Here is a 144,179-nt window from a genome sequence, read left to right on the forward strand (position 1 = left end):
AAAATTGTAAGTGGGAAGAAAAGACTCTAAAAAGGACATGCTACATACCCATTAAATAGTAATAATTTTATATTGAAAAAGTTCACTCAAAATTCTTAGACTCTGTCGACTGGCCTTGGGCTTGTACCAGATTTTCAAAATGCTTCACCACAGACACTGAAAATCTGGACTTGAGGTTCAATTATTTTATCAGCCCTGGGTCCTTAAGTCACCTACTGGTTTTATGAATTTGTTGAAAAAGCGGGGAAAAATAACAACTTTGGCAACGTATAGGGAAATGATTACCCAGACAATGCTGCATTTGCAATATGCTGTCCTTCTTGCACATTATGAAATTCCAAAGTTACCAATGCAGTGACCTAAAAAATATTGTCAAAGGGGTAAGAAATCCATATGAGCAGAATTGCATGTCATGTACATTCACTAAACATCAAAACAAAACTGTCAGAACACTGAGTGCCAAGGGTCTCCTGTATCTTTCTGCTTTGCAGTGTTACAAAGTATCACTTTGTAGGATCGAATGATAAAATAATCCAGAATCTGTTGTTTTGAAAACCCTTTCCTTGATAATACAGCTTCCACTAAATAATCTGTTACCGGTAGTTTTCCTTTGACATACAAGATGTCTTAAAATGAAGGATGTGTACTAACCACTTACCTACAGAAATTCTTTCTAGAACTGATAGGAAATATATACAGTTTTATTCATCTATTTTTTCGTTCATTGAAAATGTTTACTTCAACTACTTAAAGTCTAGATGAGTTTATCTAAAGAATCCTTTCATTTTATTTATTTTTTTTTAAGATTTTATTTATTTATTTGAGACAGAATGAGAGAGAGAGAGCACATGAGAGGGGGGAGGGTCAGAGGGAGAAGCAGGCTCCCTGACGAGCAGGGAGCCCGATGCGGGACTCGATCCAGGGACTCCAGGATCATGACCTGAGCCGAAGGCAGTTGCTCAACCAACTGAGCCACCCAGGTGCCCAAGAATCCCTTCATTTTAAAGACAGAGCTGAAGTCTAGTGATATTAGTAACTTGCATAAAGCAACCAATTAGAGGTAAAGCAAGGACTAGAACACACACACATCCCACCCCTTTTTGTAACTACTGTAATTGTAGTAGAATGTTTCTGAAACTCTCAAAGGACATAAATCCAGTGGCTTTCTGTCATTCCTCATCCACTGAGATTGTGGACACTGTCGTTTCCCTGTTAAACTCTATCTGATCTTGTGATACACAGTAAACTTCTCTGGCTCCTCTCCCTTCTTTTTCTCCCCCCTGTCAAATGCTCATTCGTCTCCCTTAACTTAGTCTATCACTCTTACGTAGATGACTGCCAGATCCACATCCCCAGCCTGAATCCATCTCCCTGGAGTCTTAACTCCCACTTGCCCAGAGAGTATTTCTACCTGCCTGTCCCACTTGCATTCCACATATCAAAAATGAATACACATTTGCCATACATATCCGTATTTTCCTCATCTGCCTTCCTAGCTGCAGTCAATTGTCATCATAGATCTACAACCAGACATTTCCCTTGATGGGAACCGCTGAAAGAGAACCAGATCTGGAAGGAACCATGGTTTAGTCTTAAACATGTTTAATTCAGGATATCTTTGTGACATTTAGTTGGAAATGAAGAGTACGCAGTTGGACATGGGTCTTTTCCATTGCCTCTGATGTGAAATCTTTAGGAAGCATTTCTAAGTTTCATATTCCAAGAATGACTTTCATTAAACATGTTCATTTCAAAACAATTATTTTTAAACCATTGGCACTTTCTGTACCATTTCAGATACAGATACAACTTAAGGGCTTTAATTGTTTCAACTGAGACAACTTGATTTAATAGCATTCACAGACTTCTTTGGCTAGTTTAGCCACAGCAATGTTTCTGTATATGATGCAGCTTATATCTGTGCTGCAAGTGAAAAGTAACCCAGCTCAAATTAACCAGGGATAATCCGTCCAGATTTCTCCAAATGGTTTTAGTTCTTCTACTGTTTGTTTAGTGCCTTGGCAGAGAATATGCAACTAACAAAGGGTAGCATTTGCCTATCAGTAGAGAATTACTTTCATGTTTCCCTCTAGTACAATCTATCACTTTATATTTAAAAAATGATTTTTGCCCAGGGGCGTCTGGGAAGCTCAGTCGGTTGAGCATTCTACTCTTGGTTTCAGCTCAGGTCATGATCACGCGGTGGTGGGACCAAGCTCCACGTTGGGCTCTGCGCTCAGTGCTGGAGCCGGCTTTGGATGCTCTCTTCCTCTCGCTCCCCATTTGCCAATATGGCAAAGATTTTTTTCATTCAAATTCATTTAATTTCCCGGGCTATCAATAATTCAACTTGGAAACGCATCAGAAGGTGTGCATTTAAAAGGTATTTTTTTTTGTTATTTTTTAATAATAACCGTATGGCCTCATTTCTTCAACTCCTAAGTCATAAACTTATCATGGAAAACCTTCCCATGAATGTAACAGTTTTGCAGATTTATTTGGGAAAGTGAGATTTGTTTGGGAACTTCCCCCCCCCCCCCCCGCTCATTGTCCCTGTGGGGTATAGTCATGTTTACACATAATGAATGGTACACATCTCCTAGCAGGGTTGAGCCAATGACACATGTCCCCCAGCAGCCTGCCCTGCAGGGAGCCAATATTATGACACCCCCTGCTTCAGGCATTCTTCTTCAGTTTAAAAGCTATGGAGGAAAAATCCCAGTTACACAGGTGCAGCCTGCTAGTTCCAGGGAAGTGACTGCCTTCTGCAATCAAGTACGATAAAATCTATGATCCTTTATGGACATTTAGAGACACAGTCCTGTAGCATTACTGAAAGACGTACAGAGATCTAGAGAAATATTTTATAAGAGCCATGTATATGTACTTTCAGGAAAAGGACCTAAATTTATGGCAAGATGGTATTTATAGGAGTTGTAAGTTACATGTATTCTCCATATCCTAGGATAGAGAAAAGTTGGATGGAATAACCAGGAATTTTCCTCCACTATTATGGATCTTACTTCTTTAGCTCTGACTGCAATGATAAATTGAAACAGAAATTTTTATATTTATCGAATTGAAGCAAAGCATAATTAATTGTATAAGTCTATTGAAAAAAATTGTATTTAAAAACCTGTTATCCAAATTATCTGTCCACATTCACTAAATAAGTGGTCAAAACTTCCCTATATATACTCAATCACTGCTGATATGCCAGTATCTGAAGAAGAAGGAATATTTTAATGTAAGCCCATTCAGTGGATGGGGAACTGAGGGAGTGATGTCCCATCATTAACAACTAAAATCTAGTTCTCTCTTAGAGAGTCATCAAAATGTTCTCTCATTTGTTAGCATCTAAAATAACTACACCAGCAATATGGTCTACATTCTGCATGCTGCTTCCACCAAATGGCTATACAACTATTTTATCAAATTAAATTAATTCCATACTCTAGAGTTTTCAGAAATAAGTCTCTCTTCAACATCTCACCAGATAGGCATATTTCCAATAGGGCTTATCTTCCAAGGAAGAAAAAGCTCATATTTCATTAACTCTTCAAGATAGTAAAGTAAGGGGCGCCTGAGTGGCTCAGTCGGTTAAGCAACTGCCTTCGGCTCAGGTCATGATCCCAGGGTCCTGGGATCGAGTCCCACATCGTGCTCCCTGCTCTGTGGGGAGCCTGCTTCTCCCTCTCCCACTCCCCCTGCTTGTGTTCCCTCTCTCACTGTGTCTCTCTGTCAAATAAATAATAAAAATAAAATTAAAAAAAAAAGATAGTAAAGTAGGTCTTACACTAATTAGAAGGAACTTTGGCATGGAAGTCAGATCTGGTTTCCATTTGGGATCGGCTACTAAACTGAGGCATGCCCATTTGACAAATGCTGGTGACACCTTTAATGACATGTCATTCTTTTAAACTGAGATCAAGTGTTAACATTTTTTTCAGACATGATTAAATACACAACAAAACTGCCTGTGACAGAGTCCCTAGCTGCCCACCAGAATCTATTCTTTCATTAGTAAACTACATTTCCCAGCCTCCTTTGCAGTCCAATGGTCATGTGATTAGGTTCTCCTTGAAGGAATGTGAGTAAGGTAAATCCCACTTCAGGACTCTGTTTTTTTTTTAAGACAGCATGTTTTCTCCATGTTACCCTTCCCTTCCACCAGTCAGATCCTGGGCACAGCGACCAGCCTCAATAATGCAGATTACAATATACTCTGAATATGCAAAAATAACAAGTTAGAAAGTTGTGTCCCTGAGTCACAATATGGAATTCAGCCACTCACCTACCCAAACCTGTTTCAGGTACTTAAAGGAGAAATAAATTTCAGCCCAAGTATCCACTGAAAGATGAATGGATAAAGAAGATGTGGTATATATACACAATGGAATATTAATCAGCCATAAAAAAGAATGAACTCTTGCCATTTGCAACAACATGGATGGATCTAGAGGGTATAATGCTAAACGAAATAAGTCAGTCAGAGAAAGATAAATACCATATGATTTTATTCACATGTGGAATTTAAGAAACAAAACAAACAAGCAAACAGAGACAAACCAAAAAACAGACTCTTAACTATAGAGAACAAACTGATGTTACCCAAGGGGAGGTAGGTGGGGGGGGGGAATGGGTGAAACAGGTGATGGGGATTAAGGAGTGCACTTAACCATGATGAGCACTGAGTAATGCATAGAAGTGTTGAATCACTAATCCTGTTCACCTGAAACTAATATAACACTGTATGTTAACTATACTGGAATTAAAATTTTAAGTATATATACAAATATATATATGGTGAATTAAGGAATAAAATAATTCTTGCCAATCATTTAAAAAAAGAAATGTTTATACTGTGCTTAACTATTATTTTTATTTATCACAAAAGTTTGCCTACCAAAACTAATGTGCCACCTAATGAACCCTTTGATTTACTGGTTCAATCACCAGAAATATCTTCAAATAATTTGGAAAGATGTGCACATTAAGTAAAGTGAGCATATATCAGAAAAACAGATTGTAAGAACATTTTTATTAAATGTTATAAAATACGTCACAGAGATGAAAAGCACAGCCCAGGGAATACAGTCAATAGTATTGTAATACTATTTGGTGACAAATAGTGACTACATCCATTACAGAAGCACTGAGCAATGTACAGAAGTGCTGAATCATTATGTTGTACACCTGAAACTAATATAATACTGTATGTTAATTATACTTCAGGTACAAAAATTAAATAACAAAACAAAGCTTACCCAAAGAATCTTTTGACAGCCCAGCTAAAACAATGTAAAATCAGTTTTAAATTTTTTAAAAATAAAATAAAATGTATGTTCATTAAAAGAACTATGTTTTGTTTCTATAGAGAGGTATATAAATAGAAATCGTTTAGTATAGTGGTTAAAACATGGATAATTTTATCACAGGCTGTATGATTTGGGAAAAAAATCACTTAACTTCTCTGTACTTCAGTTTGTTCATCCTTAATATAGAGATGATGATAACAGTATTTACTCACCAGATTGTTATGAGGATTAAATTAATATTTATGTAGCACATAATAAAGGTTATATAAGTATTAGTTAATATTATCATCATTATAGCATCGAGAAAAATACGGAAAGATACCAAAATGGCAACAATGGCTATCTCTGGAGTATGGGGTTGGAGGGAAGGACCTTTTCTCTTTCTATTCTTCTTTATTGTTTGAATTTTTCATAATAAGCATAATATGCATTTGATTAAATTCCCATAATTCTGTTATTAAAGACTCAATAATTTTTTTTAAGATTTTATTTTTAAGTAATCTCTACACCTACACCTAATATGGGGCTTGAACTCACGACCCTGAGATGAAGAGTCACATGGTCCACTGACTGAGCCAGCCAGGAGCCCCTGAACACCCAATAATTTTTAAAACACATTCAAAAGATAATTACCTTTTGCTTTATCAATTGCTTTTTCTCTGCTACAGATTACAGGTTTCTGTTTCACAAGAGCACACGTGAAGAAAATGTATGGTAATCAACATGAAAAAATATAATCTAAAGGAAAAATCAAATAGTTTTAAGTGCTTTTTTGAAAAAAGGGGTAAAAGCTATTTAGCCAGCACAATTGCTTAGAATCTAGTGATTTCAATTCAGCAAATTAAACATTTTTTTAAACACTTCTATGTGATTGGTACTGAGGATACAAGGGGCAAATGTCACAGTCCCTACCTTGAGGAAAAATATAGATTCTTTAAGAAAAATTTAAATTTTCTTTTTAATTCCTAAAAAAATTATTAAAAAATAAATGCATGCTTTCCAAAACAGGAGAAAACAAAAAAAAAGTCATATGCCGAAGTACAGAAAATAAGAGTGAGATAGAATAGAGCAAGACAAAACCTAAGACCAAAGATATTACAGAAATAGGCATAAATGTGATACATTATAGCACAAGAATACAGAAACTCGATTCAACAAATATACACACAGTTTTTAAAAGCCACATCTAAAACAAAGAATCTCAGGGCAACTGGGTGACTCAGTCGGTTAAGTATCTGCCTTCAGCTCAGGTCATGGCCCCAGGGTCCTGGGATTGAGCCCCGCATCAGGCTCCCTGCTTGGCGGGGAGTCTGTCTCCCTCTGTCCCTTCCCCTGCTCATGCTCTCTCTCTCATGGCCTCTCAAATAAATAAAATCTTTAAAAACATTTTTTTTAATTTAAAAAAGCATCTCAAAATGTGAGAACTAAAAGGATGTGTAAAGGGAAATTAAATGAATGCAAACAAGAAAGCAGGAGTCACAATACTAACCCTTTATGATAAAATTCAAAGTAAATATATTAAGCAAAAGTTAAAGGTTACTTTATAATGATGGACAGAATTGACACTGAAAATACAACTCTCAGGGGCACCTGGGTGCCTGTCAGTTAATTAAGCGCCTGACACTTGACTCTTGATTTCAGCTCAGGTCGTGATCTCAGGGTCGTGAGATCGAGCCCCAACGCAGGGTTCCCCATTGAGCGGGGAGTCTGCTTGTGGATTCTCTCTCCCTTTTCCTCTGCCCCTCCCCCCAACCCCCTAAAAATAAATCTTACAAAAAAAAAAAAAGAAAATACAACTCTCAGAAGTCTTTCTGTGGTTGTATTAGTTTTCTATTGCTGCATAGCACATTACCTCAGACTGAACCACTGTCCCACAGATTCTGCAGTCAGAAGTCTGACCATGTCATGGTAAGGGCTCCGGTCAGAGTCTAACAAAACTGAAATCACATTAAGATGCCGTAGAGGGCGCCTGGGTGGCTCAGTTGTTAAGCGTCTGCCTTTGGCTCAGGTCATGATCCCAGGGTCCTGGGATCGAGCCCCACAGCAGGTTCCCTCCTCGGCGGGAAGCCTGCTCTCCCTCTCGACTCCCGCTGCTTGTGTTCCTGGCTCTTGCTATCTCTGTCTCTGTCAAATAAATAAATAAAATCTTAAAAAAAAAAAAAATGCCGTAGAGCTGTATTCTCATCTAGAGCTCATCCAAGGCTTGAGGTCCTCTTCTAAGCTCATTCAGATTATTAGCAGGATTCCATTCCTTGAAGCTGTAGGACTGAAGTCTCTGTGCCCTTGCTGGACATTGGCTGGGGATCCCTCTTAGCTTCTAGGAGCCGCCCTCAAGTCCTTGCCCTGGGGCCCCTTCCATAGGCAGTTCCAACAGGGCTGTTTCCCTCTCCACATCTCTCAACAGCTTCCATCTCTGACCTTTAAACTCTCTTTTAAAGAGCTCACCTAATTTGGTCAGGCCCACTCAGGCTGATCTACCTTTTGATTAATTGAAACTTGACTGATTAGGTACGTTAATAATATCTGCAAAATCCCTTCACCTAACCATGGGAATAACAGCTCATCATATTCACAGATCTCTCTCAACTCAAGGGGAGAAATTACACCCAGTATGTACACCAGGGGGCGGGGGTTTGGGAAACATTCTTAGAGTTCTGCCTGCCACAGTGTGGAACTGTTTTTCATGAAAATGTGTTCAGCAATAACTGTTAAAAATGCAAAAAGATGAGTTTTTTAAAAATATAAAAGTAGTGGGCTCTAATATGTATTTCTGTCTTGGACAGATTGAACAGGCAAAATAACTATGACTCAGATATTAAAAAAATCTAAACTATATTTTTAATGAGATTGATTTAAAAGATCTTTAGAACTCTAAAAATAGAGGAAATACTTGTTTTTCCAGTCTTGTGGACTTAAGCCTTTATTAGGGTAAAATGAAAATTTAAGAGCCTAAAAAGTAAATATTATATGGGCCATAGTATTTGAGGGCAAGGTAGTAAAGCTAAAATGCCAAAGAAAAGATTTAGCAAGGTAGTCTAATCACTGAAAAAGTTTAATCTAAATAATTCTTGAATCAAAGAAGAAAGCAATACTGCAATAACAAATTAGTGACAACAGGAGCACTGCATATGGAGGGGGGAAAGATGGCGGAGGAGTAGGGGACCCTATTTCAACTGGGTCCCCGGAATTGAGCTGGATATCTACCAGACCACTCTGAGCACCCACGAAACCAGCCTGAGATGTAAGAAGATCTGGATCTCTACAAACAGAATATCGCAGGTGGTTGGTTGGTTGTGAGGTACGAAGCGGGGAGCCCTGATTCTGCGGGCAGATATCGGAGGATAAACGGCGGCGGGAGGGAGCCTGGCCGTGGGGATCCTATACCGACGGTGAGTGACAGCCTCGCGCGCTGCCGACGGGCACAGACTTGCAGACCAGTAGCCTCGGGAAAGGACTTTAGCGCAGCCCCCGGGGTGGAAAACCAGACCGGCGGGGTCGAGCGCACGGAAACCACAGGCCCCCCCGGACAGAAATCGGAGCCCCCCCGGACAGAAACCGGAGCGAAGGGGTCGCACCTGCGAACCGCAGCCCCGAGGGTGGGAACCCAGAGCTGCGGGGTCTTGCACGCGCGAACTGGGAGCAACCAGCGGTTTTAGAAGCACAAAGGGCAGAGACGGGCGCCGACCTGGAGGCAGGACTGGGGGCGCTGCGGAGGGGCGCACAACCCAGGACGCTGCAGTTTATAGCAGCACGGACAGAAACGGAGACGGTGTGGCCTGGAGAGCTCACTGAAGAGCAGACTGAGGTCTCTCTGCTCTGAGGCAGAGGGTTGGAAACGGTCTCTTCTGCTCTGACTCCCGGAAGAGACGCAGAAAGCCACCAGGGAAAGGCACCAGAGAACAAAACCCCCAAAGACTGATTCCCACTGAGCCCATCCGCCAGCACAGGGGTGCAGGGCCACTCCGCCCAAACAGGGTTGCCTGAGTAACAGCGGGGCAGGCCCCTCCCCCAGAAGACAGGCTGGGAAAACAAGAGGCCAGCAACCCTAAGGTCCCAAGAAAACAGGTGCATCTTGCTTGGGTTCTGGTCAATAATTTGGACTCTATACATTCCCTCAAACACCCATCAACAGAATGACTAGGAGGAGGAGCCCCCAAAATAGACTCAGAGATTATGACTTATGCTGCAGATTTACAAACGGATGCAGATATAACCAAGATGTCGGAGGTGGAATTCAGGCTAGCAATTGTGAAGACAAAGGCTAGAATGGAGAAATCAATTAATGGCAACATAGAGTCTCTAAGGGCAGAAATGAAAGGTGAATTGGCAGAACTTAAAAATGCTATCAATGAGATCCAACCCAATCTAGATAATCTAACAGCTAGGGTAACTGAGGCAGAAGAGAGAATAAGCGACCTGGAAGACAATATAATAGATAAAAAGGGGAAAAGAGGAGGCAGGGAAAAACAACTCAGAATCCATGAAAATAGAATCAGAGAAATAAGTGACACCATGAGGCGTTCCAATGTCAGAATCATTGGAATCCCGGAGGGAGTGAAGAGAGAGAGAGGACTAGAAGATGTATTTGAGCAAATTGTAGCTGAGAACTTCCCTAATCTGGGGAATGAAACAAACATTCGAGTCCTAGAGGCAGAGAGGACCCCTCCTAAGATCAAGGAAAACAGACCAACACCCCGGCATGTAATAGTAAAACTTGCAAATCTTAGAACCAAGGAAACCATCTTAAGGGCAGTTAGGGGGAAGAGATTCCTTACGTACAGTGGGAGGAACACCAGAATAACGTCAGACCTATCCACAGAGACCTGGCAAGACATATTCAGGGTCCTAAATGAGAAGAACATGCAGCCAAGAATACTTTATCCAGCAAGGCTTTCATTTAGAATGGATGGAAAGATGCAGAGCTTCCACGACCGGCAGAAACTGGAAGAATATGTGACCAGTAAGCTGGCCCTGCAAGAAATATTAAGGGGGATTCTATAAAAGGAGAAAGACCCCAAGAGTGATCTACAACAGAAATTTACAGGGACAATCTATAAAAACAACGTCTTCACAGGCAACATGACGACAATTAATTCATATCTTTCAATAATCACTCTCAACGTGAATGGCCTAAACACTCCCATAAAATGGCACAGGGTTGCAGATTGGATAAAAAGACAGGACCCATCCATATGCTGTCTACAAGAGACTCATTTTGAACCTAAAGAGACATCCAGACTGAAAGTGAAGGGATGGAGATCCATCTTCCATGCCAGCAGACCTCAAAAGAAAGCTAGGGTAGCAATTCTTATATCAGACAAATTAGATTTTAAACTTAAGTCTGTAATAAGAGACACAGAAGGACACTATATCATTCTTAAAGGGTCTATCCAACAAGAAGATCTAACAATTGTAAATATCTATGCTCCCAACATGGGAGCAGCCATCTACATAAGCCAACTGTTAACCAAAATAAAGAGTCATATTGATAATAATATGTTAATTGTAGGAGACCTCAATACTCTACTCTCAGCAATGGACAGATCATCTAAGCAGAAAATCAACAAGGAAACAAGAGCTTTGAATGATACATTGGACCAGATGGACCTCATAGATATTTACAGAACATTCCACCCTAAAACAACAGAATACTCATTCTTCTTGAGCACACATGGAACTTTCTCCAGAACAGATCATATACTGGGTCACAAATCAGGTGTCAACCGATACCAAAAGACTGAGATTATTCCCTGCATATTCTCAGACCACAGTGCTCTAAAACTGGAACTCAATCACAAGAAAAAATTTGGCAGAAATTCAAACAACACTTGGAAGCTAAAGACCCCTCTGCTCAAGAATGTTTGGGTCAACCAGGAAATCAAAGAAGAACTTAAACAATTCATGGAAATCAATGAGAACAAAAACACATCGGTCCAAAACCCATGGGATACTGCAAAGGCGGTCCTAAGGGGGAAATACATAGCCATCCAAGCCTCACTCAAAAAAATAGAAAAATCCCGAATTCACCAACTAACTCTACACCTTAAAGAACTAGAGAAAAAGCAACAAACGATGCCTAAGCCACGCATTAGAAGAGAAATAATTAAAATTAGAGCAGAAATCAATGAATTATAAACCAGAAACAAAAAAAAAAAAAGAACCCAGATATGGACCCTCAACTCTATGGTCAAAAAATCTTTGACAAAGCAGGAAAAAACATGCAATGGAAAAAAGACAGTCTCTTCAATAAATGGTGCTGGGAAAATTGGACAGCCACATGCAGAAGAATGAAACTCGACCATTCTCTAACACCATTCACAAAGATAAACTCAAAATGGATGAAAGACCTCAATGTGAGACAGGAATCCATCCAAATCCTAGAGGAAAACATAGGCAGTAACCTCTTTGACATCGGCCACAGCAACTTCTTTCAAGATACATCTCCAAAAGCTAGTGAAACAAAAGGAAAAATGAACTTTTGGGACTTCATCAAGATAAAAAGCTTCTGCACGGCAAAGGAAACAGTCAACAAAACAAAAAGGCAACCCACAGAATGGGAGAAGATATTTGCAAATGACACTACAGATAAAGGGCTGGTATCCAAGATCTAAAAACAACTTCTCAAACTCAACACCCAAAAAACAAATAATCAAGTCAAAAAGTGGGCAGGAGATATGAAAAGACACTTCTCTGAAGAAGACATACAAATGGCTAACAGACACATGAAAAAATGTTCATCATCATTAGCCATCAGGGAAATTCAAACAAAACCACATTGAGATACCACTTTACACCAGTTAGAATGGCAAAAATGGACAGGGAAAGAAACAACAAATGTTGGAGAGGTTGTGGAGAAAGGGGAACCCTCTTACACCATTGGTGGGTGTGCAAGTTGCTATAGCCACTTTGGAAAACAGTGTGGAGGTTCCTCAAAACTTTAAAAATAGAGCTACCCTATGACCCAGCAATTGCACTCCTGGGTATTTACCCCAAAGACACAGATGTAGTGAAAAGAAGGGCCATATGCACCCCAATGTTCATAGCGGCAATGTCCACGATAGCCAAACTGTGGAAAGAGCCGAGATGCCCTTCAACAGATGAATGGATAAAGAAGATGTGGTCCATATATACAATGGAATATTACTCAGCCATCAGAAAAGATGAATACCCAACTTTTACATCAACATGGATGGGACTGGAGGAGATTATGCTAAGTGAAATAAGTCAAGCAGAGAAAGTCAATTATCATAGGGTTTCACTTATTTGTGGAACATAAGGAATAGCATGGAGGACATTAGGAGAAGGAAGGGAAAAATGGGCAGGGGGAATTGGAGGGAGAGATGAACCATGAGAGACTATGGACCTGAGAAACAAACAGGGTTTTAGAGGGGAGGGGGGGGGGATTGGTTAGCCGGTGATGGGTATTAAGGAGGGCACGTACTGCATGGAGCACTGGGTGTTATACGAAAACAATGGATCATGGATCACCACATCAAAAACCAATGATGTATTGTATGGTGACTAACACAACATAATAAAATTAAAAAAAAAAAAGAAGAAGCACTGCATATGAAAGATTATAGAGTGATTAGCATTCTGGCAAAAAGTTAGGAAAAGGAAACAAAGAATATTAAAGGAATCGTGGAGAAATAAATTAATAAAGCAAATATTAAAGAATTGTAACAATTAAAATATTTTTTACATTTGAAAAAGTAGAAGACAATGTAGAAAGATCTATATGGACAATGTGACAATCCTTTGGGATACAAAAATATTTCTTTGTGGTTTGATTCGTATAAGCATATTTCACTTTTGCAATTAAAAATAGATTAGAGGTAGGCAAACAAGGAATATTCTGACTTTTGCAGATTAGCTAGAAAGTGTCAATTATATTGACTATTTTTCCAGTATCTCACGAAATATTGAAAAATTGATTAACATAAATTTTTTTTTTAAGATTTTATTTATTTATTTGACAGAGAGAGAGACAGTGAGAGAGGGAACACAAGCAGAGGTAGTGGGAGAGGGAGAAGCAGGCTTCCCGCGGAGCCGGGAGCCCGATGTGGGGCTTGATCCCAGGACCCTGGGATCATGACCTGAGCTGAAGGCAGTTGCTTAACCAACTGAGCCACCCAGGCGCCCTAACATAAAATTTTTTTAAAAATTGATCATTCAGTAATTCAAAATTAGTGTCAAACTCCAAAATGCAAAAAATACACAGGCATTGCTTCTGAGCTCAAAACAATGAGGCTAGAAACTAGAATTTAAAAATGACTGAAAGATTAGCTATTAGTTGTTTGATTTTTTAATTTCTTCAGTTATAAGTATCTTTAGGTTTTTGTGTTCTTGTCAATTTTAGAAACTTTTTTTTTCTAAAAAATAATCTATTTGAGGGGCGCCTGGGTGGCTCAGTCGGCGAAGCATCTGCCTTGGGCTCAGGTCATGATCCCAGGATCCTGGGATCAGCTCCCTGCTGAGCAGGGAGTCTGCTTCTCCCTCTCCCTCTGCCCCTTCCTGCTATGCTCTCTCTCTGTTCCCTTTTTCTCAAATAAATAAATAAAATCTTTTTAAAAATCCATTTGGATTATTTGGAATGAAACTAAATGTCATATTGAGTTTTTTTATTGTTTCAGTGTTTTCAATTATATGTTCTTCCTTAATGTTCTATAGTTATAGTTTCTTTTTTTCTTAACATTGCCAGAATTTTATTGTATTTTCTTCAAAAAACTACTTATTGAATTTATTGACAAATTACACTATCATTCTGATTTCTTTTAATTTTTGATGGCTATCTCATTTATTTTCATTGTTTTACTTTTACAAATAATCTTACAGGGAATATGCTTGCCTTGTAACTTTATATCTAGTACTCATATTTCTGAAAGGCAGATTCCTAAAAGGGGAATTAATGAGTCCAAAGCTCAGACATTCTGAATGTTGGTGGATGCTCCCAAATTATCCTTCAAAAAAGTTGTGCAAACTCACACTCCCTCCAACCGTGCATGAGTGAACTTATTTCTCCATACCTCATCAGCACTGGGTACCATCAATCTTCATAATTTTTTCCAGTCTGATAGGCAAAAACATGACATGTCCTATTTAAGTACACAAAATTGATTGGAGGTGGAGGGGGAAGCTTATTGTATAAAAAGAGGCTAAGTGGGGTGCCTGGGTGGCTCATTTGGTTGAGCATCTGACTTGTGACTTTGGCTCAGGTCATGATTTCAGGGTCCTGGGATTGAGCCCCGAGTCAGTCTCCCTGCTCAGCAGGGAGTCTGCTTATCCCTCTCTCTCTGCCCCTCCCCCCATAAACAAAATCTTAAATAAATAGATAGATAGATAGATAGATAGATAGATAGATAGATAGATAGATAAATAAATAAAGGATAAGTTATCCTGGTGAGAATAAAGTGAGCCAGGATATTAAATTTAGAAAAGAGTACACAGGTCAACAAAACTCTATACACAAAAGAGAAAATGGGGAAGCAACCAGAATTGTGGAATTTTTCGTTCTTTTGACCCCAAGAGTGAGTAGGCCAAGAACAGAGTGGGACCTGGATGAAGTTGGGTTGAAGTTTCAGTTCACAGTCTGGCGGCGGAGCCCTACTTAATGATAAGGATAGTACAATGGGGGAAAATCATGTATATAAAGTAAATGATAACGAGGAGGGAGAAAGGGGCTCTAGGATAGTTGGCTCAAGTCCTGGAGCGAGTTTAGGGAGAAATCTGGAAGGAGTGGTGACACGGCCAAGAAGCTCTAAGGGAAGACTGTGAGTTGAGCATAAAAGGGCTACTAAATTGAGCTGGCTGCCCAAGAGCTTCTGTGGATTTTCCCTGGATCGTTTGCTTCCACTGCTAATAAACAGAAGCGCAGCAAGCAGAGGCGAATGGATGTTTTCAACATCCATTTGTACCAACACTTTATAAATATTTGTCCTCTTTCGTAAGAGCTTTGCAATGCTGATGGGGTGGGAGCCACACTCAGCCTCCCACCTTGACCTTTCTGGGCACCATACTGCTCTCTGACATGTGGCTGGGGCACTTTTTTGTTGGCTTTCCTCCCAATGTCACTTTCTTCACACAGCTACTTATTTTCAGCTTTTTATCTCATACTATCCATACCTTAAAAGCTTTTATTTTACCCCCAATTCTCATATTTCCAAGTGAAATATGATTCTAACCCTAAAACAGTCCTTCGTTTCAGGCATTTCGTGGGCACTATGTGTATATGTACATATAACTTGGAGCTGGTCAACAGTCCCTGTTTCCGTTGGGATCAATGAAGACTGGATCGATTATTTTTAAGATCCTCAGTTTCTGGAGTTGGGTTTGGATAGCGTGGTAGTTTTTAGCTTTGGAAATTCCTCCACCTACTGGTTGCCTAAAGTCAGTTTACATTATATGAGGCTTGGGTTGCTTTATGAGTTCTGCCTGTTTTTAAGAACATGTACCTCTTGTGAATGCTGATGCATTTATAAATCGCCTTGAATTCCTAAAATCAAAAATTCTGTTATAAGGAAAATATATCCTTATAAAATATTTAAAAGCTGATGATACATTTCTCAATGCCTTTTAACAACCACTGGAGGGCAGAAAAGCATCATATTCACTCCAAGTTTGGCTAGAGAAAAAAGATGCCTTATTTTATGGGTATTTCTAAAATTTAGTACCAAAATAAAATTATTACTATTATTATTATTATTTTAAGGGGGGAGGGGCAGAGGGAGATGGAGAGTGAGAATCCTAAGCAGGCTCCACACCCAGGCCCAGCACAGAAACAGACCCGGGGCTCGATCTCACTATCTCAATCATGACCTGAGCCAAAAATCAAGAGTCAGACACTTTACTGACTAAGCCACCTACATGCCCCCAAAATCAAATGATTTTTAAATGTAATCTTTTACTTGGTGCACTGCACATCTTTCCGGAAGAAAACTTTGGTGGTAGTTTTATTATTGTTTTCAAATTGTTTTCGACCCCTGTATCAAATCAGACAAACCTTTATTCTGAAGTAGACATTTTAAAGAGCAATTTGCCCATCATGGGGTGACTCTGTCATGTACAATGAGTATGCACTGGTAAAATACATTGATAAACTAAATCTCACTAAAAATGAGAGAAATCACTACTAAAACAACAGATTCATGGCTGCTCAGTTTGCAAGAACTCTCTTTTCCGTTGTGCTAGCAAAACATGGATTCAGACATAGCAAAAGTAATTAGCTACTCTCCTAATACTACGGTCTCTTCTAAAACTCCTTGAAGAATGCACTTATCTCTATCTCCTTACCTTCTCTTCTCTCTTCAATCAACCTTTCACCTTTCATCCCATGGAACTATTCCAGCAAACCCTCAGTGACCTCCTACTGGCCAAATCCAGTTAAGGCTCTTTAGTGAGAAAGATCATAAACCGGCACTTGCTAACCTACACTTAAGAAGAATTTAGTGGGAGGGCACCTGGCTGGCTCAGTCGGTAGAATGTGTGACTCTTGATCTCGGGGTTGTAGGTTTGAGCCCCATGTTGGGTGTAGAGATTATTTAAAAATCTTTTCAAAAAAATTTATTGGAAGGCTATCACAGCCTCTAAAATTAAAGGAAGAAGTGTATATAGCAAGAGATAATCAACAGTCTTATCAGGGATTGATGCTGATATGAAATTATACTATCCCTGGTCACTTGGCTTTTGTTTCCAAATCCCAGGTGGGAGCACCCAATTGGCTGAGCTTGGGTGACAGGCCTACCCCACCAGCAGGCCCTGACAGCCCCACCTCAGCTGCACACATTGGGAGAGGGGTCATCAGGAAGAGGAGATTGGGGTGCTATTACCAAAGGAGGGTGAAAGAGGCAGGGTGGGCCACCACCATTTTCATTCTCCTTGGTTTCTTTATGGCTTCGACACCAGGTATAGCTCCCTTCTCATGGAGAGTCTCTCCTACTCAACCCTACTTTCCTTCCCACCTATTTTTTCTCAGTCTTTTTTTTCCTTCTTCAATATTACCCTGGCCTCTGTTCTTGTGCTTTCTTTTCTTATCATTTCAGAGTTTTCCACCTATTCATCACTTGAAGGACCACCTGCATGCTTAGGACTCCACAATCTGTATCTTTACAGACACACTATAATCAACAGCCAGTACCCCTTGGACACCCCACAGGCATCTTATGGGTCCTGCCTTTCACTATCTTGTGCTTCCTTCTGCCTTCTTTCATTTCCACTCACTCAGGCATCCAAGCCAGAGACGGTGCTGCTTCTCTCACTCTCCCCAAATCCATGCAGTCACCAGACTCCACAAGCTGGCCTTCCTTAATGTCACTCAAATGCCTTCTCTCCTTTACATCCCCCTGCTGCTGTCCTGGCTGAGGCTCTCTCCATCTTATCTAAAAGACAGTCTCCTACCTGGAGTCCCTGCCTTCAATCTTACACCATCCCAACCCAACTCCCACATGGCTACTAGAGAGATGTTTCTAAAAAAACAAATATGACTGAGTTTATCTCCTTCAAAAGCTTTTGCTGTCCGCCAGATAAAGTCCCGAACTCTCTTGTAAGGGACAAAAGCCTTTCCTAATCGGGCCCCTCCCTACTTTTCCAGATTTATCTCTACTCAGTCCATCCCTGACCATAAATACCAGCTTAGCTATTTCCATGAACTTTGTTCATGTTGCACCCTCTCCCTGGAATAGCCTTCCTTAGTGGTTCTTATAGTAAATATTTTCAAGACTTAGCTCGGCTCAAAGTCACCTTCCATATATAACCCTTCCTGAGTCACACCTCTGTCTCCTGGCAAGTAGAACTGGCCACTCTTTCCTTGGGCTCTTTTTTTTTTTTTTTTTTTTTTTTTTTTTTTGCCTATTTTTTTTTTTTTTTTTTTTTTAAAGATTTTATTTATTTATTTGAGACAGAGAGAATGAGAGACAGAGAGCATGAGAGGGAGGAGGGTCAGAGGGAGAAGCAGACTCCCCGCCGAGCAGGGAGCCCGATGCGGGACTCGATCCCGGGACTCCAGGATCACGACCTGAGCCGAAGGCAGTCGCTTAACCGACTGAGCCACCCAGGCGCCCTTGCCTAGTACTTATTTCCCTACCAATCTCTCCCATCTACACTGTAGCTCCTCAACTACAACGACTGGACTTAATTCACCTTTGTACTCCTAGTACCTGGCATAGTATCCATAACTTAAAATGCTCAGGAAAGGACTCTAAACAATCCCTGACTTACGATGGTAGGGCCCCCGCGCTGGGGCCTCGCCTCGCCGCCCGGTTCTCCCCGCGGCGGACGCCCAAGACCGGCCTGGCCCTGCAGCGGAGCCTGCACGCGACGGCGGCCCGGGCTCTCCCGCTCGTTCCCATCGTGCTGGAGCAGACGGGTCGCGGCGAGCGCGCGCGCCTAGGACATCTACTCGCGGCTGTTGCGGGAGCGCATCGTGTGTGCCATGGGCCCGATCGACGACAGTGTCGCCAGCCTGGTTATCGCGCAGCTGCTGTTCCTGCAGTCGGAGAGCAACAAGAAGCCCATCCACATGCACATCAACAGCCCCGGAGGCATGGTGACCTCGGGCCTGGCCATCTGCGACACGATGCAGTACATCCTGAACCCCATCTGCACGTGGTGCGTGGGCCAGGCCGCCAGCATGGGCTCCCTGCTTCTGGCCGCCGGCACCCCGGGCATGCGCCACTCACTCCCCAACTCCCGCATCATGATCCACCAGCCCTCCGGGGGTGCCCGGGGCCAAGCCACAGACATTGCCATCCAGGCAGCGGAGATCATGAAACTCAAGAAGCAGCTCTACGGCATCTACGCCAAGCACACCAAACAGAGCCTGCAGGTGATCGAGTCGGCCACGGAGAGGGACCGCCACATGAGCCCCATGGAGGCCCAGGAGTTTGGCATCTTATTTTTTTTTTTTAAACATTTTATTTATTTATTTGACACAGAGAGAGAGAGAGAGAGCGAGAGTAGGAACACAAGCAGGGGGAGTGGGAGAGGGAGAAGCAGGCTCCCCGCTGAGCAGGGAGCCCGATGTGGGGCTCGATCCCAGGACCCTGGGACCATGACCTGAGCTGAAGGCAGACGCTTAACGGCTGAGCCACCCAGGCGCCCCGAGTTTGGCATCTTAGACAAGGTTCTGGTCCACCCTCCCCAGGACGGTGAGGACGAGCCGGAGCTGGTGCAGAAGGAGCCCGCGGCGGTGGTGGCGGCTGCAGAGCCCGCCCCAGCAAGCATCTGAGAGCTGGACCTCCCCCTCCAGAGGAAAGTCGGGGGAGCCAGGCGCCAGTCAGACGCTGGAGGCACAGCCCTGCCCACCCCTCGCTGCTGAGCCTGGAAGGGCCCCGTGAGGAACTCTGGGTTTGGGGCTGCCCCTCCGGGCAGGTATCTGGAATGAGACACTATGATTTTCAATTAAATCTTTGTAGTCTTTGATCCCCCCAGAAAAAATAAATAAATAAAGAGGAGTAGAATGCCCAGGTGACTAAGGGTCACCCACCAAGAAAGAGCATCAACATCATTGGTCTCTGACCTGGGCACCAGTTTGTAATCAATGAGGAGAAATGCTTTCAAGAGCAACATCAGATGGTACCACTTAAATATTTTATGACCCAGCTCCAAGGAAGTTTGTTGAAAGTGAATACTTGTAAAAAACTATAAGCAGTGATCAACCTTCCTTCTCCTCATGGAAAATGCTGTAGGAGAGAACTTATAAGCTATTCAGTTCACTGACAAGGACAAAAAAGGAAATGTGAAGAACGTTGGAATCCCACCCTGTTTTAGGATTCTTTTGGTTGTAACAGAAACAAAGGAAAAAGGGGCTTACTAGCTCAAGCAACTCTAAAATTCAAGGAGATGGTTTCAGACATCACTGGATCCAAGAGAGAAACAGGTCACAAGAGTATTTTCTTTGTTTCTCCATCTCTCAGTTCCACCTTTCTCTACATTGATTCCAATTTCAGGCAAAGTCATTCACATGGTATCAAAAATGGCCACCAAGAGCTTCAGGGTCACACCATCCTTGCATGTGGCTGGCAGTCTAGTTAACCACTGGCACCTCCTTTCAGATGGCAAAATCCCAGAGACGACTCTATCCCTGATCCTGTGGCTAGGGGATACTCTCGTGTGTAGGGCCAGAGGGCCATAGTCCGTCTCATCAGAACCACAGATTAAGAATGGGAGGAGGTATAGTTCTCCAATGAAATGCTGAATACTGAAAACTGAGTCTATTTTGTGTGGCTCAACTGATACAGAGTTTTGTGAATATTATTCTGTGATGGTTATTATTTTGGGTTATAATCCAAAGAATCTGACTCTGGCTAACAAGGAAAAAAAAAAAAGAATTACAAGAATAATGGGTGACTCACAGAATCAAAGGGAAAGGTGAGGAGGACTCTAAAGTGATTAGGAACCAGGGACAATCCAAGGATCCAGTAACAGAAGCTCACAGATGGTCTGTTTCGACTGATGGGTACCCAACCACTTGCAGTCGCCATTCAAGATTCAAGTTCTACTGAGACAAAAACCCAACTGGCCCAACTGTGAGGAGGAGGGGGCAGGTTGGGAGAACGATGCTCGACAATCCCATTCCCACAAGAATCGAAAGAATGGGGGTGGGACAGTTGAGGGAGCTCCTTGTTGGCGCAAGGGATGGCGATGTCCACACAGCGCAGAGGAGAGTCTGTTTCACGGAGCAATGGAGACAGGTTATCGGAAGAGGTTTCTCTGAGAGGCTGGTGGTCAGCCCTGGGATCAGTATCCGCCAGAAGGAGTGACTCCCAGAAAGTGACCCAGATCTAGCTGGTGAGGGTCCGAGGAGTGAAGCGGCCAGAGACAGGAGTGGCTCCCATGACAGCAACACAGTTCAGCCCAGCTCGCCGGCCAGGATTCCTAGAGGATGGACATGACATCAGCTGGGTTGTCAATGGAAACCAGGGCCGGAGCCGCCAGCAGAAGCTTCAATCTTGTTCTCTTCAGATTTACGATGTAGCTATCACTTTTCCTTCTGTAGATGTACTGTTCCATTTGGAAGTCAAGGTTGGTGCCACCTAAGTTGTACTGCCACAAGGAATTTGAGGACATCTCCTTCTTTTGTAGGACAGCAAGGGCTCCAGACATTGTAAAAGTTTCTCTTTAAGCTATGACAGGAACTCAGAACAACACCATATGGACCTCGTTCTGGGTAGCAAGGAAAGGCCTGCTTTTCCTGGTATTAAAGATGGCCTTTCGGGCACCTGGGTGGCTCAGTTGGTTGGGCGACTGCCTTCGGCTCAGGTCATGATCCCAGGGTCCAGGGATTGAGTCCCACATCGGGCTCCCTGCTCCTTGGGAGCCTGCTTCTCCCTCTGCCTCTCTCTCTCTGTCTCTCATGAATAAATAAATAAAATCTTCAAAAAAAAAAGAGATGGCCTTTCTTTTTAAAATGTCTGGTTTTATGCCTAACCAACTGGATTTTTTTAATTGTCAAATGTTCATCTATTTTATTCTCCACAACTCTAACATATTAATAGATTTTACTTTTGTTTTGGAAAGGTCTTTCCCTAAACTTCTACTCTTATTTCTATCTACTGGTAGGTTTCGGGGTAAAGTGATAAGTTGGCAAACCAAACTTTTTGTTCTTGGACCCGTGAATGGCAACATAGAGGCTTTCTCTGGGACCATCTAATTTCTCAAAAGAATACTCCAATATCTAGCTTGGGAGACACAGGTTTAGCTGATGGGAATTTCAAAAAACTGGGCTGGGGGGAAAATTGGGAATGAGGAGTCACTGATAAAAACTTTTATTTAATCTTCTTCCTGTCAGCACTGTGCTTCACTTCCACTATGCAGAGTACCTTACACCTCCAGTTCCAAGCCTCTCCTCCTTAAGTCAGTGACCTTCTACCTTGCAAAACTACATCCACCTTGTAGGTTTATAAATTTATTCCTTTGTTTCACTTCAGTAGGTGTTCTGGAAAAGAGCTGAGTACATGGAGTCAGTTTACTGTGCTTAAGAGGATTTTTCTCAATCTCATTTAACTGCGCAATTAGACCGTGCAAGGATTGAATTTTCTTAAAGCCATTTCTTTTTCACATTGCCCTCCTTGTTTCTGAGCTACATTTCCTTCTTGCTGAAGTATATCCTTATATATACCCTTTAGGTGTGAATGAAAAAATTCCATTTCTGTCAATTTCTTTAACCATGTGATGGTTTATTAGAAGGGGAGCATCCTTGTAATCACTTCCCAAATCAAGAAACAGAATTTTGTCAGCCACACCAGAAGGCTGTCTCCCAATCACGAGCCCCTCCCTCTCCCCAAAGTAATCACTACCTTGACTTTGATCACTTTTTTGGTATTTCTTTAAGTGTATCCCCCTAGACATTATAATTTAGTCTTGCTCTTTTCCTTAATTGGGTACCTTTAAGTTTCCTTTAATCTAATGGTTCTCCCCATTCTTTTCTTTTTCCTACAATGTATCTATTGATGAACTCAGCGGTTTGACTTGTAAGGTTCCTCTGCCTGGATTCTGCAGATTGGACACCAACGGAGTGTTTCAATATGCTTTTTTGTCTTTTGTTTCCTACAAATTGGCAGATCCAGACACTTGATCGGACAATGACTGTTACTGAAAAAAAAAAAAAAAAAAAAACAGAAAACCAGACAGACAAACAGACAGGTAAGTTCATACTAATGATAATTACTCATTTTATGCAACATTACACACACATCCTCAAAATACAAAAATTACCATCACACTGAAAAGTTTAAATTTTTTTGCCTATGTTCTCTCCATACTCCCCTCCAGTTTTACAGTAATTTTTTATCAGTATTTCAGAATATAAATCCATCTCAGATGATACTCTCTTTTAACCCCGTATTAGATGTCTGTTTATGGACTCTCAGCTCCCAAATCTTCCCTTGCTCTGCAGTAATGGAGCTGAACTCTGTAAATACTTCTTCCATGCCAGTTGATCAGATGTTAGGTTTGGTTAGTAGAGGGCACTGGAGGGCCATGGGGGGAGGAAGAGGCTTCCCTTCCTGGTTTTCACGTGCTTACCCCCTTGGACTCCTGCGGAGGGCACGGCTCCTCGTAGTACTACCCGGTGGCCAGCAAACACGCGGCAACTGCCCAGGCCACTTCCCCCGCCACACCCTTTCTTGGGTGGCTTCAGAGTGGCGAGCTGCAGGCAAGGAAGGCACCTGCAGTTTCTCTGGATACTTTGTAGTGAATTCTGAGATAGGGCACCTGAGATAAGCCACCCTGTGGACAGCCTCCTCACACACTCGAGAGAGAGAGGATTTCTAACAAGTCCCACGGAGGCCACACTTCAGTGAACTTGGGTCCGCAGTGAGCCACAGTCATGTCCTCTCCAACCAGGTCCAGACCTCAGCCCCAGGGTGGGTGTGGGGGTGAGGAGCTCTTCCTTGGCCACTCAGTTTCAGTGCTGGGAGCGGTGTCTGCTCCCCAGATCTACTGCTCCTACGTAGTGGTTCTCTTTGCCTCTTACTCGCCAACTTCATTTCACTCCAATTCCATTAACAGTGCTTTAGAGCAAATGTTCTCCGTTTAAATTACTCTGTGGTTTCTGTCGCTTGACTGTACCCTGACTGAAACACGCCCTCATTCAGTCTTAGCGCTACATGTAATTAAAGATTTAATGCTCACCACCGTCCTTCTGTCATTGTCTGCTTTTATTGACTGTTTTTATACTTGAAAGTCAGTTTTGTTGGATACAAAGTCCTCGGTTCTCATTTTCTTTGAGTATTTTAAATGCTTCACCATTTTCTTCTCGTGTGAAGTGTTAATGTTGAAGTCCTATGATAATCCAGTTTTCTTCCTCTCATAAGTGATGGCCTAGGGGCACCTGGGTGGCTCAGTTGGCTCAGTGCCTGCCTTTGGCTCAGGTCATGATCCCAGAATCCTGGGATCGAGCCCCGAGTCAGGTTCCCTGCTCAGTGGGGAGCCTGTGTCTCCCTCTCCCTCTGCCTGCCGCTCCCCCTGCTTGTTCTCTCTCTCTGTCAAATAAATAAAATCTTAAAAAAAAAAAAAACTGTTGGCTTAAATGACCAAAATGTAAAGTCTAGTAATTTTTACTAGGATACACCTTTGTTATTCATTGTTTTCACAGTATGCTCTTTCAATATGAGGTTTTAAAAATATATGTGAATATACATAGGAATATATATTATGGTACATATGTGAATATACAAATACAAAAATATATTTGTATTTCAGGAAAAGTTCTCTTAAATTAGCATGTGTTGTATTTGTTCTGTAACTGGCTTTGGTGTTCTTTATCAGGGCTTCTTTACCCATACATTGGATCTTCTTTGCCAATCTTCAGTGTCCATCATTTCTGTAAAATCATTTCTTTCTCTAAATTTCTTTTGGACTTAAAAAAATCTCATTTTCAAATTCTAGTTCTCTTTGGACACTATCTGTTGTGTTTGTTTACTCCTGTGTTCCTCCTAGTTTTCTTTTCAAATATTATTTTTTTTTTTTAATTTCTAATTCTTCCCCAAGTTCTATTACTTCATTTCTGAGTTCTTACCCTGACTTATTTTGCTCTTTCGTTTATCATTTTAACATCTTTACAATTTTGATCCGATTTTTTGGGCAATGACACTGTGCATGTTTTGCATTTGTGGTTTGACCTCATCCTCTTACATTTTGGGGTCTGTGGTATTATCTTTCAATTAGTTTTGCTGTAAATGTTTCATGCATTTTTGGTTTCACTATCTAGTCTGTTTCTTTGTAGGGATCCAGGGAGATTCAAAACTCATGTACTACCATCTTTCCAGAATCCATTTATATTTTTGAGTCATAAATACTTCTCTTTCTACATCCCTGAGACTTCAATCCTTAGCTGAATGTGATGGAAAGGGGCTGGGGTTGATCAGAATGTTATTTGGATTGGCATAGTGCATTACATCACATCTTCATTCTTGAGTGATTGTTTACTTGGTTATAACATTCTAGGTTGTAATTTCTCCTCAGTACTATATATATATTCACTCTACTCTCTTCAGCACCTATTTTTACTTTTGAAAACTTGGCTTCCAGGCTAAATGTCATTTCTTTGTCAACAGTTTATGTTTTGATACTATTAAGATCACTAAACTTTTCTTTGCTTAAATCCATCATGATGTATATGTTATTTTCTCAAGACTCGTTCTTTCTATCTAAAGTGTACCTGTATACACTTTAGATTTAGAATAATAAAGCCATTATTGCTTTGAATTTTGCCTCTCTTCTCTTCTCTGTTTTGGGATGCCTATTAGATATCCTGTTGAATATTCTCATATTATGTAGAAGCCCTGAACTTGTTGATTTACATAGGCAAAAATTTTTTTTGTTCAACTCAGTTAGAATTCTTTTTTTAAATCACTGAAACAGAAACACTTTCCTCAAAAGGCAAGTCAGAAAAGAAACCAACAAAGAGGTGATTCCAGAAGTAATCACCTGTAACCAGATATCCTTCAAACCTAAACTACCCCTGAACTTTTTTAGTTATGCAAGTCAATAAATTCACTTACTTTTTTCTCTCTTAAATCAGTTACAAGCCAACTGCAACCAAGAGTTGATTACTATAAATGTCTACTATGTGGGTGGCACTGTGCCAGGTCATGATCCCAGAATCCTGGGATCGAGCCCCGAGTCAGGTTCCCTGCTCAATGATATTCAAAACAAAGTCCATGCCTGTAATAACTGCAATATTTCACACTCATTCCATATCATCTTCATTTCTTCCTGCTTCTCCTGCCACCCCACTCCCAGAACCCTCCAAACTTGGAACGCTTATTTGTTTAAATGTTACACCTTCCTCACAATTCTTAAAACGAAATTTGTTAAGGGCAACCTTGCTATAGACCCCCACGATGCTTCCCTTATTTTGGATTCTTATCATACTCATACTGTCTTAAATAGGTCAAGTGTTTCATGAAACATCCTTTAATCAAATGAACTCCTGAACTTCTTAAGGGCAAAAGTCACACCTTTTATAATTCTAGCTCCCAGAGCAAAGTCAAGAATGATTCTGGACATCACCAGTAACAAGTGCAACCACAGTACTTAGCCCCTGAAGGTCTTCAGTATGGTACCACGATACAAAAACATACTCCTATCACTTCATCAACTTTATGACATACGGAAGTATATTAAAATATAAAGATATAAGGTGCTGATATAGTTCAGAGGGAGGGGAAATCATGCCTGGGCCGGAGCATTCAGAGAAGCCTCCAAAGCCCTGGGATACGTACAGGTCTTGCCTTAACAGAAAATAAAGGAACAGACACCAAGGGCTGAGATGACGGCGTGAGGAAAGGCAGTTTTGCTGGAGCCTACAGCGGTGGAAAGTAAGGTTTTAGCGACACAGATAAGGACAGAGTCTAGATCTTAAATCAACATAATCCCTATAATGCCTCTTCCCGTCTTTTACACTGAAAATCCCTGCAGCTGAGCCATACTACCTTGATGTACGGCTCTGTGTAATTTGGTTATTAATTTCTTATCCCCTTAAAGGGACAGGTCTTGTGTCACTCTCTTGAGTACATATGGCCAAGCACGAATTAACTGGAATGAATGCAGGCGGAAATCAGGAACAAGCCCTGTGCCTGGGGACCCAACCAGTCGCGGCTCGGTAATGGAAACCCGGGACCCGGGATCTCTCTCGGAAATCCTCTTCCTCTGTCCGCAATTTCTCCTGGGACAGCCTGAGTCCACCTCCCAGGGGATGACGTGGGGAAGCCACGGGCCTTAGACTTCCCTGAGACCGTGAGAGGTGGCGGGGGAGCGGGCAGCGTGGTCCCGACCACCGACAAGCCAAGCGCTCCCGGCAGCCGAGACCGCCGCCGCCCGCCGCCCGCGCCGGAGCACGCAGCCCCCTCTTCCACGCCTCCCCCCCCCCGCTCCGCCCCGCGGCCGGCGACGCCGGGGAGAGGCGGGGTTTCCGCTTCCGGTGGCGGATTGTTGACGCCTGCGGCTGCTGCGGTGGCGACCGGGCCGTTGGGGAGGGGCTAGTGGGGCCGGGAGACGGCGCAGTGACAGGACCGCCGAGGGTGCTGCTGAGGCGACGATGGCAGAGGGGCCGGAGGAAGTCCGAGGCCGCCCTCCTGGGCAGGACGACGGCGGAGGGGACCCCGAGCCCGTCCCTTCCCTGGGAGGCTCTCCCGCCGCCGCCCTACGCCCCCGGGACGGGCCGCAGGCCGAACCCCAGGCCCCGGGCCGGCCCCCCGCCCCGGGCCTCGCGCCCGCCGCGGTCGCCGCTGAGGAGTCGGGGCCGCCCGGCGAGCCCGGGCGGCGCGGGGAGACGGCCCCCGGCTCCAGTGCGGGGCCGCAGGAGCCGGCAGGCGGCGAGGCGCCCGAGGCCGCCGCGCCGCGAGACAGGCCGGCGCGGCTGAGCGCCCGCGAGTATTCCCGGCAGGTGCACGAGTGGCTGTGGCAGTCCTACTGCGGCTACCTCACCTGGCACAGCGGCCTGGCCGCCTTCCCCGCCTACTGCAGCCCCCAGCCGCCCCCGCCGAGCTACCCCTCGGGCGGTGGCGCCCCCGCCCCCCAGGCCGCGGCGCCGCCGCCCCTCCAGCTGGGCTATTACAACCCCTTCTACTTCCTGAGCGCCGCGGCCGCCGGGCCGGACCCGGGAGCGGCTACCGGCGTCACCCCCGCTGCTCCGGTCGCGGGCCCGGGAGGCCGGGCTCCGCACGCGCAGGGATCCGTCCGGGCAACCCCAGTGAGCAGGGTGGGATCCGGCGCCCCTTCGCGCACCCCGAGCGAGACCGGGCGGCAGGCAGGTGAGAAGCGCGACGGAGAGGGGAGGCGGGGCGGAGCGAAAGGGTCTTGGGGGAGCTCGCTGGTGCCTAGAGCAGGCACACTTTCTCCTCCGGTAACCACGCTGCTGCGCAGATTGGGTGTTTCTCTGCGTCCTTCAGCTGTCGTTTGCCCAGGCCCTAAATTCCCCGGAGTGTGCGGCGAGGCGGCACGGTTTCTTTTTCCTTTAGACCCGGCCCTCCGAACGGATTCCCTTACTCCTGGGACTGGCCGTCTCCATGTGTAGGGAAATCGTTGCTCCCCGGGCTCGCCTCTTGATCTCCGTGCCGTGGAGACGGAGATCCAGAGCTCCATCCTCACGGGGCAAAGCCGCTTTGACGGCCGGCTCGGCGTGGGGGGTGCGGGTAGTGCGGGGAACAATCCAGACGTGGGTTTATTGTGGATGATAGGATGCATGATGATATATAGTAGTATCTCTAGTAAGTAATTGATAGGATAAGTAGACATTACCTGTGTATTAGGAGCAATGAAACTGCCGGATATAAAAGGAGATTTACGTGAAAGCAGGTGGAGTTACGAACCTCTGAGCTCTAAGGGAATGTTCTTTGTAATATTGTCTGTTTACTTCTGGATGGGAATTAGAGTATTTTGTCCTAGTTACATTTTTTAGTTTATTAGACTTTTTGTTTACTTTGTTCAGCCACATATATGAGACAAGAAGTAGTTTTCCTCAATTTGATCCCATTCAGAACTTAAGAGGTCAGATTGATAATCACTGGATTTATTACATAGAAAAGCAAGGCAAACTAAATGAAGAGGCGGTAAAATGAGGAACAGGTTATTTACTTTGTACTAGTAATTGTCTATACTTAACCTTGGTTTTTACTAAAAAATGTTTAATTTTGTGTCAGAGGCTTGTGATCACCAGGATACGCTTTTGAGTCCCTAATGAAATGTATTGAGTGCCTTAAATAATTTAATATCTACTGAAATTATTTTTTAAACCGTAATTGGGTGAAAGCAAACTTTAAACTGTTCAGTAAATAGTGGAATAAATACCATGTGCTATTGATGGAGTCAATACCAGTAATTGTTGCAAGGTTTTAACTTCTCTTTTTATTAGCAAGTTATACCTTGACTTTGTGTTCTCCATTTATTACCTAGCTTGGGTTCCAAGGCTTATGTGAAATGAGTAGTTTTCCTAACCTTTTTTTTTTTAATTTACAGGCAGAGAGTATGTTATTCCATCCTTGGCCCACAGATTTATGGCAGAGATGGTGGATTTCTTTATTCTCTTCTTTATAAAAGCAACCATTGTCTTAAGTATTATGCACCTCAGTGGAATAAAGTAAGTTAAGGCTATTTGCAGAAAGGTTTTAATGTCTACTGTGTAGAGATCTTGTTTTCTGAAGTTCTCTTCATGCCTGCAAATGGACAGTGTGCCAGTGTCACGATTTCTCCTATCGGGAGCTCCTATAAGGACTTGGGCATATTTTATTTCTTGGTTTTAAGAAATAAATACAAAAAAGAGAAAAACCCTTAATAAGTTATGAAAGATCTGTGGGAATCTCACCTATCAAAAGTAGGTAAACATTTGATTTTTTTTTATTCAACCATTTTGTTAGACTAGGCATTAATTTCCCTCTCACTATCCTGTTCAGAGTAAAAAACAAAAACATAAAGAGCTTTGGGTAGATGAACTGTTGATAATCAATTAGACGGGCATTTCCAAATGGGATTGCTTACACAACGAGGCAAGTCCCAAGTGAACTGCAAAGTGAGCCGTTTATTTGAATAATCCTCCTTTCATATTAATAATTATATAGCAGTTATCATTTGCTAAGCCCTTTCTATATGCTGAGCACTGAGCTCACTTCATATGGATTCTTTAATTGTATCACCAGTATGAGATGTAGAGGTTAATACCTCCTTTTTGTAGATTGAAGTTAGGGTTTACTTCAAGAAGCTAAGTTCAGAATTTATAAATACAAAGGTCATAAGTGTCAGTGTCAAGATACAAACCCTTTGGTAAAATTTCAGGGCCTTGGGCGCCTGGGTGGCTCAGTTGGTTAAGCGACTGCCTTCGGCTCAGGTCATGATCCTGGAGTCCCGGGATCGAGTCCAGCATCAGGCTCCCTGCTCGGCGGGGAGTCTGCTTCTCCCTCTGACCCTCCCCCCTCTCATGTGCTTGCTCTCTCTCATTCTCTCTCTCTCTCAAATAAATAAATAAAATCTTTAAAAAAAAAAAAATTTCAGGGCCTTTGCCAGGAACCCGAGTTTTACTGCGATTCCTCCCTGTCTCTCCCTTTCTTTCCCACCACCCACACAGCCAGCCAGGTACCAGCTCCTTACTTTTCAGGCTCCTGAATAGCCTTCAACTCAGACCATTTCCCCTTTACTGTTTCATCGTCACTGCTTCTTCCTAGTCCAGTGATTGTCATCCCTCATCTGGATCATAGCAGAAGTCTTCTAACTGGTATCTCAGTTTCCCGTCTCCTGTTCTATCTCAGTCCAGTCTCTGATCTAAAATCAAAGAGATCATAAATTCTGAGTCTGCCCCTCTCCCACCTTAAAACTCTTCAGTGATTTCTTAACTGCCATCAGGTTAAAGTCTTGTCTTCATATCAATTAACAGATGCTCTTATTTCTTAATTGCTATGACCTTTTATACTTAATATTTGAGCCATGCCATACTGCTTACAGCTTCCATCACAGCCTCATTCCAAGCCTTTCTCTCTTGCTAGTCTCTCCCTCCTGAAACTTCCCCCTTCTTAGTCTGGCTAACTTCTCTTCATCCACAAGATGGGATGGAGAGGGAAGGCTTCACTCCTTAAGTTAAATGTACCTGGTATGTGTTTCCCTACTATCCTATGGTTCTCTATCATCACCGTCATCCCACTTTATTATTACTTAGTTGTTGTTGTGCTTTGTCTAGTAGGTAAGAGTCTCCATGAAAGCAGAGATCAGGTTGAGTCCCCGGGGCTAGTACAGTGCCTGCTCACAATAGTGCTGCTTATTTGTTGAACAAGCTAATGAATGTTTTGTGAAACTAAATGGGTGGAAACCTAAAGATTAGTTTAGAATTTCAGTTAAAGTTTGTGACAGTAATGGAAAAAATACCAATGCAATTGCTCTGGTAACTAATTCTTTATAACCCAAAACTATTGTTTTGTGTAGGGATATCTCCAAGTTTGCTATGCATTATATAATAGAAGAAATAGATGAAGACACATCGATGGAAGACTTGCAGAAAATGATGATTGTGGCTCTTATATACAGATTGTTAGTTTGTTTCTATGAGGTAAGCTACTGACTCAGCAAATTTTCACGTTTAACAATCTCATTTTAGATGATCAGCCCAACACAAAAAGTAATGGAAATTTATAATTATTCATGTTTTTGTCAAATATCTCTGTTTTTTAATTTTTTCCAAATGTTCTTTAACATAAGCTTCAAGTTAAAAAGTAGAACTTTCTGAGTGGTGACATTTTACAATTTCTTTGTGATATATTTCAGTCTTGCGGCCTAAAAATACACTTGCAAGTTGGTTGTGGAACTTGAAATGTATTTTTCCATAGAAACAACTTGCTTAAAAAAAAAGTGGGTCACAGAGAAATACTGTGGTAGACGTCTGGTGTATTGAGGGCATAAGAGACCTGCAGAGAAGCCTTACAGCGTTAACCTGTCAGTATTCTCTGAGATTCTTTCAACTTGAAAATTTTAAAACATGAATAACATGGCAAAAAACTTCTCTTTAAAATTGGTAGAGTTGAGCTAGTGAATTATTTTTACATTCTCCCTCTTTCCTTAGATAATTTGCATTTGGGGAGCAGGTGGAGCGACCCCAGGGAAGTTCCTGCTCGGCCTTCGAGTGGTGACATGTGATACATCTGTGCTTATTGCGCCGAGTCGGGTTCTAGTGATTCCTTCCTCAAATGTGAGCATCACAACGTAAGTTCTTTCCTTGGCTTAATTTACTACATACTTAGGAAAATAGTAAATTTTAAGTGTAGAGTTCAATTCAATATTATTCAGAAGTAATACCATTTGATATAGTATTTTTAGGATGTTGGTATTTTTTTCTTCATGGCATGTAATAGACCTACCTTTATTATGTTTAGAACTGAAAAGTTTGAGGTTTTCGTTCTTTTTTTTTTTTTTTTACATTACATCATTAATTTTTGATGTAGTGTTCCGTGATTCATTGTTTGCGTATAACACCCAGTGCTCCATGCAGAACGTGCCCTCTTTAATACCCATCACCAGGCTAACCCATCCCCCCACCCCCCTCCCCTCTAGAACCCTCAGTCTGTTTCTCGGAGTCCATCGTCTCTCATGGTTCGTCTTCCCCTCCGATTTCCCCCCCTTGATTTTTCCCTTCCTTCTCCTAATGTGCTCCATGCTTTTCCTTATGTTCCACAAATACGTGAAACCATATGATAACTGACTTTCTCTGCTTGACTTATTTCACTTAGCATAGTCTCCTCCAGTCCCATCCATGATGATGTAAACGTTGGGTATTCATCCTTTCTGATGGCTGAGTAATATTCCATTGTAGATATGGAGCACTGAGGTTTTCAATTGTTGTAGAACTGTAGACCCCTCTTCAGTATGCAATTTCAAGATAATCATTTTACAGAATAAAAGTCGTGACAGGGTTTGGGTGGTGGTGCTGTCTTTATCAGTGCTTTGGTGCTCCGTACCCAGTTCGATTATTCTCTAAGTTGGTGGTTGTTGGGCCAGTTACTAATCTGCCTTGAGCCTCCAGCTTCCATTTGGTAATAATACATGTCATTATCCCATCCTGAATGGGCAGTAAGAGTTTGGGCTGATAACGCACGCATGCACCCGGCTCTGGCTCTTAAGCGATACGAGAGAGCTTGTCATGCTGCAGTACTCAGGGCTAGCTATTGGCGTGTGGCTCTGTGGGGAGGTACAAATAGTGATAATGAGAGTTGTAGAGACTTAAGTAGGTGGCAGTTAGTTGAGCAAAACAAGATACTGGCTGGAATGCTGCCTGAATGATTCAGAGCTGGGTTGTATAGAAAGAAATATGAGAGACTCTGGAAGCCTCGATTTTGCAGATATCCTCACATTTCCTTACAGTTTTGTGATTATTATAATCCTGGTTGCTACTTTTAATGAGAGTCAATAAGGGCTGTTTATTGAGCACCTCTTATATAACAGGCCTTGATTAAAACAATACATATTACCTAATAAGATAGGTACCATTGGTACCATTATCCCCTTTTTACAGATGTGGAGCATGAATGAGTGGTCGAAAATGGATCTGAAACCAACTAGTCTGCATTCAGAGCCACACTCAGCCACAGTGCTTTTTTTGTAGCCTTTCTGTGTGCGGAGGGGCAGAAATCTAACACTGGTAGGATAATTCTCCATTCTGAGCTATGCTTGGAAGCTTTTTAAAGCTTTCTTTAATCACAGCATCCCACAAAGAAAGAATACACAGTAATTTAAACTGTTAGAGCTTCACAGAAGGTAGAAAAGGGGACTACAGTAAGCGTATTAGTGTAGAAGGTACTAAACACACACGAGTGACTATACAGAAGGTAAGTAAAGGGAACAGTTAACTCTTCTAGCAAAATATCCGAGAAAATACTGGAAACCTTTAGTTCACATTCTAAGAAATATTCATTAGTGCTTTTCATGTGGAAGTTCTGAAGTCTTACTCTTACGTTGATGATGTCTTTAGAACAAGCCCAGGTGGTTTGATCAGAATATAATGCTACTTGAAAGTAACTCAGATATTGAAGGTAAAAACTCTCAACACTTTGAATGTATGTTTTAAATATGTATTTTGAACTTGGTACAATAGTAGTAATCCCTAAGTGGTTGGTATGTAATTTATCTGGTATTTTTTGCCTTAATTTTTTAGGTCTACTATACGAGCTTTGATCAAGAATTTTTCTATTGCTTCTTTTTTCCCTGCTTTCATCACACTGCTGTTTTTTCAGCATAATCGAACAGCCTATGACATTGTAGCAGGAACCATTGTGGTAAAGAGAAATGGGGTCAGATGATGCCCCAAAAAGCCCTGAATTCCATCCTCTCTGGAATAACGACAAGACTAAATTATGTATCAAGGCCATCAGTATCCCTGGGTTACACTAATTGATGATTTAGAAATTAAAGCAGTCACTCCAGGGTGATGCAGGTGACTATTCTGAAAGTATTGATTTTACTTGAATGCCAAAGAACTTTGTTCCAGAAGAAAAACCTGTTAAATTCAAGTGTTAAAAATTTTTAGATCGAAAAGAAGGCAAGTGGTTTTATAATCAACAACGGACAATATATACTTTCTTAAGATCTAAGGCTTTAGAATTTGCTGAAAGCATTTTCAGCTGTGAAATCTCCAGATGAAACTTTTAAGAAATTTATTTTGGTTTATCCCAAAATGATGGAAAAAGTCAGTTGTGTTTTGTAAACACATTAACTCATCTTTTAACACTTCTTGGGGAAATTGTTGTTTTTGCTTTTGGGGAGAGGGAGTGGGAACACAAATTTGGTAATCCATTTGTCTCCCACCCCAGGAGGAGGTGAGTTAGCTGCAAGAGAAAGGGGCAGCAGATGAGGCAGGCCTAGCAGTTCCCTCACCGGAAGTTTTCAGATCCGTAGTACAGTGTATTGTGGGAATGATGTCACTTTACAAGTATTGTTACTGTTCGAACATGTATTTGGGGGCAAGTTTTGCATGATGATGAAAAAGTATTAAGTCCTATTGCTGTATTATCATTGATTATTTTTAAAGAAAAGGTAAGTTAGTGATTGCTTTGGGGGGTGGGGGGACCTAAATTTTCACCGTAAATTTAAGTTGAAATTCACGTGCAAGTGTTTTTAGTGCCCTAAATCAAACTATAAGTATGTGGGGTGAAAGGACTTCATCAGGTCGTTGCATATTTACTGTAAAACAATTTTGCCAGTATGTGTGCGGCATGAGGAAACGTGTTAGTGCTATTCAGTGTCCTGAATGTACCTTCTATTTCTACACCAGGTAGTCACATACTAGCTAGTTTCCTTTTATCTTTTATATAGTTCCATGACTTTTGAAACATCAAGGAGGTAAATAATCTTAGTATTTCATGATAAAATACTAGTGGCCTGTGAAATATTAGCATTTTTCCCATTATGAACTATTCTTTCTAAAACAAGGACAAGTACCATTTCCAGACATTTTTCTAAGTTCTTTGGGTCAAAAGCTTATTTTGGGCCTGCCGGGGATGATGTTTTGAGGGAATTGTCTAGTAACGTAACACTTTGTGAATTGCCATTTTAATTTATTCTTCTACTGAAGCAAAGCTTAGTGTTTTAAATGTGTGTGCATGCTTTTGTTAAATGGCCCAGTTAACAGTGTTGAGGTATACCTGAAAAGTTTTATTTCTTAGGCATTTTTTCCAACCCTGACATTGTTTTCCCAAAAAACACTAAACTGTCTTGGACACTTTGTAATTAGATTGCTTAAAAGATCAGTCTGGACTTTATTTTTGGTCTTTAATAGCAAATGCAAGACATGTCTATTATCACTATCAGTTTGTAAAGTGGGTTTTTCTTTGACTTTAAAACTGAAAATATTCACATTTGATGGCCATAGAAACCTTAACAGTGTCCTTATTAATGCCTCTTTATTGTAAAATTTCATAAGCCATGTTTTTCAAAATAATTTTATATTAAATCCAACATCACTGAAAGCCTATTCAGTGTGTCAAAGTACTCAACAGATCATTTACTTGTAGCCCCTGGGAAGATATTTGAAGTGTTATGGCCCTTCACAGTAGACAGACACATTAGGAAATGTTACATAAACTTACCACTTAGTAGTGTATACATTAGCATTAGTGGATACACTCTTTTTGCCACTGATGGGGAATTCAAGTTGAAGTGTCCATCAGCCATGTAGCCCTGGAATAGATCTTTAATGTAGAATTTCCTCTCAGATAATTGGAAGGTTTACCATCTAGGCTACTGTTATTTATATAGCCAAACAAAAGCAAATAAGTAGCCCAGTTTAATTTCTTAGAATATTGCACATTTGCTCTAGGAGTTACTCAGAATCCCATCTGTATGTAGGTTCATTTAGAGTCCTCTAAGGATCCAAGTTATACAGCCCTATAAAATGTAAGTATTATTACTACTTTGCCTTTACAACAAAATGCAAGTGTATTTGTATTTTGAATTCGGCACTTAGGAAAAGAGAGTTTGATTTCCAAATCATTGGGGGGAAAATGACAAAACAATGGGGAAGAAGGGAGAGTCACTTGTTTTCTCTTAGGGTTGTGAGGGGTGGAGCCTCCGTCTTTTCAAAAACACTTTTCTATTTAGTATATTTCATTTATAGAAATGCTGATTTTCTGTGTCAAAGTATAGTTCCCATGCTGAAGCGCTAGCCTAAAAAGGCAAAAAGAAAGTTGTTTTCATAGTACTACAAACATTATTCATCACTTTTACAAGATAAGTAACAAGGGAACAAAAATTAGAAGTCAAGCCAAGTAAGAACACTGTTGCAGTGAATGGGCCCTAAATAAAACCACAGAACAGGCAGTTAGCGTGGGCATCTAGAAAACCTCGGTCCCCAGGACTACAGGCGGCCGGCTCGAGCGGCGGGTGCACCTTGAGAGAAGTCTGACGCGCTAATGTCCAGGCCGGGCTTAGGGAAGTAAACGGGAGGATGGCAGGCCTTGATTTTTAGACTAAGCTGTGACTATAAAAATAAAGCCAGCACTTTTTGGGATAGCAACCCTTTAAAGTATCGCCCAGCTGCTGCTTGTGTCGCCCTGGCTCAGAAGTCATTTCTTTCCACCTAAACATTTACCTTCCAGTTTTACCCAGAGATTTAGGATTAGAAAAAAAAACATACATTATACTTGAGGGCCCCTTTATCTAAATTGTAACACTGAGTCTTCAGTGTTTATTGCTTCAGATGACAAGTTGTTTTAACTCTGCTTTAAAAGGACTTGTTCCCTTAAGTGACTTGTGTGGGTGTCTTACTTACGCATCAGTATTTCCGGCAAAATGAAAGGAGAAAGGAGTTGAAACTACTTGCTACTTGGCAGTGGTGGGCTTTTTGAGAGGGGGGGGGGTATTAAATGTTTTCATTCCACACTTAGCCCTATTAAAACAGGCCATTGTTTTCTTTTGAAGAATAGGCCCAAATAACAGCAGTCCGTATTCCTGAAATCTGACAAGTACTTGCCATTCCCCATCCCCTATACCAAAGGCCACCATCTTTCCAGTATGTGCTTGTCTGGGTGAAGTTCCTCATTCCAAACTATGTATGTATATATCCTCGCAGTTCATTATAGTAGGGCTTGACCCACAAACAGTATCTGATGGCCTGCCTATAAATAAAATTCAGCATTCTATTTTTAATAATTTGTATGCCAGTTTGTATTCTTTGTCTCAATAAATACTTGATCACCAATGCTTTTGTTTTTTGACTGTTAATTTGAAATCTGCTCTACAGTCTTCTGCTTAAGGGAACCCTTGCTTGCAAATACAATTTTCTAACGTTCCCCGCCTTTAGGAGAATGGCAGTCAACTAGAGTGCTTTCAGAAATAGAGGTCTAACCCTCCCCCAAAAAAGTCTACCTTTTGGGGTATATTCTTTAAGCACGTCACTCAGAAGTTACCCATAGGTGACTTTGCTTAATGTTAAACTAATCCTGTCCTTAAAGTGGTTAACCATCCTAACTATTATGCAAGATACTAAGGACCCAAGTTACACATGGGAAACCAGAAGTTCAAAGTCTCCTAGCTGGTAAATGACTGAGCTGGGCAATTTAAATCTAGTTCTGATCTTACAAGCATTTCCTGTTCTAGAGAAGGAAAACAGGAAATAAAACAGGTTCCTCAAGAAGAACACAGATAATAAACTAAATGTAGCTGAACAATGGCCTGGTCTGAGTTCTACAATGTGCTGTTCTGAGCACAGGCACCAATTACACGTTTCTGGAACTACGCACTACAGTGGACTGAGGGGTGCCCCATAGTACTAGTAAATTCAATTGGCCTGTGTTGGCTGGACCCAGTACGCTCGTTTTCTCAATTTTACCGTACCAAATGTCGGTTTCCATTAAACACACAGGCTAAGCTTTGTAAACTTCCCATTGAGTTTCAAACTTTAAATAGGCCCAGGAGACAAATGAGGTCATGGGGATGAGAAGGGACAGCTCGGTAAGTAGTCACTAGTTCTACAATCCCGTACGGTGACCACACTTAACGGTGGTGAGCACTGAGTGACGTACGGAATTGCGGAATCACGCTGTATGCCTGTAACCATTACAACATGGTAGGTCGTCAATACTTGAAAAATAAAAATTTTTAAATTAGCATTATTTGAAACTAAAGTGTTGGACTAATTTACAGCCTGGTTACAAACGGTTAAAATTAGGCCAGCACTTTGATTTCAAATCATAAAATGCTAAGTACATGAACAATTTCAGGAGAAAATTTGTAGCAAGTATTAATAAGCAGCTAGCTTGAAGACATTTTTCAGTGGCCTAAAGTACACTTTTTCTTAATGCCCCAAATCCTAAATTACCAAAACAGCCTGGCACCTGAGGTGGCATCCTCATGCCTGGAGCTCAGGCATTCGAAGTCCTCCAGCGTGAGAAGCGGGCTCGCTTCCTTGCCGTGCTACCTCCCCTCCTTGCACCAGCTGCCTTCAGGTTTCACTTGTGGAGGGAACGTGGAACCGAGGCCTGCCCGAGACCGCGGTTACAGCCACAGAGAGTGGCTGAGAAGTGTGTCTGCGGCCGGAGCCGGCCCACGGGGGAGATCCCTCTGCCGGGCCCCGAGGGGGCGGGGCGGGGGCGGGGTGCAGGGTGGCGGATGGGGCCGCACTCATGACTGTCTTCTGCAGACACGGCGCGCAGCGTACGAACGAAGGCAGTGGGACGTGGAAAATCCAAGTCCCAAGTCCGAGTACAGCTCTGCCGACTACAGCTTTGGTGCCAGAAGATTTCATTTTTAAGCCACCTTAAGTATGATTTTCAGTCACTTGTTTTGAAGAATACTAAGTAAATATTTCTAGCACATTTCTTATGAAAATCTTCCCCAGAGTAGAAAGCCTAATATTCCCGTTCATACGGGCCCAGAGAATGACTGATAATGAACGAACCTGCCCTTTATTTAGGCGTGAACCAGATTTCCAGTATTCATCATCATTTGCCCCCAAACAGGCCTGTGTCAAATGTGTATTATTAATCAAGTGAGAATTATAAAATGTTTCCCCCCACAAACCAGCATCTGATAATGGCCTAAGATGTTTTCAATATGCAAAATATCTTTTCAAAATTGGAAACACGTACAAAAAAAGCTCGTAAACATTTTGAAGTTCTGAATCTGGACTTCAACCAGAAGTTCGGCAAAATAAAAGTCCACGCAAAATAATTCTGTGCTCAAATTAAGTGTAAAAATCAGCAAATGCTGTCCCAACAGGTCTTTTATGGACCACAGATCTAGTTAGAAAAAAAAAAATCGGTAAAAGAATTCCATGCATGGATCTCCAAGACTCGATCAATAAACACTGTCTAGTCGCCTCTCAAGGAAGATACAGATACAAACAGAAATGGTTACGTGTGTTTATTTTCAACTTTTAAAAAGGTATGTCAATTTATATGCAAAGTAGGCGTGATTCCTAGCACCAGACAAAAAGCAGGGTACCTTCTCTCTGTTTTACGTTCAGACACTTCCCCCTTCACTTAGGAGTTGTCCAAATCACTTAAATGTATTCTTTGGAATTTCTCTGACCATGGCGAACCTTTACAAAAAAAGGTTCCCTTCCATTAACACGGGTACCTTCATTTTAAGTTAACACTAGAACAAAAAATATTTCATAATTTTTTATTGATGGCATTTATCCCATGGTTTAACATGTTAATTATACTGTAATAAACATGGCTTTAATATTAAACTTTTCCTTATTATCCAAAGTCACCACAGTCCATTTCAGTAAATATAAAAATATATGCTTAATACTTTGTACAATACTGGTTTTTGGTCCAAACAAAACTGGATCAGAAAAGCCAATAAATTCACTTTAAGAATCCCCAATTTTTTTTTAAAGATTTCCAAATGGATTTAGGCAACTTTGAATAATGGGATTTACATAATAAAATCTGAGACAAGACTAAACAAAGAACAAACAAATTTTCTAACACAAAATTAAAATTTCAAGTTCACAGATTTATGTTATGCCAAAAAAGTACAGAAACAAAATTGTATTTACACAAGTTTCATAATAAAATAATGAAAAAGGCAAGACAGGTGGTAGGAGAATGAAAATATAGAAAGAGCATGTAATTATTAAATGGAGAACGCACTAGATCTAGTAAGTCCTCAGCATGGACCATTCTTTAATCAGGCTTCCTCTATCAGAAAATTTTAGTGCACAATACACCCAACTCACTCACTTCACACATACACCAGCACAAACTCAGCATAGAAATCATTCACTTCCACAGTCTCTAATCTATACAGAATTCCTCCGGGATAATTACAATTCCAGCGCGTTCCGAAAGCGCGCGCGGGCGCACCGAGCGCTGCGGCCGCAGGCGGCCCGAGGCCACGCCGGCGGGAGCGGGCTCTGTCCCCGGGCGCCGCCCGCCGGCGCCGCCTCAGCGGATGATGTGCGGGACCCCCCTTCCGCTGAAGAATCAGTCACCAATCCAGCTTTTGTCTTTTTTTTTCTTTTTTTTAAGGGAGGGGGAGGGGGAGGGCAGGGCTTCTGTAAAGAACAGGGAGGGAGTCCCAGACGCGGACGAGGCCTCGGGCGGCCCGGCTTGAGGCGGCCCCTCGCCCGTCCGCGCCGGAAGCCGAGCGGCAGGGGCCCGGCCGCCGCCAAGCGTGCTGTGCGACGCGCCGCCCCTTCACTTCCGGCGCCTGACGGCAGTCTTTATCTTGCGGCCAGACACGGACGTTCCAGAAGAAGAGAACACGTTTTTGCCGTTGGACCTGTGGGAAATAAAGACTGCATTCGGTGACCAGGTGCCCGGGAGATTTCGGAATCACCACAATCCTACCTGCGACCGGCGTCGGGGGGGGGGGGGGGGGGGGGCCGGGGGGGGGGGGGGGGGGGGGGGGGGGGGGGGGGGGGGGGCGCCGTGGACGTAAACTCGGGCCGTCAGCGCGCATGCGCGCCCCGGCGGCGCGGCCGAGGCCCGGCTCCTGCGCACCTGCGCTGCGGGCGGGCGAGCGACGCGGGGGCACATACGGGCCTCGGCCCAGCCCCACCGCGCCCCTCAGGGACGCGAGCAGAACGCGGTCGCAGTGCGGCGCGCGCGCAGCCCCACCGTGCCGGAGCCCCGTCTCACCCCACTGTAAATGCCGCCGCAGGCTGCGAAAACGGGAAGCCCCCGGAGCCCGAAGGCTGTGCCGAGGCCGCAGCGGGGCTCGCATTCGCCGCGAACGTGAACACTCCCGACGGGCTGGTGCTCGTGAAGTTGAAATTGGTGGTGCTGCCGCTGCCGAACTGGAAAACCGAACCTGTGGTAGTTAAAGCAGAAAAACTTCACGCCGGGCAGGAGGGCAGTGTTTCCAGTAAGGACTCTGACCTTTACGTACAAAAACGGGGGAAGGATTAAGCTCTCTTATAATCACTTAATATAAAGAAAGTTACAACGAAGAATTTTCTCCACTGACCCACACAACATACTTAAAAAAACGCCCTTGGACAAGTGACCCAACTTACCCACAACCAAGGAGGAAAGGGCAGAAGAGACTTCCGGTTCAAGATAGTGGAATCAACACACATTTAGCGCTAACTTCAAAAATTATGTTAAAATAATAGTAAAGGGATTTTTACAAAGCTGGGGGAAAGAGGAGACAACAACAACAACAAAATGGAGATGCTGGGAAGCTGACTGGAACCAAGTACTAAGCTAGCAGCAGGGAAAGCATAGACGCAGTTCCATTTACACTCAACATACCCAAAGGCTTGGGTGCCAGGGCCCTCTGGAAGGGAGAATGAAGGTGTGACTATAAAAAAAAAAAAAAGAGGAGGAGGAGGAGGATGGGAGAGTATCTGTGTAAGAAGCAGGCACCCAGATCACTCCCTCCCCAGTACCAAGCAAGATGATAATTCTCTACCCCAACAGAACAGAACGTCAGTCTCTGGAGGGGTCTCTGAACTAGGGGATCACACACAAAGGCAAGGGCATCCTATCAAAACTAGAAGGATTAAAAGTAAGTTGATGTAATGAGCACGGACAGCTGCAGCCTTCCTCCCTGACTCGGCTCCCAGAGCATGGGCAATCAGAAGTGGGAGTACCCTCCAGGCACGACGGGAATGGGAATAACCTCTGGGGAACCTGACCTTCTAGAAGGAAACACCTACTGATACTAACCATCCATGTCCTCCCAAGTAAGCAGGCCCGTCAGACAAACCTACAGTGAGATTCATGATCTACGAGCCTATCCATGCACAAAGAATTATCAAGTGGTACTTAGGTGTCCCATGCTCATAAAATTATAAGTTGAATAGGAAAAAATATTTGCAAACCATGTATCTGATAAAGAGCTGATATCCAAAATATATTAAATTACCTTCTACAACTTGACAGTCAAAAAAAACCAAATAACCTGATTTAAAAATGGACAAAGGACTTGACCAGACATTTCTCCAAAGATGAACAAACAGCCAACAGACACATGAAAGGATGCTCAACATCACTCATCGGGCACATGCAAATCAGAACCACAATGAGGTGCCACCTCACACCTGTTAGAAGGGCTAAAAATCAGACAAGAGATAACAGGTCGGCGAGCACGTGAAGAAAAGGAACCCTGCGCTCTGTTGGTGGGAATGCAAACTGGTACAACTGGAAAACAGTATGGAGGCGCCTCAAAAAAATTAAAAATAGAAATACCCTATGATCCAGCAATCCCATTCTAGGTATTTCTCCACAAGATTTGAAATCAGGATCTCGAAGAGATATCTGGACTCTCGAGTTCACTGCAGCATTATTTATAACAGCCAAGATGTGGACACAACCTAAATGTCCACTGACAGATGAAGAGATGAAAACAACGTATATCACACACAATGGAATACTATTCAGCCTTTAAAAAAAATATGCAAAAACATGAATGAATCTGAAGGACATCATGCTAAGTGAAATAAGCCAGTCACAGGACAAATACTGCAGGATTTCTCTTATATGGGAAACCTAAAATAGCCAAACCACAGAAGCGGAGAGAAGAAGGGCGACTGCTGGGGGGCGGGGTGTGTGTGTGTGTGTGTGTGTGAGAGAGAGAGAGAGAGAGAGAGAAATGAAAGGAATGGAGAGGTGCTCTTTAACGGGTGTGAAGTGTAGTTACACAAGATGAGGGAGTGCTAGCAATCAGCAGTACAAGAGGGCGCCTGTAGTTAACAACACTGTATTAATACACTTAATTTGCTGAAAGGATGGATCTCATGTTAATTCTTACAATTAAAAAAAAACAAAACCACTGTGAGTAGATAGCCAAGAAGCACCAAACATTTGAGGAAAGTATTTCATAAGAAACACCAAGACCCAAACAATAATAGAGAAAAGCAATTTGTAGAGAATGGACTAGAACAATAGCTTAAAGGGGAAAAAACGAAAACCCACACCTCATCATTAAGATCCTCAAGAGATCAACAGGTAACAATTCTGAAACAAGAAGAGAAGAATATAAAAAGGATACATCCGCAGAAAAAAGAACATTTAAAATTAGCAAAAGTAAAATCTTGACCAAGGGGAAGTAAAAGATAAATGTAAGAAATCTTCCCAGAAAGGACAAAAAGGAAAAGAGAACAGAAGTTAAAGAGTGAGGCACAAAAATCGTCAAAGAAGTAATTCCAGAAAGTTCCCAAGAATGGACGTTCACAAAAGGACAGACTAAATTCCTCACTGTCAGTGAGTAAAAATGGATCCAGATCAACGACCATCCTCCTGGTAAGTCAGAACACTGGAGGCAAAAGAAAAGATCCAGTGAGATTCCAGAAAGAAGAAATGGGTCCAAAAGCAAAGTTCAAGAAAGACTTCCAGAGCAACTAGGAGGGAGCCAAAAGTCCAGCATGGAGAAATGCTTTCAAAACTATGAAAATTATTTCCAATCTAAATCTGTATTCAACCAAAATCTTACCAAACACAGGCACAGAATAAAGATACTTCCAGAAATGTAAGGTTTCAAAATTTTCTTCCCTGAGGACTTAAGAAACCACTAGAAGATCTGCTCTATCAAAACAAAAGAATAAGAAAGAACAAGACACTGACATCATCCAGGAAAGAGAGGAAGCTAAGGGCAATCCCAAGAGAATGGTAAAAAGTGGTACCAAGACCACAGTTAAATAGCAGGCCTAGAAAGCCCCGTAGAAGGAACAGGTCAGATGATTCTGTGAAAAATTTCCTTCAAGATACTAAATAACAAGCAGCCAATGTATTTGAAAATACTGAGAAGTGATCTCTAAGAAAGGGAGAAGAGCAAAAGTTATGACTAATGATAGGTACAAAGAAATTATTAACAGAGAGGGATCACTGGTGCTGGAGAAAACAGAATTCTGTATAGAAAAGAAAAGCACGCTGTATCACACAGCATCTGCATCCTGGAAACACTCATCTGAGCACATAACGGCCACTCGAGGAGGAGGAGAGAGAGGAGGAGGGAAATGGCACTTGTGTGAAAAGCTACACTCTGCAATTCACGTGCTGAGAAGAATCAATCCTGATTAAAATGGTTAACATACGTCCCAGCAGAAATTCTTCTCCCTGTACTGACAAAATACTAATATCCAGAATACATAAAAATATTCCTGCACATCAGTAAGCAAAAGTGAAACCACCAAACAAAAAAACGGCCAAAAAAAAATCCTTATAGAAACAATTCACAGAAAATGAAATCCAGCAGAATCCAAATATGAGAATCCTCGTACAACGTAGTAAGATGTGAATGGGCGCAATCCATCAGGACAAGCTTGCATTATTTTCCGAAGTGTAAGATATGCATGCACACCTTTTAATTTGGCAAGCCCTTTCCTGGTGTATACCCTAGAAAAATATGCATGTGTGCCCCAAGGCACATACACAAGAATGAGCAAAGGTGCATTTCCTTTTTTTTTTATTTTATTTTATTTATTTGACAGAGAGAGACACAGCGAGAGAGGGAACACAAGCAGGGGAAGTGGAAGAGGGAGAAGCAGGCTTCCCGCGGAGCAGGGAGCTCGATGCGGGGCTCGATCCCAGGACCCCGGGATCATGACCTGAGCCAAAGGCAGACAGCTCAACAACTGAGCCACCCAGGCGCCCCGCAGAGGTGCATTTCCTAATTGCTAAAAACAACTCCAACACGTTCATCAACAGTATATGGATAAATTGTGCTATGTTCATAAACTGATTTACTCTACAGCAGTGAAAATGAACAAACAGTATGTAATAACATGGAGGAACTTTACAAATAAGAGTGAAAGATGCAAGAATCAAGAGACTGAATACAGTGAGATTTCCATTTATGTAGAGTTAAAAATAAGGCAAAATGATATTTTGTAGAGCTTCACATATCAGCAGTTAACTTTAAATAAAACCCCAGGAAAGGGATCACCATAAAAGCCAGGACACATCAGAGCAAGGAAAGAGAGGCACATGAGCAAACAGGGAGCAGGAGGGGCTACTGGTGGTGGGCTAGCCACACGTCTGCTCCACCACCACATTGCTCATATCTGTCCCATGCTTTTCTATAGGAAGTCTTATTTTACAGTTAGAAAAGTATACATCCTACAGTTTTGAGGAAATATATCCTCTTAGTACAATGTGATTAGCCATATTTAAACACACACACACACACACACACGAATGTTCATTTAAATATGCAAGTCAAGCATCATCAAACAAAGTGTCCTGGGCGCCTGGGCAGTTTTGGCCCAGGAGAGAACTGGAGTGGGGGCATAACCTCCTGAAGTAAATCCAGTCACAACGAAGATTAGAAAATGCGGCTGAAATCTAGGCTGGAGTACTCCAAAACTCAAATGGGGAGAAACGGGACTGAATCGATGCTGCACCTCAAAGAGTAAGAAATACCTACATGTCAGTCTCATGCTTTAATGCCTTAATGTGCTTCACTGTATGAAAATTGGGAATGTTGTTTCTAGGGAAGTCCAAGCATGTACTTTTCTATTCCAAGTACAAGAGACATTTAAAGAAGTAAGACAGGGGGCACCTGGGTGGCTCAGTCAGTTAAGCCTCTGCCCTGGGCTCAGGGATGGAGCCCCAGGTCAGACTCCCTGCTCAGCGGGGAGTCTGCTTCTCCCTCTCCCTCTGCCGCTCCCCCTGCTTGTGTGCGCTCTCTCTCTCTCAAATATACAAATCTTAAAAAAATAATAAAATAAAAAATAAAGAAATAAGACATAGGCATGGTTTTAAAATTCAGAAACATGCTATCTGCATTCAAGCAGACGCTAGGGACAGACACCAGGCTACTTGCAGACAAGCAGACCCTGGATACAGAGCAGGGCACACTCACCGGAACTCGGAGCTGCCGCAGAGCCAAATGCAGACTGCCTGGGCTGCGGTCCGAACGCAGGAGGCTGGCTACTGCTTGACACAGTCCCAAAGGTAGGCGGTGCAGCAGGCTGAGAAGCTGCAGAAAACAGCGCTGCTGCCGAGGACAGAGCTCCAAAGCCCGGGGGATTAGGCTGGCTGGCACCTTGACTCTGTCCAAATGTCGGAGTTTGGTTAACCCCAAATGCTGGACTGGCAGATGGTGCTGAAGGCCCAGTGCCAAATACAAAGGAGGATCCTAGAGGCCCAGAGAAACACGGATGTCACTTAATAGCTACCATGAGATAATCCTCAAGAAACATCTATAAACTCGGCAGCAAACTTCAAGCTTCTTTTCGGACACTTACCTTGCTGAACAGATCCCATCAAGGCAAGGTTTGAATATTAAGAATATAATTCTCTCCATTATTTAGTGAAACCATATAGAATTCACATCAACAAAATGGTCTATTAGCAAAAATCCCCACCTTCGCAGCGAGATTTTTTCAGGTAGAGGGACTGATCTAAGAAGACACGCGATCTCTCATCAGATGATCTACCACACAGCAGAGACCAGCTAGTGTTGTCCTCATGTACATGCTACATACTGGGGACGCGTGTCGAATGAAACACTCCCCAGTTTCTGGTTAACAACCTAACATCTCAAAAAGAACACTTGGAAAAACTAAAGATGACACTGAGACTAGAGAAATTCCTCCCAAGAGTTAATTATGTTAAACCGAACCCAATATACACGATTCCACGCAGTGAACGGTTACAACATCCCGGGTAAAGCCGGCCTAGTGGCGCCGGGCCGTTCTCTGGTCACCTGCTACGTCACCTGCAGAGAGAGGCCAGAATTCCAGCCCGTCCAGCTAGCACACGCACGTTCTTCCTTTGTCACCGTACCTGCAGAGCTGGATGTGGTCGTAGCTCCGAAGCTGAAGCAGGAGGACGCGGTGCTGTTGCTGCCGGCTCCCGGCCCAAAGACGAACGGGGTGACGGCCGCGCTCGACGTGGTCGCTGGTTTGCTCTCTGGAGAAAACAGCAAAGACTGAGGCGCGCCCGATTCGGCCGAGGTCCCGAAGGCAGAGCTGGCCCCGGGGTTGCTGGCCTGTCCGAACACAAAGATGGGCCCGGGTGCGCTGGAGGCGGCGGGGCTTCGGAACACGGCCCCCGCGGCGGCCGGCACGCTGCCCGTGGGAGCGCCGCTGCTCAGGAAGGCGAACGCCGGCTTCGCTGCCCCTGGATCTGCAGACACGAACGACGGGACACACAAGACCTCTGAGCGCAGGCAACCACACAGCACTCTCTGCTACGCTGCAGTCTAGTCATTCGTGAGAACACAGAATCCTCACGTCTTGTTAAATACATTCATTCAGCACACGGACGTGTTCTATCACATTTTGATGTGAGCCAATATATCCGTCTTTTCTTTTATGGCATCTTAGATCAGGCAACTTTCAGCATTCAGATTAATAAGGATAAAAAGCATCCCTCAATCCCACACATCAAACTGGAGCTACGTCTGGGTAACTGTTCAGATAGCGGGAGACCGCGTGCCTCTCGAGTTTGCGACCGACGTTAGCAGGGTCCTAGTCCCCCCGACTGCTTCACTGGCTGCCCAGTGCAGCCTCCACGCACTCATGTGCAACTCCACGCTTAGGACATGGTAAATTTCCACATCCATGTGCATCTGTTCCCTCTACAGTTACTGTTCCTAGACTGTTGAATTACCGTGGCTTCGCAGTTCAGTCTGCCGTTAGCGGACTGAACCTGTTTGTGTGCCTGCCCCTCCCTGCAAAACTGCTGGGGCATTTGCCCTTCCAGGTGCATTTTAAAATGAGCTTAGCTTGTCACACCCCACAAAAGTTCCTCTCGAAACGGAAACGGAGGCTTCCAGCTCTGGAAGGCATCAGTCACAGGACAAAAGGCCCGGCCCCGGGAAGACCGTCTGCAGGGCCGTCCTGGCGCCGTGTGGGGACAGAGGGAGCGACCCCGGCAGCAGGGCCAGCGGGTCACATGCAGCCACGCGATCGCTACACTGCACGCCTGAAACTAGTGATGGGTGTGTCAACCACACTCAACTAGACACAAACCCGAGATGATGCTGGGGGCGCTGGGAGGGAGAACACGCTCACTCAGGAACAGGTATGAAAGAGGTCATTTGTCCAGCTATTTCTTGCTGATTTAGAGGAAAGCTACTGGTTTTTATACGGTGAGCCTGAAACCACCCACCTTCCTGAAGACGCTTTTTTTTTTTTTTTAACCATCCCAATGTCGTCTCAGTTCCAATACGGTCTCTAGACAGGCTGCTCGCGGTATGGTATGGGCGTTAGTTTGATTTACAGAAAGTGGAGCACGCTGGCTCACTTTCAAGTTGGTTAACGGGAGCTTAAGAGTGTCTGTTTCAATGGAAAGAGTATAGTGATACCATGATTACATTTGATTAGACCCAATCTTATTTTTTATTCCTTTCCAAATCGTATATAATTTAGTATTTATTTTCTTATTTGGAGGGTGTTTTGAATGTCCAGACAACGGACCAAAAAACATCCACTGAATTCCATTTTTTTTTTTTTTTCAGGTTAATTTTTCATTTCGTGTTTCCAATGTATTATTTTGAAGTATTCGTGGGTGTTCTATTTGCTTGCCTGTCTGAAAACATCTCTATTTTGAATTCAGCTGGATATAAAATTGTAGGATTAAGACCATTTTCACTTTGAGGACACTGCTCTATTGTTTCAAGCACAAATTCAAAGTCTGATGACAACCAGCTTTCCCTCTCTGAAAGCATTCAGGATTTTGGCTTTGGTGTCCTAAAATCTCACTGGTCTTTGACAGTGAGTAGGCCATTTCCATTTTTAAGGCCAGGGTCTTTCTCTGCACGTTGGAAATGGTCTTCTGTCACACTTTGACACTTCGTCCATCCTGCTCTCATCTGCTACGCGCCCCTCCTGCGATGGCACTCGTGAGCTAGCAGGACTCCGTCTCCCTGCACTTTTGCACCAGGCCCTGGGAAATCCCAGTTCACCAATCTATGTTTTTTCTGCTCCTCAACCCACATAATGATTTTATTTCACCAACCACATTTTTAAGTTTTTTAAATGCTTTCATTTTTCCTTCAGGATATTAGTTTTCATAACTGCCTCTGTTTCAGGGACCAGTTATATTTGTTGTCTATGCTCCTTAAATGCCTGATGATGACTGGTTAGCTCTACTTGTGAATGAAGGCCTGTACATAAAGACTGAGTTAGAAAATATTTCATGAGCCTACGAAGGCAGGCCTGTTCTCCTGAATAGTATGCCAATTCCAACTGTCAGAGCTCAAACAGAAGGGAGAAGCATGGACAGATGTGCAACCCTGTGGGCTTGCAATCAGAGCTGTAGAAAACACCATCACCTCACGGGGGTTTGGAGCGGTGAAAACTGAAAATCCTATGTCCTTTCCAGAGAGTTGTTACAGGTCTCTCTCAACTCTGTTCAGTGTAAACCATTCCCTGACCTGCTGCATTTGTCCACAGATCAGAGACGCCTTGTTTAAAAGAAAAAAAAAGTTTTAATACTTACCAGCCGTAGTATTGGTTGGAGTTCCAAACGTGAAAGTGGCTTTTGTTGGCTGTTCCGATTCCTTCTCAGATGGTTTTGCCATACTGAAACTAAAGGTGGACTTTGAAGAACTCTCATCTTTGGTTTGCTCTGAATTTCCAAAGGAAAACACTGATTGACACTTTGGCTCTTCACTGTCAGCTTTCTTCCCAAACACTAGAGAAGTAGAAGTGACTGGCTCTTGCTGTTTCTCTTCTGTCCTTCCCAACACAAACAATGAGGCAGACGGCAGAGGGGCGGGTTCTATGCTGCCAAAAGTGAACCCTCCTTTGGCGGCAGGCATTTCTTCTTTTTTGGCTTCTGACGTCTTACATGCGAAAGGAGCCACTGAAACACTCTTGGTTTCTAGGGTTCCAAAGCTGAAGCTGCTCTTGTTCTCCGAGGTCACTGCGGTGTTAGTAGCAGCAGGTGTGGGGTTAATAACACCAGTACCAAAGCTGAAGCCGGCAGATGAAGACTTGGGTAGTTCCTCCTTCTTCTCTTGCTGCCCAAGATTGGACACCCCAAACTGAAATGGAGCTAACGAAGCTGTAATACTTAAACCCGAAGGAAGTCCAAACTTAAAATCATTCTCATTCTTACTGTCTTTTTTAGCTTCTTCAGGTTTAGACTCAGACGAAACTCCAAACTTAAAATCTCCTACTGGTTTAGGAAATTTAAAGCCTTCACTCCTGGAGTTTGGAGACTCAGAATCTGAAGACGCTCCTACTTTGAAGCCTCCCTGATCTCCAAACTTAAAATTTCCAGTGCTTGAGAAAGTCTGAGAAGGCCCCGAAGTGGATGATGGGATACCAAACTTGAAGGATGAGGCTGCGGGGTTCGAAGACGAGGAAGATGTGCCAAAGCCTTCAAAACATAGAAGACACCACACAAAGACACGGAATTAATGCTATCCTCTCAAACAAAATGTACCCCTGAAGAACAAAGAGACAAAGGAATAACTCTGGAGGGGCGCCTGGGTGGCTCAGTCGGGGAAGCGTCTACCTTCTTAGCTCAGGTCATGATCCTGGGGTCCTGGGATCGAGCCCTGCATCAGCCTGCTTCTCCCTCTTCCCTGCCGCGCCCCCTGCTTGTGCTCTCTCTCTCTCCCAAATAAGTAAATAAAACCTAAGAAGGAATAACTCTGGAAAGCCTACTTTGAAGAGCGTTAGCCACGTCCGTGACCGCGAAGTAGCAGCCCAACGTTCGGCAGGAGCACTCCACCTCACTCCTTCCAACTACCCTCACAAGCCGTTTTCGGTCCGTGACACTGGCAGAGATCAAGCAAACCTCATAAAGCAGTGTTGGTGAGGAGTCTAGGACTAACAGACACTTTATACATGACACATAGATGTGTAAATTAGCACACAATTTTGGAAGGCAACTGTCAGTATTTACTAAAAATCACAAACACATGTATCCTTTGACCCAGCAATTCTACAGCTAAGTCTTTTTTTTTAATTTTTTTTTTTTTTTTTTTAAGAAAAGCAGACAGCCACAGGTAGTCATTTGGATGCATCTGGAGTCTTGCAAGTTTGACTACCCTCCGTTCTCCTACGAATGGACCTTGAGAGTTTGTCTGGAGGTTCTGGCAGGGGAGCGCAGCTACTCGTACACCCCTGACCAGAGAAGGGCCCTCCTCTGCCTGGGAAGGTCGTCCTCTTCGACCAGAGCACGCAGCTTCGGGAGGGACATACGTGGAGCCGTGAGCAAGGAAGGGGACACCCACCTGGCCAGCCAGATCAGGGTAATCTGCCCTGGTGACCAGTGGGGTGAAGATAGGTCGCAGCCAGATCGCCCTCACACCCTAAGTCTTTATTTTACTGTAAAGTAAAATAAAATAAAAAAACTTTATTTTAAAGATAAACTCACAGACAAGCAAAATGCCATATGCAATCCCAGGCAGCTGTAAATGAAGAACAAAGATGTGTCCAAGCTAGCCACGGTAAAATCAAGGGGGCAAAAAGGCAGTAGGATATACAACATTTTCTAATAAAATAGAGGGAAACAAGAATATACAGGTAAGAGTATATTTGCTTATCATGTTCATAAAAAAAGCTCTATTCTAAGTTCTAAGAAACTAACCACAGTTCTTCCCTCTGGTGGGGGAAGAAGGATGGAAAATGAACCAATGGGGACAAGAGATACACTTTTCACTATGAATCCTGTCATAATTAGAGTTTGAAATCTTGTGAATAAAGTTCATTATCAAACACTAAAAAAAAAAATCTTTAGCATCAAAGTACCAGAAGAACTGTGTGAGCAGAAGCAGTACTTAAAAAGACAAACAATACTATGTTGACAAGATCAAAGTCTTGGTTTCATAATGCTTTTCTGTAGCTGAGTAAACTAGAAATGAACAGGCATCACTGGAGTGCTGAGATATTTATCCTTTACCCTGCTTACCCACGTATAAAGACAAATGACAGCCACGCTTTAAAAGCCCTCTTACCTTCAAATTTCCCCCCTTTAATGATGACCCATTCCTTTCTTTCTCTAAGAAACGTAACTAAAAAATTATCAGAATCACAGGAGCAAGCAGTATTCTGCATGGTCTGTAAATACATTAAGTGATATTAGACAGAAAGCTAAAACTGAAGGGGCTAAAGACAATAATTAACTCATTATCACCTCTGCCTCAAAGGCTCAGATTTGAAGGTATGGTGATTATAGCACAATAGGGAGAGAACACGGAAAAAGGATCACAAGGTTAACAGCTACATAACGACCTCAAGTGGACTGGAAAGTAGTGATCTAAGACACCCAAATGCAGTGTTTGGGGTTTTATTTATTTATTTAATTTATTTATTTTATCTATTTGAGAGAGAGACCAAGCACGAGCACCTGGAGGGGCAGAGAGAGAGAGAGAGAGAGATGGAGGGAGGGAGAATCTCAAACTCCATGTTGAGTGCGGAGCCCAACATGGGGCTAGATCTCACCACCCTGAGCAAAACCAAGCGTCACTCAACCGACTGAGCCACCCAGGCACCTCAAATGCAATGTTTTTCAAACCAGTTGTGTCCCTTTAGCCATGTAATTAATTTAGTTGGTTGCAACCAGCATTTTTCTTCTAAAATGAAAAAGAACAGAAATAGGGTAACTTAAACATACTAAAGTATTGGTTTGTGATACTTTTTGTTCAATCATAAAGACAAATACCCTGTGCATGTGATAGGTCACAATGCAAAAGTTTATTGATTGGTTTCCAGTCAAAAGAGTCTCAAAGCCACTAGTCTAAGACATGGTTACAAGCTGATAAAGCTCGGCATTCTTTCTTTAGTGCCCTCACGGTCTCACCTTTGAGACCTCCTCCCTCACCGATTAAAATCTTTCTTACCTCTCCCTGACTGTTCCTTCAGATCTAAAATTTCTGCTCTTTCCCAGCTTGATCAACCTTTTGACTGAAATGTACCTCGTATGAAATACTAAGTCATAAAGGGCTATGAAGACTTGAAAAATCTGGCCTCCAGCGACAGTTTAGCAAAAATTGTTTTTAGAGATTCTTCCTTTGTATTTACGAAACAAAATTATTAAGAGAGTTCTTTTTCTGGGACATTCTCTGGGAAAGCAAAGCCCAAATCTAGCTTACTTACAATAAGGTTCTCAGGGCATAAATTCCCAGTCAGATTAAGAGTCAGGAAATTCATCTAGATGCCAAACGTTTGTTAACAGTTAGAAACAAGTTATCTGCAACTCTCTCAGACTCAACACAAGATAGAATAGTCTCTTGCCAGGTGAAGAAAAAAAAAAAAAAAAAAAACACCTCGCTGCTGACCAGGAAATCACCCATCTTTACAGTAACTCAGATGTGAGCTAACAGTGTCCAGAACGAGATCTCATTTTACGTGAATTTTCAATAGAGAACAAACAATTTAAAAACTGAAGCTGTTTGCGAATATTTCACTTTAAAATGGCAGTACGAGGAGGCACTGCCCCAATGCCTTACCTTTAAACTCAGATTCTGTGCCTGGCTTTGCGCTTTTGCACGCCACACATTTGGTAGCATCTGCTTTATTCTGTACCAGGCACACGTCACAGTCCCAGCTGCCCTCGGGTTTCTTGAACTTGTCTAACCCCAGGCAGCTTCCAGAAGACAGAGAGGCGGGGACAGTGCTGCTACCTGAAGCAGGTACCGAACTTCCTAAAAAACAGCAAGGAAACACATACAAATTCTAATTCACATTATGTCAATATCTTAAGGCATCACTAAGTCTAAACGTTCAATTAGTGTTTCCTATTAAGACAGATAAAGTGCCAGAAATATCAACTTTACACTGTTAAAAACAGTATAGACAGCTCAGATTTCTTTTAATCTTACAAACAAGCAGCTCACACTCACCTTGCCTAGTGATGAGCTCTCTCTTAACCCGAAGTTTGAATAATCATGGTTTAAAAAAAAAAAACACATGCTCAGAAATCAGAGACTAAAAGACTAAAATGTTCTTAAGAATCTTTATCAAATCTCTTCAAACAGGACAGCATTTTAAAATCCAAGATATAAATTGTAGGCAATATCCTAACACATAAAATACATAGCCACAGACCACGTTAATTTCAAGATTTCAAAGCCCAGCTCTGCCTTTGAAATGATCATTTTTGCACAAAAGTTCATGGCAGTGGTTAACAGACATTTATTAAGTACCATAATATACCATGGTTCTAAGGACATAAAGATGAATGAAATGCTGCTTAACTTCTAGAAGTGCTAACGGTCTAAAAAGGGGAAAGTAAAACATAAATGCATAGTAGCACCATCACCAAGATGGAAAGTGATAAATGAGAAGAGAACGAAGAGCTGACTGTGGGGCAGGAGAAGAACGGATTCACAGAGGTGCCATTTAAATCTGCCAAGTTTGTGGGGAGCAGAGGGGGCACGGGAAGGACAGCTCCACGAAGCCGTCACGAAGTGTGTGACGAGGGGAGCCATTCATTCTGGCATCCCCACCTGTTGTCCACCTGTCGCCTCTCCCAGCCACCTGGTGTCTGTTCTACCGTTAGGTTCTCCTCCATCTTGCCAAGAAAACTGCTCCCCGAGGCTCCATCTTCGGTCCACTGTCCTCACAAGTCTCACCACCAACAAAACTGCTTCCTCTGCGCTTTCCTCCCCAGCCGGCCAGCGTGGCTGCATGCCTCCTCCTCCCTCACATGTTCTCCTAGCGGTGTCGTTCCCTTTTTCTGAGCCTCCTACTGCTACACTGTGTCAAGCGGCCCTCGGCTCTTGCTGGATTAAGTCTTCTTCCTGAGACCTCCGCTCTTGTTCCCCGAAGTCCATTCTTCTAAGAAACAACCAGTGCCACACAGTTTTGGGTTTTCCTCTCTGGGTCCTCCTTTACAAGATTAATTGTTCCAAAGTTTCATTCCTGCCACTCCCTGAAGTTACCAGAGCTCAGTTTTAGGCCATCTCCTCTATTCCCACGACTCCCTCACTTTACATCACCTCTCCTCCCATGCCTTATTTGAAAACTATAGCCTACTGATGCCCAAATTTGTATTTCCAGCCCAGAGCGCCCATTATAGGATATCCAAAGGCCTTGCATGTATGTGTCAACTTTCCAGCTTCAAATCCACAGGGCGTCAACTGTACATTATTCAACATCCTGATTTGACTCCATTAGTATCCGTAGCCATTACCTTTGCCCACAGCACTACGGATACAATTTCCTCATGTGTCCTCTGGTCTCCCTTCAACTTTTGCTGTCTTCAAATCTACCCTCCAAAAAGCCACGAAGCAATTTGTCAAACATACAAATTGTACTGTATCACTCCTCTGCTTAAAATGATGGTTCATCATTGACAGGATGAAGTCGGATTTCTTTAATAAACGTATGAGCTTCCTTTATGTGTGGCTAACAATTTACTTCCTAACTTTTCTTCTCCTAATCAACTCAGAATTAATTCTAGTTTCTTGTACGATCAAAAACTTGCCTTTTTTGGGGGTGGGTGGGTGGGTGGAGGAGGAATGCCAGATGGAAAAAGAAAAGTTATTTCAGAATGAAGATTCTGAAATCTTATTCTTGTGGAGATGTCCAGTAAGAACTAGGAATATGGCTCACCCCTTGTGTTCAGACATAGAGTATACGCTAACAAATCAAGAACTTTCCGTTGCAGACCTAAAACTACATATCCATGAATAATGCAATAAAAGAGGAAGTATAATTCCCAGGGTATTCATAAAAGGTTTTATTTAGCACCCATGTTACCATATATCTATACCAAATAGTTCTATAATATTATTACAAAAACAGCAAAGAGTCATTTCCAGTTGTGAATCTCAGTAACTTTTTCAAATTTGAACAGAGAAACAGGAAAAACTCAAACCTGACTCCATTTTTCTCACTGCCACGTTAGAATTTTTCCATTAATGATTCAGTAATTTACTATCATGGCAGTATCTCCGGCAGAGAGCACATAGGTATCACCATTAATATTCGGCCACAGCCTTTTCATAAAGCAGTATTGTCTACCCCTTAGTGAAACCTTTTCTGGAAATGACCATGTGCCATCCTCATTTCTAAGAGGAAAAGAGACGAGGTGGTATTTCGTTCTGGAGAACAGTTTGAGAAAGACTGTCCCTTCTAAGATCTTTCAGCATCTGTATTAGTCATCTTTGAAAACGATCGTGAAGAGCAAGAAGTTTCTGATAAAAATGTACGTAAAGAAAGAGGTACAAGTATATATTGGGCTGTTTAATGCACCGCCTCAGATAACATGGAGATCCAGTCCCACGCAAGTCATTTTACCTCAACACGGCTTAGAAAAATTAAGATGTATGAGGAAATGCTCATCCTGCCACATTACATTGAGGTGGTTCTTAGTAGAAAATAACTTTAAATGTCCTACTAAAATAATGAACAAAATTTTCCCAAAGAGCCATACACGTACCTGGTTTCTCAGACACACAGGACACACATTTACTGTCTTCTCCATTATTAAAAACACAGCACACTGGACACTCCCAAGATCCCACGGGCCTTTTAAACTGATCTGCAAACCCTAAGGCGGCCGTGGTCACAGTGCAGGTGGCAGATGAAGCAGCCACAGTCACAGCGCTCTCTGAAGCCGCAGGCAACGTAAGGACTCGCTTAACACCAGTCCCAGGCTTCGGCGTTTCACAAGCCACACATTTTATCGCCTCGGGTTTATTCTGCACTAAGCAGGTATCACAATCCCAAGTGCCTACTGCTGGTTTAAATTTGTCTCCGAAACCTGTCCCTGACGCGGGAAGAGTTGATTTGTCACTTTTACTTGGTACTCCAATTCCAGTTTGTTTAGCAGTCTCTTTTGGCGGAAGTTTTGTTGCTTGACAGGCTATGCACTTGCTGTCTGTAACTTTGTTCTGGAGTAGACAAGTATCGCACTGCCACGATGGTCTGGCTTTTAAACTTTCCCCAAACCCGATGCCACTAGAAGAAAAGCTACTTATTGCTGGTCTTGTATAAACAACTGGGCTTGTGGTAGTAGGCTGAGCAGCAAGAGAATCTGCCTTTGGTGACGTGAAACCTATAATGAGGGAAAGAGGAGAGTGTAAGCAAAAAAAACGTAAGGAAAGCTTTCTAATCAAAACATGAACTGATATGCTATTACTAGGAGAACACATACTTACACACATTTATGCAGTTACTAAAATCCAATGTGGACTACTTAGAGTTTTGGGTTTTTTTAGCTAAGCAATATTTATTAATCACATAATTAATAAGTGACACTTTGGTCCTAGTTAAAATTCTACAAAAGAGGTTTTGTTTATAGTACATTACTTTCTTCCTCTAGGAGTTTCTACTTACTGTAATTCAACCACTATCTAATTTGAGGCTTTAACTGGTAGTAATTTACCGACCTACACCGTCATCAGCGTTTGCCACACTCTGCCTTGCCGCAACCCCAACGTACAGTATATTCATAGCCTTCCTCCGTGAACTATTTTTGCTTTCAGGTGTTCCCTTGGCTAAGCCAAACGTCTTCAACATCTATAATCTTTCAATTTTGTCCAGTTATAATCCACTATTGTGGTATCCTCTACTTTCAGTAAAAATCAGCAGAGCTGCAGAGGTATGCATATTGGACAGCTATCCCTCCCAAAGTATAGTGAAGTTGTAAGGACTGGTTTTAATTATACAAAGCACATACAGAACTTTAAAATGGTAATGGTTCAATGAGAAATATGATGAAAAATTCCAACAGAGATGAACCAAACCATCTGGTAAGGCCTAGAAATACAGAAAGGAAGACCCAGTCTACCCTAGTGGAGGATGAGCTCATGCTACTCAAAGATGCCATGGAACGTTACCAAACCCTAATTCAAACAAATTGCCTCAAGTAGTTCTCCAATATAATCACAGAACCTTTCACATTGTAAATATACCTTTTTTGTAACCACTAAAGGTGTACTTAAGACAATTAAGGTATTCACACAAAATCATGGAGTAACAGGAGTTGAAAAAAGTCTCTGTACTACCAAAACTGCTGTCACTGAATTCAACTGATTCACTCCAACTTTACTCATGGGAATGACCTTCCAATCCTTTACTTTGGACCAATTAACCTTTGTTTTACATATACGAACAAACTCAGTGACCTGTTTTTCCAGCTTTTAACACAAAAGGAAAATAAAATTGGAGGGTAAGAAGATACAGAAGACTGTATTTAGAGATTTTCTAGGGCTACAATTAATCCAACCTCGAGCTAGTTTTAGCAAAAAGGCAAAACCCACATACTTCAGTTACTCCCACTGGTCTAAAATGTACTATCTTTTTAATGATTAATTTAAGTCACTAAGTTTGGTGCAATTTTAACAGTAACCATCTTAAGGCGTTACAGATTTCTTTTCCTTCCCCTTTCGCAGGTTTTCCTAATTTTCCTCAAAAGAACATAGGACTCCTCCAAATTCTTGCTATTTAAAGAAAACTGAACGGGAGGAGGCCTCGGCATCATGAATGCAGAGTATAACTTAAATGAAGATCGACTGTAGGAATACGATGCCTCTCTACGACTCAGTTAATTCTAGCCCAGGCGCTCTGGAGCTCTGCCCCAAGTGTGTCAAATCGTCTAAGTTACTGGGACTCCTGGAGGCAGTATACTCATCTCTAAAATGAGAAAGCCAGACCAAAGAAACCTAATCCTCCTAAATCTTGTTGTAGAAGCCAACCTTATCTGGAAATTCTTACTCAATTAGACATGAACATGTCTATCTGCTCAATAAATCTAAATTCTCTCTGAGCAACCATATCACCTTATCAACACTTTTACATTCCTATAGCAGACCTCACAATCGCAGTTGTAGCTGTCCTCTGATTTTCAAACTGAAAACTTACTACTATTTGTGTACTTCTAGTCACTGCCTTCAAGTTATTTCTATGAGCTCTCAAACCTTGTTTCAAGCGAGCACTGTCCCTTGCATATACCTACGTTAGAATCAGCAAATGTTGTCTTTCATTGCCCAGTTCTTTCTGAGAACAAAGCAGTTCAACATTCTCATAGAGAAAGATATGTCCAAGTATATCATCAGGTTTATTTACATTTTTTTTTTTTCCAAATTGGCCTGTCTCTACTAAAAAGCAATTCATTTTCTCCTTCTACACTTTCCTCTTTTTCTCCTGCTATACTTGCCTCTTAAGAGATTCGTATTAGGACAGTCCTTAAATTCCAAAGAAGGAGAGTTTCTAAGATATTTACTCCAAAAGAATTACATCTGACAATGTCTATTTTCAAGTCAATTCCCTATCAAACTAGCCATAATTTTTTAAAAACCTAAAGTATACCACAGACGATATTAAAATAGGACCACGAATTTGTAATTAAGATTTTAGAGCATTTTTAAAGGCAGCTGTTATCTTACCGGGGCTTTTGAGAACATCTAGGACACTTCCTTCTTTCAGGGTTTTTGCAGGTCTAAAAGGGCCTTCACAATCTTCATCTGGCTTCTTCTTACAGCTTGTACTATTCACTGCACTGATATCTTGAGCTGCAATTTTTTTTAATTGTAAAAGACATTATGCCAAGAAAAAGCACTGGATGGAGTTAAATGTATTAAAAGATCTTTCAAAGCCAATTTGGACCAACGTCTAAAATATCATGAAAAAGTCACTGTAATTCAAAGATAATGAACAAATTTACTTAAAAGTACAGGGTTAACCATTATAAGAAAGTAGAAATACAATTCCCCATTCTGTACACTGTACATTTTTCTCCTCCAAAAGGGCAAAAAGTATAAACTATAATTGTTACCCAATGAATTAACTGGTAATTAAGAAAATCAAACTGAAACACTGGAGAGGAGATGGCAACTGAAGCTCACAAACTGCATGAAATGTGTTTCTAATTACACAACAATTTACAATATTGATCAAAAAAACCTTAACAATAAATTCCCAACTGAGCCAGTTATTTCATTTCTAGAAATTCATCCTATGATTGAAAGTATCCCTCAGTTTTCAGATGCCTGGGTGGCTCAGTTGGTTAAGCGGCTGCCTTCAGCTCAGGTCATGATCCCAGGGTCCTGGGATCCAGTCCCACATCGGGCTCCTGGCTCGGCGGGGAGTCTGCTTCTCCCTCTGCCTCTTCACTCTGCTCATGCTCTCGCTCTCTCTCTCAAATAAATAAATAAAATCTTAAAAAAAAAAAAAAGAAAAGAAAAGAAAGTATCCTTCAGTTTTCATACTGAAAACCTGGATGATAGATGCTCACTAAGGGACTGACAATATCAATCACAGAATCCATGCTGTGCAGCCACAAAAATCATCCTTAAATGCACAGTTACAGGTAAAGACTTTAGAAATAGGGCGCCTGGATGGCTCAGTCGTTAAGCGTCTGCCTTTGGCTCAGGTCATGATCCCAGGATTCTGGGATCAAGTCCAGCATTGGGCTCCCTGCTAGGCGGGGAGCCTGCTTCTCCCTCTCCCACTCCCCCTGCTTATGTTCCCTCTCTCGCTGTGTTTCTGTCAAATAAATAAATAAAATCTTAAAAAAAAAAAAAAAAAGACTTTAGAAATAGAAAGTCCAGAAGGTTTTGAATAATACATCAAAAGAGTAATGGTGGCTGCTAGTGATGACTGACTTTTATTTATTGCTTCTTCTTTTTAGGTTTCCTAAACTTTCCAAGATAAACATATCCTTATACTTAAAATAAGAAATCTGTATTTTCAGTATGATAATAGCTGTGTGGTTCCATTTCTAAACGAGAAGGTTTTTACAGATGAAGTAAATTCAATACAACCTAATAGGTGTGTTTCTGTGCATGGGAGAGGAAGGCGGAATGAAAGAAAAGGAAATAAAATTGGTCATAAAATGCTAAGCATTGGGGCACCTGGGTGGCTCAGTGGTTAAGTGTCTGCCTTCAGCTCAGGTCATGATCCCAGGGTCCTGGGATTGAGCCCCACCTCGGGCTCCCTGCTCCGCGGGAAGCCTGCTTCTCCCTCTCCCACTGCCCCTGCTTGTGTTCCCTCTCTCGCTATGTCTCTCTCTGTCAAATAAGTAAATAAAATCTTTAAAAAAAAAAAAAATAATATAAAATGCTAAGCACTGAAGCTGGGTAAAGAGTACATGGGAATTCAGTCTACTACTTCTGAAAATGTTTGAAATTTTCCATAATAAAATATAAATAACCAGGTTTTTCTGGAGTGTTTGCCAATTTAAAAGGAGTGGGTCAAGTAGTTTCAAAAACTCCTATCTACCCCACACCTCATGTCATAAACAAAAATTAACCCAAAATGGATCAACGATCTAAAATGTGAGAACTGGGGCGTCTGGGTGGCTCAGTCGTTAAGCGTCTGCCTTCGGCTCAGGTCATGATCCCAGGATCCTGGGATCGAGTCCCACATCGGGCTCCCTGCTCGGTGGGAAGCCTGCTTCTCCCTCTCCCACTCCCCCTGCTGTGTTCCCTCTCTTGCTGTGTCTCTGTCAAATAAATAAATAAAATCTTTAAAAAATTTTTTTTAAAAAGTAAAACGTGAGAACTAAAACCATAAAACTCTTAGAAAACCAAGGAGGTACATTTTCATGACCATGGATTTGGCAATGAATTCTTAGATATGACATCAAAAGCATAAGCAAAGAAAAAAATTGAACACTACCACATTAAAAACCTTTGTGAATCTAAGGACATTATCAAAAAAGCAAAGACACTCTAATGAATGGGAGACATTATTTGCGAATCATATATCTGATAAGGATCTAGTATCCAGACTATATAAAAATGCTTACATCTCAGCAACAGAAAGATAAACCAACTTAAAAATGGGCAAAGGACTTGAATAGACATTTCTCCCAAGAAGATAAAGGACCAAGAAGCACATGAAAATATGCTTGACACCATTAGTCATTAGAGAAATGCGAATCAAAACCACAACGGAAGGATCACTTCATACCCACTAGGATGGCTATAAACAAAAAATGAAAAATAAGCATGGTGAGAATGTGGAGAAATTAGAATCCTCATACACTGCTAGTGGGAGTGTGAAAGGAGTCAGAGGCTGAGAAAAACAGCTTTGTGGTTCCTCAAAAAATTACACACAGAACTACCATTTGACCATTTCTAGATATATATCCCAGAGCACTGAAACTAGTATTCGAACAAATACATGTACATGAATATTCATACCAGCACTATGCACAACAGCAAAAAGCTGCAAACAGCCCAAATGTCCGTCAATGGATGAACAGAAAAACGACCGCATATCCATACAATGGAATATCATTCAGCCATAAAAAGAGTGAAGTACTGAGGCACCTAGCTGGCTCAGTCGGTAGAGCACGGGACTCTTAAACTCAAGATCATGAGTTTAAGAGCCCTGTGCTGGGCATGGAGCCTACTTAAAATAAGAAACAAATAGTAAATTTTTAAAAAATAAAGAAAGAAAAAAAAGGGAGCGAAGTACTGATACATACTGTAACATGCAGGAACCGTGAAAACAGTAAGTAAAAGAAGCTAGATACAAAAAGTCACATTGTATGATTCCAGAATAGGTACATGCACAGAAACAAAACAGTGACTGGTGGTTGCCAGGACCTGGGGGAGAAGAAATGCGGAAGGACTGTTTAGCAGGTACTCGTCTCCTCTGCAGGAAGGGGGACAGAACTGTTCTGGAACTAAACAGACTGCGGTGGCTATACAGCACAGTGAGCACTAACCACCACTTAGTTTGTTCCCTTTGAAATGATTCGTTTTGCCTTCCATCAGTTTCATCTCGGTAACAAAAATATACAAGAAACAAAACACTGTGCCCACCTCTTATAATAACTGTGTCAAAACAAAACATGTGGGACACCTGGGTGGCTCAGTCGGTGAAGCATCTGCCTTTGGCTCAGGTCCTGATCCCAGGGTCCTGGGTTGAGCCACGCATCGGGCTCCCTGCTCAGAGGGGAACCTGCTTCTCTCTCTCCTCCCTACTTGTGCTCTCTGCCGCTCTCTCTCTCTCAAATAAATAAAATCTTAAAAAAAAAAAAAAAAAGCAAAATAAAACATACTTGTAGCACTCTGTCATGGTCTATCCTCCTTTAGAATCAAAACCGAGGGGTGCCTGGGTGGCTCAGTCGTTAAGCGTCTGCCTTCGGCTCAGGTCATGATCCCAGGATCCTGGGATCAAGCCCCGCATCGGGCTCCCTGCTCAGCGGGAAGCCTGCTTCTCCCTCTCCCACTCCCCCTTGCTTGTGTTCCCTCTCTTGCTGTGTCTCTATCAAATAAATAAAAATCTTAAAAAAAAAAAAAATCAAAACTGACATGCTTTTAGTAACTTAAGGTAAATTTTAAAAATACCCTGCAGTGTACTCAAATTGATGGAAAAAGAAGATAATGGAAAAATTAGCTCCTGCCACCAAGTAATTAATCACCACTTACACATTTTCAATCAACTTCTTAACGATAGAAGTGGTGAGAATCATTCTCACAATTCTATGTATGCCACTCCTAAAAAATGCCTTAAAAATCTGGATAATATCCACAGATGTGATGAACACAAAAGTTCTTTTAACAAATTACTGCTCATCCAGTTACCATTAGTAATGCATTAATAAAAACTGGGAAGGATTTTCATGCCTTTCTTCATAACCAGGCATGAAAATGGTAATTGGCAGAAGTTTATTCCTCTATGAATTCATAGTAACATTAAAGAAAAAAATCTTGTGATAAAAAGTACACCTGAAACGTGCTTGTTACTTCTTTCTCTTACATAAGGCTGTTTTAATCAATAAAAAACAGGACTACAAACATACCAAATTCTTATTTTGTGCCACTCTCATAGTCTATATTCTTATCTTCTGGCTCAACCAAAGCTAGAACATTTAGCTTCTATGTCCTAACTCTTTGGTTTTTGTTGTTATTTTTTACTCTATCCCTTGAGGGAGGTTCTAGCTTTTTTTTTTTTTGGTGGGGGGGGTTGTGGTTTGTTTTTTAATTCCAACACTGATAAAAAAAAAAAAAAAAAACTGAGATAGTCAAACACTTCTGGATAGGGCAAAAGAACTTAACTGATATCTCAGCCTATAAAACCCCACTCCCACCCACACCCCCCTACCTCAATGGACATTGCTGTCAATCCATGATACCCAGGTCACCCCATTTAAAATCACTCAATATCTTCCTACTACATTCAGATTAAAATCCAATTCTTTAGTGCAACATTCAAGAATTTTTAGAATTTAAAGCTACTTTTTTTTGTTGTTTTTTTTTTAAAGATTTTATTTATTTATTTGACAGAGAGAGACACAGCGAGAGAGGGAACACAAGCAGGGGGAGTGGGAGAGGGAGAAGCAGGCTTCCCGCAGAGCAGAGAGCCCGATGCGGGGCTCGATCCCAGAACCCTGGGATCATGACCTGAGCCGAAGGCAGACGCTTAACGACTGAGCCACCCAGGCCCCCCTTAAAGCTACTTTTTAACTTCATGACAAATTACCTACAGATTTCAAAGAATATCATGCTTTTTTCTCTAATTCTTATACCCTTGCATTTGCTGTTTATCTTTTGAGTAAAATGCCCTTGCTCAAAAATTCTTGACCTGAGTAACTTAGCCCAGATGATTCTCCACTTCCTAAACAGCAAACACTTGAAAGAAAACCACCACTATCAGAACAAAATGCTAGGATTTCATTATCTGATGACTCATTTCTTTCCCTCAATTACACCCATTCCTTGAGTTCAGAAATTATGTACTACTATCGGCAGAGGCCCTTACACATAAAAATGTTTGTGAACTGAACACTAAACCTAGAGATGGAGTGCACTGCAATTATAACTTCACCTCAATAACAATGTAGACAACCCTTCAATTTCTTATGAGATTTCATTTATAATAAACTGTCACCTTATTTTAATTAAACAAAGACGACGGATATATGTGCTGCCATGACTATCCCTGTCATAATCAAATTGTAACACTTCCATTTAGTGAGCTAAGTATTTCTGAGAACACAGACTAAAAATACTGTCAAGGATTGATATTAGCTCCTATTTGCTTTTTAGAGCTAATTTCATTCAAATAAGAGCATTTACAAGAATTGCTATAGATTAAAGAATGTGAAATACTAATCTAATGTAATGCAACTATTTTTATGTGAAAACTTGTGAGAAATTTTCACTTACCTGAACTACTACTTGTAATTGGTTCTGAAATACTACTACAGCCAGAAAGTTCTGCTGTTTTTGCAACAGGCACACTGAATGTAAATCCAATCTGTAAAGAAAAAAAATGTATCCTTTAAGAGTCTATTTAGTTTTAAATGAGTATCAAATAGCTTTTTCCTATTCCAAGTAAAAAAAAAAAAAAATACACTGAATTTCATGTATTCCAGGTTTTCATATTTTATAATCTCTAAAATTGATGCTTCTTAGAATGAATGGTATGTCCTATCAAACAGCATTTTACATTTCTCAGGCATTTTTTCATTCAAAGCAGTACATAAAATAATTACGTGCTCCTAAAGCTCATTTCTGGATTTCTAAATACCACTTTCTAATAAAAAGTATGGGACTTTATGGACAATGGGCAGGTTTCAGGCATGCAGGAGGGAAATTACAAAATTATCTGGAATATCCATCTGTGACAGAAAACAAGAGCACAGTGAAAAAGAGAAGGCAACATGTAAAATTGATATACATGCCAAAGATGCATGGGATAACTTTAACATTAACCTTATTCTCCCCAAAATATTTAACTATAAAGAAACAAATACATTCTCTGAGGCATAAAAACCCAAAACTTCTCCAGATTAAAGGCAATTCAAGAAAGATGTTAACCAAATGCAATGCCATTTAGTTGATTAGGTCTTGATCTTAACTGGATGTAGGCCCAAGAGAAACAAAATAGTAATTAAAGGACAGTCTAGGGCAATGGGGAAATCTGAATATGGCCTACATTATTATTATATCATGTTAAATTTCATGGATATGATAACTGTACTGCAGGTATGCAGAGGAATGTCCTTTTTCTTAGGGGACATATGGATGTAAGGGTATCAAGAGATTTGTATCTTAACTTTCAAATGGTCATGAGAAAATATATATGCTTATATGTATATATAGGTAGTGGAAAATAAACAGGTGTTCACTCATTCAAGTTTTCTGTACACTGAAATTTTTTTAAGTTGAAAGAAAAACAATGCTATTTCTTACCACCAATGACATCTTGGTTTTGATAAAAAATGAATCTGAAACATTCCTTGCTTGCTACTTACAGATGATGGAGGTAGTACATCTGCCTCAGTAGATTTTACAATCGGAGATGAAAATCGGAACATGGGGCTGCCAGTGCTGTTTGGAGAGGTCATTTGTACCTGGTTTTCCAAATTATTACAATATTAAAAACTTTTTAGAGAAAGAAATTGACAATAAAACAGACCTTAATTTAAGCAAATTAATCATTTCAAAGAAGCCAAACACAATTTCCTTTTAGATTTAAAAATCACTTGTTAAGGGGCGCCTGGCTGGCTCAGTCAGTTGAGCATGTGACACTTGATCTTGGGGTTCTAAGTCCAGGCCCACGTTGGGCATAGAGATTACTTAAAAATAAAATCTTTAAAAAATAAATAAAAATAAAGATCAATTGCTAAATTGTAAACTTCTGAAAAATAAACTGTAAACTGCCATAAAATCTGGCTTCTCCTTGGGAGAGGAGTACACTCTATCTCAGAGGTGAGTATCTGTCTAAAGGAGAAACATATCATCTATAAGAATACATTCAGAAAAAGTAAAAGCCAGGGTGAAAGCATAAAACAAGAGCAGTTAATTCTACCTGAGATATAAAAACAATAACCCCATTCTCACAAAAAAAAAAGCATCTTAATCAGAAACAATGTTTGGAAACAAACTTACAATCATCAGTCTCTAAGGCACTGAATCAGAATTAAAGAGCACTCCATTATAATGTATCCCTTTATAATGTACATTTAAAAAAAGGAAAACACCGTTTCCATTTTTTCTCTTCTTATTCTGAGTTATTAATTCCCATAGTGGGAACTTATCACTGCTTTCAACAGAGTATTAGATTTTTTTAAATAAAGAACAAAAATCACCTCTATTTGTACAATGGTTCTGTACCTTGTTTGTTAATGATTGCGAAGGACTAACGGGTGATGGAGAGGACGTTGTGATCACAGAGGAACTAAAATTGAAGGTAGGCAGTGAAGAACTGGTGATGGGTAGAGAGATTTTCGGCAATACTGGTACTTCCATTTCCTAAAACACAACATGTTTCATAATGATAGATATCATCTTTCATGTCACTGTTCTATCCCTACTTATTTTCAGGAAGAACTGCTACAGTTACAGGTAAACTAAGGATAGGGCAAAAGTAACACCATACTGTGTTAACAGTGTGGGCTCTTGAATCAAAAGAATTGAAAAGATCTGAAACCCAGCTTTGTCACCAGACTCGGTGGCTTTGTGAACCTAACTGCCCTCAGTACCAGTTTCTTAATGGCTGAAAATGAGAAAAAGAAAAAAAAAAAAGCACACCATAGTTGTAGTATTAATATAAAACACAAAGTTATATATGGGCTCAGCATATAGAACAAGCATTTAATAAATACCAGTACTGGTGAGTTTGGTGAAACGCCTTGGTTTTTTTATTCCAATATAGCAAAGACCACCCCAAGTCTCAACCCAGGTTAAGGGCAAACAAAGAGAGTTCCACTTCTACTAATGGAATAGTTTGTTATCTGACCAATGACCTGACAGATAACAATTATAAACTCTGAACAGAAGAGAAAGAAACAACCATCTGAAAACACTGGAGAGCAACCAGAAGTAAGCAGGAACTATAGAGATAAAAAACGCTTGGAAGAAGAGAGGGGCACTGAGTGAGTTTCCTGTACTCTGTGAATTGGTGCCCCTGCTAGTTGAAATTCTGAGAGAAAACAGCAAATCTGCTCACGGAGGAATCAGAGGACGGACTAAGTGACCACAGCAGCTAGAAATGAGGGGGAAATGCAGGAATGAGGAGCATATAAATCTGCACGTAAACTGTCCAAATTTCTAGCAGACATGTAAGCTGCTCCCGTGTAAGGGAAACAAGCAGCCAACAGACTGAAGAGCTCCAGATGCCGCCCACCATGAGTGGGAGAGAGTGTCAGGTAAGTTCCCCGCCAGCTAAAACTGAGTATTTCAAATGGATGTCGTTCATGGGACATCAAAAACACCTCTGTAAAGTCAAGCCCTCTCCCCAAAGGAAAAATAAAGATGCTTTCAGATAAAAGAAAACTAAGACTATTTGTTGCCATAAAACCTGCTCTACAAGTTCTTCAGGGTGAAGGGATATGATACCAAATGGAACTCAAGTTTCTGGAAGAAATGAGCAATATATGAGCAAACACAAAAAACTTTCATTCCTCTTAATTTCTTAAAAATACATACAACTTAGAAAGCGAAAATTATATGCTGTGGGTTTATAGCCTATCTAATTTTAATACAAATGACAAGTATAATCTAAAATACCAAGGAAGAGGGGAGGTAAATCAAACTATAAAGTTTCAAGATTCTTCAATTTTACAGGAAGTGGTACAATATGAACACAAAGTAGAATGTGAAACTTAAGGACACATACCATAATCCCAAGAGGAACCACTAAGTAACATGAAGAAGTAGAGATAAAGACCAAAGTAATTAAAACGTAGTTCTAACAAATATTCAATTAACCAAAAGAAGACAGCTTTCAAAAGGAACAAAAGAAACAAAAAACAAATGGGAAAACCAGAAAACAAGAGGAAAATGGAGACCTAATCCAACTATATAAATAATTACATTAATTATAAATATTCCAATTAAAAAGCAAAAAATAGATAAAAGGCAAGATTCACCCATATATAATCTACAAGAAACTCACTTAAAAAGATATAGGTTAAAAGCCAATGGATGGGAAAAGATATAACCTGCAATTCGTACGCCTAAAAAGGTTTATTCTACTAACAGAGTGGTGGGCTATAGTAATACCAGATATAGATTTAAAACAAAGAATACTTCCAGAGACTTTTTTAAAAGAAGAACATTTAGTAATATTAAAAGAGGCAACTGAGGAACCATGATGTGAAAGGCATATGCTTTAATGAGGGCTTTAAAATATGTAAAGCAAAAACTGACATAGGGGAAAAGATAAGTTCACCAAACAAAAGTGGACAATTTTAACTCCTATCTCTCAACAACTTAATAGACTAAACAGACACACCCCACACCCTGAAAAAAACATTCAGCAAAGACAAAGAAGATCTAAGAAATACTATCAGTCATCTGACACCTTATATAACACTATACCCAAAAACCGTAAAATACAGCCTTCAAAATTCATCAGGCAGACCATATGCTGGGCTACAAAACAAGTCTCAATACATTTCAAAACATTAATATCACAACTAAACACAGTTCTAAATAATCCAAGGATCATATAAGAAATCAAAAAGGAAATCAGAAAGATACATAAAACACTACTATAAATCTTCTAGAAGAAAACGTAGAATTACTTTGCGGCCTGGGGATAGACAAAGGTTTCTTAGGACAGAAAGACAGTAAAAATAACTGAAAATAAATGGGGCGCCTGGTTGGCTCAGTGGGGAGAGCATGGGACTCTTGATCTTGGGGTTGTAAGTTCAAGCCCCACACTGGAGGTAGAGGTTACTTAAAAATAAAATCTTTAAAAAATAAAATAATTTTTTAAAAAAGATAAATTCAAGGGTGCCTGGGTGGCTCAGATGGTTAAGCATCTGCCTCTGGCTCAGTTCATGATCCCAGGGTCCTGGAACTGAGCCCCGTATCTGGCTCCCTGCTCAGTGGGGAGCCAGCTTCTCCCTCTCCCTCTGCCATTCCTTCTGCGTGTGCTCTCTGGCTCTATCTGGCTGTTAAATAAATAAATAAAATATTAAAAAAAAAAAAAAAAGGTAAATTCAGACTTCATATAGAACATCTGCTGCTCAAAAGATGCTGTTAAAAAAATGAGTATGCAAGCCAGACTGGGAGAAAATACTTTTTTTTTTTAAAGATTTATTTATTTATTTGAGAGAGAATGAGAGAGCAAGAGAGAGAGAACATGAGAGGGAGGAGGGTCAGAGGGAGAAGCAGGCTCCCCGCCGAGCAGGGAGCCCGATGCGGGACTCGATCCCAGGACCCTGGGATTATGACCTGAGCCGAAGGCAGTCGCCCAACCAACTGAGCCACCCAGGCGCCCCGGGAGAAAATACTTATAAGACATGTACCTGACAAAGTACTTGGATCCAAAATTTATAAAGAACTCCTACAACTCAGTAAGAAAACCCAATTTTTATTTATTTTTGAAAACCCAATTTTTAAAAGGGTGAAAGACTTGAAGGATACCTCAAAAAGGAGGTAATAAGCACACAGCCCATAAGCACATAATCAAGAACACAACATTATTGTTATCAGGGAAATGCAAATTAAAATTACAATGAAATAGCACCATATACAAAGCAGAATGGATAAAATTAAAAAGATGACAACTATTAAGGATGAAGAGTGAAAGAAATGCTCATACACTGTTGATGAGTGTAAAATACTATATTCATTTTGGAAAATAGTTTGGCAGTTTCAAGTTAAACACATATGGGGGGGGCCTGGCTGGCTCAGTCGAAAAAGCATGCAACTCTCGATCTTGGGGTTATGAGTTCAAGCTCCACGCTGAGTGCAGAGATTGATTGATTAAATAAATAAATAAATAAATAAATAAATAAATAAATAAATATTTTTTTAAAAAGTTAAACACATATCATACAACCCAGCTCCTCCACTTTTAGGCTATTTACCCCAAGAGAAATAAACACATGTCTACAGGAGCGCCTGGGTGGCTCAGTCGTTAAGCCTCTGCCTTCGGCTCAGGTCATGATCCCAGGGTTCTGGGATCGAGACTCGCATCAGGCTCCCTGCTCAGCGGGAAGCCTGCTTCTCCCTCTCCCACTCCCCCTGCTTGTGTTCCCTCTCTCACTGTGTCTCTGTCAAATAAATAAAATCTTAAAAAAAAAAAAAAACAAAACACATGTCTACAAAGCGCTACGAGAATGTTCATAGCAGCTTTACTCGTAACAGCCAGGCACAAAAGAACACACTACTGGACAACTGTACTGATAAGAAGTTCCAGAACAAGCTACACCAATACAGGACAGAAAAAATGAGAATAGTGAATGCCTCAGAAGTAGGAGGTGATGAGTACTGACTCGGAAGGAGCATGAGTGAACTTTCTAGAGCAACAGAAATGTCTGACACTTTGAAGGGGGTTTGGGTTACACAGGTGTAACCATTTGTAAAATTCATTAAATGGTACACCTAAGAATTTTACATTTTATATGTAAACATGTAAAACAAATATTTGACTGTAGTTTGTGCTATGTATGCTGAAATATTTGTGAGTGAAGTATAAATGTCTTCAACTTACTTTGAAATGCACCCAAAAAGTAGGATATACACTTGATAAAGCAAATATAACAAAATATTAGAATCTAAGTGTTAGATATATGTGTGTGCATTGCACAATTCGTTCAGTATTTCAATACAGGTTTGAAACTTATCCTAATCAAATTTGGGGGAGGGAGAGGAAGCGAACAAAGATGCATTTGGCTCTTTCCATAGCGAAGTCTCATCTGATCTCCAATCCTCAGTCTTACTTTCTTCCCTTTAGACCCTTACAACACCTGGGCACATCAACTGAATAACCTGTATCTTCCTTATGCCAACTCATTATGCCACAGACTTGGCCATACTGGTTCTTTATAACATTGACCTTGAGCCAATTCTAAATGTGAAATCTATTCACCAAAATTTTGACTTAGTTGATCAGAAGTGGGTCCCACAAATCTACGAGAAAGTTAAAAATTATAATTGGATGCTTCCAGGTACTTCAAGTTGAATACAACAATCACCAAATATGTGCCTTACTATATATTACCTTTGTAATATCTCTACATGGGTTATCTCACATGAGGAAGATACTGTTATAGGTGAGGAAGCTAAGGCAGGGAGATACATGGTCTAAGATCATACAGCCATTAAATGGCAGGCATCCCACAGACACAGCTCAATCTAGTCTTCTTTTTTTTTTTTTTTTAAGGTTTTATTTATTTGACAGAGAGAAAGACAGCCAGAGAGGGAACACAAGCAGGGGGAGCGGGAGAGGGAGAAGCAGGCTTCCCGCGGAGCAGGGAGCCTGATGCGGGGCTTGATCCCAGGACTCTGGGATCATGACCTAAGCCGAAGGCAGACGCCCAACGACTGAGCCACCCAGGCGCCCCACTCAATCTAGTCTTCTTATCACCATTTTACAGATAAGCTGAGGTACAAAGGAATTAATCTGACCGACATCACTCACAGCTAGTAAGTAGCAGGCCTATACCTGACATGACAATATCAAGCAATTAAATCTCCCCAACTCAGTCATATTATATACTCATCTGTTTTGTATAAGCTTTTTCATTATAAAAACCAAACTGGTATTATAGTAGAGGCAAAATGCCAAATGTTTAGTGACTAACACACAATCCTTACAAATTTTGAGATCTAACAAGAAATGAGAGCTAAACCGTTCTTCTACTATCTCAAAATGCAAAATGGGTTATTTACAATATAAAGTTCTGTTAACCTGAATGTTTAAGTGAATCAAAATATACCATAATATATACCAAATATATACCAAATATACCCTAATATCAAAATATAATCTCTGCTACATAACAAGTTCCTGAAATTAGCATGTGTTTACACTCCATTAAAAAATAAAACTTCTTCCATTTGACCTATCCCAAAAGCCCATTAAAACACCCACAAAATGGGGCGCCTGGGTGGCTCAGTTGGTTAAGCAACTGCCTTCGGCTCAGGTCGTGATCCGGGAGTCCCCGGATCGAGTCCCGCATCAGGCTCCCTGCTCGGCAGGGAGTCTGCTTCTCCCTCTGACCCTCCTCCCTCTTGTGCTCTCTGTCTCTCATCCTCTCTCTCTCAAATAAATAAATAAAATCTTAAAAAAAAAAAAAAATCTTTAAAAAAAAAACACCCACAAAATGAATATTCCATCCTTTATCAAAAGTTCCCATTAACTATAACTGAATTAAGAACAACCAGTGGTCTAAACATATTTGTTATCAGAAACAAAAACAACACTGAATACAAAATAAGTAAGAAAAAGCATCTACCCAAAACCTCTTCTACCGAGATGAAAAAAACACAGGGTAGGCAGAAATTTGGGGCAGCCACCCATCGGTACCTCTTTCCTCAGAAACATGGAGACTCTAACTCCAATGTGGAACAGAACTAGGGACAGGAGTTTGGTGAGGCATCCTGGGATGCAAAGTTGGCAGTTGGCAGTTGGCAGTTGGCCGGAATGGAGAGAGGGTCCAGAGAAGGGAGGAAGTGATAAAGAGGTCTGAAAAGTTAGACTTTCATAAAGCTCCTCACAGTATACCAAGTAATAAGAGCAAAAGTAAATCAATAAATTTTTCACGCCCCTCCCAATGTCTTGATATAGCAAAGTCACATAAAACACTTATCTGTAAGACAGCCAAAACTGAGCTACAGATAGCAACCTGAACTTGAGCTAAAGATCTTAGGAATATATTCTTAAAACTTGAAACTGAAGGGAAATAAGCAAAATTCACAAATCTGTTATCTGGCAAACACCAAACAAGATGTTTTCCTCACACAGGGATAAACTTTAAAAAGCTAGAGACACAAATTTTACTGAGAAATACAAAAGCTCATCTAAAGAACAGGCTATATAATGAACTACATTACTCAGGTGCTAATTTCTTTACATATACAAAGCAAGACAAATAACCCATTTCTTAAAGGTAATTTAATCAAGTCTACATAAAGAGTTTCAATAAAAGAAAATTGGTTTGCTAAGAAAACTACAAAATTTCTTCTACTGTATCATTAATGGCATTCAAGACTTTTTCTTTCAAGATGGTAGAATACATTAACACACTCCTTTCCTTCACAACACTCCAGTAGGACAGCAACAAGTAGAACCTCTAGACCAGCACCAGAGCCGAGCCCCCAGCACAATGCCATCTACCACAAGACAGGCAAGGGGGACAGGAAGTCCAAGCTGCTAAATTAGCAGTCACGGTTCTGGTGCCTTCAGAGAGGCACAACTCCAAAACTGCTCAACAAGAAAAGGGGAGATGAAGGAAATGAAAACAAAAGACCGCCTACTCTAAATAAACTTGGAAAGCATACCAACAGACAAGAAGGAAAGCAAGACTAACTCAGACAATAATTTCAACCAAAACATGACTTTAGAGTCAACAGAAACTTACAGAAGATCTCCTATTTAAAAATCTAAAAATTCCTTAAAAAAACCACTCATGAGTCAAAGAAGAAGTTACAAATGAAATTTTAATTAGAAACAAACAACAAATGAAAGCATTATGTATTAAAACTTAAATGATCCAGTTAGGCTGAAATTCATTTGTAAAAAGACTAAAAGAAGGCCTGCATTAAACTCAAAGTAGTTAGAAAATAGAGCAGCCTATAGAAAGAAAGGTTAATTTAACCAATCTTCAAATTAGTCCTTATCTTTTTCAAACTTTCATTTTCAGAATATATGCAGAAATCTTCCAAAAAAAAAGAAATAAATCTTCCAAATGCAAGAAATAATCCAATAAAAAAATGGATAAAGAGAAACCCCAAATGACCAAGAAACTCACAAGAGGGCTCCCTCCCTTGTAAACAGGAAATGCAAAATAAAACTTCAATGGCATAACACTTCACACCCATCACCTTGGCAAAAACTTAAAAAAAAAAAAAAAAAAATCAAGTACCCATAAGGAGAAAGAAAAAGCATATCCACCAACTATCATGTGGAAGGAAGTATTTACACTACCTTCAGGAGCAAAAGGGCAACATCTAATACGTTTGTATCATCCCCTAGAATCCAACAATGCCATCCTAGAGGAAAAGCCTAGAGAACACGCTGCCTGCGCCGAAGCAGAAGTGCATGAACATCCACCTTGGCACATATTAGGAATCAACCCACATGCACCCTGCGGAACAGGGGGTGGTAAATTTTCAGACTGGACAAATCCGTAACAGTGAAGTTATACGACTTGAATCATCTTTCACAACACTGATACATTTCACAAATAATATGAAGAAAATGGCAAGTGAGAAGAGCACACACAGTGTTAATCCACAGAGCAGGCAAATACTCTAATATTCCAAAGGTCAAATCATTTCAATTGTCATTCTCTTATTTGAAGAATTACGGCTTTTTCGTGGCACCTATGGAATTTAAGGTCCTCGGTTAGGTTTTCTGTGTCGTCACAGTGAAGGGGGTATCAAACACACATACATGCACACGCACTCACACTGGGAAGGGACTGCTCCAGTGGCAGACTAGTCATTCTTGTGCTGGGTCTCCCCCAAGCCCCAGCCCTCGGGTCTCCCCTCACCACCACCACATCAAAGCTTTCAACAAACTTCAAGAATATGAAGGATAGAACCCTACCTCCTCCTCTGGAGGCTTGGATGCAACAAAGCGCGTTCTCTCTCGTCTCATCTTGCCGCCTCCACTACCTACTCCAGAAGATAAACCATTGGCTGCAGACATACTGAAATTTGGGTAAGAAAAGCCACTAGGCAAAGAAAAAGAAAATTAAAACAAATGATATATTACTCTGGTCCATAACTTGTTAACCAACTGAACACCTAAAAATTAGAACTGCTAACAAGAAAAGAAATCTACAGCTGAATGTGATTTTTAAAAGCGGACAGATTTGTGTGCATAAAGTTTGTTTTTTAACCTTCTTAATCTTCAAAAAAACATATAAATCGAACAGACTTTACAAATGAAATATAAAAAAGCTTTAGCTATAAAGACGACATTACCTTTCTCGTTGTTCTCTACTTTGTCCTGGTGTCACAGGTTTTTCATATCCAGTCTAGAACAAAATGAGCAGACCAAATTTACATGCCTCCTTCCTCGTTTTAATTTTCTTAATACCTCCCTTCTGTCCGTCCATTTTAATATTTGAAATCAGGAATTTGATGGGTTTTTAGCTAGTGAATCCTAAAACTTGCGACTTATATCCTGCTTTCTGAATGGTAACTGAACAGCATGATTATACACATAAAAGGTCACTGAGCACATTGCCCTTTCAACCAAAAGGTATAAGTATACAAAATTAATATACTTACAAACCACAAAAATACTTTTACTCTCTCTCATTATGGCCTATTAAAGGTGTAAGCAAATTTATAAGGATATTCTCTCTGAAATGATTCTCTGCAATTTAAGTTCCTCCATTAAAAGGGTATCACGGGGGCGCCTGGGTGGCTCAGTCACTAAGCGTCTGCCTTCGGCTCAGGTCATGATCCCAGGGTCCTGGGATCGAGCCCCGCATCAGTCTCCCTGCTCAGCGGGAAGCCTGCTTCTCCCTCTCCCACTCCCCCTGCTTGTGTTCCCTCTCTCACTGTGTCTCTGTCAAATAAATAAATAAAATCTTTTAAAAATAAAAATATATATAAATAAATAAATAAAAGGGTATCATAGCTCTTTGGCAAAATAGCAAAATACAGGGCAGGGACCAGAAACTTACAGGATGAGCCTGTTTTTTTTTTTTTTTTTTTTTTAGTATTTTTTATTTATTTGAGAGAGAGGGAGAGCAGGGGAGGGTAAGAGGGAAAGAACCTCAAGCAGACACCCCTCTGATTGCAGAGCCCCGCTAATGGCTCAATCCCACAACCCTGAGATCCTGACTTGAGCCAAAACCAAGAGTTGGATGCTTAACTAACTGAACCACTCAGACACCCCCTGGGCCTTGATTCTTTTATATCAAAAAGGAACTAAGTGTTCAAAACCTGAAGGGAAATTCAAGAAGGACACAGGAGCCATTCAAAGGCCAAATGGGACAATATGAACATCAAAATAAATAATGCCAATAAAGAATTATTATCTATGGAATGTGAGAAATAAAGTTGACTTATAAAACACTATCATTTATGTACCTATCTATGTACATAGATAGGTACTTAAATGAGAAAAAAAACTTCTCTAGGAGCATGTGAACTAATAAATGCAGAAAGAACAGTGATGTTAGAAAACCACCCTTGGCAATCTATAAACAATAGATTTAGGCAAAAATCACCAATAATGCTAACTACTAAAAGGATATTTATCCTCTCAAAGTCATCTACCCACAAGATCCTTATTAATTACAAAAGATTAAAAAAATAGTAACTTTACACCGAAGAAATCCTACTAACACCACCTTAATAATCACACTGCTAGTAATGAGATGAATTGGTAGCATGTGCTTCTTGACATGACAGACTGAGAAGAGCTCAGCATCTAGTCTGATATTATTACCAAAGTAAGTAACTGGGGGGCCCCTGGGGGTCTCAGTTGATTAAGCACCCGACTCTTGGTTTCAGCTCAGGTCATGATCTCAGGGTCGTTGAGATCAAGCCCGTCAGGCTCTGCACTCAGTGCACAGTCTGCTTGAGATTCTCTCCTCTCCCTCTACCCCTCCACACTCTAAAATAAAAAATAAAATAAAATAAAATAAAATAAAAAGGACCTAACTGGAATCTAATTATGAGGAAACATTAGACATTCCCAAATTGTAGGACATTCTACACAGTAATTTACTTCTACTTTAGAAATATCAATGTTAGAAATACAAAAACAAACAAAAAACCCTAAGAAACTGTTCTAGACTAAGGGAGATGAAGAGACATGAAAACTAAAAGCAGGGGCGCCTGGGTGCTCAGCCGGTTAAGCGTCTGCCTCTGTCTCAGGTCATTATCCCAGGGTCCTGGGATCAAGCCCCACGTCCGGCTCCCTGCTCATCCGAGAGTCTGCTTGTCCCTCTCCCTCTACCCTGCTCGCGCGCTCTCTCTCTCTCTCTCAAATAAATAAAATCTTAAAAAAAAAAGAAAGAAAATTAAATGCATACATAATCTTGAATTTTTTTCTTCTGGGACAACTGGCAACATCTAAATAAAATCTGTACATTAGATAATAGTATTATACAATATTAAGTATCTGGTTTTGATAATTATTCTGCATTTATTACATTACAGGAATTCCCTATCTGTAAGAAATACACAGTAAAGTTAGAACAAATATAGTAAACCGTGAAGTCTTATAATTGTTCTTACAAAGTCTGTAAGTCCAAAGTTATATTCAAAGTATTTTTTAAATTTTAATAAAGCAAATATGACAAAGTGTTAATGACTGGTGAATCAAGGAATAATGGGTAAATACTGTACTATTCCCTCAACTTTAGTTTGAAAGTTTTTAGTAAATTAGGTTATGAAGATCAAATGAGATTAAATATAAGTAAAAGCATAAATAGTAAGATACTATGTAAATACAATAAATACAAAAAAATACACTTTAGCTAAATAGCACAAGAAAACAAACAAACCCAAACATGGGACATTTTAAGACAACTATCCTGGTCTCTTCAAAAACCAATTTTGCCTAGCAATTCTGCTCTTAGGTACAAACCCCAGAAAAATGACAACATATGACTACAAAATACCTGTACACAAACATTCACAGCAGTATTATTCATTACAGTCAAAAAGTAAAAATAACCCAAATATCCCTCAACTGATGAAAGGATAAACAAAATCTAGTATATCCAAACAATGAAATATTATTCAGCCACATAAAAAGGAATAAAGTTCTGATGTACACTATGACATGGATGAACCTTGGATACATTATGCTAAGTTAAGCCAGTCAGTCACAAAGGACCACATATTTTAAAACTCCATTTATATGAAATGTCCAGAATAAGCACATACAGAGAGACAGATGAGTGGTTGCTTAGGGCTGGAGAGGAAAGGCTAAGGAGTGACTACTCACAGGTATAAGATTTTGGGAGGGTGGGGAGAATGGTGAGGACAATGTTCTAAAACTGACTATGGTGATGACTGAACAACTCTGAATATACTAAAAACCACTGCACCGCTGTGCTCTTCAAATAGGTGAATGGTACAGTATGTGAATTATACCTCAATAAAGCAGTTATTTTAAAACAACAACAATGTGGTGAGGGTCAAGGCTTGCGATCTAGAAAGACAAAACCAAAACAATGTGTGAAATTTGCTTGGATTCTGATTCAAAAAAGCAACTATAAACAACACTGGAGTGTGGTCTAGATATTATACAATATTAGGAAGAAACAAACATTAATTTCTTCAGATATGATAATATAGAAGAAAGTACTCAGGAACTGCACATCAAAGTACTTAGGGGTGAACAGATATGTTATGTGACATCTTGTTTTCAAATAGTTCAACAATAATACAAACAAAACACACAGATAAAGCAATTCTGGCAAAATCATTTAATCTAAACCATGAGCATATACTAGTGTTACTAGTAAATACTAATTTAGGATTTGATCAAGGTGCTAGCCATCTGAAAGGCATACCAATTTGTAATCACTAACACACAAACTTTATGCATTATCTAGTTGCTAGACTAGAATGGTAGAGTACTTGTATCTTATTTATTCTTACTCATTTTAATTAATATTCAAAGACGAGTGAAAATAAACACATACTCACACTGTGCTTTTTATCTATTCTTTGATTGGTCTTCCTTAATTCACCAGACGGAGTCAGAGATGGTTTAAAATAAACAGTTCGATTTGCTGCTATGGAAACTGGCTTTGGGGTCATGAGTCTCTGAACAGGGGGATACTGAGAGTCCACCTTACAGGTAATCAGAAATCAAAAACAAACCTTTATTTTCATATATGTATCAGTGACACATATTTAAAAATTATTTGGCAATAGCTAATGTCACCTAGAGACCATGAATACTTTTTAGAGAAATACCCAGAGAGCGCAAATACTAAAAGGAAAAACTGACAGTAATAGAACCAAAGGTATATATCTTTATAAACCTATATATAAAATTCCAAATGGTTTCATAGACTATTTTATTCTAGACTTAATGACTTTTCACATATATGTGCACATGCACAAAATGGAAACTATATCCCAAAATGTTCTACAAATCTAAGCTTTTATAGGTTGAAATTTGAATACAGAAACTAAAACTGATTTTGCCACATTTCCCCCAAATTACTTTTTAGATATCCTTCAACTGGAAATAAAATTATTTTTAAACTAGCTATGAAAATAATTGGAAAAAACAAGCAAACATCTCTCCAAGTTAATTTTCCTCTATTGTTATTCAAAAACTAAGGCAAAAGTCTTAACAGAGTAAAACCCTGTTAAGAATTTCAAATCCTAAAATAAACTGGCATTATCATCTAAGCACACAAGTGTTTTGTCAACAGTCTTTTGCAACAAGGAAACACAGTAAAAGTCCTGTTGGTGTAAGAGGACTATAAAGCCAAGAACTTCTACTCTGTCCAAAGACCGTAACACTATGAATACAGTCCTTTCACTCTGCAGCAGCTGCGAACAACACTGGTTTCCAAGGCAGAGCCTCTGTATACCAGCTCTTCCCTAAACCCTCATCACGACTGTGATCTTACAAAACTCAATGAGAGTCTATTTTGTAGACTTTCCTGATAACATCTGTGAAACATGAACTACAATATTGTATTCTGGCCTTTATATAGCCTAACAGCCATTAATAAAATTCTATTGATATTATACTCAACCTTTAATAAAACTTTAATCAATGAGAACTTGTATTACGGCCCAGCTTTTCACAGTTACTTCTTTTTAAACAATCTAATATAAAACAGGAGTTTGGGGGCGCCTGGGTGGCTCAGTTGGTTAAGCGACTGCCTTCGGCTCAGGTCATGATCCTGGAGTCCCGGGATCGAGTCCCATATCGGGCTCCTTGCTTAGCAGGGGGTCTGCTTCTCCCTCTGATCCTCCCCCCTCTCATGTGCTCTCTCTCTCTCATTCTCTCTCTCAAATAAATAAATAAAATCTTTAAAAAAAAAAAAAAAAAACAGGAGTTTGGGAAAAGCAACTAATGCCATAAATTAATCCCATCACAGTGGCTAATAACAGATTCCCTCTTGCCTGATTACAAACACCTAGATAATTCTAAAAATTGTAAAGCCAACACTATCTGCCCAAAACCCCTCAATTTTAGCCTTCTGCAAAATTTCAGTAAAAGTAATTATAATTTACCAATATCTCACATACATTTCCCACAATTATGTCAGAAAATTATGATCATTTCAATCAGTTACTTCTGGGGGAAACTGGTGTTGCAATAAATGCTTTCACAAGGAAGGGTCTGGGAATCTGCTTCCCTGAAGGACACTTAACTAGCCACAAGTATAACTAACAAAAAACAGACCTCTGTGACTCTATCAAGCATCTTTTTGTTCCCACAATAATCTCCAAAGCTAATTTTAACCAAATAGAACACACGAAGAAGTGTTATCAAGATACTGTAACTTATATTTTGTACTAGTTCCCATACCTTGGAACAGTATTTTGGCTGACTAATGAAGATCTAGCAATCTGAAATTCTATTACACACAATAGATTTGACATGTTTGTTAAATGAGGGAAGTTTACAACGTTCAATGAGGGTTTTAGCTCACTGAACTTCTATGATTACTAAGCACTTCAAGCACTGTTTACTCCTACTTTTATCGGAAGGTAAGAGTTACTCACTGACTACCAAGATGCTGAAGATGGAAATGCCAAATAACCAAAAAATATTGACTGAGCATTTACTGCACTTACAGCACTATGCTAAGGCAGGCCCTCATAAGAAGCTACAATGTCCAAGTAAAACAATCTTATCTTTCAAACATGTTCCCTAATGACTATCAAATTCAATTTATATATTTACTAACTTAAAAATAAATATAACAAAACTGCTGAAAGTTTAATAAATGCAAAAGAAGTTTTACCCTTTCCCTTTTGGTCTGAAAGTCTGCAGTGGTATCCATTCCACTCCTATCCAGAGGCTGAAAAAGTAAAAATACTATTAGATTGGAAATTTTGAAGAATATGACTTTCATCACCAGTATATAAAAATACATCTCTAAAAAAAGGTTTAAAAATCAACTTACAGAATTCAGGGGAGAAGAAACAATAGATGGAATTCTTTTTGCATCCTGTTAATATTGAAACAGAAAAAAAAATAAGATTTTTCACGAAACTCAAATTTTGTCACACATACGCATCTAATTGTGATTCTAAAAATTTACCGCTAGAGGGCTTGACATCTTCTCTAAAGACTGCAATATTCGCCGAGCTGTTGAACTGGTCACACCATAGGATTGTGCATTGAGCTGCTTAGCTTTCATCTGTCTTTTGACTGGTGCCTATAAAGAAAACACTGTATGATTTTTTTGGACTGTAAACTCTAAAGCACATATTTCAGGAAATGAAAATATTTACAAAACAGAATGGATATCCAAAGAGAAATAGGATTAATGTGGTAATAGCAATTATCTCTAGGTGGTGTCATTAAGCATTAAGCTCAACTTTTTTTCTTTATACCTTTACTGAAAAGCCATTAAGCATTAAGTTCAACTTTTTTTCTTTATACCTTTACTTTTACAACCAGAAACAAACAGGATACCACGCACCACGCTACAGATCTGCAGCTATGTTAAATGGACAAAGTGAGATCACTGGTATAAAGTTTTAGCATTACCTTGAGCCATCAATCCCTGATTTTTTTTTTAAAGATTTTATTTATTTATTTGATAGAGAGACCCAGTGAGAGAGGGAACACAAGCAGGGGGAGTGGGAGAGTGAGAAGCAGGCTTCCTGCGGAGCAGGGAGCCCAATGTGGGACTTGATCCAGGACCCTGGGATCATGACCTGAGCCGAAGGCAGACGCTTAACGACTGAGCCACCCAGGCGCCCCTAAAACAGGTCTTCTTTGTAGCAGCTAGGCCCTGCCACCACTGTGCTTGGCTGAGTTCACAAATCTGTTGTAACCTGTAGCTTCCCCGTCCCTCCTCTGGCTCTTCTCTCCTGCTAAGCTTTGTTTCCTGGCAGTAATTAAAACCTCTGCCACTGCCGTAGCTACTGCTGCTGCTGGAACCACCACAGCCACCTTGGTTTCGTGGTTTGGCAAAGTATTGGCCTCCACCACCATAGGGGCAAGAGCTTCTGCCTCCAAAATTTCCTCCTTTCATGGGTCCAAAATTTGAGGATTGATTGTTGTTAACTGCCAAAATCATTATAGCTTCCGCCACCTCCAAAGTTGCTTCCATCATTACCAAATCTGTTATAGCCATCCCACTGCCACCGTATCCACCACCTCGACTGCCACCAAAGCCACCTTGACCACTGAAGTTCCCTCCACGACCGAAGTTGTCATTCCCACCAAAACCACCTCCACGACCACCACCAAGTTTCCAGAACCACTTTGACCTCTTTGGGGGGATGAAGCACTAGCCATCTCTTGCTTAGAGAGGGCTTTCCTTACTTCACAATTGTGGCCATTCACAGTATGGTATTTCTAAATGACAATCCTGTCTACAGAGTCATGGTCATCAAATGTTACAAAAGCAAAACCTCTTTTTGCCACTGCCTTGGTCAGTCATGATCTCGATCACTTCAATTTTCCCATATTGTTCAAAATAATCTCTTAGATGATGTTCTTCAGTGTCTTCTTTAATGCCACCAACAAAAATCTTTTTCACAGTTAAGTGGGCACCAGGTCTTTGAGAATCTTCCTTGAGACAGCCCTCTTTGGTTCCACAACTCTTCCATCCACCTTGTGTGGCCTTGCATTCATGGCTGCATCCATCTCCTCCACAGTGGCATACGTGACAAACCCAAAGCCTCTGGAGCGCTTGGTGTTTGGATCTCTCATTACCACACAGTCCGTAAGCGTTCCCCATTGCTCAAAATGGCTCCTCAGACTCTCATCAGTTGTTTGAAAGCTCAAACCTCTGATGAAGAGCTTCCGCAGCTGTTCAGGCTCTTTGGGAGACTCTGACTTAGACATGATAGCAGTAGGAGGGAAGACTTTAACGATGCTTACTCGGCGGCGTCCACGGGCAGAAAGCGGAAATTTAAATTTTTAAACTAACTCATTTCTCAAATTTTGACATAAGAAAAATTTTAAACACTCAGGCTATTTCTTCATGACCTTTAGCTTTCTTAAAATTGGAGTTAAGGAAAACACCTTATAAAGAATAGGTAAGCACCCTTTAATATGCAAGCAATGTTTACAAATTCCAATTAAAACACTTTCTTTTCTCAAGAATGCATTACAACAATCCAATAACCAAGCGACTACCACAAAACAATTTGGCAATGTTTGATATAAAGATATTATCACAATTGAAACATAAGCCAGTTTCTACAAATAGCTCATACTATCTGAAAAATTGAACCATAATAACTACTTTATAAATAATGTTTCTCTGATACCAAACATTGATGACATTTTCAGAGTAGCTACAATATTCTCCATTAGTTTTATTAAGAATTTGATGCTCGTTAAGGATTGCTGTTGAGGCCAAAAGCTTTGGCAAAACATGAGGCAACATTAAAATCCTCTAGGAAAATATGATAGTCTGTTCTGTCACTGGATTCTACTGGTCAGTGGCCACTCAGGACCTTAATTCACTAATGAATAAAATGGAACTGAATTAGAGAATCTTTATCTCCCAGCTCTAACACTCTAGGAAAGGAGTAATAGATTCATCCCAAATGTCAATGATAAACATTTGGAGGCCTGTGCTGAGAAGGATTTTAAGGGTATGTCACGACTTAGCATTAAAAAGTATAAGATTCAATGTAAGAAAGGAAGGAAGAAATAGCAAGAATATACTCTGACTTGGACTATTCTATGAATCATAGGCTTGCATCATTCTTATCTTCTACTAACACGCTTAACTATTATTTTAACTTTAAATAAATGTTTAAAGGAGTAATATGATCCAGTTTAAGCTCTAGAAAAAGCTCCCTGTGTAACTCCAACATCTAGTTAACACTTTCTGAAGTAACAAAATATTGCCCTTCATGAACACTTTCAGAAATAAAACTCCTAATTACTGTTAACTATATACTTGAAATCATCCTCTAATTAGGAAAGCAAGAAACTAAAGACAAGACAAAATCTTAAAATATACTTCTTTCTATGTCCTTGCTGTTTGTTACAGACTATCATTTTCCCCACAGACTCCCCTCTCCAAAAGCCCACATACTCTAAGTATAATTATTCTCCATCTTTAAAATGTCAAAATCTGTGAAAGTAAGCACAGTAACATACACAAAACAATTTTTATGATCTTCAAAAAACTCTTTTAAGGTAAAACACAGAATGGTGGAATTCACCTTGAATTTATTGTTTTAAAGTTATCAATTTCCACTTGTTCTTTGCTAATACATATGTAAATACAACTGATTTTGTATATTGACCTTGTATCCTATGATCCTGCTAAACTCACTCACAAGTTCTGATAACTTTTTTTTTTTAATTTCTTAGGCTTTTTTTCCTACACAGATAAGCACAATGTCTATGCCTTGCATTTCTTTCTTGCTGCCTAGGACTGGCAGTATAGCATTACGCAGTAGCCGCGCTAACAGACATCCTAGTTCTCTTCCTGCCCTGAGGAGAGTATTCAGTCTTTCACCATTAGTATGACGCTCGCTGAAGATTTTCTATAGATACCATTTAACAGGCTGAGGAGATCCCCATTTATTCCTTGGGCTACAGAAAATTATCATGAACAGACACTGAATCTTGTCAAATGTGTTTTATGCATCTGTGGAGATGTTCATATGGTTTTTATTCTTTAGTTTGTTTACATGGTAGATCACATTAATTTTCAAATGTTGAGCCAACCTTGCATTCCTCGGATAAACCCTACTTTATCAAGACACAGTATCCTTTTTATATGTGCTAGATTCAATTTGCAAATATCTGTAGAGAAGGTTTGGGTCTGTAATTCATTAGAAATATTGGTCTGTGGCTTTCTTGTAATGCCTCTGTCTGGTTTCAGTATCAGGGTAATGTTGGCCTCATAAATACAATGGAAGAGTACCCTCCTATTATATGGAAAAGTTTGCATAGAATTGGTATTCTTTCTTAAATGTTTGGTAGAATTCACCAATGAAGATATCTGAGCCTGGAGTTTTCTTTGCTGGAAGGTATCTTAACTACGTATTCAATTTATTGAATAGACTATTTGGGCTACTATATCTTAGCTAATATCAAATAACATGAAATACTTAGGTATAAATCTAACAAAATATGTGCAAGCTGTGTATGATGAATACTACAAAACACTGATAAAGGAAATTTCAAAAAGACAAATAAATGGAGAGCCATGCTGTGTTCAAGGATTGGGAGATCCAAGTTTATTAAGATGTATATTCTCCCCCAAATTCATCTTCAGACCCAATGCAATCCTAATCAAAATTCCAATAGATTGTAGAAACTGGTAATGTGATTCTAAAATTATGAAAAAGCAAAAGATCTAGGAAAGCCAAAACAAGCTTGTAAAGGAACAAAGTTGGAGGACTCACATTAGTGATTTCAAGATTACCGCGAAGCTATAGTAATCAAGAGAGTTTAGAGTTCGCCTAAGGATACGTAGAAATAGAAAATAATAAAAAGTCAAGATAATAATGCCATCTGCCATAAATGTATCATTTATAATATACAGTCAAGCCATATTCATATTAATAATAAAAAGTCAAGCCACATATATGGTCAAGTGATTTTCAAACAAAGATGCAAAGGCAAAGCAATGTAGAATGTATAAATTTTTTCGGTACTAGAAAAATTGGACACCCCTTATGTTTTTGTTTTTTTTAAAGATTTTATTTATTTATTTGACAGAGAGAGAGATAGCAAGAGCAGGAACACAAGCAGGGGGAGTGGGAGAGGGAGAAGCAGACTTCCTGCTGAGCAGGGAGCCTGATGCGGGGCTCGATCCCAGGACCCTGGGATCATGACCTGAGCCGAAGGCAGCCACTTAACCGACTGAGCCACCCAGGCGCCCCTGGACACCCCTTATGTTAAAAAAAAAAATCTTGATCCCTACCTCATGACATGACACATACCACAGACAAAAATTAACACAAAACAGGGGCGCCTGGGTGTAGCTCAGTCATTAAGTGTCTGCCTTGGGCTCAGATCATGATCCCAGGGTCCTGGGATCAAGCCCCGCATCAGGCTTCCCTGCTCAGCGGGAAGCCTGCTTCTCCCTCTCCCACTCCCCTTGCTTGTGTTCCTTCTCTCACTGTGTATCTCTCTGTCAAATAAATAAATAAAATCTTAAAAAACAAAAAAAAATTAACACAAAACAGATCACAAGACTAAATTAAAACCTAAAACTATAAAGCCTCTAGAAAACACAGAAGAAAGTCTGTGACCCTAGCTTAGGCAAAAATGTCATACTACACCAAAAGCATGAACCATGTAAGGAAAAATAAAACATACTGCATGCCATCAAAAGTAAAAAACTTCTCTTCAAAAGTCTTAAGCCAGGGAATGGGAGAGGAGGTTTGCACAACATATATCTAATAAAGGACTTAATAAAGGAATAACATACTCTCTCAAAACTTATTAATAAAAAAAACAACCCTATTAAAAAATGGGCAAGGGGAACCTGGGGTAACTCAGCTGGTTGAGTGTCTGACTCTTGATGTTGGCTCAGGTCATGATCTCAGGGTCATGAGATCAAGCCCACACTGGGCTCCTGACTCAGCTGGGAGTCTGCTTGAGTCTCTCCCTCTGCCCCTCCCCACCCTTCACGTGCGTGCACACTCTCTCTAAAAATGAATAAACCTTTTTTTTTTTGAGATTTTATTTATTTATTTGACAGAGAGAGACACAGTGAGAAAGGGAACACAAGCAAGGGGAGTGGGAGAGGGAGAAGCAGGCTTCCCACGGAGCAGGGAGCCCGATGTGGGACTCGATCCCAGGACCCTGAGATCATGACCTGAGCAGAAGGCAGACACTTAACCAACTGAGCCACCCACACGCCCCAATAAATAAATCTTTAAAACAAAAAATGGGCAAAAGATTTGAACAGATGTTTCACTAAAGATGATACATTTATGGCAGATAAGCACACAAAATGATGCTCAGTTTCATAAATAAAAACCACAGTTATGTGGAGTTACCACTACATGCCTATTAGAATGGCTAAAATAAAAAAAACAAAAAACAAAGAACTGATGACAAGTGCTGCCCAGAACATTCACTGCTGAGAATGCAAAGTGGTACCAGCCATTCTGGAAATCAGTGTGGCAATTTATTATAAAGTTTAATGTATACTTACCATAAGACCCAGCGGCCAACTTCTAGGTATTTACCCAAGAGAAATGAAAATTTATGTTCACACAAAATGTTCATAACCACTTTAATCACAACTGCCCCAAATCAGAAACAACCCAAGTGTCCTTTCACTAGTGAATGGATAAACAAATTACACCTCAGCAATAAAAGGAACTACTGATAAAGGCAAAAATATGTATTAATCTCAGATGCATTATGCTAAGTAGAACAAGCCATATTCAAAAGGCTAGAAACTGTATTGATTAAATTTCAATGACATTCTGGAAACATCAAAACTACAGGGAAAGAAAACAGATCGGTGGTTGCCAGAGGGTGGAAAGCAGAAAGAGGGGTCAACTACAGAGAGGCATAAGGTAACATTTGGGGTGATGGAAATGTTTATTCAATACTTTGCAGAGTGGGTACACAACTCTATGTATTCTGTTAAAATTCAATTACTCTAATAAGGGTAAATTTTACTATACATAATTTATACCTCAATTTTTTTTTTTTTTAAAGATTTTATTTATTTATTTGAGACAGAGAGAATGAGAGACAGAGAGCATGAGAGGGAGGAAGGTCAGGGGGAGAAGCAGACTCCCTGCCGAGCAGGGAGCCCGATGCGGGACTCGATCCTGAGACCCCAGGATCATGACCTGAGCCAAAGGCAGTCGCTTAACCAACTGAGCCACCCAGGCGCCCACACCTCAATTTTTTTAAAAAAGAAATATTAACTCCTAAATTAATTCCTAAAGCACAGATGCATATAACACACTCAAAAATGTAATGAATAAATATTCACTTAGGTCTAAAATAATGTTCAGACAGTCCCTAAATGAAAAGAATGTTTCTAATCCACAGTTCTAGCACTTTACCAAAAAAATAACCGAACCACAACTCCATTTGAGGTCCATCAGTTACCTGTCAATTATTATCTTTTTTTTTTTTAAGTTCCCAGTCCTTCTCCTATTCAAACCAACCTGATATGGTGTGTTTCGTAGTTTCGGCTGTCTTACAGCAGCTGCTGCCCCACCATACGTTGTTTTTCCAGGATAAAAAGGAGAATCTCCAAGCTGACTTGTTTTAAGGATTGAAGAATTCCCAAGTGACTGCACAGAAACACAACAATAAATTATGAGCAATAAACACTCAAAACCAATGTGATTAAATCAAATTGTATTAGTACTCACAGGGGAAAGTGTTCCAAAGGCAGATAAGTTGAATGCTGGTTTTTTTGAGCTGGTGGCAATGTGCTGTGAGAGTGAGGGAGTACGTTCACCCTCTGGGGACCACAGAGGTGGCAATGAAGTATTCTTTGTAACAGCTATATCTGAAACAAAAATGTGCACTGCAGAGTAAGAGCACTAATTACAAGAAAATGGAAATTACAAGTCAGAAAAAACCTATCCCATGAAATTTAACTTCACTACCAAATGCCAAGAATACCTTTATCAGAAGCTCTTGAAGAAAAACCACTGGTAGTTGAGATGTTATCATCATCATGCTGAGAGGTAGAATCTTTAATTTCCTTTACAAGGGAAAATCCAGAACTGCCAATTGGGAATGCCGAGGATGTGGAGGGCTGACAGTGTAATGCAGGAGATTCCAACATGGAGAAATTCATATGGCTCCGATGAAGAGAAGGCCTTGTTAATACATCTGGGTAATTTGAAGTACTAGTTGTTGAGGGTTCTTAAAAAAAAAAAAGGCATTAATATTATGAAAATACAGCTTAGAAAAATATCACAACAAAATGGTGTTTAAAAAAACATACTATATAATAAATATAGCTTCAGTGCAAGTCACTGAAGCCTCCCATGATAAGCCAAATTTAGGCTATTCTTTAGCCAAACAAGGTTTCATCTAACGGCAATGAACTTACTTAACCTAGTATCAAACCATGTTTCAGGGTTCACATACAACTTCTAAAAGTGCATGGTCCTTTATTTTCCTTGAATTGGTATTATAAAACTTGCTTGTAAAAAATAAAATCAAAGAAGTTATATAAGAAAGTCATGAAACAAAAAGGATGTCTGGTTCCTCCAGACATAACCACTATTAAATCTGTATATCCTCCCAGATATTTTATATGCATACATAAATGTTTTCCCCTTATATAATCACACCATGCATCCAGTTCTAGGACTTGTTTTTCTGTTTACCAATATAATTGTCTCTATATACAAAGCATTCCCTTTAAAGACCACATTGTATTTTATCATAGTCACTGATTATATTTATGTGATTATTTTCCCAGTGCTCCATCAAACAAATATGCACTGATATCTGCATACTTTTCAGAGTATTCTTTTGGATTAATCCATGGTTCTCTAAGAATATGACAGAAACATGAAGACAAATTATTAAACACTTTTAAGCTATCCACAAAAATATCTGAGTCTGTAAGCCTAAGTTGGGCCCCTAAAGCTGCCTAAGTATCCAAGGTATGAGATTCAATGGGATGAACATTGATATGTGGAACTGCTGTCTGGACTGGATCACAGAGTGTGTGCTCATTTTTGCTTATGAGACATACTATGATCCTGTCAAGTTATACTCCCACAAACAGCAAATGACAATGGATATTTCCACCATCCTCTCTAACACTGGATATTAACCTTTCCTGATTTCTGTCAATCTACTATGTCAAACGGCATCATCATTTTATTTGCATTTACTTAAATGAGAGGGATATTGAGCATTCTTCTCTATATTCATTGGTCATTTATATTTCTTCTTTTATTAACTGCTTACTGATACAGTCCCTCTTACTATTAAGATTAGTAAAATCTAATTTTTGATCAGTAAGATACTGTGATATGATCTGAAATATTACAACTAATTTTTCAACTAATTGATTGAACCTATTCATTTTGTTGATGGTGCCTTTTGCAGTACAGAAAATAACCTGTACCTTGTTTACAAGGACTTTTACCAAGACTATAAGAAATTTAAATTTTTACTCATTTTTTTGGTACTGTACAGTTACTTTTATGTCAGTATAATGTTTAATCTTGAGTCCATCTGGAATCAGTTATGACGTAGTAGTGAACAAATGATTCAGCTTGTTTTCCAAACGGTTAGCCTGTTCATATTCTAAAATTACCTTCTTATATAAGCTATCTTTTAATCACTGATAGAGAAGCCGCCACTACCACAATACTAAATTCCAAAGGCTTTTCACTCCTTTCCCGACTGATATATCTGTACCAGTACTATAATGTTTTACCTACTCTAACTTTGGAACACATTTAGTAACTGTAAAAGTCACTCCAACCTACCCCCCACATTCCCTTTATTCCTTTTCAGAATCTCTCTGTTCATCTTCAGGTATATTTTCAAGAATTTTAAAATCATTTGTCAAGTTTACAAAAGACTTACAGTTAGGCTGGAATAACTCGGCCTCCAGACTAGCACTTCTACTATAATTTAAATAATTATTAAACTGGACAAAATATGAGACATCTTTCAGACAACAGAAAACAGCACTCAAAAATAGAAAAACTCAGAATAAATAGAAAATTCAAAAAGTGAGCCCTATCATTACCCCGGCTCTCTACCTAGGTATATTTTCGGACCTGGAAGAGAAAACTGGAGTCCAAGCAGAACATGACAGGCAGAAATCAGAATGGGGCACTGGACAGTAGAAAACTGGTTAGGGCAGGGCCTTCAAAAGTCCAAATGGGAGTGTCCAGAGAATGAATGGGCTATCCATGCACAGAGTAAGACCATCTAAGGCTTTACCAAATACCAGCTGCTATAGAGTTGAGAAAACAGACACCAGGAGGTGAGCAATGCTAGGGGGCAAGAAGCAGTGCTAAGCACACAGAAGCTACAGTGTGGCCAGAACTTAAGAGATCCCTTTTATAAGCACCTCCTTAAAATCCATGGCATTCAGCTGAGATGTTGGAAACGCTTCCCCTTGAGACTAGGGATGATGTCCTAAAAGCCATAGGGGAAACAGTTTGGAGGCTAAAAGTCCTACCACTTTAGGGAACTTAAACACCTTGGACCTTCTAGAGATACACATTAACAAAACATAAAACTAAGTTTACAAAGTTCAAAATGATCACTTAATAACAACTGCCTGCTCAAACAAGAATCAATACTCCTCACGGGAAGGTAACAGCATTCAGAATCTTTACATATATTATTCAAAATGACACTATTTAGGCAGAAACCATTTGATATAACAAAAATGCGATCAATAGTGAGGGGAAAAACAGTCAACAGGAATTGACTATAAGACAGCCAATTTAACCTTAACAAAGGCTTTAAAATAAGTATTTTAGGGGTGCCTGGGTGGCACAGCTGGCTGAGCATCTGACTCTTGGTTTCAGCTCAGGTTGGGATCTCAGGGTTGTGAGATCCAGCCCCATATTGGGCTCTGTGCTCAGCGGGGAGTCTGCTTGAGATTCTCTCCCTCTGCCCATCCTCTTGTGCTCTCTAAATAAGTAAATAAATATTTAAAAAATAAAATAAAAATAAGTATTTTAAATACGTTCAAAGTTCCTAATAGACTCATTAAAATTGATCTGGATCACACTAAAGCTAAAAGTTTTTTGTTTTTTTTTTGTTTTTAAGATTTTATTTATTTGAGGGCACGCCTGGGTGGCTCAGTTGGTTAAGCGACTGCCTTCGGCTCAGGTCATGATCCTGGAGTCCCTGGATCGAGTCCCGCATCGGGCTCCCTGCTTGGCAGGGAGCCTGCTTCTGCCTCTGACCCTCCCCCCCCTCATGTGCTCTCTCTCTCTCTCATTCTCTGTCAAATAAATAAAATCTTTATTAAAAAATAATAAATAAATAAAGTTTCATTGGGCGCCTGGGTGGCTCAGTCAATTAAGCGACTGCCTTCGGCTCAGGTCATGATCCTGGAGTCCCGGGATCGAGTCCCGCATCGGGCTCCCTGCTCGGCGGGGAGCCTGCTTCTCCCTCTCCCTCTACTGCTCCCCTGCTTGTGCTCTCTCTCTCTGTCAAATAAATAAAATCTTAAAAAAAAAAAAAAAAGAGTTATTGGGTTTTTTTCCTATATTAACTTTGTGATTAATTTCTACAATTCTCTTATTCTAACAAGTTTTGTTTTATTTTGTTTTTTTAATCAATTGGCTTAGGTTTTCTGGGTATTACTGGCAAGGAAGGATCATTTTGCCTCCTTCTTCCCAGTACTTACACATATACATACATCCTCTATAATTACATCTTTAATATCTAGAAGTAGTGATGATGGGCTTCCAATTTATACCTGATAATAGGAATGTTTCTAATGTTTCACCATAACATGTGATTCTGGCCTCTGGATGACTAACATGTTAAGGAAGTGGTGGTCTCCAACTTCTAAATGAAATAAAGAAGAATGGACTTAAAGTTCTAGCAAATGCCTGTTAAATATCTACCAGAAAGAAAAAAAATTGTAAGATGGTTTCACCTATAAATATGCTAAATTATATTAATAAGTCCCTCATAATGAACGATTCCTTACATCCCAAGATTAACTCTTCCCAGTAAGAAGATTCTGCTATTCTTTAATGTGCTGCTGGACTGTATTTGCTACTCTGTAATTTTCTTCCCAAAAGTATATCTTCAAAAATACTTCACAGCATAAGCAATACAAAACAATTCTGGATTAGTTTCAAGGTATTCTTATGCAAAAATTAAGATGCAGATAAAAACACTTAACTAGGACTAGGAGGAAACACCAACTTAATAAAAGCCATATATGAAAAACTCACAGCTAACATCAAACCCAGTGGTGAAAGACGGAGATTCTCCTCTAAAATCAGGAACAAGACAAGGATACCTGCTCTACCCACTTCTTTTTAACCCAGTACTGGAAGCTCTGGCCAGAGTTGTAAGGCAAGCAGAAGAAAGATACCCAAATTGGAAAGGAAGAAGTAAAATATCCTATTCACAAATGATATAGCTTATATGTAGAAACTCCTAAATATTACACACACACACACACACACACACACCCCACCCCCCGCTGGAATAAACAAATTGAGCAAAGTAGCAGATTACAAAATCAATACACAAAAATGAGTTGTGTTTCTATACACTAACAATGTGCATTCTGAAAAGTAAAATAAGAAAACAATTCCAGGGGTGGCTGGGTGGCTCAGTGGGTTAAATGTCTGCCTTCAGCTCAGGTCATGATCCTGGAGGCCCCTGGATCAAGCCCTGCATCGGGTTCCCCCCTTCCCCCGCTCAGCTCAGTGGGGAGTCTGCTTCTCCCTCTGCCCCTCACCCTACTCTCCTGCTTTCTCTCTAATAAGTAAATAAAATCTTAAAAAAACAAAGAAAAGAAAAGTTCCATTAACAATAGCATCGGAAAGAATAAAACACTTAGAAATTAATCAAAAGAGGGGCACCTAGGGGGCTCAGTGGGTTAAGCGTCTGCCTTCAGCTCTGTCATGACCCCAGGGTCCTGGGATCGAGCCCCGCATCGGGCTCCCTGCTCAGCCAGGAGCCTGCTTCTCCCTCTCCCTCTGCTGCTCCCCCTGCTTATGCTCTCTCACATGCTCTTTTTCTGTCAAATAAATAAAATCTTAAAAAAAAAAAAAAAATCACTATTCATGAAAAACCATACTTTAAAAATCCAATAGAACATTTAAATTGTTTTATATGTAGTAATTTCTTATCAAGCTCACTCCAGTTAAGACAGCTACGGGCTAGAGTCTGAAAATCTACCGGTATTAACAGTTAAGCTTGTATTATTTCCATTTCCCTGCAGTCAGAACACACATACATAAAGATTAAAATGTTTCTTAGGGTATTTAGTATTCTAATTTTGTAGTGTATTAGATCATAAAACTGTTTTTTACTTATCCCATTCTCTCATCCCTGCATCAGTTTATCCTATAGGATAAAAGGGGACAATTTTCTAGCTATTGGCAGACATCCGCTAAATCTAGTCTACACAGAAACTACGAAGGAAAAAGAAATCTACTATGACCTACTTCTACTTGAAGGCATGATGCTAACAGCAATGGTACTTTTTAATACTTACAGAGCTTCTTTCCACCCAAAACCAACCCAAAAGACATAGTTTGGGATAAGACTAAACAAGGCCATGTCATCTACAGATTTATATCAGCCACACATGCTCAGTTTCTAAGAGTATACCTTTAATCACATGGTATCAATTAGACAAAGCAGTCTACAACTTCAATCTACTGTTGACTAGTGTACTAGATATGCCATTGTGGAGTCTTTCAGAGGCCTGAACTCATAACTGACTCAATGAAACCTGTACATTATTTCAGATTCCACTAACCTAGCAGAAGAAATCCAGACACGCAAAGGCTCACCATCATTAAGACAGTCAACACAACGAAGTACACAGGCAGAAAGCTGCAGACAACAGATTTTAAATGGGCCACAGATTCCATAACTGTTCTTACTGCCCTGTACTATTTGAAGAATGCACAATACCCTCCAGCTCTAGTTACTATTAATATAAAAGTTATACTGGTAGAATTGAGTAAACAACATTCAGGACTGCTTTAAGCTTTCAATTATTTTAAGCTTTCTATAATTTGACACCACTTTAAGAGCAGATAGTTCTAAGCTGTTTTTTGAGAATGCACTGTCGGGGCGCCTGGGTGGCTCAGTCGGTTAAGTGGCTGCCTTCGGCTCAGGTCATGATCCCAGGGTCCTGGGATCGAGCCCCACATCGGGCTCCCTGCTCGGCGGGAAGCCTGCTTCTCCCTCTCCCACTCCCCCTGCTTGTGTTCCCTCTCTCGCTGTGTCGCTCTCTGTCAAATAAATAAATAAAATCTTTAAAAAAAAAAAAAAAAAAGAATGCACTGTCAAATTCAAATGTCATGTTTGAGAGTAAACAGTTCTTTATCTAGTAAGATAATATTCATCACACTGGGGAGTTATCAGTGGTACTTTAAATCACACATTATGTGATTACAACTACTGAATAATGCAATAAATACTGTGAGAAAAGAACTACCTGGAACTAACAAAGTTTAAGATAGGAGCAGGATTGGGGCACGTGGGTGGCTCAGTTGGTTAAAGGTCTGTCTTTGGCTCAGGTCATGATCCACAGCCCCTCATCGGGTTCCCTGCTCAGGGGGGGAGCCTGCTTTTCCCTTTCTCTGCCCCTCCCCACCGCTCGTGCTGTCTCTCTCTCAAATAAATACATAAAATCTTTATAAAAAAAATCTTTAAAAAAAAAAGATAGGAGCAGGGTTCAGATCTAAGATAAGAATGAGGTGGGAAATGCTATCAAGTTCCTGAAATTAGTATCAAGAAGCGGCTCACAATTTGCTTCTACATAATTAGAGGAGTTAGTGTGGGAAAGTGGGTGAGTAAGTGTGGGAAGAGAGAAAACAAGATCAGTCATAAGTTGGTTGTCTTTGAAGCTGGGTAATGGGTACATGGGGGTTTCACTGCACTATCCTCCTTACTTGCGCAGTTTAAAATCTTCCATAGTAATTTTAGAAGCTAACTCACAGAGGTATGTATACTATACATGTAACAGAAAAGCTAGGATATAAACTTAATAACATAATGAATAAAATCCAAGTTGGAACTGACCTTGGCACACCACTAAATTAATTCCATTATTTTGATGAAAATACAAACACACACAAAAAAGAACTTTATAGATATAAAATGAGAAACACTCCATTTATCTCGCACCTGAACTAAATTAATTCTTTAAGTTAGTTAATCCTCAAAAGTACACTCATTAAGATGGAAAAGAGTGTCAGTCACTGTGGATATAGGCTGGAGAACACCAGAAGTCTCTAATGAAAAGAGAAACCAGGGTCCCCTTCAATGCCCATGAAAAAAAAATGACATGGAGGCAATCAGCATAGACCTACTAGATTAAGCCTCAAGGCGGTTGTTGATAATGTATTTGAAAGAAATCTGTCCCAAGTATAGATATTAGAACTTCCTAAGTTATTCTAATAAAAAATAAGCAAACATTTAAAGACTAAGCCAAATCGAGTATTACTAAGAAAACAGGTAAGCCATTTGTCCACACTGGTAATTATTTTTTTCAGGCCTATTTCATTGTTACTATATTTCACGACAAGCCAGTCAGGCAGGAAAAGGTGGTTACTATGTCCACCAAAATTAACAGGCCGTACACCCACATTAATTATTTAGGCAAGACTAGACTTCAACACAGCGTTAGGAAACTTTTATAATTATAAATAAGCTAAAACATGTTGTGAAAGAAAAAATATATATACAGAAAGAAACATATGGAGAGAGAAACCGGACTTCATCAAAATTAAAAACTTTAGTGCTTCAAAGGACACCATCAAGAAGGTAAAAAAGACAATCCACAGAGGGGGGAAAATATCTGCAAACCCTATACTGATAAGGGACTTATATCCAGAATATATAAAGACCTCTTCCCATTCAACAATAGAAAGACAAATAACCCAATTAAAAATGGAAAAAGGTGGGGGGAGGGGGGATGGGTTAGCCCGGTGATGGGTACTAAGGAGGGCACGTACTGCATGGAGCACTGGGTGTTATACAAAAACAATGGATCGTGGATCACCACATCAAAAACCGATGATGTATTGTATGGTGACTAACATAACATAATAAAATTTAAAAAAAAAAAATGGAAAAAGGAGATGCAAATAGCCATTTCTCCAAAGATATACAAACAACCAATAAGCATATGGTATGATGCTCAGTGTTATTAGTTATCCTGGAAATGCAAATCAAAACCACAAGATACCACTTCAACCCACCAGAAGAGCTATAATAAAAAAAATTAAAGGGGTGCCTGGCTGGGTCAGTCAGAGGAACATGTGGCTCTTGATCTCAGGGTCATGAGTTCAAGCCCCATGTTAGGTGCAGAGATTACAAAAAATAAAAAATAAACTTTAAAAAAACATTTATAAATGGAAAATATTGGTGAGGGTGTAAAGAAATTGTAATCTTCATACACTGTGGGTGGGAAGGCAAGATGGTACAGCCACTTTGGAAAACAATTATTCCTCAAAATGTTAAAATTACCATGTGACCTAGCAATTCTACTCCTACGTATACACACAAGAAAAAACACAGCCACACAAAACCTTGCACATGAATATTCATGGCGGCAGTATTCATAATGTTCAAGAAGTGGAAAAACCCAAATGTCCATTAACTAATGAATGGATAAACAGAATGTAGTTTTATCCATACCATGGAATATTGCCTGGCAATAAAAAGAAATGAAGTTCTGATGCATGCCAGGACATGGGCGAACCTTGAAAACATTATGCTAAGTGAAGTAAGCCAGTCACAAAGGACCACATATTCTGTGACTCCATTTATATGAAACGTCCAGTCTAGGCAAATCTACAGAGAGACAAAGACAAATCAGTGGTTGCCTGGATGGGGAATGACTACTAATGGGTGTAGGATTTAGGGGTTGTGATAAGGATGGTGATGAAAACATCCTAAAACTGACTGTAGTGATGGCTGAACAACTCTGTGAATATATTTAAAGCCACTGAATTGAACACTTTTATCTTTTTAAATTCTGGAGTATAGGTTCACACACAACATTAGTTTCAGGTGTACAACATAGTGATTCAACAAGTTTATACATTATGCGATGCTCACAAGTATAGCTCCCATCTGTCACCATAAAACACTATTACGATATCATTGACTATATTCCCTATGCTGTGCCTTTCATCCCCGTGATTTACTCCATAATTAGAAGCCTGTATCTCCCGCCCAACTTTACCTATTTGCCCATCTCCCTATACCCTCCCCTCTGGAAGCCATCAGTTTGTTTGTTCTCTGTATTTATAATTTTTTTTTAAAGATTTTATTTATTTATTTGAGAGAGAGAATGAGAGAGAGCATGAGAGGGGGAGGGTCAGAGGGAGAAGCAGACTCCCTGCTGAGCAAGGAGCCCGATGTGGGACTCGATCCTGGGACTCCAGGATCATGATCTGAGCCGAAGGCAGTCGCCTAACCAACTGAGCCACCCAGGCGCCCTGTATTTATAATTCTGATCCTGCTTTCTGTTTACTCATCTGTTTTTTTAGATTCCACATGACTGAAATCATATGGTTTTGTCTTTCTCATTTCTCTGACTTATTTCACTTAGCACAATACCCTCTAGGTCCATCCATGTTGTTGCAAATGGCAAGATCTCATCCTTTTTTATGGTCACGTACCATTACTGTGTGTGTGTGTGTGTGTGTGTGTGTTCCACATCTTCCTCACCCATTTGTCTTATCGATGGACACTCAGATTGCTTCCATATCTTGGCTGTTATAAACAATGCTGTAATAAACATAGCAGTGCATTTATCTTTTAGATTAGTGTTTTCTTTTTCTTTAAATACCCAGTAGTGGAATTATTGGATCATATGGTAATTCTATTTTTAGTTTTCTGAGGAACCTCCACCTCCACAACGTTTTCCACAGTGGCTGTACCAATTTACACTCCCACTAACAGTGTACGAGGTTTCCCTTTTCTCCAAATTCTTGCCAACACTTATTTGCCTTTTTGATTTTAGCCATTTTGACAGGTTTAAGGTGATCTCATATTGGTTTTGATTTTCATTTCTCTGATGATGAGTGATGATGAGCATCTTTTCATATGTCTGTTGGCTATCTTTAGATCTTCTTTGGAAAAATGTCTACCCAGATCCTATGTCCATTTTTTAATTGGAATGTTTGGAGTTTTTTGGTGTTGAATTGATGAAGTTCTTTATATATTCTGGACATTAACCCCTTACTGGATGTATCATTTGCAAATATCTTCTCCCATTCAAGTAGGTTACCTTTTTGTTTTGTTGATTGTTTCCTTCGCTGTGTAAAGGCTTTTTATTTTGATGTAGTCCCAACAGTTTATTTTTGCTTTTGTTTCCCTTGCCTCAGGAGACAGATCTAGAAAAATGTTGCTATGGTCGATGTCAGAGAAATTACTGCCTATGCTCTCTTCTAGGATTTTTATGGTTGTAGATCTCCATTTAGATCTTTAATCCATTCTGAGTTTATTTTTTTGTATGGTGTTAGAAAGTGGTCTGGTTTCATTCTTTTACACTGAACTGTACACTTTATTTTTTTTTAAAGATTTTATTTATTTATTTGAGAGAGAGAGAATGAGAGACAGAGAGCACGAGAGGAAAGAGGGCAGAGGGAGAAGCAGACCCCCCGCCAAGCAGGGAGCCTGATGTGCGACTCGATCCCGGGACTCCAGGATCATGACCTGAGCCGAAGGCAGTCGCTCAACCAACTGAGCCACCCAGGCGCCCTGAACTGTACACTTTAAATGGGTATGTGAACTGTATCTCAAGAAAGCTGTAAAAACTATATACAGTGAAATGACAGTAATATTTCCAAATATGCCATATTCGTAGGTTATACTGAAGCTACTGAATATTTGTAAACCCCATCAAAATGCTGTAAGAGGATCCAAAAACGTTCAAGCCGTTAAAATGTAGGATCACTTAATTCTAAGACCAATGACCCGGCTGAGCTTGCTGCAGAAAGGACAGGAGCAGCTGCGGTTATACTGCACCTAAATTCTAGTGTTGGGGGAGGCATCAGCACAGTTTCACCGTAACAATTAACACTTATACAGTGTTCCCTTAGTGCCAGGACCCATTAGAAGGGCGTCACATCTACTGTTCTCAAAACAATTTATGAGGATACTGAGGAGAAAATAGACTCTCTTGTCCAAAAAGCCATATGACAGCTGATGGTCTGAAAATTCAAAAACCAAGTCTAACCCCAGAGCTTGCATTCTTAACTGATATATCAACCTCCCTTACTAAACAAAAAGCTGATAAATAACTCATTTGAACCTGATCATCACCCTCCTCCTACATGGTTTATATACTACCCAATGAGATTTACAACAGCAAGGTAATATAAAGAGATTTGTGAACACCTATCACACGTAACAAAATATTCATATTCTATGTACCTTCTGTATTACTGACTGTTGGCTCAGGAGGGATTCTCCCATCATGAATATTAGGGCTCTCCTCATCGGCATATACCAGATGGTCATCTTCTCTGCTTTCTGGCCACTGTGGTACCTCTCGGGTGTCTGCTGAGCAGCTGCATACATCTTCATTCTTGTTGAAGTATCTTTGTAGCCATCCTGGCACAATGTTCTTAACAGATTCTGTCACCCTGCTAAGAATGCCCTGTTGGAGGAAGAAATACATAAAGCAGTTTTAGAAATTTATCTTTTTAAATATGTACCTAATTACAGAAAGCCGTATCAATCAAAACATGACTACTTCCAACAAAGTTTCCTGAAGTTCAGCTGAATTAATGCTGACATGATGGTATTTTACAAATTTTATAGACATTATGAAATTCCTACTTTTTTCTTTCTTCCATATGCAGACATCCATGAGTCAATAACTGCCCCAAATGGCCTCATATTCTAACCCTTAAAAACTCCTATAGACCATCAAATAAGCCATATACTTTTTAGATTGAGTAATAAGATAATGCACTAAAATATTATAATCCCAGAGAAAAGGCATCTATTTTGATTCTAGCATATTAAAAGAAGTAACACTTCCTTTCCAACCAGGGGCCGGCAGAATGGCTCCTGCAAAGAAGGGTGGCAAGAAGGGCCGTTCTGCCATCAACGAAGTAGTGACCAGAGAATACACCATCAATATCCACAAGTGCATCCACAGAGTGGGCACAAAAAGCATGCCCCTCAGGCACTCAAAGAGATCCGGAAATGTGCCATGAAGGAGATGGGAATTCCAGATGTGCACATCGACACCAGGCTCCACAAAGCTGTCTGGACCAAAGGAATAAGGAATGGTCCATAACCATACCCATGTGCCGTTGTCCAGAAAATGTAACGAGGACGAAGTTTCACCAAACAAACTCTATACGTTGGTTACCTATGTACCTGTCACCACTTTCAAAAATCTAGTTAATGTGGATAAGGACTAATCGCTGATTGTCAAATAAAGGTATAAAACTGCAAAAAAAAAAAAAAAGGCAACATAAACAATACCTTCAACAGCTTCCTCAAGCAATCATTTTATTGCACATTAAGAAAAAAATTGGACAAATAAAAATGAGGTTTTTAAAGACATATAACAATCCAACATAATAAACTCAATAAATAACCTAAGATTTTTTTTATGGGAAAATTTTGTTACATCAAATGTTGTCTGAAGATCTAAGGAATTAATTTTATTATGATAACTATTAAAGGGAGGGAAAAAATGTGGCACAACAACTATCAGTACTATTAACATTTATTGTGGCTTTGCTATGTGCCAGGCACTGTTCTAAGTAGTTTATACATTTTAATTGAATCCTCACAATAATTTTATGAAGCTAATATTAATAATGTCACTTTATGGATGAAGAGAGACCGTGAAGTTTTAAGTAACTTGCCTAAGGTACAAACACTACCACTATGGTTTATCTAGGGATTAAGTAAGGGAAGGGCTTTGGGATTGGTAGGACCTAGGATAAAGTTTGAGTACATCCCTGTACTTTGATTTACTCTAGGTAAAACAACAACATCCACTCCAACCTGAGAGAGAATTATAATGAAAATCAAATGAAATAATGTGAAAGCACTTCACAATTTCCAAAATATAACAGAAATACTAATAATTTTATTACTAATGAGGAAGAAAAAAACTAGCAGAAACAAACTGGGGGGAGATAACCAAGTTTAAGTAATGATTTCCTTCATAAAGTAGCATTAGTAGACTTTCAAAGAAAGAATCACAGGAGGGAAAACATGAATTGGCAAGTACAAAAAACAACAGTTTAAAATCAAGGCAGAATATATAAATTTACTCCGAAAGCTAACCCAAGACACAGAGACCTTGAAATATCCTGTCAACGGAAAAGATGGAACACACTTCTAATACTGGCACTTGAATAGTATTTTCTCCACGATTTGAAAGGTATAGGTAACAACTGAGAAATATGTAATTATTTTTCCACCTAGTCTCCAAACAGAAATTTTGAACCAAACCACAATGATGTAAGCTCTCCAGCAACATAGAAAGCCAGGGGCCCTATAAAAAAGACTCCCTACTCAAAAGCACAAATTCACTGTTCCTCTCTCAATGCTAATGTTACACAGTATTAGTTCCTTTGGAAAGAAAGATTATATAACTACATCCATGATTTAGTATTTATAAAAAGATACATATAATATTTATTATTTTTATTATTTTTACTTATTATTTATACTTAAATATTTATTTACCCCCCCTATATATTTCAAAAGATTGGAAAGTGCTTACAAGATATAACATTATTTAAATAGGACTTGAAAAAAAGTAACTTGATAAGAAGCAGTTTGAGCATGATAGCAAGAATTTAAGGTAAAATAAGTTTTTTTGTGAACTTTTAAGGTGTTAGGCTACTAAAAGTATCAGAGATTCCCTGTGATCCCTACTCACTTAAGGGGGTAAGTCTAGGGCACCTGGGTGACTCAGGTCATGATCCCAGGGTCCTGGGATTGAGCCCCACATTGTGGGGGGGAGGGGGTTCCCCTGCTCAGCAGGGAGTCCGCTTCTCCCTCTCCCTTTGCCCCTCCCCCCTGCTCTCACTCACTCGCTCTCTCTCAAATGAATAAATAAAAAATCTTTAGGGGCGCCTGGGTGGTTCAGTCAGTTAAGCGCCTGCCTTTGGCTCAGGTCATGATCCCAGGGTCCTGGGATCGAGCCCCACATCGGGCTCCCCGCTCAGAGGGGAGCCTGCTTCTCCCTCTGCCCCTCTCCCCACTTGTGCTTGCTCTCTCTCTCTGATAAATCTTTAAAAAAAATCTTTAAAAAAAAAAAAAAAGGAGGGGGCAAGTACAGAACAACTTAAAATTAACACCATACTTCACCAAAGGTCACTTATGGGGCAGCATTAGGTATTGTGGAGAATAATCAGTAAACAAAATTGAACAGTCAAAATGGATAAAATAAAGTTCACTCACTAAAGTTCATGAACTTTGCTTGGATCTCTCTCTTTTCTTTCTTTCTTTTTTTTTTTTCTTTTAAAGATTTTATTTATTTATTTGACAGAGACAGAGACAGCGAGAGCAGGAACACAAGCAGGGGGAGTGGGAGAGGGAGAAGCAGGCTTCCTGCCGAGCCGGGAGCCCGATGTGGGACTCGATCCCAGGACCCTGGGATCATGACCCGAGCCGAAGGCAGTTGCTTAACCAACTGAGCCACCCAGGAGACCCAAGGATCTCTCTCTTTTCTAAACTAAAATTTAACCAATGTATCTGATCACAGCCTACAGCTGCTCTAGTACAAGAAAAGTAGTGAGAGAGGAGTTACTGGTGGCACAAGGAAGGGTAGCATGAAGATCTTGACAGTAAAAAGAAACAACAGGTGTTAAAACTGACCCGGAACCATTATAAAAAACCAACATCCCCAACTTCAGGATACCTCTTAGGGTAAATGACCCTAAGGCAACCACAAAAATTAAGCTCAGTGGACTCACATGTAATGGTTCCCAAAGTGTGGTCCCTTTACGGGTAATGTCAGCATCCCCTCAAGCCCTCTCTGAACCCAACTAAACTCAGAAAAGCAGGGCTCACCTGTTTTAACAAACCTTCCCAAGTGATTCCTATGTATGCTAAAGTTTGAGAACTTCCTAAAGACATTAGGAAATTAGATGAATTTCAGGACATTACAATACATTTTAGGGAAAAGGTCCCTCGGTAAGAGGGAAATAAAAATTATACTTAAGTCCTAAGAATTATCTGGAAAACATATATATGTGGAACACCAGTCAGACAGTAATTAAAATACATTGTAAGATACTCTAAAATTACTCAGAAAAACAAATCTTACAGTGAGTGGACTGTGCTGAATATAACGCTGCTTATAGAAATATTTTCCCAATGATCCCCAAACTTTAGCCATGGTTTTTACCTGTACTATTATTAACAGTTTTCTTTCTATCCATTCATTTCTCTCAATAAATTTAGCTCTTCCTACACAATAAAATCTATCAAATCACAGATTTGATGCTGCATTGGTCTTCACTTGCTCTTCCCTCACTCCATCCTTGACAGGCCATCCAACCAAACTGGCTTCTTACCAGAAGGTAGGATTGGCCCCTAAGATACCAGGGGATACTGGAGATTATGGAAAGAAGGAAAGAGAAGTCGTTCTTGAGCTTCCTCTCTGATCAAAGGCCCCATCTCTAAAACCCTGCTCCAGCCAGGTGGCCATTCCTCCGCTCCAGCTACACCATTTCTTCCTTACCCTTGCAGTCCTAGGAAGAGCAGCAGCTTCCCACTACTGCTACTTTCTGGGCATCTTGCTATCCAGTATTTACTCCTTTAACCACCAGCATATCTCTATGTAGACTCTTTCTTTGTTTCTTGCAGGGTCCCTAACTGATAAAGCAGTGCTATTTGTTAAATTTTTATCGTAATGAACATGAAAATTAAAGTCAGTCCATGTAGCTTTAACAAAGGAACACACATACAACACTTGGGGAAGCACTTGTACTACTCAAAAGTTACATCCAATCTTTATCTCTGTAAAATATTTTAGAATCTTGTCTAACTTATAGAGGTAAGCACAGACATTATTTTGTTCATTCCATCAATACTTACTGATCACACACTACATGTCAGGCAAGGAACAGTGGGGAGACAGCAGAAACAAGTTCCTGCTCTCTGGGAGCAAACCCACCAGTAAATATAATATGAACACATAATTATATGCTATGAACAAAAATAAAGCAGCAGAGCAAAATGGGATAGTTATTTTATATAAGCAAAGATCTAGCCATGCAAATTTCTAGTGAACTATTATAGACTGAGGGAACAAAAATTGTGAAGTCTTAAATATAGGACTGTCCTTGGCACATGCTAAGGTTCTGGTAACCTTATTAATAAATACAAAATCTAATAAGCCTTAAATAACTACTGAAACCTTTTTTTTTTTTTTTAAAGATTTTATTTATTTATTTGAGAGCGAGAAAGCACATGAGAGGGGGTAGGGTCAGAGGGAGAAGCAGACTCCCCGCTGAGCAGGGAGCCCGACGTGGGACTCGATCCCATGACTCCAGGATCATGACCTGAGCCGAAGGCAGTCGCTTAACCAACTGAGCCACCCAGGCGCCCACTACTGAAACCTTTTAAAACTCTTTAATCATATTGTGCGAATCTGTGTAATCCTTTGTTCTGTAGCTTGTATACCTATCTAGTCACTATAAAAGGACTAAAACAGTGGATCTCAAATTAAAGTCTTCAGGGGCGCCTGGGTGGCTCAGTTGGTTGAGCGGCTGCCTTCGGCTCAGGTCATGATCCTGGAGTCCCAGGATCGAGTCCCACATCAGGCTCCCTGCTCGGCGGGGGGTCTGCTTCTCCCTCTGACCCTCTTCCCTCTCGTGCTCTCTGTCTCTCATTCTCTCTCTCAAATAAATAAATCGAATCTTTAAAAAAAAAAAAAAAAAAAGTCTTCAAATCAGCAGCACTGGTGTCACCTTTGAGCAAGTGAGAAATGCAAATCTGTTTTAACAAGCTCTTGAGGTGATTCTCACGCAAATTAAAGTTTGAGAACCAGTGTACTAAAATCATCTAAAACTCAGTGACCTGTTTCCCAATTAAGGCCATGGTACACGTAACTGTCGTACAAGTTTAACTACAATATAAAGTTTTACCTAATCAGATCTTTAAAAAAGGCGGGGGGGGGGGGCGCCTGGGTGGCTCAGTCTTTAAGCGTCTGCCTTCAGCTCAGGTCATGATCCCAGGGTCCTGGGATCGAGCCCCACATCAGGCTCCTTGCTCAACGGGAAGCCTGCTTCTCCCTCTGCCACTCCCCCGCTTGTGTTCCCTCTCTCGCTGTGTCTCTTTCTGTCAAATAAATAAATAAATAAAATATTTAAAAATAAAATAAAGTTTTACCTAAAAGACCACCCTATTTCCATGATTATCTTATTATCGAATACATCATACCATTGTATCAATTTTGTAAATACCTACTTTATAATATCAACTCTGAAAATCAAACCAGCAGTAAATATAAAGGCCTACTTTTGAATCTATTTCCAGTATAAAAGACTTACTTAACACACTTCATTATAGTAAATAACCAACTACCAGATGTTAGAATTTTTAAAAACTGCTAGGGAAAATAGAAATCTGATTATGCACAGAATTGGGGAGACTATAAAGAGATAAGGGACTTTGTCTATCAAATAGACTTGGAGAGATACCCCCCTGCCCAGCAATTTTTTTTTTTTTTTAAGAGTTCTGAAGTACCAAAGGATACTTCAGCCACTAAATGGAAAAGTGAGGAACAGTGAAGAAACTAGAAAAGGGGAAAAGTAGTTTTCTTATGGAAGAAAAAGCTCCTCTGATGCTATCACTAAGAAGGTCTACATTTTCAGGAGTTCTTGAGAGAAAATGTTTCAGGTCTTTACGGGAATGAGGCAAATCAGCTTCCTATATGGACCTGAAGAAAAAACCACTTAACCCTGACAGGGCACCTGGGTGGCTCAGTTGTTAAGCGTCTGCCTTCGGCTCAGGTCATGATCCCCGGGTCCTGGGATCGAGCCCCGCATCGGGCTCCCTGCTCAGCGGGAAGCCTGCTTCTCCCTCTCCCACTCCCCCTGCTTGTGTTCCCTCTCTCGCTGTCTGTCAAATAAATAAATAAAATTAGGAAAAAAAGAAGAAAAAAAAACGGACCGGGAAAGAGATACACAGAGTAAAAGTCTACTACGGTGTGAATATTTAAGTCCTACTTTACCAGATTAACTTCTCTAACTTTCAGAGGCTTCAGTGGTAAGCAAAACTGCCACCATTATAACTTGATGTCAGTTTTCCACAGAAAACCTTCTCTGATCCTCCAAGTCTGGGATCGGCACCCCTTGTACTTCCTACACGATGGCAATCTGTCAAGCAGGATGATAAGCAGTCTGTGCATCAACTCCACTAGAGTATCACCTTGTGAGGACAGGCAGGTTCTGTACAGTACACAGATCAGCTGTTTTAATTTATCTACAACTGCAATAAAAGAAAAAAAATTTATCTACAACTGCAATTAAAGAAAAAAAATTTATCCACAACTGCACTGCTCAACCAATTTCTTATGCCCACATAGGAATATTCTGTGACAAATTGCTAAAAAGGACTTCAGCAAATCTAGAATTCAAAAATAAATAATACATTTTCTTGGTGTAACAGTTTCACCTTAAGAAAATATCATTTTGTTGCCACACTAATAGCCCTTCCTCCAAAAAACAACTTGTGAAACCTATCCAAGAGTATGGGAAAATGGAACCATCCCTCTGGAATGACAACACAAAGCCAACTAAATGAAGAAAAGCAGAAAGGTAGCCAAAGAAAGCAAAATTAATGAAGGGCTTAGGAAAATCAACAAAACAAATGGGGCATTAAGATTTTTAAAATACTCCTTATAACCCTAAAGCAAAATCTACACTAGGTAATCATAAATAATGAAGTTAATTTCAAGGATTAAGAGTGAATCTTTAAATGTGGACTAAACTGATTGAGTCTTTTCTTTCTTTCCAAGAACTAAAGGTTCTTCGTTTGCCAAAACATGGCAAAAAAAAAAAAGTCAAAAATGCCACTGATATTTACAATAAATAATCTGGGGACCGGAAGTAAATCCAATTCAACACTAAATACATATTAAGCACATTCAATGTGTAAGACACTGTGACTATATTAATTTTTCAAATTACTTTTAACCAGCCAAGGATTAATGAAAGGGGCAAGGCTCTTCCACAATTCTAACTCAGAACTAGTTTAAAAAAAAAAAAGAAAAGAAAAAGACATTCTTTTCTTGTGTATCTTTTCACCAATTTGTGGTATCTTTTCACCAATTTGTAATTTCAGAATTACCAGAGACATCGCTCCTACATGGCCAACTCCTTACCATGAGTATATGGTCTTCCCTCTCCTTGTATAAGGCTATTTCTATTAGTTTTTAGTTTTCTTGACTTCTCTTCAACTCTTTTCTCCACATTATCCTCTATTAAATAGTAGTATTCAGATTATAAAATCTCCTTTCTCAAATAACTTCACTGGATCTCTAACTATAAATATCAAATATAACCCCTCTTCGGTTCTTTTTTTAAAGATTTTACTTGAGAGAGAGAGTGTGCACAGGAGCCAGACAGCACAAGTGAGAGAGGGGCAGAGGGAGAGGGAGAAGCAGGCTCCCCGCTAAGCAGGGAGCCCTACATGGGGCTCAATCCCAGGACTCTGACATCATGACCTGAACCAAAGGCAGACGCTTAACCGACTGAGCCACCCAGGCAGCCCAATTCATCTTCCATTTTGATTTCTATCTGCTCTTTTGGCTGCCTTTATTTTGTTGAGACTTGTCACTTCCTTCTCTTCCAGGGTTCTGTGAACACTCCCGTTACCCACTGAACTCCTCTCATTACCCACTGAACTCCCATGTCACTAGGTTCTCCTTTCCAAACTTTTTTGAAAGTCTTACTTCATAGTTTCCCTAATCAGTTTTCCCCCTTGCTCCCTCCAAGCCCAAATGAAAAGGACTAAGAACCCAAGACTTCACATGAGACAAAGAATATCTAATTATAAAAACATCTTAAATGCTAAAGAGTAAAAATCTAGATGTCATCATAATCTTTCAGTTATTCCGTTTTATACCTATTCTAACATTAATTTTAACAATGCATCTCTATTATAACTTTAACACACAACTATTTCCATGAGTGAAAAAAGTAATGAAGTATACAAATTCTAAAGTGGTTATATTGAATCTGGTTTCAATAATCTGAATTTAACTTCCAAATTTAAGCTACTTCGTCATATTTTACAACCTACAGATAGTCATTCAGCAGCCAAGGTTCCCCTATCCACAGTCCAAATCCTGCTAGCCACTTAAAATCCATACTTTTCATTTCTCTGCACAGCCTCAAGAGATGAAGCCAAAAAAAAAAAACATGAGCATAAAAATTGTGCTGGCTAAAAAAATTTTTAAACTACAACTGGCCACAAATTTCAACCTCCTTCAAAACTCTGCCCTAGGGGCGCCTGGGTGGCTCAGTCGGTTAAGCGACTGCCTTCGGCTCAGGTCATGATCCTGGAGTCCCTGGATCGAGTCCCGCATCGGGCTCCCTGCTCGGCAGGGAGTCTGCTTCTCCCTCTGACCCTCCTCCCTCTCATGCTGTCTCTCATTCTCTCTGTCTCAAATAAATAAAAATTAAAAAAAAAAAAAAACCTCTGCCCTAATGCAGTAAGGAGAAACATGACCGGGCTTAGTCTCTTATTTTTAGTTATCCATATTATAGAGCTGGTATTAATAGATAATTAAAAGTAATCAAACAAGGACAATAAAAGGAACCCCTAGGGTGCCTGGGTGGCTCAGTCGTTAAGCGTCTGCCTTCGGCTCAGGTCATGATCCCAGGGTCCTGGGATCGAGTCCCACATCGGGCTCCCTGCTCGGCGGGAGGCCTGCTTCTCCCTCTCCCACTCCCCCTGCTTGTGTTCCTGCTCTCGCTCTCTCTCTCTGTCAAATAAATAAATAAAATCTTAAAAAAAAAAAAGGAACCCCTAAATCCTTTCAAACTAGCCATAGGAGACCAAATAAAGCCCAAAGCAGTTTAACCCACTAAAAGTTACCTGTAAGATACTGTCACTTTTCTTAAATGATCTCTTTGAAAACTGGATTTAAGAGTGTATTTTTTAGGGGCACCTGGGTGGCTCAGTGGGTTAAGCGTCTGCCTTCGGCTCCGGTCGAGCCCCACATCAGGCTCCTGGCTCAGCGGGGAGCCTGCTTCTCCCTCTGCCTCTCTTCCTCTCTCTGTATGTCTGTGTCTCAAATGAATAAATAAAATCTTAAAAAAATAATAATAAATTAAATAAAATTTTTAAAAAGTATATTTTTTAAATCACACTATGAAGAAGATAAGCGAAATCAAGCAAACTGAAACATTTATAGGCAGGAAAGGCATTCTACCATCCTGTTTCTGATAGTAAACAGCGTAAATTATATCTTGTGGCAAGACTTTAAATCACTCTACCTCTAACACAGAAGAATCTTAAAAATAAATACATCACAACCAGGACAACCTAAGTAGCTACAAATAAAACATTTCTAAACACATGAGGTCATTACATCTTCCTTAATATTCTGTGCCTAAAGAAAATGGTTTTAATTAACGACCTCAGACCAAAGTCTTCATTTTACTTCAAACTAATAAATACAGGCCTCATGAGGGGACTTTCTGGGATATAGAGACAATCCCTGGGCTTTGTTGTCATTTATTTTATTAAAAACATTGGTAAGTGGGTGCCTGGGTGGCTCAGTCGTTAAGCATCTACCTTCAGCTCAGGTCATGATCCCAGTGTCCTGGTATCGAGTCCCGCATCGGGCTCCCTGTTCCGTGGGGAGCCTGCTTCTCCCTCTGCCTCTGCCTCTAGGTCTCTCATGAATAAATAAATAAAAACTTAAAAAAAAAAAATGGTAAGTGAATTGATAAAATATCACACGCAAGGGCCTCTCATCACAAACAAAAAACCTACTAGCATTAAACAACTTAATACTTGGATTTATTCTCCTCTATACACATTTCAATGACTGACATTTCTATGAAGACAATGTGTTTGAAAATAAGTACTTAAGAGGGTTAACAGTTCAAAGTCTGGCCTCATCACCCAGTAAACAAGTCCCTAAATCCAATATAGGCCTATAAAAGACTGAGCTTGGGTACATAAAGGGAAAAATCTCTAAGAAGCAGGAAAATTCAGAGACAAACATGTAAATCAAAAGGTTGTATTTAGGGGCGCCTGGGTGGCTCAGTCATTAAGCGTCTGCCTTCGGCTCAGGTCATGGTCCCAGGGTCCTGGGGAGAAGCAGAAAGCCTGCTTCTCCCTCTCCCACTCCCCCTGCTTGTGTTCCCTCTCTCCCTCTGTCAAATAAATAAATCTTTTTTAAAAAGGTTGTATTTAGGGCACCTGGGTGGCTCAGTTGGTTAAGCAACTGCCTTCAGCTCAGGTTGTGATCCTGGGGTCCTGGGATGGAGCCTCGCATCGGACTCCCTGCTCAGTGGGGGGTCTGCTTCTCCCTCTCCCTGCTGCTTCCCACTGCTTGTGCTCTCTCTCTCTCAAATAAATAAAATCTTTAAAAACAAACAAACAAAAGGTTGTATTTAATCGCAACAGTTTCAAATAAGTCCTTACTATACACATGCCAGGTCCTCTTGTAAGAGATTTACTCATCTCATTTAACCTCACAACAATTTCCATTTTCCAGATGCATAAATTAAGCAGAGAGAATTTAAATAACTTCTCTAAGTCCTGGCAGAACAGGATTCAAACCTGGATGCTCTAAATCTATTATAGTACATTTTTTCCCTACCAACTATTTCCAGTTCTGTTTCCACTGACAGTATTTAACATCTAAAATAAAGCAAATAGGGGCACCTGGGTGGCTCAGTCGGTTGAGTACCTGACTCTTGGTTCTGGCTCAAGTCCTGATCTCAGGGTCAAGAGAGCAAGCCACAAGTTGGGCTCCGTGCACAACACAGAATCTGCTTGAGATTCTCTCTCCCTCTCCCTCTGCCCCTCCCGCTCATGCTCACTTGCTCTCCAAAATAAATAAATAATAAATAAATCTTTAAAAAATAATAAAATAAGATAAAATAAAGCAAATAAAGATAAAAGTAAAGGCAGAACCACTTAGTGACTTCTGGAATGACTTAAGTATTCCATGTCTAAATTATCATTCCATTACAAAACTGAGAGTACTTTTTCCCCATCGGATCCCAAGTGGGACATATTGGAAGAAAGTATCATATAGAAATTACCGAACAAAAATTCCCAAACTATCATATAAACCAGGGTTAGGCAAACCATGGTCTGTGGGCCAAACTCAGCCCTCAGCCTGTTTTTATACAAGCCTCGGGCTAAGAATGATTTTTACATTTTTTAAAGGTTGTAAAAACAAAACAACGAACTTATGGCAACAAAGCCTAAAATATTTACTATCTGGCCCTTTACAAAAAAAAGTTTGCAGACTCCTGATCTAAGCTACTCAATAAAGAGGTCCCCTCCTTTTTCTAAAATAGCTAAATGCAAAAACCGACTTGGTGTAAGACAAACTACATCCAGGCAGATAAAATGAGTGGATTCCCTCAGCTCCAAACCAGAAGACAAAAACCCCTTAAACACACCCCCCCCAAAAAAGGACAAAAACAAGTAATTCCCTCTCACCAGGAGGTGGCAGTAGACTCTTTCCCAGGCAAGGTTTTGGTTTCCCCATGGGCTCAAGTTTTTTTAAGAAAAGCTTAATAGCCAGAGCTGACTTCCTGGGCCTGACAATCTGCACAAGAAATGGGAAAGGAAACTGAAGGGGTGACAAAAACCACATCTTTGGTGACCTGTTCACTCCCAACTAGAAAAATGATACTATTTCCTAAAGGCATCTGGGCTAAGTTAGAAGGCAAGTGAAAATGATCGACTTACATTATTCAGGGCTGTTCTTCATTTTTGCTTCTACAATTCTTTAAGTTACTACCCTTCAGTTAGTTGAGTAAGACAATGGATTTCTGTCTCCAAACTTCAAGAAAGATGGCATTTTAAAGATCAAAAGTTAAAAGGAAAAAATGTAATCTTTAGATGTATCTCAGCAGAGCTAAACCAGAAGTCAAAACAGGAAATTACAAGTCAGTAGAACACATGCAAAAGTTGCAGGTACTGCATGACTGCACAAGCTAGCTGGCCTGACAGGCAATGGCAAACATCCATGAACTAACACTGCCAGACCTCTCATTCTTATTTCAACCCTCTGCTAGCTACACAACCAAAAACTTCATTTTTGCCCAGAAACCCGTGGACACTTAATCAAATAACATTAGAGTAAAACATGCCATGTCATGAAGCTCCTTGCTATTCATGATGACTCAGCAGCTGCTGCAAAACATAGAGGTGACAAACTACGATTGTAGACAGCAAGCAGGTAGTCTATAAGTCCACAAAAGTTCCAGCAAGGACTAAAGACAGTCTTCATTTTAAGATTTTCAAGACTGAACATTTTTTTGGTATACTCCTGGATACTTTGGTAGTTTCTGCCAATATTAAGTAACACTGGGAGGGTTGATCAAGAAACCCCAAACATCTTTAATCACAATCCAAAAGCTAAAATGTATTTTCTTCTTCAGTTAAATGGCTAGGACAGAAGCTAAAAGTATTTTACATAGGGAGAAATGATAAATTATCAAACTCTAAAGCAAAACTAAACAGCCTAAAATCATATCAGCTCTAAGACAACTGGGATCACAGGTATTATGATGTTAAGGCATCATCTCCCCAAAATTAGATTTTTATGTAAGTACATTTAAAAATAAGCTGTGATTGTAACTTCTGCCACCTGGAATATATTACCTCCTTTCTAATCTCTGTCCAGACCATCCAATATATGTATTTAAAACATTTCACTTTTTATATAGTAACTTTCTTTTAAGAAGATCTAAGAAAGCACTCAAAGACATTTATTCTTCAGGAGAAACAGAAAGCATGTGTGTCTAACTTCCATTCTACAAAAGGATTAGGTTAAATGGCCAGGCGTGTGACCTGAATTCTAATCTTAAATTTGCCTGTAAGTACCCCCTGGTTCCTCACAAAGAAATCTGAAAACCAATCATTTTCTGTATTTATCTGGGGGAAAACGTAATGTCAAGACTTCTAACCATTAGCAGAGAGCTACTTAATATTGTAAATCACCATTTTTACTATTAAAGAAAAATTTCCCCCAAATTTCTACTTTAAAAGTTTTGTTTTTTAATGATACAATTTAACACCATCACCAAACATGTTATTCAAAAACCATCACCATCCAGAATAAAGCAATCTAGGAATCCTACCTTTAACAGGATGCAACAAGTTATCAAACCCTTTTGCTATACTTTTGTTTTTTAACAAGTTTAAGACACACACTTCCTGCACCTTAGTCTGATAAGTTCTGTAAGTGACTTTTATTAAAATAAATTTTTAACAGTTTCCTATTCAATTCCCATAGCAAACAAATAAGAGTTTTTTTAAAAATCGGATTTTCTCAAAATCAAATGTCTCATTTACAGTTAGGATAAACTCGTTTTCACAATTTCAAACACCCATGAGTGCACAAGGTGGTCAATTATAAGACTGCCGACATTCCTGGGGGTCAAAAGTACCTCAACTTCTAGAATACACCCCGTAATATTAAAATATTTCCTGCGCGAGATCAGCACTGGAGTCCCGGTGAACTGTGCATAATAGCCAATTCTAGCCTCCAAAATAAAATGGGGTGGGGGGGGGGGGGATAGAAGGAAGGAGGGAAGAGCCTCGCAGCGGAGAAAAGACGTAAGGGTGGAGAGGGACTTTCAAAATGCCCCAGGGCCTAGGTAACTATAACCCGGTTATGGGGGGGTGGGAAATCTAAGCTGATGCTCTCAGATCGAAGGACACCGGCAGGGGAGACGCGGAATTAATAAGATGAAACAAAGTTATTCCACTTTCTGTGTAACAGCGCCCCATCCCCACCCCCGGTGCCTCGGAAGCGGACTGCCGGGGGACAGCCCCCTCCCCACACAAACTGAAACGCGGGAGACTAGAAAACAGCAAGCATACGAACCTCCAGCCACATCTTCTCCTTTCTCCCTCGAGAGAACGTGAGGAATACGCTCAAACCCCCTAGTCCCCGCCAAAAACGAAAGAAATGCGCGCATCGCAGGCCCAGAATTTCCGTTCCCGCCCTATGCCCGTCTGGGGAAGCCCCTGGCCCAGAAGGCTGGGGGGAGGCGGCCCGAACCACACGTGTGTGCCGCAAAGACGGGCCTGTCTCAGCCCACTTCCCGTCGCCACCCCAGCGGCCTGAGATGCCGCCGCCTGGCTCGGGCCTTTCCTCAGGCCCTACCGGCCGCTCCACGTGGGGCGCCAAGGCCCCTCACCGCCTGTTCCCTCCCGCTGAGACACCACCGCGTCGGGGTCCCATACCTGGTGCTGCTGTCGCCCCTGCTGGTAAGGCTTAATTGGCCCCTGGTGGCAACGCCGCGTCCGGATCTTGCCGCCACCGCCCCCTCCTATTCCTCCGGCTCCCGAGGCCATGGCGGAGCCTCCGCTGCTTCCCGCTTCGGGGCGGGTAAGGGGGCGGGAGAGGCAGAGGTGGCGGCCTTAGAGCCCCCCCCGCCCGGCCCCAACCCAAAAGTCCGCCTTCGCTGCCCACGGGAGCACAGGCACACCAGGAGCCGCGAGGTTTCGAGCAGGAGTGGAGAGAAAATGCGCGCTGGCAGCAGGGAAGGCGGTGGCGGCGAGAGAGGCCGAGGAGCTGGCTCCGGTCCGGCAGCCTCCCGCGGACCCCCGCCTCTGTGTATGTCACGGTCTCTATGGAGATCCCCCGCAGAGGACAGAGGGAGCCTCTCCAGGCGCTGCTTAGGCCTAACGCGACCGCCGGCTGATGGGGATTCTTCCGTCGCCCTAGCCGTAGCTGCCGCAGTTGAAGCCGCCGGCGCCGCCCGCCTACCCCTCCCCTCTGCGCACAGCGCCCGCCCCGCCGTCGTCGTCGTCCCTGCAGTCGCCGCCGCTATTGCGCCTATTGCCGCTGCTAAGGCCGCCGCCGCGGTCGCGAGCCAGAACGCCGTCACTCGTCAGCGCCCGACGCGCTTGCATCATCATGCTGCGACCGAGTGATAGGCCAAGGGGAAGGGAGGGCCGGTCGAGCCCGCGCTCTCGGCCGCGCGGCACGCTGGGAAGAGTAGTTCAGCGGAAGAACGCGAGTTCTCGGAAAGGCGGACGCGGAAGGAGAGCCGAGGATCCGCGCAGAGGCACAAAGCCGGGAGCTCCATTCTTTTTACTGCACTTAGCGGTAAACTTAGACTTTGAAAGAGGCGTTCAAAGTAAAAACAGTAACCTCCTTTCACTGTACTTTCCCATCGGTTGGTAAAGCGGGCAGATAATAAAATCAAAAACAGGAGCTAATATAGAGCAGTTTTTTTTAAATGGTTGAAAAACAACGTCCGAGATCTTTAAGCCTAAAGATGAATTAGAAAATGTAGTTTCATTACTGTCCCATTAACATGTAAGGGCTTTGCTGTCAGACAGGAGGGTTGGAATTCTGGCTCCACCATTCTCTAGCTTGACCTTGGATAAGTCAAAACGTTCTGAGCCTTGGCTTCTTCCTCTCTAAAATGGGAACCATAAAATCCACGGTATAGAGCTGTTGTGATCATTTCTGTAGAGTACTTAGTACCTGTCCTGGTATACAAGAAATGCAATAAATGGTTACCATTATTACCCACGCAGTCAGCTCACATTAGAGGTAAGTGGTAGGTTACCGGTCATAAAAGTATACATATATTTGCTCCGAATAGAAAGCATTATATTTAGGAAAGTTCCTAAGCTAGGATCAAAGACTGAACCCACAAAGAATAGAGATTGTAGGAATTGACCGTTAGAAAGGGCTTGGTGGTCACATGGTCCAGCCCTTCCATTCAACTGACGGGACAGGGGTTCAGAGAATTCAGGTGGCACCTTCAAGCCAGGCAGTCAAAGCCACGACTATAACCCAATTTTTCTTTGAGAGTTGAAACAAGTGCACAAATGAGTAGGAGGAAAAAATCTGCTGAAAAAAAAAACAAAAAAACACACATAGGCTTAGTGTTCCATTTGAGACCATTGATTTTAAAGCTTAATAATAGCTTTGAACTCAGACTTAATTTCATATCTATCACTTACTAGCTGTGTAGCCTTGGGGAAGTTACTGATCCTCTTTCTAAGCTTCAGTTTCCTCATCTGCAAATAGAATGAATATTTACCTCAACAAGGTGGTGGTTCCGATGAAAGCATTAATGTATATATAGCTGGTAATAACTGCTTAGAGAGAAAGCATGTAATATCAGCTATCAGGTACAAATTAACTCTAAGACGTTCATACCATCTTCACCACCAAACTGCGCAATTCAAATCACTCTAATAATCATGTAAGTCAAATTGTGAAACCAAACTTACAGTACCTTGGATTTTGTAGTACCTTTCAGCACCTAAGGAAACATGCTGTATCAGGCATAGGTTTATAGAGCAAATGGCTTTCAGTGGTACCTCTGACAATAATCACCAAGACTATAAAAAGTTGCCAAATATGACAGACAAAATTAATATACTTCCTGTTTCCTGATCCTCCTCCCTCCATTCCCGGGGCTCCACCAGTAACTCCCCACTAGACCCCTGAGGTATACATAACTCTTTCCCCTGAAGCACCTCAACCTTTTTAAATACAATTGTTTCTCTTTCACAGTTCTTAGCTAGGTATTTGCTAATAAGCTAACTCATGGGGAAGATCTCTATCTGAATATTTCTTTTTTTTTTTTAAGATTTTATTTATTTACTTATTTGACAGAGACACAGCAACAGAGGGAACCCAAGCAGAGGGAGTGGGAGAGGGAGAAGCAGGCTTCCCACAGAGCAGGAAGCCTGATGGTGGGGCTCGATCCCAGGACCCCGGGATCATGACCTGAGCCAAAGGCAGACGCTTAACAACTGAGCCACCCAGGCGCCCCATACCTGAATCTTTCATTGGACTGCATACATAGAAGATGAAACTGTAGCCCTATCTCATTTTCCCTTTTCACCCTACCAGATTCAGAATTGCCAGCACAGGAGAGTGAACTGGCGGGGACTCAAAAATCATCCCTTTCTTGGTGGTTTGTTATTTGATGTGTGTGTGGCACAGCCTTCTTTTCCAAGCTTTGAAAGGGACATGCAAAAGAGCTGGGCCAAACTAAGACAAACTTCAGAATAGAAAACTGGTAGGAACTGGGGTGCCTGAGTGGCTCAGTCAGTTAAGCATCTGCATTCAGCTCAGGTCATGATCCCAGGGTCCTGGGATTGAGCCCCACATCGGGCTCCCTGCTCAGCGAGGAGTCTGCTTCTCCCGCTGCCACTCTCTCTCTCTCTCAAAAAAAAAAAAAAAATCTTAAAAGAAAATTGGTAGGAATTGAGGAAGTATGGAAACATCCACATCCCCTTTAGCCTTGATCTCAATTATTTACTCCATTTTATAGTTATTTCTTTGAAGTAAAACAGTATTTAAGGAAAGAATAATACATTATTCCCACATTCCACATTCATGTTACTGAGTTATTGGAAATGTTACCAGGCTTAACAGCAAAGAAGAAATAAAAGGCAAGAAGAAATTCACATTCAAAACTTCCTACAGCCTAATTTTACCCTGAAATAGTATGCCTCACTGTGGGATGAAGTAACTTCTTGTGCATAGTTTGGGATTCAAAAATAACATTGTTTCTATGCTGAAATTCAGTTTGGAGTTACAAATCACCAAACTTAGAGTTCCTCATACATTTTTGGTACAGGACTCATTCTTCAGTTAGGAATTACTAGGAATAGAATAGATTTTAATAAAGTTATTCTGATTATAAATTTAAAGAATCTGCCCTCATTCGAACATACAAATGAACATTTCTCTAACAGATACTATATATAAATTGGAAAAAAGTATCAAATGACATGAACAGTAAAAGGGATTTTTGAAATCATTCCAGCCATAGTAGGAATTAACATGAAGGGAATAATTATTATTTAGTACTTATAATTAGTCAATTCCTATAGATGATGAATTTAATCCCTAAAAAACCAGTAAGATTCTGTAGTTCACAGAATTGGATGATATCACTCATAAATTTTGTGTTATGAACTAGCTGTCTTTTTTATTCATTCTTTTCCTTATTGTTAATTTCTATTCCCATCAATCTTTAGACCTCTGAGAAGTGATCTTAAGTTTTGGGTTGTTTCAATGAGTGTATTTTAATAGAAACTCATTTCTCCTCTACTCGGTTTTAAACTCCATGAAGACAAGGATTTTTTTTTTTTCTCACTTCCATATCCTGAACACAGAGAACAGTGTTGATACATAGCAGTCACTGTGTATAGACTACAGCTAATCACTACCAATGTCGACTGTTTCTATTTTATTGTAATAAATAATACACTGATGAATACAGGTAAACTGCTTTATATAATCTTTCTGAGTTTGCACATATTTGTTTTCTATACTGCATAACAAATTATTTCTCAAATTCATTTATTTATTCAATGATAAAGCATTCAAGAGCATCATGAACAAATCCCTATGATAATGTTACAGAGAGATTCTCGTGTAATCCTAACAATCCTTAGAGGAACTATTGTCATTTTACAAATAAGGACACTGGGCACTGAGGGGATAAAAAATATTTTTTAAAATCATTTTTAACATAATGGCAGAATCCATATTTGAATGATTTCTCCTCCTGCTAACTCCAAAGCCCACGCTTTTGCACTCACTCTGTCATTTTTTAGCCAGTTTAGAAACCTATCTACCACTTAAAACATTTTTCTTTGAAAAGATGATTTTCCACTTTAATGGAGACTAACATACCTTAGAAACCTCTCTCTCTCTGATGGCCTCTACACTGACTAAAATGTTTAGATACTCGTTCTATCTTACTGCATAGTGAGAATGGACACTTGCCAACTTTATGGTATGATAGCACTGGAAAAACCAGACTCAAATATCTGGCTTAGGATCACGTGGGAATGCAAGGACCCTCATCATGGCATGGGGACATGAGGATATGCAGTAGGATGGGAGTGAAGAATAAATCAGCTGGGCCATTTGGGTGGAAAGGATATCCTACATTAGGCTTCCAAATTCAGAGAGAAGCCACATTAGCAAGATCAACAGAATTCAAAGTATATCATAAAAAATGAATACGTGAAGGATAAGGAGAAAAACTAACGGCTATTTATATTCAGACCAAGTAGCAGAACCTCAGACAAAACACAGGAATTCCTTCCCAATAACCAAGTTTTCAACAAAGATTAGCCCAACTTCACTTTTCTTAAACCTGGACCCAGTTTTTTCAACCACAATGGTTGGTTAAATTGAGAGAGATCTCAATTTATGAAAAGCCTGTTACAACTAGGGCCCTTGCCCCACCCCCAAAAAAATTTATCTTCCCCCCATACAATATGGTAACTGTCTGACAACTATAAAAGAGCACAGAGAGAGGCTGCTGACCCTGCTCTACGAGATAAGAACTACCCACTCATTTCAAATGAAATACAATTTAGTCTAAGTCCAATCTGGATTGAAAAACAGCCTTTATATATTCTTCAAAAGATAGTTCTGGCCAAGGGAGTATTTAAAGATGAAAATTATAAGAAGTTAGAAAATTATGTGTTTATTTTATCTTAACATAAAATGAAGTATCCACTGTGATGTCTATTGAAGCAAATTATTTTTTTAAAGATTTTATTTATTTATTAGAGAGCGAGTGAGAGAGAAACAGCATGAGAGAGGAGAGGGTCAGAGGGAGAAGCAGGCTCTGCTGAGCCAGGAGCCCGATGTGGGACTCGATCCCAGGACCCTGGGATCATGACCTCAGCCGAAGGCAGTCGCTTAACCAACTGAGCCACCCAGGCGCCCGCAAATTATTATTTTTTTGAGAGTAGTTTTAGGTAGATCTCTATGATCTTCACACATTTTCACGTGCTAATTATTACCAAACATTTCATTATATAGAAAAATAAGGTGAAATTCATTTCTTTTTTTTTTTTTAATTCATTATACACTTCAGTCTCAACTGGAGAAAATCCAAAGTGGGGTTGAGATTCTAGAAAGTTACTAGGTTTTTGTCTGTTTGTATTTTAAGGAAGAGGGGCCATAACATTGGGAAGATATTTAAAGATGCACCTCATTATGCTCTCATTAACTTACTGTGTTCTCTGTCTTTGGGGAATAAAGTAATACTTAAGACTAAATGAACTAACTAATATCAAATTTTGATTAACTACATATATCACTTAATTCTAACATGTCATACAAGATTTTTCCTCTTCCTACTAGCCTTGTATACTTCCTACTTGCCAATGTATACTAGCCTTTGGCATATATGTGTTTACATATATTCTATTAGAGTTTAAGGCATATTTTAAACTTACCAATTCTAAATAGAAATCCATTTCTATTGGATTCAATAATAACCAAATTCAGGAAGACCAGTTCCATCCTAACAAGATAGTTAATGAATCAGCTAGGATTAAACACTTTTGTCTAATATTCAAATATACACTAGTATAAGTATAAACAACTGAGACCAAGGCTCAAGGAAGATGTGGATAGTTATAAACCATTTATAAACATAATCTAAATATCAAAAACATTTATTGAGGACCTACTATCTGGTGGTTTCTAGTACATGTCAGTGTACCAAACAGTAAAACAACCTCTGTTCACATGAGGCATTACACTTTATCATTTTCCTGAGTTCTCTTAAAGTTTATGGCATTATGGTCTATTAACCCCTAGAACATGACCCTAATAACTCACCTTCAAAATTCTACATTCTAGATTCTAAACACATGCTACTAGATTCATCCTATACAATAAATCTACTGGCTTGGTTTCATTTTTTAAAATATAATTAACCAGTTACATTAAAAAACTGAACTCATTAAGGTTGCCAGCTATGTACAACTATAATGTTTGCAAAACTCAATTTGCTTGCCCTAAGCTTTTTCATTTTTTTTAAAGCATTTGTAGAGAATGCTTGAATTTATCAGACCTTAATTCATTATGATGTTTCTTTTCAAGAGCATTCTGTGAATTAACATGTTAACAACCCTAACGTACACATCACCTCACCACCACCACAAGAAAGCACAACCTACCCAGTTGAAATGTGTCTTTTGGCCTCTTGCTACTCATGGACTAGCAGCACCAGTCCCCCAGGAACTTGTAAAGGGTCTCTGCCCATCCCAGGCCATCTCAATCAGAATCTGCATTTTAACAAGATATCCAGGTGACTCATATGCACATGACATTTGAGAATTAACCATGCCACCGGAATTTATAAAGCACATCTGAAATGTTAAGGGCCTGAAACCAAACATTAGTTATGAAATATACTTGTGCATAGGTATTTAAAGAACATCTTGCTAATTCCCAAATATCCTTATTTGTACAAGTATTCTTTTTAGCGTTAACTCGTGAGAAACAAAGGACATGGATGTAGAATAAAACATCTCATAATCCAAGAAGCTAGGAGCTGAGAAAAGAAATATCAGACTACCTCCTTAGAATTGCTACGACTTTCCTCTTTCCAAAGCACGCACAAAATCACTGTCAAGGTAGAAAAGCAAGCAGGAACAAACTCTAAGAGCAAATATTCGCAGTACTGGGTTGGCATCCAATATCTAAAATGCAAGCAAAGAAGCCAGGCAGCTTGGAGTAAAATGTATAGATTTCACCTTTCCTAAACTGTAACAGAAATAACAGCTTTCAACTTGACAAATCATAAAAACAACTCAGTAGATTACCTACTTCTAATAGCTTGAGCTCTTAAATAAGTGCTATGAAGTCAAATCAATATTCAGATGCAGTATTTTCTCCAAAAATTACTTCTGGAAAAAATTAATAATAATGGACCCTTTAGTCTAAAGATTTTCTACACCTGGTCATCAAAACTATTCTTCCTACACACACCTAGAGTTATTTCCTCCTACAATAAGGAAGGCATAAAACATGAAATACAAGAAATAAATCATTTTTAAAAAACTCACCTACACCGTCCCTCCTGGAAGCCAAACATAAATACATTTGCTCATTTGAACACTTACAGATGAAGGAAGGCATCAAGGTAATGAGTTATCCAAAGTTTCTATAAAGAGCAGGCTTAGGAATTCCCCTTCTTCATTAATCTACAACAACCAACAATTTAAGAGTTGATGAACCAGCAGCTTATAGAGCACGTAGATTTTTTTCCTCTTATTTAACATTTGGTACGTTTCACCTTACTCCAGAATAAGCAGAAACAAAATTAAACATATTTTTCTTTTTATTTTCATTGGCTTCTTTTTCCAAAGGAAGCTAGATACTACCTAAAATGGAAGTTCTGGATTTAACACAACCTTATTCTCCATTATCATAGGTAGCAGAGTTGATTTAATGGTTAGTTGATAAGATGATTTTTAAGCCAGTATGTATATAACCCACAGCCTATGACCTCAACATAGCTCACCTTGTTTGGATCCATTATATAGACAATAGAATATCGTGGGCTACGAAAAATACAGTTCTTCAAATCCAAAAACCAAAAAGAACTTTTCAAATATTCTCCAAAGCACATGCGAGTGAAGCTATACTAGTCTACATTCAACATTAAGTAGGCAGTATTGCCGTACAAACAAAAGCAACTCCCCAGACATTGAGCAAAGTCTGCTTAAACACACCACCCCCAGGGAGGGAAAACCACCTCGCACGTGAAGGTTTAAGTTCAGCATGTATACCATGCATCGAATTAAAACATCAAAGCAGACCATCAGTCTCCGTAGAGGCCCGAACCAAGCAACAAAAAGCTTCTGCCAGCCACAATTAAATCCAAGCCATAACTTAGATGCTTTAAATTAGTAACAGTTAAACCAGCTCTTTTTCACTTGCTTGCTCATAAAATCTTGCCCCCGCTGTGAGTCAGCAGTGACTCATAAGCACTTCCTACAAGAAGCACCTGTTTTTAGGCCCATCCCTTGCAACCAAAGAGCTGAGATGAGTGATCTTAGCTTAATGCTTGCTAATATGGAAGTATTCCTCAGCTCTCTGCTACTAGATAGTGCCAGGCAGAGCTGCAGGGACTGCAAACAGGTAACGGTCTGCAGCTGGGTGGTAAGGAGACCAATCTATAAAAGGGCACTAGGAGTTGCCAAGATCGGGAAGGAAAAGCCATTTTTCTGTTTTCACTGTTGGCCATTGTGAATATGCCTCTCCTTTAACTCCTCATCCCTATGGGCTGACCTTTTTGCAGCTAGGCTTCCTCAGGTACCAGCATCTTCCTTCTCTTTAGGTCTGGTTTGGGTTTACAAACAAAAGGGAGTGGACTTTTCCCCTTCATTTGGTCCATCACTAACTTTAGAACTGGATCCTTTGAAAAGTATTAAAAACTGAGATGGAAAAAAGAAATCCAATAGTTCTTGGAAGCTATCTGTTCTCAGTTCAAGCTAGGGAAAAGGAAAGTCCAGTGGCCGGTTCCATGTCGTCTAAACAAGACAGGTCAGATCGTTTGTTTAGATTTTTCAGCAACTTTCTCTGAACACTTCCTATCCACGTGAGCAATATAGGAAAAGGGGAGATGTTTAAGGAGTGCTATAAGAGAGAAGAGGGGGCACTGAGGGAAGGGGAGAGCAAGTGCTAAATTCTGACAAATAGTCACAACTAGCCATTTCTGAAAATTCAGTCGAAACTTCTGCCAGGTCCACAGCTGACCCAAACTCACCTTTGGTGTGTTCACTCTCTATAGGTCAGTCTTCTGAGTCCAGATTGGCTCCTTGATGACCCAACTTCAAAAACTATAAAATAAACGAAGGGAAGATGACGGATACCTCGCAGGAATCTTGCTGCAGAAGGGCAGAGTATCACTTACTAGCACCCTAAATAATGAAGGACTAATGAATAATACATTCAAAAGAAAAGACCCTCCTTATGGCCACTTCAGGGTTTCCTAACATTTCATATCCTGAGTACAGGGCACAAATTGGAGAAGTGTTTATTGATTGGATGAGTGCATATTCATAGGATTTGCAATTCGTTATTCCCCTCAACAACTTTTATGTTATGGAATTTTTTTTCTGTGTTTCAAAACCACCTTTAATCTCGTCTTTTCCTTTTAAATACAATTTACTGCAGACCATGTACTAATTGCGGTGTCAGAGATAAACAGAAAAAAAAAATCGCTTTTCCACAATCAGATGCAAATGGTGCTTCCCCCTGAGGGATTATACCAAAATAGGAAGTGTGAATCAAAGAGACAAAGATATATACTTTAAACTTTGGGATACTATTCAACAAATACTTATTTTATCCTGGAACACATGTTCCGCAGGTAGAAACACGATGATGATTTATGTCCCACCATTTAGGAACAGGTAGAAATGGTTGCACTGTTACTTTATTTTTAAGTATTTTGAATATAGGGGCGCCTGGGTGGCTCAGTCAGTTAAGCGTCTGCCTTTGCCTCAGGTAATGATCTCAGGACCCTGGGATCGAGCCCTGCATCCGGCTCCCTGCTCAGCGGAGAGTCTGCTTCTCCCTCTTTCTACTTCTCCCCCTGCTTGTGCTCTCACTCTGTCTCAAATTGATAAATAAAAAATCTTAAGTATTTTGAATATATACTTATGCAGATAAATTTCCTTTGGGAAATGTGTATTACATAAATCATTTTAAGTTTAACGTTCTCCATTTTAAACACCTTGTCAGGCAGATAAAAGCTTCACATTGACCAGCATTGTCCCCACAACCCTGGCTCACTGGAATTGTGATCAGAACATTCAACCAAGGGACTTGAGTACAATTTGAGGGTGCCATTGCTTTCTTTAGATGTACATAAATTCTAAAAAGTTTAAAAGAAGGTACTGTAGGGGCACCTGGCTGGCTCTTGAGCATGTGACTCTTGATCTTAGGGGTGTGAGTTCAAGCCCCACATTGGGTGTAGAGATTACTTAAAAATAAAATCTTTTTAAAAAAATATATACTCTAGGGATGCCTGGGTGGCTCAATTGGTTAAGCTTCTGCCTTTACTCAGGTCATGATCCCAGAGTTCTGGGATCTAGTCCCACATCAGGCTCCTTGCTCAGCAGGGAGCCTGCTTCTCTCTCTCTCTCTCTTTGTCAGAATAGATGGGTAAAATCTTTAAAAAAATAAATAAATTTTTTAAAAATGTATACTCTAGACAGAGATACATAGGCTGAAGGTTGCTACAGGACCAATACTGTCCCCAAATAACCGCAGTATCAAAGTAGGGTCTTTCGGGAGCAAGGAATATGATTTAAAGCCTCCTACACTCATATTTACTAAGTGAAATGATAGCACTCTGGAGTATCTACTATATGCCACACACCTCGCTGGGTGCTTTCTATGCATTATCATTCGTCCTTACAAGTCTTAAAGGGAGTAGTCTGAAAGAGAAGGGTTACGTAGTGCACACAAAGTCATGCGCCAGGAATGAGCTCTGAACACAGGTCTAACTGATTTCCAAACCTGTACCTTTTTCATTAAACCAAGAGGCATTCTAGAACTTCCCACAGGCAGGGCAAACGGAAGGAGTGGAGCCTGAGCTGTTTAGGGAAGCTGCTGAGCCCACTGACATCCTGCCTCTTCTCCCAGAGGTATGCCTAGCTGTTTCTCAGCAAGGCCTTGGCAGGATTTCTGTCGTACATTGGGATTCTGCTAACCAGATCAAGGTACTTTGGCACATGTCTTAGTGGGCCCCAGACTCCTAGAAGTGAGTTCCCTTCTTTGCAGTGTTGCTGGAGAACACGTAAGACCACCAGTTAAATTTGAATTTCAGATAAACAACAATTTTTTAATATAAGTATGTCCCCAATACTGCAAATATGGCATGGGACAACTTATTTGCTAAATCTGGCCACCCTATTTCTTTGCCCTATTTTGAGATGTCTTAAATTAGAATCAGAGATAATGCGTGTATGCTGGAGTGACTTACAGCTCTATACATGATCTTTGGAATGAAGATATCCTGGCTATTGACTGGATCTCGGAAACTCAACTGTGAGCACATCACACCCTCCCCCTCCGGCACACACACCTACTCCAAGCTGTTAAATGGTTTATCATGGAATGCCACCATAATTCACTTGATTAGTAACATCTAGTGCAGCCGACTTGAATCTTGTGTTCACAACTCAAGGATACGAGAAATGTAAATTTATACTTAATTCAACAGAATTTGTTTCAAAACCCCAAAAACAAACCCAGCCAAGTCAGGTCCTACCATGCCCCCCTTCTTTCCCCAGAACTGTTCCTAGGGCTCATGTAGTGCTGGGGGCGGGGTGGACTCGTTCTCGATGTTGTCTATCCATGCAAATTCTGGCCCCTTCGATTCACCTGTTTTTTTTCCCCTGTTCTCCTCAGGTGCAGGCATCATCCTGCAGCATCTGTACCATCCTAAGACTCCAAACACTTCCGAAGCCCTTGAAGGCCCCACATGCCTCAATGCCCAGTGTAGCCTTTCCTCTCTGGGTCCTTCAGCACCGTTGGACTTCTGCCTTTGGAGAGTGAAGCCTTTGCGCTTTGCCATTGAATCTTATGGACTAGCTCTGGCTTTGCTGTCCCCTAGGGCCCTCCCCCACTAGAGGATGCAAAGACACCTGTATCCTCTTGTCTTTGGGCACCCTCCCCCCATATCCTCTCTGCTTAGACAGTCTTTCTCAATCTTTTTCTAGGGATGCCTCCATCGTCCTCAACACCCCCACCCTCCAGCTCTCCAACCTTTCTCCTGTGCATCTAATCCCCTTAAGGATTTTAGGTTTTTGGAAGATCCTGGAAGGTTACTTCCTTTTCACCCTGGCTTATTCTTCCGCTGAGGCAATGAATACAAGCGATCAGGTGCTTGAAGAGGAGAGAGGGTAAGGAGAACGGTAGAGTAAATGAACCAATTAATTTTAAACATTCCCGGACCTTTTTTTTCAAATTTAGGCTAACAAATTAGATCCTGATTTGTTCAGGCATAAGCTTTGCCTTTCCACAGTAGTCCACAAATTCTGGCATCAGCATCAGATGGGAAACATTTAAAACATGGATTGTCAGGCCCCACCCCCAGACCTACAGAATCTCTGGCGTGGAACTAGGAACATGTATTTGAACAAACTCTTATCATTTTTCTTACATACTTAGTTGCACTGGTCCTCGACCTCTTCTTTCCTACACTTTCTGCCTTCTTTCTCTTTCATCCTTACCCCTAGAATACGATAGCTGGTTAAAGATTCCTTGCACGGAACCAAAATCTAGTGCGGAATTCTGTACCCATCTTTCAAAGGGGAGGTCACCTGGGGTCCAAGAGGATGCTCATGTGTCCTGTCATCTCTTCTCCAGCTTTTATCCCACTTTTCTCAGACATTGGTGTCCTGTCCAGGTTCCAAGAAAATCTGAGTCTAACCCACCAAATGGGACCACGCCAAAAGTGTATCTCCATCCTGTGTCAAAGGCAAAACTGATTCCTGGAGACCTAAATGCTGCTTGGTTCTTACAAAGAATCATCAGTACATCTAAGCAATCCAGTTTTTCATGGCTTGGGGATACTTCCAGAAGAATGGCCTAAGTGAGTAAGATACTAGTCCCAAAGTAGATAAATTATGAAGTAAGGTTTTTTTTTTTTATTAAGTAATCTCTATGCCCAATGTGGAGCTCAAACTCACAACCCCGAGACCAAGAGTCGCATGCCAGCTAGACACCCAGGAAGTAGGATTTTTAAAATTGCTTGCATCGGTTTGTTTAAACACCTTCTTAATTAATTTGAGAGAACAGTTCACCTTTTTTTTTTTTTTTAAGGAAAAAAAAGTGAATATGGCTAGGTAGGTAGGAAACATTAGGCTGGCAATATCATTGGCCTATTTTACTCCAAAATGAGGTTAGGAGTGCTGAGCTAAATTGGAGCTTTTAAAGGATGATGTCCTAGGGAGTGATAACAGACACACCAGCAGAAAATCACTTAAATTAAAGTAATGGTAGGAAAGACTCACCCCCTGGGATGGTTGTTGATATTCATAAAAGTCACCTAGGTTTATTGACTTGTCTCAACAAAAAGTCATGTGTGTTATTATGACATCAGAATACTACTCCACATCAAATAACAGAGTAAAGGACCTGAAAAATGAGGGAGGGGGCAGGCTGGACAGGAGGCAGAGAAGGGAGTGTAGCCTAAGCAACTCCCAATAATTTGCGGGGGGGGGGGGGCTAGGAAAGTAAATTTACACTTAATATCTCACTCCAGATTTCCAGTATTGAGAAATACGTGTTTCCCTTTTTTTTTTTTTAAAGATTTTATTTATTTATTTGAGACAGAGAGAATGAGAGAGACAGAGAGCACATGAGAGGGGGGAGGGTCAGAGGGAGAAGCAGACCCCCCGCTGAGCAGGGAGCCCGATGCGGGACTCGATTCCGGGACTCCAGGATCATGACCTGAGCCGAAGGCAGTCGCCCAACCAACTGAGCCACCCAGGCGCCCTACATGTTTCCCTTTAAAGATGGTTATTTAGAAGTATCTCTTCTAAGGTGATCAATCAGGAAATATTATAACAGATGCCAACTGTCCACAGAGCACTCGGCCAGATACTGCAAATGAAGGGGACCAGGGGGGTCTGGCTGGCTCAGTCAGTGGAGCGCGTGGCTCTTGATCTCGGGATCGTGAGTTTGAGCCCCACCTCGGGTGTAGAGATTCCTTAACAATAAAATCTTTTAAAAAATAAAGGAATTGAGTTTTCCTCCACACGATGTCCTTTCTCCCTGAAGGGATGATACAGCGATGGAGTCAGGGACCAAAAATACCAGACGGCACAGGTTGAAAGGAGCCGCAGGGTTCTGCCAGACCAGTCCCACAACAAGTTAGCAGTTCTCTCTCCAACTCTTGCAAGCGCCCAGGACTGTGCGGGCTTGCTCCCCTCCGGAAGTGGAGGCGGTGCTTCCGGAGGCTTCCACTTCCGGTGGAGAGGGGGCCCGCTGGCCGCCCTTGTTCTGAGTGGGAGTTGGGCAGCTGGCTGCTCCTCGGTGACCTCCGGGGCCGGGACGGACCTGATCCTGAGGGAAGCTTCTCGGCAACATCGCTCTCTTGCCTGAAGAGGTGATCTCCCCACAACCTGCGCGCCATTTTATGTGTTTCTAAACAAAGACTTCGGAGTGGTTGGTGGAGCGGCAAGTCGTTTTTTTCCCCATTGTTATTAATTCACTCATCTAGTACATTTTCTCGAGCTACTGTTGTGTTTCGTTAAGGAAACCGAGGCCTGGAGAGCACAGGCTATATCCGCCGCTTTGTGACTTAGTGAAAGATTAATTTCCTGACTTCAAGTCTAGGGCGTTTTGCACTACTCAGGGTGTGTTTTTATTTTGTCTTCATTGAATTATTTTTTTAAAAGATTTTATTCATTCGTTTGAGAGAGAGGGAGAGAGACAGCGCGCGTGCGCACGAGCGAGCAGGGAGGGGCAGAGGGAGAGGGAGCAAGAGTCTGAAGCCGGCGGAGCACAGAGCCCGGTCCGGGGCTCTTTCCCACAACTGCGAGCCCACGACCTGAGGGAAACCAAGAGTCGGATGCCCAACCGGCTGAGCACCCAGGTGCTCCCATTGAATGATGTTTAAAAATCTTACTATTCCTGGGCGCCTGGGTGGCTCAGTCGGTTGAGCGACTGCCTTCGGCTCAGGTCATGATCCTGGAGTCCCGGGATCGAGTCCCGCATCGGGCTCCCTGCTCGGCGGGGACCCTGCTTCTCCCTCTGACCCTCCCCCCTCTTGTGCTCTCTCTCAAATAAATAAAATCTTAAAAAAAAAAATCTTATTATTCCTTCTTAATGTTCATCCCTTATTCCTCTCTTATGAGTGGCAACAAAGGATTGGCAGCACCAGGAGGACGGAGGTGTGGAGAGGACAAAAGAGAAACGTGTATTGAAATTTTACAATGTACCAGGCTCACGGGGCTCACTGGTGGCATCGCATTACTTTTCACAACCGTCCTGTGAAGTATGTGGCGTTGCTCCAGTTTTGCAGATAAGGAAATTGAGGGGTCAGGTATCTTGTATAAGTTCACTTGACGAGCTGTCAAATATTTGAGACTGTTTTGAATCCAGTTCTTTCTGACTCCAAAGTCGTTAAATTATACTGCCTCCCATGCCTCAAGCAGGACAAATGTGATGTCTAAATGGCTGCTCAACTCCAATTAGCTCTGCCCAGATTTTTCACATACTTTAAGGAAGAACCTTTATATTGGCCCTTGATCCTGAGTTTAATTGGCCAGAAGACATTAATGTTCCCATGTAAACAGTTACTCATTAATGTAACTCAGAATATCCGCATGCATTACTACCTTCTTCCAAAAATAACTGAAGGCAATTACTTGAACAAAGGTGTTATTGTGTTTCCGGCACAAGTGATGGGGAAGAGATGACTAGAGTCCTATGGTCTCTGACCTCCTGGGACAGCTCTGATTGTTTCAAAATTTATGTTGTGAAAGTTAAATTTTTTTCCCTGAGCACTTTCATTCATCTGTTTCTACACTGAGAGTTGTGTACAATTCAAATTCCTTTTCTATGACGATGCTTCAAATTATTGGCAGTGGCTTTCAGGTTTTCCTAGGGTTTACATTGAAGTGTGGTATGGAGAGAGCTGAGTCAACAACTTCTGGTTAAACAATGCAGATTACTCATACTCTTCTGTGTTCTTTCCGCCCCAAACCCAACACATGTGACAGCAATGAACTAATAAAGGTATTAACCCATTAGAAAGAAGAAAGGCAAAGAAGACAACAGTGGACAAAAGATGTTATCACAGTTTTGGGAGTAGGCAAGGAAATAGGAAAGTGATAACTCACTTAGCAAGTCAGAGAAAACTATAACCCAAGGACCTGGAGAGAGAATTTCCGGCATGATGTGAAGAGTACTTCCTGGAGGCTCCCAGCCGTGTGGAAAGCTGGAGAGAGGCCCATGGCTGAGAAAGAGACCGGTTCAGAATCCAGGTATACACACACTGATCCCCATTCTTCAATCCCACCCTGGGCAACCTTGCCCAGGATGCTCTTGCCTCCCACCTCCACAGGAGTCCAGAGGCTTATTGTCTAGAGAAATTGAACCAGGAGGCATCAACTTGGTGCAGTGAATAAGTGTGCAGGTGTAAGTGAACACTTTTTTAATGTATCATTTGTTGATTTAACCCTTTAGATTTGAAAGTAATCATTTAACCAGATTTTTTTAAAGATTTTATTTATTTATTTGAGAGAGAGCACACAAGCAGAGGGAGCGACAGAGGGGGAGAAGCAGACTCCCTGCTGAGCAGGGAGCCCAACTCGGGGCTTGATCCCAGGACAACCGGAGCCAAAGGCAGATGCTTAACAGACTGAGCCGTCCAGGCGACCCTAAGTGAACATCTTCTAATTGAACATGGGATGGGAACCGGTCCCTCCCCCGCTTTATGCCTAAAACACTGCAAGTTCCTATGCTGGCCTGCTCACATGCTAACGGGAGAGCTTCTTTGGAAAAAAAAATTTTCTTGGAAAAAATAAGGTGAGTTTAGACGATTTGCATGTATTGTGATTACAGATTTATTTAGATTTGTTTTTATCTTATTTCATTCATTCCATTTACCCCACTTTTTCTATGCTGCTTTTCCCCTTCATTCTTGACTTGTAATGGATCAATGATTTTGTTATTCTTGCCTTTCCTTCCCTTCTATTGGTTTGTCAGCTGCAACATTCTCTCTCTTTCCTATTCCTTCCTTCTTTCCTCCCTCCCTCCCTTCCTTCTGTGGTTAAACTTTAACATGAATTCTCTGAATTGATCAGTATCTCTATCCTCCTCCAAAACCATGCAAGTGCTATGGAATGCTTTCTCGCCGATGACTTCTCTGTTGACCACATTCTAGTTGCACGTCATTTTTATACTCCCACACAAGTTGTGTTCTGTTGATGCTTGTTTAGATTTAACCAGATATGGACCAATTTCTTCGCTCACCACTCTTTCCTGGCTCTTATTTCTTCCTTCTGAGTTTAATTCCCTTCTTCTTGAAGTACTTCCTCTAATAGTCTTTTGTAAAAATTTATTTATTTTGAGAGAGAGTGCATGCAAGAGTAGAAGTAGGGGCAGAGGGAAAGAATCTCAAGCAGACTCCTTGCTGAGCAGGAAGCCTGTTGTGGGGCTCAGTCTCACATCCCTGAGATCATGACCTGAGCCGAAATCGGGTTGGACGCTTAACCAACTGAGCCACCCAGGCACCCCTCCTTTAATAGTCTTTTAAGCGGGATAGTCTATAGGTGATAAATTCTTTGTCTTTGCCTAAAATGTTATTATTTGCCCTCATTCTTGAATTACCAACTAACTGGAAACTGTAGTATAGGTTCACTGGTCTCAGAATTCTAGAGCTATTCCACTGTTCTCTGACTTCTGTTGGTATGTTTACGAAGTCTGCTGTAAATCTAATTGTCATTAATTTGTAGTTAATATCTGTTCTCTTTGAATGTTCTTTTTTTTTTAGAATTATAAAATGTATTTTATTTTTTATTTATTTTTTTGTTGTTGGTAAGTTCTTTTATATATCTCTGGTGTTCTGCAATTTCATAGAATATTCTAATTGTTGATTCCTTCCTTCCTTCCTTCCTCCCTCCCTTCCTTCCTTTTCTTCTTTCTTTCTTTCTCTTTTTCTTTTTCTTTTAGTTATCTGGGTAGGAACTTACTGTACTTCCTGAATCTGAGGATTCATGTCATTCATCAGTCATCAGTTCTGGAAAAATTTCATCAATTATATCTTTTCCCTTTGCCTCTTCCTTATCTTTGTGTGCTTCTTTCCTTTGGGACTCATATTAGATGTACATCTGACTTTCTCTTTTTATCCTTTATCTGTCTTAACCTCTGTTCCACATTTTCCATCTCTTTATCTCCATGCAATGTTTTAAGTAATTTTCTCTTCCATATTTATCTTTCTTTCTTCCGCAGTATCTATCTTGCTGTGAATACACCCATTCACTTTTTAATTTAAATTAATTTTCATTTCTTCAAGTTCTTTGTTCTTTCCAGTATGTCTGTTCTTTTTTATATTATTTTATATTTCAAGTCTTCTTTAATTTCTTTTAATTATTTAAGACATAGTTATTTTATAGTTCAAGAATTCTGTATCTCCAGAAGAGACTCTTAAGTGTAGAGAACAAACTGAGGGTTGCTGGAGGGGAGGTGAATAGGGGGATGGGCTAAATGGGTGATGGGTATTAAGGAGGTCACTTGCTGTGAAGAGCACTGGGTGTTATATGTAAGTGATGAATCACTAAATTCTACTCTTGAAGTTAATACTATGCATATATGTTAATTAGAATTGAAATAAAAACTTGAAACATTAAAAAAAAGAATTCTGTATCTTTAATTCTTGAGAATTCAATCCTGCTGCTCTTGTATCTGCTAGCTCTCTATCCTGCTGTTTACTTTGGTGGCTTTTAGTTTTTTATTGTGAGTTCATCTTTAGCAGGGCTTTGTGAATGTCCTCATGGCCTGGGTTGAGGGTTTGTCCCACCAAAGAGATTTTAGTTTTGTTCTATCTAGGTGTTCCAGGGGTTCACCACTCCAGGACCACTATTTTTTTTTTTTTAAGATTTTATTTATTTTAGAGAGAGAGAGAGAGCATGCGTGTGTGGGCAGGGGGAGGGGCAGAAGGAGAGAGAATCTCAAGCAGACTCCTTGCTGAGTGCAGAGCCTGATGTAGGGCTCAGTTTTACGACCCTGAGATCATGACCTGAGCCAAAATTAAGAGTCATATGCTTAATCAGCTGAGCCACCCAGGTGCCCCTCCAGGACCACTATTTATGTTAATTTCTTAGCATTTGAATTCTTAGTGCGTGATGGAAGTAAAAATTCAAACCCTGGCAGGTACATGGTTACAAATTCTTTTTTTTTTTTATTTTTTTTTATTCTTATGTTAATCCCCATACATTACATCATTAGTTTTAGATGTAGTGTTCCATGATTCATTGTTTGTGCATAACACCCAGTGCTCCATGCAGAATGTGCCCTCCTCAATGCCCATCACCAGGCTAACCCATCCTCCCACCCCCCTCCCCTCTAGAACCCTCAGTTTGTTTTTCAGAGTCCATCGTCTCTCATGGTTCGTCTACCCCTCCGATTTCCCCCCCTTCATTCTTCCCCTCCTGCTACCTTCTTCTTTTTTTTTTTTTCTTAACATATATTGCCAGGCTCCCTGCTGGGCGGGGAATCTGCTTCTCCCTCTGCCTTTCTCTCTCTCTCTCTCTCTCTCTCTCATGAATAAATAAATAAATAAATAAATCTTTAAAAAAAACCCAAAAAACATATATTGCATTATTTGTTTCAGAGGTACAGATCTGAGATTCAACAGTCTTGCACAATTCACAGCGCTTACCAGAGCACATACCCTCCCCAGTGTCTATTACCCAGTCACCCTCTCCCTCCCACCCCACCCCCCACTCCAGCAACCCTCAGTTTGTTTCCTGCGATTAAGAATTCCTCATATCAGTGAGATCATATGATACATGTCTTTCTCTGTTTGACTTATTTCACTCAACATAATACCCTCCAGTTCCATCCACGTCGTTGCAAATGGCAAGATCTCATTCCTTTTGATGGCTATGGTTACAAATTCTTAAGGGAAACTCCTTTGTCCCCCATAGCCATACCTGCCAACCCACACACATATGAATAGTTTACAACACTTCATGCCAGTGCACGGATTTTTTCTTTCAGTTTATCCCCCCCCCCCTTTTTTTTTTGGACAATGTAGCCTTTCAAACATTCCCCCTTTATTCAGGGATCTCACTTCCAATTCTTTACCTCAAATGGGCCAATGCCTTGTCTCATGGGCATTAAAACTCAGTTTTTAGGTCTTGAGGTAAGAATGGATTATCTCTGTCCCCATTAACCCACTTGTTTTTGGTTTCCAGTTCCTAATTGTTTTTCTTCTCTCTACCTCAGGCTTTCCCTTACTGTTTTGGAACGCAGGTGTTCATTTCAAAGGATGTTTATAATCCAAATGTCTGCATTTTCTGAGAGTTTTAATATTATGTTGTTTACCATTAGCAAAAACTGATAATTCTCTTCATTTCTTATGCACAGCCATTTAGTCACCTTCTGATGTCTAAAATCTGGCTCACTCCAGTCAAGCTTACTGATTCTCATCTTTCTATCTCAACTAGCTCAATAAAACATCTTCTAAACAAACAAACAAAAAAATTCCTCTTCACTACCCACTACATCAGAAAAAGGATTCTAAATTTATTTATTTATTTATTTATTTTTAAGATTTTATTTATTTATTTGAGAGAGAGAGAATGAGAGACAGAGAGCACGAGAGGGAAGAGGGCAGAGGGAGAAGCAGACCCCCTGCTGAACAGGGAGCACGATGCGGGACTCGATCCCGGGACTCCAGGATCATGACCTGAGGTGAAGGCAGTCACCTAACCAACTGAGCCACCCAGGCGCCCGGGATTCTAAATTTAAAAGTGTAATCCATTGAAAATTACCAGGACACTTAAAAAAAAGAGAGAGAGAGAGTAGAACTTGCCCTAACCAATTTTAAAATATGCTATAGATCATGGGGCGCCTGGGTGGCTCAGATGGTTAAGCGTCTGCCTTCGGCTCAGGTCATGATCCCAGGGTCCTGGGATTGATCCCCACGTCGGGCTCCTGACTCAGCAGGGAGTCTGCTTCTTCCTCTCCTTCTCCCTCTGCCTCTCCCACTGCTCATGCTCTCTCTATCTCTGTGTCTCAAATGAATAAATAAAATCTTTAAAAAAAATGCTATAGATCTACTATAATTACACATTATAGTATCAGTTGAAAATATAAATAAATCATTGAGGCAAAACACACAGTCAGAAGTCTTTTCTCTCCAAATCCCAATGAATGGTCTCATGTACCCTTTGGCAAAGCTGATATATAACTGTTTGGGCCCAATGATTGATTTCATTACTCATTTTTATCCTGATTCTTTCATGGATTGGCTGAATGGAAATCCATTCTATTGTTGCATTTTTAGGACCCTTACCTCAATGAACCTTGATTAAAGAGCAAATCAGTAGCATTAATATAAAATCTACACCAACCAGCTATTTTCTTAAAATTAAAAATGTCAAAATTTGACATACATCTAACATCTTTACAAAACCCTGTGCTAAATGTGGGGCACAGGAAGGGTAGTGGTATGTAAATATGGAAAAGGAACAGAAAGTTTAATTGGCGAGCTAAGCATGGAAACAGGATTATGATGCAAAATACACTAAAAACTTTTGAGAGTAAATCTGAATACTAAAAAGAGCACAAGGAGGGGTGTCTGAGTGGCTCAGTCGTTAAGTGTCTGCCTTTGGCTCAGGTCATGGTCCCAGGGTCCTGGGATTGAGCCCCGCATCAGGCTTCCTGCTCGGCGGGAAGCCTGCTTCTCCCTCTCCCACTCCCCCTGCTGTGTTCCCTCTCTTGCTATGTCTCTGTCAAATAAATAAATAAAATCTTTAAAAGAAAATAAAAAAGGGGCGCCTGGGTGGCTCAGTTGGTTAAGCGACTGCCTTCGGCTCAGGTCATGATCCTGGAGTCCCTGGATCGAGTCCCGCATCAGGCTCCCTGCTCAGCAAGGAACCTGCTTCTCCCTCTGACCCTCCCCCCTCTCATGTGCTCTCTCTCTCTCGTTCTGTCTCAAATAAATAAATTTAAAAAAAAAATCAAAAAAAAAATAAAAAGAATTTTAAAAGCACAAAGAGAGAAAGGTGAAGGGGATCAAGGAAAGCTGTTCTGAGTAGTTGATTTTGAACTAGTCCTTGAAAAGATGAGGACAATCTTGGTGTAAGAGGGCGAGCACTTAAATTGATGAAAGAGCATAAGCCTTGGAGCTATAGACAAACATAGTTTGAACAGATATTAAAGATGATAGTGCAGTGAGCCTGGAGCAAGGGCATGATTGTAATAAGCAGACCCAAGAAGGTGGTTTGAAGTCAGATCAAGCCGGATTAGCATGTTTCAACTGGAGGAGCTGAGCTGGGGGGGGTCAAACTTCAGACTGGTGCTGCCATTCACATTCACTCTGATCTTGAGATGTTTTCTCTTATCTCTTTTCTTCTGTTTCTTCATCTGTAAAATGGACATGATAATGTTTATCATACTGATTGTTCCAAGGATATAAATGGGATAATACCTATAAAAGACATGCTACAGAGTGGGCATTTAATATTCTTTGAGCAGAAGTGCTAACTCTGCTGTCTATATGATGAATGGGAAAAGTATGATGTTAGAAGTAGGGAGAATCAATATTTTTAAAATTTTTATTTTCTCCTGCTTCATTAAAATATAATTTACATATAACAGTGTATAAGTGTAAGGTGTACAACATAATGATTTGATATATGTATATATTGCAAAATGGTTACCACAAAAATTTAACACATCCATCACATCACATACATTGTTTCTTATAAGAACTATGAAAATATGCTCTCTTAGCAACTTTCAGATATAAAATACAGTATTGTTAACTGTAGTCATCATACTGTATATTACATCTCCAGAACTTATTTATCTTCTGACCGGAAGTTTGTACCTTTTGACTGTGTTCACTCATTTCCCCCACCTGCTGTCCTTCACCTGTGGCAATCACCAATCTATTCTGTTTCTTTGTGTTTAGATTTTTCAGATCCCTCATATAAGTGAGATCATATGGTATTTGTCTTTCTTTGTCTGACTTAACTTCATTTAGCATAATGTCCTCAAGGTTCATCCATGTTGTTGCAAATGGGAAGATTTCCTTTTTTATTGCTGAATAATATTCCATTGTATATATATGCCACATTTTCTTTCTTTTTCTTTCCTTCTTTTTTTCACATTTTCTTTATCCATTCATCCATTGATGGGCACTTAACTTGTTTCTGTGTCTTGGCTATTGTAAACAATGCTACAGTGAACATGGGGGTAAAGATATCCCTTCAAGATAGTGATTTCACTTCCTTCTGATATATACCCAGAAACGGGGTTGCTGAATCATATGGCAGTTCTACTTTTATTTATTTTTTTAAATTTTTTATTTATTTGCGAGAGAGAGAATGAGAGACAGAGAGCATGAGAGGGGGGAGGGTCAGAGGGAGAAGCAGACTCCCTGCCGAGCAGGGAGCCCGATGCGGGACTTGATCCCGGGACTCCAGGATCATGACCTGAGCCGAAGGCAGTCGCTTAACCAACTGAGCCACCCAGGCGCCCAGCAGTTCTACTTTTAATTTTTTGAGGAAATTCTATGCTGTTTTCCATATTGGTGGTACCAATTTACATTCCCACCAACAGCCCACCAGGGTTCCCTTTTCTCTACATCCTTGCCAGCATTTGTTATTCCTTGTTTTTTGTTTTTGTTCATAATAGCCATTTTAACAGATGTGGGGCGATACCTTATTGTGGTTTTGGTTCGAATTTCCCTGATGATTAGCGATGCTGAGCACCTTTTCAGGAACCTGTGGGCCTTGTGTATATCTTCTTTGGAAAAATGTCTTTTCAGGTCCTTGGTCCATTTTTTATTTAGATTGTTTTTTCCTACTGAATTGTATGAATTCCTCATACATTTTGGATATTAATTCCTTATCAGATATGTGGTTTGCAAATATTTTCTTCCATTCTATTTCATTTTGCTGATCATTTCTTTTGCTCTACAGAAGCTTTTCATTTTGATGTAGTCCCACTTCTTTAATTTTGGTTTTGTTGCCTGTGACTTGGGTGCTTCCTAGTCCATAAGAGACCCAGTCCCCCATGTCTTGGGATAAGACATGAGCAAAAGCATTAGAAACTAAGATAGCTTGAGAGAGAATTTGAGACTGCCTAGGCTGATGCTCTGCTTCTCCCTCTTGGTGCCCTCCCAGCCTTGCCTTGGTAGGACAGAGGGAATGGATAGATGGGCTCCAGAAAGCATGCAGCTGGTTCTTCTTGTGGCATGGATGATTTCCTGAAAGACCCCATGAGTGATGCAGAAGAGAGCTTAGAGTTAAGAGTCACTGTGACTGTCCAGGCTTCACCATACAAAGGCACAGTGCTGTGTGGTGGACAGCCCAGATCTGGGAGTAGGAGAGGCTGAGTCTCAAAAGTACCAGTGCAAGGCCAGCAGGGAAACCTGGTCAGCAGAGGGAGTTTGCCAATTTCCTAGGAGAAACTGTCCTGCAGTAAGTTTCTCGGGAGACTGACCATTACTGATATCAGTGGTGAATGAAGCCAGGACAGAGGACTGTGCCCCAAAATTAGGTGGGGGAAGGTACTCCTCAACCAGGGGTCAGCACGAGGCAGCGAGGACAACAAATTACAGGTGCCTACTCTGGCTGACAGGATGAGACCCATCCTGGGGAGACCATCTTGGGAGCCAAGGGGCTCAGGAGACAGACCAAAGGGAGGTGGAAAGAGCCCCAGTGCTGACTTTGAGCTGACAGAAGAGTAATTTTAAACAGGAAGAAGCTATCCAGGAATCCTTTTCTACATATCTGTACCATTTTTTTGTTAGCTAATTTTTAATTTTTGTTAACCTATTTTCCTTTTTAAAATGTTCTTTTAAAAATTCCTTTATTTTTTTTATTTTTTCATTAGTTTCATGTGTAGGATTTAGTGATTCATCACTTACATACAACACCCAATGCTCATCTCAGCAAGTAATTAATTCTCCTGAATGCCCATCCCCCATTTAGCCCATCCCCCTCCTGCAACCCTCAGTTTGTTCTCGATAAAGAGTCTGTTTTAATTTTACCTTTTTTCCTCCCCCCTTTGTTCATCTGTTTTGTTTCCTAACTTCCACACATGAGTAAAATCAAATGGTATTTGTCTTTCTCTGACTGACTTATTTCTCTTAGCGTAATACTCTCTAGTTCCATCAACATCGTTGCAAATGACAAGATTTCATTCTTTTTGATGGCTGAGTAATATTCCATTGTGTATATATGCCACTTCTTTATCCGTTCCTGTTTATGGACATCTGGGCTCTTTCCATCATTTGGCTATTGTTGATAATGTTGCTGTAAACATTGGGTAAATACCTAGTACTGCAATTGCTGATCTTAGGGTAGTTCTATTTTCAACTTTTTGAGGAACCTCCATAGTGTTTTCCAGAGTGGCTGCACCAGTTTGCATTCCCACCAACAGTGCAGGAGGGTTCCCGTTTCTCCACATCTTTGCCAACATGCTGTTTCCTGTGTTGTTAACTTTAGCCATTCTGACAGATGTGAGGTAATATCTCATTGTAGTTTTGATTTGTATTTCCCTGATGATCAGTGATGTTGAACATCTTTTCATGTGTCTGTTGGCCATCTGGAAAAATGTCTGTTCATGTCTTCTGCCCATTTTTTAAACTGGATTATTTGTTTTTTGAGTGTTGAGTTTTACATGTTCTTTATATATTTTGGAAACTAACCCTTTATCAGATATGTCATTTGCAAATTTCTCCATTCCAAAGGTTGCCTTTTAATTTTGCTGTTTCCTTTGCTGTGCAGAAGCTTTTAATCTTAAGTCCCAATAGTTCATTTTTGCTTTTGTTACCTTTGCCTCCATAGACCTATATAGTAAGTTGCTATGGCCGGTGGCAAAGGGGTTACCGCCTGTGTTCTCCTCTAGGATTTTGTTGGCCTACTGTCTCATATTTAGGTCTTTCATCCATTTTGAGTTTATTCCTGTGTATGGTGTAAGAAAGTGGTCCAGTATCATTTTTTTTGCATGTTTGCTGTCCAGTTTTCCCAACACCACTTGTTGAAGAGACTGTCTTTTTTTCCATTGGATATTCTTTCCTGCTTTGTTGAAGATTAGTTGACCATATAGATGTGGGTCCATTTCTGGGTTTTTTATTATGTTCCATTCATCTAGGTGTCTGTTTTTGTGCCAGTACCATCCTGTCTTGATGACTACAGCTTTGTAATATAACTTGAAGTCTGGAATTGTGATGCCTCCAGATTTGCTTTTCTTTTTCAAGATTGCTTTGGCTCTTCAGGATCTTTTGTGGTTCCATACAGATTTTAGGATTGCTTGTTCTAGCTCTGTGAAAGATGCTGGTGATATTTTGATAGGGATTGCATTAAATGTGTAGATTGCTTTGGGTAATATGGACTTTTAGCAATATTTGTTCTTCCAATCCATGAGCATGGAGTGTTTTTCCATTTCTTTGTGTCATCTTCAATTTCTTTCATCAGTATTTTATAGTCTTCAGAGTATAGATCTTTAACCTCTTTGGTTAAGCTTATTCCTAGATATCTTATGGGGTTTGATGCATTTGTAAATGGGACTGATTCCTTGATTTCTTTTTCTACTGCTTCATTATTGGTGTATAAAAATGCAGCCTATTTCTGTACATTGATTTTTATCCTGTGACTTTACTGAATTTGTGTAGCAGTTTTAGCAATTTTTTGGTGGAGTCTTTTGGGTTTTCTACATAGAGTATATGTTGTCTGCAAGGAGTGAAAGCTTGACTTCTTTCTTGCTGATTTTATTTCTTTTTGTTGTCTGATTGTTATGGGTAGGACTTTCAGTACTATGTTAAATATCAGTGGTGAGAGTGGACATCCCTGTCTTGTTCCTGACCATAGAGGAAATGCTCTCAGTTTTTCCCCATTGAGGATATTAGCTGTGAGTTTCTTGTATATGGCCTTTATGATGTTGAGGTATGTTCCTTTTATGCCTATTTTGTTGAGGGTTTTTGTCAAGAATGGATGATGTACTTTGTCAAGTGCTTTTTCTGCATCTAGTGAGAAGAAATCATATGATTTTTATACTTTCTTCTATTAATGTGGTGTATCATGTTGATTGATTTGCAAATATTGAAACACCCTTGCAACCCAGGAATAAATCCCACTTGATTGTGGTGAATGATTCTTTTAATGGACTGTTGGATTCGATTTGCTAGTATTTTTTTTTTTAAGATTTTTTT

General features: G+C 40.5%; 3 protein-coding genes across 5 annotated transcripts; 2 read left to right on the forward strand and 1 right to left on the reverse strand.

The window, feature by feature from the left end:
* Positions 1–16,382: 16,382 nt before the first annotated feature.
* On the forward strand, positions 16,383–19,539 carry LOC118027222 (ATP-dependent Clp protease proteolytic subunit, mitochondrial-like). Its single transcript, XM_035030440.1, is given in 4 exon segments — positions 16,383–16,396; positions 18,467–18,698; positions 18,700–19,185; positions 19,456–19,539. Coding segments are annotated over 4 exon segments (816 nt in total).
* Positions 19,540–27,274: 7,735 nt separating this feature from the next.
* On the forward strand, positions 27,275–37,482 carry FAM8A1 (family with sequence similarity 8 member A1). Of its 2 annotated transcripts, none has more exons than XM_034985735.1 (5): positions 27,275–28,069; positions 29,274–29,394; positions 31,224–31,347; positions 31,858–31,983; positions 33,943–37,482. In XM_034985735.1, the coding sequence occupies exons 1-5, from the start codon at positions 27,355–27,357 to the stop codon at positions 34,024–34,026; spliced, it is 1,170 nt and encodes a 389-aa protein (XP_034841626.1). In that variant the 5' UTR covers positions 27,275–27,354; the 3' UTR covers positions 34,027–37,482. The 2 variants fall into 2 exon arrangements, with proteins under 2 accessions (XP_034841626.1, XP_034841625.1); XM_034985734.1 differs by having other exon boundaries at positions 27,284–28,069; positions 31,858–31,997.
* Positions 37,483–39,417: 1,935 nt separating this feature from the next.
* On the reverse strand, positions 39,418–117,360 carry NUP153 (nucleoporin 153). Of its 2 annotated transcripts, none has more exons than XM_034985732.1 (22): positions 116,704–117,360; positions 101,695–101,920; positions 90,226–90,471; positions 89,970–90,109; positions 89,760–89,888; positions 82,730–82,846; positions 82,592–82,636; positions 82,430–82,486; positions 80,139–80,285; positions 76,443–76,495; positions 76,063–76,189; positions 67,668–67,805; positions 66,806–66,904; positions 65,715–65,805; positions 59,979–60,104; positions 57,029–57,646; positions 54,093–54,287; positions 50,129–51,013; positions 47,468–47,809; positions 46,542–46,817; positions 41,375–41,546; positions 39,418–41,015 (listed from the first exon to the last, which is right to left on the reverse strand). In XM_034985732.1, exons 1-22 carry the CDS (start codon positions 116,812–116,814, stop codon positions 40,931–40,933), a joined length of 4,425 nt encoding a protein of 1,474 aa, XP_034841623.1. In that variant the 5' UTR covers positions 116,815–117,360; the 3' UTR covers positions 39,418–40,930. The 2 variants fall into 2 exon arrangements, with proteins under 2 accessions (XP_034841623.1, XP_034841624.1); XM_034985733.1 differs by lacking the exon at positions 116,704–117,360 and adding an exon at positions 116,342–116,697.
* Positions 117,361–144,179: the final 26,819 nt, after the last annotated feature.

This window comes from Mirounga leonina, unplaced genomic scaffold (assembly GCF_011800145.1).
Source record: "Mirounga leonina isolate KUSES-001 unplaced genomic scaffold, KU_Mleo_1.0 Mir_366, whole genome shotgun sequence".
Lineage (NCBI taxonomy): Eukaryota > Metazoa > Chordata > Mammalia > Carnivora > Phocidae > Mirounga > Mirounga leonina.

Coding starts and splice junctions, on each gene's coding strand:
- FAM8A1 (XM_034985734.1), top strand. CDS start 27,355: ATGGCAGAGGGGCCGGAGGAAGTCCGAGGCCGCCCTCCTGGGCAGGAC. Junction 28,070..29,273: donor CGAGACCGGGCGGCAGGCAG/GTGAGAAGCGCG, acceptor TTTAATTTACAG/GCAGAGAGTATGTTATTCCA. Junction 31,998..33,942: donor TCAAATGTGAGCATCACAAC/GTAAGTTCTTTC, acceptor TTAATTTTTTAG/GTCTACTATACGAGCTTTGA.
- NUP153 (XM_034985732.1), bottom strand. CDS start 116,814: ATGGCCTCGGGAGCCGGAGGAATAGGAGGGGGCGGTGGCGGCAAGATC. Junction 60,105..65,714: donor AATTACAAGTAGTAGTTCAG/GTAAGTGAAAAT, acceptor AAAAAATTGCAG/CTCAAGATATCAGTGCAGTG. Junction 51,014..54,092: donor CACAGAATCTGAGTTTAAAG/GTAAGGCATTGG, acceptor TATGTTTTGAAG/GCTTTGGCACATCTTCCTCG.